Genomic DNA, 144,179 nt, shown 5'->3' on the forward strand with positions numbered 1-144,179 from the left:
GCCGGCCGGCTCATTTCCCTCCCCGCTCTCTTCCAAACGGGTCTAGGGCCCCGCCTCATCTTTAGGGGTTCCAGCCAATCCTGTGTTCTCTAAAGGCTCTGAGTAGAGCTATCGCGAGATTCCAATCGTATCCTCGGATGGTCTCTGACCTGTGTGGACTTGCGCAGAAGAGACTCATGAAGCCACTGCGGGAGAAAGGAGGCGGGGCGCCCCCGGCGTGCGCGTTCATCTTGACCCTACGCTCCAGCGCACGCCCGGCACCTAGAAGCTGTGGTCTCTGGCCCCCCCACCCCGGGGAACCCCAACACAAACCAGCGTAAAACGCGTGCGTCCACCTCGGGCGGATGTTCGGTGGGTGGCGAATGCGTGCCCAGGATCTGCGGGGGCATTAGAGGCCCCGAGCCTTAGTGCAGAGAGGCACTAGGGGCTTGGAAAACGAGTCTAGGTAGGCTCTTGGGTGATGGAGGGTCAGGGGTCAGAGGTCGGGGACGGAAGACGTATCTGGACAGAGACAGAGGTGCCCAGGGAGGGACGACTCGGTTGTTCTGGAGCCAAGGGAACTAAAAGGCTGAGAGAGAGCCGCTGCGCGAAGCCCCCCCGACCCTTCCCCATTTCAGACGTGCGGGCCTGTGGATCGCCGCGGTTCCCCCGGGACGAGGTGGGGCCGTGGGAAAGGAGGCTGTGTTTCTCCCCCGGGGGTTGGGGCCTTGGGGTGTTTATTCGAGTGTCCTAGAGGCTGTGGTCGCGCTCCTCCGTCTCGCGGTAGCTTGTTTGCCGGGCCTGCTGGAGCAATATGGAGCTGACAGCCTTGCTCAGACACTCGAACTGCTTTAGAGTCTTTCGGAAGAAAACTGAGTGGGTATCACCATTCGCGGCGTATATGTCCCCTGGATACTGGAACCGGGTAGCTGCCAAGCTTCTTGGTGTGCAGAGCTGTAATGTAGTAAAAGGGAAGGCCGAGGCTTCCAAGTTAGTCTGAAAGTTCTCAGTTATCTCGGGAGTCAGATTAATTACAGTCGGAGTCAACCACACTTGCAACATTGTACATTTTGACTCGTGGTCCTTGGCTAGTTTTCTGATCCAAGATATGTTTTCTGATGATGGACGGTCACTCTTAGCTAAATAGTATTAAATAATAACCATTAAGCTTGTGCCTTTTTTTCTAACGGACCTGACATAAGCCGATAGGTAGAAATCCTAGATGTTTGATGTTTCCCTACTTATATTTAAATTAACTTGCGTCTTTAACTGAACAAAAAGTAATTTTAAAGTCATTACAGCTATTTTTAATTATTGGGTTGGGCGATAGTAAGAATGATGAAATTCTCATCAATCAAAATGGTCCGTAATATCTCTGCAGTCACCAGAAAGACTAGTTGGTTGTAATAGATAACCATGCTAGAAGCAGGGGATTAGTGAGCAGTAGTAGGATAAGTGTTTCTATATTGTAACCTGGCACTTACAAGGTTCACCAAGCCAGTAAGCTGGCAATTGAGAGTAAGGCAGTTTACTTTTGAAAGATGCTGTTTATGTATATCCTCCTCTTGCCCTGCCTAAAGAAGTGTACTTACAGAATTATTGAAACAGATCTTTTATTAAGAGTTCAGGCCAGAAAGATTTGGGGAAAACAGAATCTGCTGGTGAAAAAATCTTACAAGTCCATTTTCTAAGTTTATATGACTAGCATGTATTTTAGAGTTCAACAGATGAAAATACTTTCAGCCTGCTGGAGTTATCACTACAGAAGACTGTGGTAATGCTAGGTCATTGAGAACTTTTAGTCATCAGTAATGATTGGGCTTCACTTGCAAAAGATTGACCTTGGACAGAGTATCTCAAATGTACACTACCTGTTGCCCTGGTTAGCCTGAGCCCAGGCCTGCCGTGGATTTATTGTGATTCAGGACTGGTATGTGTTTTTTTAAGGAAGAGATAATGATTTGGAGGGAAAAAAGCTCTGAATTAAGTTTAATTGATACCCATTTGTTGTATTGTCTTAGTAACTTGACATTTTATATTTATTTCTCTAGCAATCTGTCATTGTTTTCTGTTAAAGATACAGGTCAGTGGGATTTCTCTGTCTCATTCTGAACCAAAAATAGCTCGAAGTAGTTTCACACTACCTATAGTCTTTTAGAATGTTGTTAAGAGAGATTTGCCCAAAAAGAAATTTGAGTAAAGTACTATTGGGTCCTTAAGAAGAAAGGGTATCCAGGGAGTTAAGAGATCTTTGTTTCACATTATTTTGTATATTTTTTCCATCCTGGCAGTTACCTGGCATTTAGAGTACAATATTGAATAGGATACAGTTCCTGCCCAGTGGTAGTTCAAGTAGTTCAGTATAGTTCAAAGTCAAACAGTTAAGAACACTCTAGCAGTTGGGATCCAGGAGGAGAGGCCCTTAACTCAGCATACCTGGTCCTGGAAGGTTTGGTAGGAAGATTAGGACAACAATAGGCAGAAAAGCTTGAACAGGCATTTTAGGCAAAATCTTTTTACATTCAAATGCAGGACAGAAAGTGTGGTCCAAAAGGAAATTGCACATAATCATGTTATTCCCAAACAGATATTTCAGAAGGAAGAAGAAGCAGAATCATCAAAGTGAGATTTATGTGGTATGAGGAAAACAAGTAGAAGGATTTAGAATTAAGATATGATTAGAGATATATAGAATTGTACCAGTACTCAACTTGCCAGCTGCCAGTTAACATTATGGTTATAAGTAGTTTTTTTGTTGTTGTTGTTTGTCTTTTTGCCTTTTCTAGGGCCGCTCCCTCGGCATATGGAGGTTCCCAGGCTAGGGGTCTAATCGGAGCTGTAGCTGCTGGCCTACACCAGAGGCCTACACCAGAGCCACAGCAACGCGGGATCCAAGCCACGTCTGCGACCTACACCACAGCTAACGGCAATGCCAGATCCTTAACCCACTGAGCAAGGCCAGGGATCAAACCCACAACCTCATGGTTCCTAGTAGGATTCGTTAACCGCGGAGCCACGACGGGAACTCCCTAGTTATAAGTAGTTTTGATCAAATAATACCTTCTTTGGTTCAAGTGTTATACCTGGATAAAGATCTCTTAGAGCAAGAGTCAACCAAAACAGGATGGGCTGGGGATAGTGGTGTGGGGGGCGTAGGCAGATCATGAATGTTTGCTCAGTAGAGAACTGGACAAAAGGAGTCTTGATGGAAGTCGTGTATTTATTTTTCTTCAAATTGTCGTAATTCATAAATACTTTGAGACTATGATATTAGAAGAAATCATGTTGGAAGCAAACATCTAAAAGAATGTGCAAATTATAGTGATATATATTATTTAAAAGATACTGGACAAGTCTTAGCAGAGAATAAAGAGTTGAAGGATTGTGTTCTAGTTCACCAATATTTCTGTTACAAGATCGTTGTAAGAGAAAGGGCGCATAGTAACGTCTATTCACAATTGATTGGCTAGAGCTGGTCACAGGACTATTATAGATGTAGCACCAGTTGAGACATTTTCCATCTATACTATATTTTGGAAGAAAATAAATGGATTTTAGTAGGCAGCTGGCTATCCATAACAAGGTTTCTCAAACTTGACTGCACACTAGAATCACCTAGGGAGTGTAAAAAATAATGAAAGTAATACCTGGGTCCTGCCCCAGAGATGACAGTTTAATTGGCCAGGGTAGTACAGGTCATCGGGATTTTTAAAAGTTCCCCCAGGTATGTGCAGTCAAGTTTGAAACACACTGATAGTCCCCCATCCTGCCACTTTAAAATTTGGTTATTATAAAATGTAATTTATAGTGTTCTCAGGGTGATAGTAATTGCAACTACCACTTACTAAAAATATGCTAAATTTCTGTTGCTGTGCTCTTGTACTTACATAGAGACTAGATAATTGGTGAGTGGCAGTGAGTGGCAAAGCTAGAATTTGAACCTAGGATTTCAAAAGCCCCCATTCTCTCTGTAAGCCACATTGCCTTGCACATGTAAGACTCTAGCCCGTTGCTTTTGGGGCTTTTGGAGTTAATGATTCTGTAGTTACAGTGTTATTAATATTACTGTGGTTGGTGTGATTGTGTAAACTGACCTAGTTCCTTCCCTATCCCTTACCTTACATCCACCCTCTTTGCCAAGAGTGGTTCCACTCATAAAGAAGTACAACGTATGTCTCCACCTCTTGACTTTGAGCCCATCCAGTTAGAACCTTAGTGATTTTTTTCCCTGACCCGAATACTGAAAAGTAGTTGTGGGGTTGGATTTGCACTCTCACACCTCAGTCGCTGCCATAAGAACATACCTGGGTTATTTTGCTGGTCCCAGGAGAAGGTTGAGAAGCACATTACGCAGAGCCAAGCTGCTTCTCCTGAAGCATAGCCTAGATCAGTCAGCCCTCAGCTAACCTGCAGATCTGTGAGAATAAACGACTCAAGGCATTAAGTTTGGATGATGTGTTACCTAGCATACTTACGGCGGTAGCTAACTGATAAACTGGTATGGCCTAACTTCAATTAGGCTTCCTACATTATTCTGATCTCTTATGCAAGGCAATAGAGGAGATGAGATGATTGAAAAATAGTTAACTATAGTCAGAAATTGATTATAGAGCACCACCTGCATATTCATAAACCAAGCACTGGTTAAGGGAATGGAATTCTCACGATTGACTTAGACCAGCACTGTTTGATTGCCATTTTGCAATTATGAGAATGTTCCATGCTTATGTTATCTGCTGTGGTAGCCACTAGTCACGTATGACTTTTGAATGTTTGAAATGTGGTTAATAAGAATGAGGAGCTGAGTTTAAATCTTTTTTTTAACTTAAATAGCTATAGGCAGCTAGTGACATCCTTATTGTACTGCCCAAACAACTTCCTTGGGGGAAGGAAGAAACCACTCTCCTTCTAAGTCACAAGGTCAACATGTTCCTAAGTTAAAAAAAAAGGTTCTGACAACAAGGGAATGAGGTAGATCTTAGGTAGATAAGTAATATTATTTCCTTTGTGGTTATTCTATTCAGACCAATTTTATTGGACCAGTTTTAATTATTTATATTTCATTAGTAAATTATGCACTTTATCAGATTTTTCAAGTATTTTAGGCTAAAGCTATTCCTAACATTCTCTTACAATTTTTAAATCCCTTCTGCATCTACTTTTTGTCTTTGCTTTTTAAATTAGCTTTTTAAGTTTACATATGGGAAAATTCAGTAATTTTATATATACAATTTGATGAATTTGAAAATGTATGTGATGAAGAACACTTCTCTCCCCAAAGCTTTCCCTCCTGCCTCTTTGCTGTCGGTCACCTGTTACCACTTTGTGGCCCCTGGTAACCACTAATTTGCTTCTTATCAATGGATTTTTACCTTTTCTAGAATTTCATATAAATGGAATCATGCAGTATATAGTCTTTCATATCTGGCTTCCTTCACCTATTGTGTGTTAAAAATTCATTCATACTGTTGTGTGTGCCAGTAGTTTATCTTGAGTAGTATTCCATTTGTTTATCCATTCATCAGGTGATAGACATTTGGGTTGTTTCCAGTTTTAAGCCTTTTTTTTTTTTTTTTAAGGACCTCATATGCTACATATGGAAGTTCTCAGACTAGGTGTCAAATTGGAGTTCAGCCACTGGCCAAAGCCACAGCCATAGCAACACAGGATCCGAGCCATGTCTGCAACCTAACCACAGCTCACAGCAATGCTGGATCCTTAATGCACTGAGTTGGACCAGGGATTGAACCTGCATCCTCATGGATACTAGTCAGGTTCATTACCACTGAGCCACAATGGGAACTCCCCAGTTTTAGGCTTTTATTAATAAAACTGCTACTAATAAACTCAAGTTTAAGTCTTTTTTAATGATTCTGTTTTTATTTCTCTTAGGTAAATATCTGTGAGTGGAATTAATAGACTGTGCAGAAAGTGTATATTGAATTTTGTAAGAAATTAACAAACTTTTACTGTTAGAAGTTTAAGAGTTCCTTTGTAGTTATTCTACATCCCCAGTCTTAAATTGTAACTATTGTAGTGGATAGGTAGTTTCTCATTGTGTTTTATGAGTTGAATTTGCAGTGCCCTTAATGACCGATGATGGTGAAGATATCTACATATCTGCATATGCTTATTTGCCACTTATAGATCATCTTTAGTGAGAAATCTGTTCACAAATTTTGTTTTTTTTTTTGTTTTTTTTTTCTTTTTTGGCTGCCCTGCCTCTCATGGAGTTCCTGGGCAAGGGATCAGATCCGAGCTGTAGTTGCAGGACCAAGGGACCAAGGATCAAATCTGTGTCCCAGTGCTCCAGAAATTCTGCCAATCCCGTTGTACCATAGCAAGAACTCCACCCATTTTTTAAAATAAAGTTGTTTTTCTTACTATTGATTTGTCAGAGTTACTTATATATTCCACAGAGATCTTTCATCGGATATTTGTTTTACCAAAATTGTCTCCCATCTGCAGCTTCCCCTTTCATTTCCATAATAATATCTTTCTTACCCCGTCTCTTTAGGGCCACACCTGCAGCACATAAAAGTTCCCAGGCTAGGGGTCAAATCTGATCTGCAGCTGCCAGCCTACACCACAGCCACAGCAACTCGGCATCCGAACCACGTGTGCGACCTACCCCACAGCTCGTGGCAGGTCGGCTCTTGACCCACTGAGCAGGGCCAGGGACTGAGCCCGCATCCTCTTAGATGCTAGTCTGGGTTCTCAAACCACTGAACCACAACGGGAACTCCCGAAACATCAATTATCTTTTAAAGAAATGTAAAAACAAGAGAAAAAGTCTATTATATTTATGCACACATTTCATTCTTTTGTTTAGGTCCAGATTTCCATCCAACATTTTCCTTCTGCCTAAGGACTTCCTTTAACATTTCTGGTGGTATGTGTCTGCAAGAGTTCCTTCGACTTTTGTTTGTCATTTTCTTCACCTTCCTTTTTTAAAGATACAGTCAGCCCTCCATATATGCAGATTCCACATCCAAAGATTCAACCAACTGCAGATCAAAAGTATCCAGTAATATAGCTTGCTCTTCTAAAATTGCTAATCAGATTTTTTAATAGCCATTATTTTTGTGTGATGACCTCCTGCCTCAGTTTCATGAAAACAATATCTTATCCCCCCAGGAATGGGATGCCGTTGATTGTTTTATAAAGTTCTTATTCAAATTGCTCCATTCATTTTGGGGAAAAGTTTGTCTTTGTTGAGTTGTTCTCCTACTGGAGATCCATCCCTTCATGTTTGTTGAATTTGAGTTGGTCTTTAGGGTTCACATTCCCTGTTTCACCTTCCATTGTCTCTGCTTGTACGTTTTGCTTAAGAAGAAGCTGAGAAGCAGCTTCTGGGACTTGTTTTCTGTTTGGATGGGGACTTGGTGAGAATTCAGTATGGGCAGAGTCCATTGTCATCTGTCTTTTTCTTCTTTAGTCAGTAACAAAGGACATCTTTCCAGTTTAGCCACAACTCTTAACCAAAAAATAGATACTCCCATCAAAGCTGCCTTATCTTTGGGAGAGATAGAGCAAGTAAGGGCCTGAAGGTTCCCACTTTATTGCTTCACAGTTGGCTATGCTGATAGCCCTGGACTCATTTTGGGTTCCACTGCCAGGTCCCCCACCATTGAGCACAGCAGCCCTCTTGGAGGTGCTCCCATCTTTTGTGCGAATACATTCACACTGTCACTTAGCTCTTCAGTCTGATTCCCTCTGTATAATTGTTTAGGAAAACCTCAAAGTTTCTGGTCATCTGAGATTTCCATTGTTTTGTATTATCCTAAACTGGGCTAGATTTGGAGTAGAGTAATTAGGGATGGGGAGTTAGTGGGAGTAGAGCAGTGTTGACTGCTTTGTGTGCTCAATTTGTCATCAGGAAACTGAAAGGCAGCTTATTGTCTGTACTGAATTAAAGACCATGGTTTGGTCTCTACTTCTTTTGTATCCTTTCCTCAAATACATCCTGGGGACTCATCAAATACGATTGGATTTTATTCAAAAATGGAATTATTGAAAAATATTTCTTAAACTATACTTCAAGCCAAATGTTGCCTGTACATCCTTTTGTTTGTTTTCAGCTATGGCTCTGTGATTGAACTCTGAATTGTTCTATGTTCCACATAGGAACTGGCTATTATTTCGGGGAAAATATAGTTTAGGGACCTTATATAGGCTGCTTGCAGCCCAGTTTCCTCTTTTGAGATGACAAAACTTTCTTTCCTTTTTTCCCTAATTTTTTTTTTTTTAAATTGACTTCTTTCATCATCTCCGCCTTATTTCCCCTGGTTGTCATCACCACATTATTTCTTGCCCAGCTCTCTTATTCTTTTTATCTGCTAATACACAAAAAGAAATGCCTTTCTATATTTTCATCTTCCTGTTTTCAGCTATGTAAGGGTCAAATGAAGTTTTGATAATCCTTTGGGATTATAAAGCAAAGTGAAATTTTGTAGTGATGATAGGAGTTTAAATGTTACTAAAAGTTTTCAAATAAACATTTCCAGGTTATCTGAGAGATTTACATTACTATCTTGCTGCTCATGAAATGTATTTTCAGAATTTATTGTGTTTTAAACAACGAATTATCTATATTACATTTATCTGTAAAAGATCAATAAGACCATTAGAATTTATGTGATAGATGAAATTATAGTCAGTTTGATCCACAGCTATATTTGGCTTATTTTAAAAACTATCCATTGCTTTATATATCTCTGAAGATTTCATGTTATGTGTAGAATTATTATTGTATACTGAATTCTCATCTGAGAATATTTTAATACTAAAATTCTCTCCTGGAATGCTACTGTTGCATTTTGTCTTCTAGAGTTAACATTTTCCAAGAAAACTTGAAAATGAGTAGCCGACGGAAACGTGCTCCTCCAGTAAAGGTGGATGAAGAAAAGCAGCAGCAGCTTTGTTGGAATATGCATGAGGACAGAAGGAATGAACCTCTCACCTTAACTGATGATGAGCAGTCCTGCCCAGGTCTGGACTCCTCTTCTGCTCCTTGCATCATACTAGATGATAGTCTAAAGGAAGAATTGGCTCACAGAGATAAGAAGAGGTGTTTAGAGGCAGTGAGCATCTCAAAATCAATTGATAAAGAAGAGACTGGTGGCATTTCTTCCCCTTTGTCTGTAAAGCTGAATATTGTGATTTCTCCCTATCACTTGGATAATTCTTGGAAAGCACTTCTAGGAGAATTAACTCTTCAGCTTCTTCCTGAACAGAGTTTAATGGAGAATTTTTCTGAAAGGAGTTTTACACTGGTGAGTTCAGAGTTAAGCAATCAGTTCCTGATTTATGTTCATTCAGAATGCAAAGACATAGAGAAACAAGAAAGAGGACTCAGTGAGCCAATCAGTATGTGTGACAAAGGTATTCAAGTGGAATCATCCTTCAGTGGTGAAATGTTAGAAGATTTGGGGTGGCTGCAAAAGAAGAAAAGAATAAAACTTTACCAAAAAGCAGAAGGAAATCACATTATCAAGGTACAACAAATGAATGAATAAATTTATATATAATTCATTTCAGACGCTGATGTTCACTAGCCAAATAACTTTACATGAACCATTTAAATGTGCTAATTTCAGCTTCTTTTTGTACGAGATTTAAATAGTACTCATTGTTTTTACCTCATACACTTGCGCTGAGACTCAGGTAAGATAATGTAAGTAAATGTACTTTGTGAACTATGAAGCAGGTTAATACGCCTTTATACTAAAACTTGAAAAGAAATTCTATAATGTTATGTTCACCTTTGTTCTATTGAAAGTTGTGTCATACATTTCTCACATTAAAAAGCAGTTACGTCAATAGCCCTATTTATGGTTTCATAATTGACAGAAGGAAAGGAGAAAATTTAGAGGTAATTAATTCTTCATTATGCAGTCTGTGTAACCCAAGCATTCTCTCTCTTTGCTGATTGTGAATGCCAAAAATTATAGCTCAGGGATAGCAAGTATGTAAGAATTCATGGCTTATAATGCCTGTGTTTTATCCATTTGTCCCACATATCAAGGCTTAATCTGTTCTGTGTTCCCTGATCCAGATTTTTATAAATATTTAAATACTTAATGCTGCTATAGCAAGCCATCTCTAGGTAAATACGAGGCAGAATACAAATAAAAATGAGATCATTTTTACCTCTTACTCCTGTATAATCCTGCTTGATTCTTGTTCTTGAGTGAAAGAACATGAGAATCTCAGTGATTAGGGGATCAAACCCAGGGTAATATAGGGAGAGAGAGGAAACTGGGTCTATTGATTATCATTAGAAAGTTTTAAAATCGTAGTAAGCAGGCTATCTCATGTAGACTTCTCTCCATTTTGCAAATGAGGACATTTGGGTCAAAATCAATCAATCATTTTGTTTAGTTAGCTCTAAAATATCAATGCCAGTGTTAAAATTCAGGTATTTTGACTGCAAAACTTCATACTGCATTGTTTTACCAGAATCAAGCTGCATAACCTTAATCAAGTTCTGTACATCTTAGTATTTGATCTACCAATAGGGATTCCCAAACCTAACCATTCTTAGGAATTCTGTCATTTGTATCAGAATCTTCTTGAGGATTATGCTTTTTTTTTTTTTTTGTCTTTTTGCTATTTCTTGGGCCGCTCCCTCGGCATATGGAGGTTCCCAGGCTAGGGGTCCAATCAGAGCTGTAGCCACCGGCCTACGCCAGAGCCACAGCAACGCGGGATCCGAGCCGTGTCTGCAACCTACAGCACAGCTCACGGCAACACCGGATCGTTAACCCACTGAGCAAGGGCAGGTACCGAACCCGCAACCTCATGGTTCCTAGTCGGATTCATTAACCACTGCGCCACGACGGGAACTCCGGGATTATGCATTTTTAACAAACTTCCCTGATTATTTTGATGATCATCCAGTTGGGAAATCATTGACTTGGTAGGTAGAATTGCTTTTCTCATCACATTGTTCCAGGTTCAGTTCCAGTTAGGAAAAATTTTTTTTTCTAACTACTCGAATGGTGCATCACACATAGTAGGCACTGCCTTTGTAGAATTAATTTCTTATTTGAAAGTGAAAATACCTTAGGGAAATTTGGTAGGTGTATATTTAGTGTTTGTGCTGTAAATATTATGAAAACCTTTAAAAAATCCTTATTAAAAATGTTTCACAAAAAATGATGTAGTTCAATTGAAATTTTTATGTTGATTAATTCTTTGTAGGTTGGAATTTATCTTTTGGAAGGTGGCCTAGCGAAACTAGATTTTCTGAGTGATGCAAATTCCAGAATGAAAAAGTTCAATCAACTCATGAAAAGAGTGATGGAAAAGTTATACAGTTTTATTATTCCAGGTAATTTTTAAAGTAAACTTTAAAATTGCTGTTACTGAAGAGTTGAAGGTTTTCCCCCAACTCCTATGTATAACAGACAGAAAAACAGCTAGTAAAACCATAATAAAATTAAACAACCTCCATAAAATTGTTACATGACAACATTATACTTATCTGAAATGCCCCCACTACTGTAATTTTTGTCTTTATTTGCTTAATAATGTGCTTAGTTTATCATAAGTACTCAAATATTTGTGGAGTCAGTAGGCAGAATTTAAAAGGATCTGAGCTGATTGGAATTTTTGCATTATTCCTGTGCTTTTTCATTTTGTCATGGCCAGAGATCCTTGGCTGGCCTTTATTCCACCTCTCCTTTGCAGTCTGACAAATAATCTCAAGAGCCTGCTTCCCATAAAGACCAGTTAACTTTGCTACTGTTTCTTGGCAAGATGTTGCATCCTTGGTCAGACCTGCAGTTTCAGAGTTGTCTGCCATTGGTTCCCAAGGGGGAGTGTGGATGGCTTGATGCAGCCCATCAACACTGCTGGAAAAACGGCTCAGATTCTCCAAGTCCTGCTCATGGTGGGTCAGCCTTATTTCAGGTGCAAATTATAGAACATTTTTATGCGTAAATATTTGGGAAATCAGTTCCTAGGCTTGGTTATTGAGTTGTTCCTTCAGTACATTCTTTACAAAGCTTCATAATACTAGTAATAGTACATCTTTTTGCATATTATAGACTTAAAGGGAGGAAAAATCCATGTTTTCAGAGTTGGAAGGAATGCTTTTAAGTACACCTAGAGTTTTTAAAGTTATAAGAATTCTGTTATATGAATTCTAAAAATAATATGGTCTGAATTTTTCAAAGTAAAACTTCAAATTTAGATATTAATACTATATTATATACCAATAGTAACAAAGTAACCAAGCGTATAACTACACATTCATTATAAAGTTTTAAAAATCTTATATGGCATATTCTTTATTGAAAAAAGTAATTATTTTATGGTACAGTCTTTGTTTTAGAGCATGTGAGGTATGTCCTATAAATGTGCATAGGCCTATTTGAAACCATTCAGAAACAAATCATTAGCTGAAAGGGGTTTGTAAGTTTGTGCAAAAGTTTAAACATCTACAGTGGGCAGAGCACATGCTAGCTGCTCTGAGGAGCTATAAATACAAGACAGCCTTTGCTTTAAAAGAGCATAACAGTTCAGTAGGAGAGAGATGAATACACACAAGTGAGTGGCACTACCAGACAGATTGCAAGGTATTGCTTTGATGGTTTAAACCTTTAATCTCCTAATTGGCTGCTGCTGCTACCAAATACCTGTCATTTTTACTATAGGAAATAGAATGGGACCCCTGGTCTTGTTAGACATAGAAAAAGTGTTATCTACGTATGAATTTTTTTATGTTAAGATGTAAAAGTGAAATTATTCTTTGATAAACTACAAAAAATATTCACATTCAGTTCCTCAGATGTTTATTAAACATCTACAGTGGGCAGAGAACATGCTAGCTGCTCTGAGGAGCTATAAATACAAGACAGCCTTTGCTTTCAAAGAGCATAACAGTTCAGTAGGAGAGAGATGAATACACACAAGTGAATGGCACTACCAGACAGATTGCAAGGTATTGCTATGTCCAAAGTATAAGAGTAACGCATGAACACAGAGGAGAATACTAATTCTGATTAGAGAAAAACAAAAGAAAATATCATGGAAAAAGTATCTGTTGAATTACCTTTTTTTGGGGGGGGGAGGTCTTTTTAGGGCCTCACTCTCAGCACATGGAGGTTCCCAGGCAAGGGGTCTAATCGGAGCTACTGCTGCTGGCCTATGCCACAGCCACAGCAAAGCTGGATCCTTAACCCACTGAGCGGGGCCAGGGTTTGAATCCACGTCGATATTAGTCTGATCCATTACCACTGAGCCACAATGGGAACTTCTCAGTTGAATTATCTTGAAGGATGGGTGGAAAGATTTTGGCTTAATGAAGAATTAGTGTGGGATCTTCCAGTCAAGAAATACACTAAGGAAGGTCCCAGAGTTAGGAGAATGCATGGTATGTTCTTGAAATAAGACTTGTTCATAGTTATACATGTGGACTGGGTTGTTTTGAATACATTTGTTGTTGGATATGCAGATGTGCTGGAAGAAGATGAGGAAGATTCAGAGAGTGAGCCCGAGGGACAGGACATTGATGAGCTCTATCACTTTGTGAAGCAAACACATCAGCAAGAAACTCAATCCATTCACGTGGATGTCCAGCATCCTGCGCTGACTCCTGTGTTGAGACCATACCAAAGAGAGGCTGTCAATTGGATGCTACAACAAGAGCATTTCAGAAGTGCTCCAGCTAGTGGCAAGTATAACATGCTTAAAGAAAGGGAAATTGATCAGAAGGATTATAGAAGGGAGAGTTAAGGTGGAAAGAAATTGACCAATAAACTAATCGTATTGAAAAGATAGGATAGAATGGGTGTTCTGGTGAACAAAATTATTTTCTAAGAAATCTTTCAAAATTGCAATTTAGAGAAATTAATCAGTGAGTTCCCTCACCGGTGCATAATAGTTTGAACTGATTTTTTTCCTGCCAAAGTAAAGGCTGCCTTGATTGGAAAGTTTTAAAACCAAGCAATTGTTCACATGGCCCTTTCAAACTAAGAATTACTTTTGGAACCTGATCAGGTGGGACTCTTGCTAATATATATGTAAGAGGCTTCGCAGTTTAATCATGAATGTTAGGAACAGAAAGCAAATTTACAGAAGTGGGAGATTTATGTGTGACTCATCTAATTTTTCTTGGTTTGCATTTCTTTTCTCTTTTTTTGTGTTTATTTGCTTTACTCTGCAAAATAAACAATAAAATGAAATGTCATCTAGTGTTTTCATAAAAGTAGTAGATTCATGGGAGTCATTTGTGCCATTTCTTTAAAGGGATGGGCATAAAATGAGTTTTTTACATGATTCTGGGAAGGGAAGTGCTGGCTGTTTTTCATTCTTCCTATACAGATGTTTTTTTCCTTCTTAGGGCCACACCTATGGCATATGGAAGTTCCCAGGCTACAGGTCAGATTGGAGCTGCAGCTGCCAGCCTATACCACAGTCACAGCAATGCTAGATCTGAGTCATGTCTGTGACCTATGCCACAGCTTGTGGCGGCCTCATAACCTTAACCCACTGAGCAAGGCCAGGGGTCAATCCCTCATCCTCATGGATGCTAATTGTGTTCTTAACCCACTGAGCTGCAACAGAAACTCATAGATTTATTTTAATTAATGATAAATAGCTTTTACTTATTTTTCCCACTCTTTACCCAACAGACTTCATCTTGTTAAACTTTTTATTTTGGAAAATAAATATCAGTTCATAACCAATATTATTTCTTCTTCCTTCATCTCCTCCTCCTTCCATATTCTGAATTATTTTGAAGTAATAATCCCACATATTATATCATATATATTAATATTTTAGTTTATTTCATTAAAAGATAAAGGTTCTTTTTTTATTTAATTTTATTTTATGCATTATTATTTTTTCTACTGTACAGCATGGTGACCCAATTGCACATACATGTATACGTTCTTTTTTCTCACATTATCATGCTCCATCATAAGTGACTAGACATAGTTCCCAGTGCTACACAGCAGGATCTCATTGCTAATCCATTCCAAAGGCAATAGTTTGCATCCATTAACCCCCAAGCTTCCAATCCATCCCATAGCCTCCCCCTCAACAACCACAAGTCTATTCTCCAAGTCCATGATGTTCTTTTTTGTGGAAATGTTCATTTGTGCCGTATATTAGATACGAGATATGAGTGATATCATATGGTATTTGTCTTTCTCTTTCTGACTTACTTCATTCAGTATGAGAGTCTCTAGTTCCATCCATGTTGCTGCAAGTGGCATTATTTTGTTCTTTTTTATGGTGGAGTACTATTCCATTGTGTATATATACTACATCTTCCTAATCCAATTGTCTGTTAATGGACATTTGGGTTGTTTCCATGTCTTGGCTATTGTGAATAGTGCTGCAATGAACATGCGGGTGCATGTGTCTTTTTCAAGGAAAGTTTTGTCCAGATATATGCCCAAGAGTGGGATTGCTGGGTCATATGTTAGTTCTACGTATGGTTTTCTCAGGCACCTCCATACTGTTTTCCATAGTGGTTGTACCCATTTACATTCCCATCAATAGTGTAGGAGGGTTCCCTTTTCTCCACATCCCCTCTAGCATTTGCTATTTGTGGACTTACTAATGATGGCCATTCTGACTGGTGTGAGGTAGTATCTTGTGGTAGTTTTGATTCACATTTCTCTAATAATCAGGGATGTTGAGTATTTTTTCATGTGCTTGTTGGCCATCTGTATATCTTCCTTGGAGAAATGTCTATTCAGGTCTTTTGCCCATTTTTCCATTGATTGATTGGCTTTTTTGCTGTTCAGGTGTATAAATTGTTTGCGTATTCTAGAGATTAAGCCCTAGTCAGTTGCATCGTTTGAACCTATTTTCTCCTATTCTGTCCATTGTCTTTTTGTTTTCTTGTTGGTTTCCTTTGCTGTGCAAAAGCTTGTCAGTTTGATTAGGTCCCATGGGTTTATTTTTGCTTTTATTTCTGTTGCTTTGGGAGACTGACCTGAGAAAATATTCATAAGGTTGATGTCAGAGAATGTTTTGCCTATGTTCTCTTCTAGGAGTTTGATGGTGTATTGTCTTATGTTTAAGTCTTTCAGCCATTTTGAGTGTATTTTCATGCATGGTGTGAGGATGTGTTCTAGTTTCATTGATTTGCATGCAGCTTTCCAGGTTTCCCAGCAATTCTTGCTGAATAGACTGTCTTTTTCCCCTTTTATGTTCTTGCCTCCTTTGTCAAATATTAATTGACTCTAGGTGTCTGGCTTTATTTCTGGGTTCTCAGTTCTGTTCCATTGGTCTGTATATCTGTTTTGGTAGGTTCTTCTAAATAGGAATAAATATATTCTAATGGATTTTAAAACCAATAATCCTTTAGTATCACCAAATCTTTCTTTCTCCCTTCTATCCCCCCTTTCTGTTTCTCTCTCTCCTATAGTTTGCTCAAATCTTAAACCAAATAATATCCATATAATGAAATTAGTTGCTATCTCTTAAGTTCCTTTTAGTCAATATGTTTTATCTCCTCTCTATTTTTTTTCTTATATTTATTGAAGAAATTGTTAGCTCTATAGAGTTTCCCACAGACTGAATTATTTTGCTACAAAATAAAATAATTTTTTAACTAAGTAATTTGATTAAGGTATAACTTATAAACAGTAAAATGCACAGATATTAAGGGCACAGTTTGGTAAGTTTTGATAAATCTATGCAACGGAGTAACTAGCAGCTCAGATCTAAGACATAACCAGACTTTCCCAAAGTAGCCAGTAGCCACACATGCCTCTTGAGACATGAAATGTGTCTGTCCAGATTATGTGCTGTAGCTTTAAAATATACATCAGATTTCAAATTAAAATCAAAAAAAGAATGTGAACTCTCACTACTACTTTCTTATTGATTACATATTGAAATAAAATTTTTATTTTATTAGGCCAAATAAAAATGACTGTTAAAGTTAGTTTTACCTGTTTCTTTTAATGTTTCTATCCATACAGTGCTGAGATAAAACATTTTCATCACCTCAGTAAGTTCTATCATTGTCCAGTCAACTCTCCTACTTCACATCCTTTGAGAGGCAACCACTGACACCTTAAATTAGTTTTACCTGTTTTTGAAACAAACAGAATGATAAACCATGGACACTTAGGTGGAGGGAGTTGGCTTCTTTCAACATAATGTTTTTGCGGTTCATCCATGGTGCATATATTAGTGATTCATTGATTTCTGTCCAGAGACTAGATTTTATTAAGTCCCATGTGTCATTTCTGTTCCCTGTGGTTCCCATAAATTTATCTCCTCTCTTCTATTTTTCTCTTTCAATGTTTTTCATTTTATACAACCTATGTGTCTATATTCCTGCTTCAATTAATCTGTAAGGAAGGTAACAAAAAATGACTTACCATTTCACTAGTGTGTAGAGACATACTTTCTACTTAGCAGTTGGCTTGAACAACTTAAAATATTAAGGGAAGAGATAGTGGAAGATTCTGGTTGAAATAAACACAGTACTTCAGTGTTAGTTTTAGGGTTTTTTTTTCTCATTTAAGCCTTTCCTCCCACTCAGGCCTGTATAAAAGGTTAAGTCTAACTTAATGTACTAGCCCATTATCATATCTATAGAGTTATTTAAAGACATTTGTTACTTTCCTGAAGGATTTGTAAAAGATAAGCTACTTTCCTTTATTGGGGAAGACTTGATTATATGTATTAGTTTGCTTTTCCTGTTAACCCTTTGTAATTTGTTACACTTTTTCTGGCTTACCACTTTTTTCTGGAAAATATTTGTGCACAAAGCAAAGGAAGCTAAAGAATAAAATCTGAAGAAAACCATGAGAGGAATCCTAGCCTTTTTCCCATGTATATTTGCCTTCCAGGCTATCCTGACTGTTAACTTACTTTTACTTTAATGATTATCTGACAGAAAGGAAAACAAATAAAACTTGTTCTTATGGTGATATTTTTCTTTAGAAAATGCCCTGCACTTTCTATGGCGAGAGATTGTAACATCTGAGGGTTTGAAACTCTACTACAATCCATATACAGGCTGGTAAGGCAAAACTTTACTTTGTGCTTAATATTAAAAATAGAACTACGAAAACCTGTATGAGATATGGTAATATATGTCTTCAGCCTTGGCAGTACCTCAAGAAGGAATACTAAGTTAAAGTCTTATTAGACATTTTTATAGATAGGATAGATATAGGCTTAATAACACTTGTCATTTTTCAGTAGATAAATGCAGTATAATAGAATTGACTTAAGATGTATAGTTATTGATATTTAAAGCGATTATAATTTTAAGTAAAATGTCATAAGAGTTTTCAGAGTCATTAACTTTATTTTCTTTTCAGACTCATTAACTTTAATTAGTCAAATCAGTAGTTATTGCTGTTCTTATTTTTTATTCACAGATTCAAAAGGGCCACAAAAAAAGTCATTCATACTTCCTTCTATTTATAGAAGAGAAAAAAATGATAACAGTACCAATTCTTTTTCTGCAGGCTTTGGTTGTCAGTTCAGGCAGTATTTTGATTATCGCAGTTCTTATATTCATGATCTAGGAATTATAATTATTGCACCCTAAAATACAGTTTTAAAAAACTTAGCCTTTTATGCATTTCTTTCGGTTCTCTTTAGGATCAGTTTAGTTTTTATTTGTGTTCCAATAATGCATTTTTCTTGTTTTTACCTTTAGCATCATTCGTGAGTACCCAAATGCTGGGCCACAGTTGCTTGGTGGAATCTTAGCAGATGAGATGGGTCTCGGAAAGACAGTGGAGGTTTTGGCTCTTATTCTGACACATACTCGACAAGATGTCAAACAAGATGCTCTCACTCTGCCTGAGGTAGGAGGAGTACTGTAGAGCTTGGGAAAGCAGGGATATGTGTTCTCAAAAAGCATCATATGTCGAACATTTGTTTGGCACTTAAGTCAACACTTTCAGTTTACTCTGCAGCTAATGATTTATATTAGTTGTTAGTTAACTTCAAGTAGACACAGAAAATGGGATTTTTGTGACCTGGCAGGGTTTTTTGAAGTGATATTGGCCAACTAGGAAGGGGATATGCTGTCACTTATCAAGCTTCCTCCTAATTGGCAGAGAAATTCCCTTAGGAATGTTCTATTACTTCCTCATATGTTCTGTCACTACTTCAAGGCTCCACATCACTACTGAATGTTTTTGAGAGCTATTTTTCAAAAACTATGCAAGTCTCAGATAAGTAAATCTTAGAATTATATAATTAGAACTAAGCATAAATAGCTTAGTAATTAGATTGCTAGATGAAACAAACTCTAAGTCTTTATTACAAAACCTATAATTTTGTTTTAAAATATAAATTTCAGAGTTTATAAAAAAAATCCACTGAGGCAAATATAGCTTGTAGCTCATATTTTCCAATAATGAAATCTGAAATCAGGACATTAAATCCTGCCAAAATGAAGCCACTAGTAAAAGAAATAATTGTAATTACCTGTAGGGCCCATCATGCTCACAACCTTAGTGGTTATATGATCTTTTAATAGAGTAAAGTTTTCAAAATAGCCTTTGAGATTTGGGTAGGGATAGAGTAGAGAATGTCTGTTCCTTTGTAGAAAAATGAGTTAAAGTACACAGTTTTAACTATCTGTAACTGTCTTTGGGAATTTTCTACTCATCAGATGTGTTAGTTTTAAGTTATTTTTAGTATTATTATAAATTCATTGAGCTAATTCTATTTTAAACAAGCCTTAAAAAGTTAATTTCAGAACTAATTTAAGATAATGTGCACAATTTTTTGAAGTGATGGCTAGCTGTAAACTCCAAAATAAAAAATAAGGTTTGTATGTATGAATAGCATGTATAGCCCTTTCTTTCATAATTTTTTACAACTTTTTTCCCTCTCCTTAATAGAAAGAGGGTTAATTTTAATAGGCAACTCAGAATACTGAAAGCATTGTGTGTGACTACTGAATGTTGTTTATATCAGGGGAAAGTGGTGAATTATTTCATTCCATCACAGTATTCTGGAGAAAATGTAAAAAACACAGAAACCCAGCATTTGGAATTTGAACCAAAAGAAAAAGTTCAATGCCCCCGTAAGTATGACATCTCTTAAAGATAACACCTTTTTACAGTGATTTTTGCTCTAGTTCTTATCAACCTTATATAGAGGTATCTTGTAATTGTTATTTATAATTGTTTTTACAGTTGTTTATACTTTGCATAAAAGTTCAATTACAAGGCATATTATCTTAACAAAAGTAAAGATTTATTCTTTGGTTTCTCTTGGTCCAGGTAGATTTTGCATCATTTCTTTTGCTTACCGTTTAAATCAGGTTTTGTTTATCCTCTAGTGTACCTACTTCAAATTCTGATAGCAAATGAATGTTTCCCTTACTAATGGTAGCATATATGTAGATAATACATGTAGATAATATGTAGGTAATTGTGAGAATTTTTTTAATATACAATTTTAAATGAGAATTGATTTGCAAGATTAGCAGATTAATGTAATTCTTCCTTAAATTATTTCCATTACAGTAATTTATTTCTTAGTGTATTGAGATAAATTTTTATTACATATGCTTCAAAGTGATGCTATACAGACAACGTAACTTTAAATCTTTGATTTATTTTTTTCTTAACTTGGTCCTCAATGCACATTAAGATTAACTAAGTTTTATTTTCTTTTAATTTTAATTGTTGTGACTGAGTTAGCATGTCCTTTTGCATTTAGCTACACGTGTGATGATCCTGACAGCTGTAAAAGAAATGAATGGAAAAAAAGGAGTTTCCATTCTTTCCATCTATAAGTATGTCAGTTCTATATATAGATATGATGTTCAGCGGAACAGGAGTCTTCTGAAACGGATGCTGAAATGTTTAATTTTTGAAGGTCTTGTGAAACAGATCAAAGGCCATGGTTTTTCTGGTACTTTTACATTGGGAAAGAATTACAAGGAAGAGGATATATATGATAAAACAAAAAAGCAGGTAACAGAGCACTTATTAAGTAGCCATATGTAATGCTTTACAAAATAAGTTGACAGATTCCCACCTGTCTGAAGCTCTCACAGTCTAGTGATAAAAAAAAAAAAAAACAAACATTAGAAAAAACACTTAGGGCTGGGACTTACGTTTTCTACTTCTTAAATATAAGTTCCATCAGCGTAGAATCTGTTTTGAATACAGGTAAGCTGAGTGCTTGGTGCATATCAAGGACTCAATAAGTATTTATTGAGTGAATTATAAGATTAGTTTGTTAAGCGTATTTGAGTTTAAAACAACTTTTCTTATGTTCGTGCTGTTGTCAGCAGTTAAAAAGCATGTTCCATATTTTTAAAATGTTGATACCTTACATGTGCACAGCTCTTTAAATACAACTTGAATCTTTATAAAAGTCTCATTTTTCCCATATCATCATCTTATAAAATTTATACATTTTGTTATAAAACTGCTTCTTTGGGGCCAATTTCAATTTGCTTTTAAGAAAATAGTTACAAATTTACGAACATAATTCAAGAAAAAACTAATGACAACAAGTCAAAGCGTGAAATTACCACTTTACCTACTCTGAAAGAAATGGCAAACAAGAAAGTTCATTTCCTGGAGTGGGGATTCTCCAGCATTTTCTCCCCAACAAGGGTAGAAGACTGCAGTGAACTTCCATGCTTTTACTAATTATTCTGCTACCAAAAAAAGAAAATCTCCTTCAGCTAATGCCAGTCATTCCACATTAATGTCATTCACTCCTCTGTTCAACCTTGGCTGTGACATCACTTCTAGGAAGCTATTGCTGGCACCTGCCTCCCCATGACAGCCCTCTCTGTTATATAATCCTCTTGTGCATTCCTATAGAATCATTTTACTTTTTACTGTTCTCTTCCAACAGACCCTTTTGAGACTGGGAGCTAAATTTTCCTCTTATTTGTATCCCCAGCATCTCATATGATGCCTAGCGCAGAATAGACATCAATAAATAAATATGAGGCGAGTACACAGGTTGAAAGAAGAAAGGAAGGAGGAATTCATTTCCTAATTGTAGTAACTAGTAGATTAATTTTCACTTTGTTTAAATGCTGTATTTTAATATTTGGTGTTTTTATATTTGCCTTAGTTTATATATTTATGTATTACAAACTAACCAGTCTCTTATTGATGTAAGCAGACTGTAAATATAAGAAGTTGATACAAAAATTAGTAGCTCCCTTTATCTTTCTAACTTTTGTTCTCTCCAAGTCTTAATTATACAGCAATAGAACTTTCTTTTGCTTTTGGGCCTTCAGGGAGGGGAGTTCTTAGAGCAATTTTAAAACTATTGATCAGAAGTGATTCTCCTCAGGGCCAGGGTAACAAAGACTGGCTACTAGAATTTTATGTAAAGCACATGATGTTAGGCATTTGATTTCAGATATATCACTCTATTGAAATAAATAAATAATATTTTTTGTAGGCAGTGGGGAGTCCAAGGAAAATTCAGAAAGAATCCAGAAAATCAGGGAACAAGGACACAGATTCTGAATACTTGCCATCAAATACCTCTGATGATGATGATGATCCTTACTATTATTACTACAAGCCCAGGAAAAATCGTAGTAAATTGAGGAAAAAACCTGCTCCATCCACAAAAAAGGAAAAAAGTCAGCTTAATGTCGATCTCAACTCACAAGATCATCGTCCAGCTCCTGGTGACTCTGGAATTACTGATGTTACCACATCTGAAAGTGCATGTGTCTTTGAAGTCAAGCAAGAGCAGGCAGCAAAGGACCAAGTTGAATCTGTAAATGTGACACATTCTAATGTCATGAGTCCCAATAATTCTTCTGGCTATCGCTTTGAGTGCATATGTGGTGAACTTGACCAGGCAGACTGTAAGCCTCGTGTTCAGTGCCTGAAATGCCAATTGTGGCAACATGCAAAATGTGTGAATTATGAAGAGAAGAATCTGAAGATTAAACCTTTCTACTGCCCCCACTGCCTTGTAGCGATGGAGCCAGTGTCAACAAGAGCAACTCTGATCATCTCTCCCAGTTCCATCTGTCATCAGTGGGTGGATGAGATCAACAGGCATGTGAGGTCATCATCTCTTCGAGTCTTGGTGAGGCAGTTTGGGCTCTTTAAAGGGATAGGAAAATGTAAATTTTTGCTTCATGATAAAAGCAAACCAAAGTGGTTTGATCCCCAAAATTAACTTAATGAAATAATAATAATAATATTAAATCAGAACTTAAAGAGGAAATTGGGAATAAGAAATAGAATAGTAGACTATTCTGATATCAGAAGTTAAAGCATTTTGGGTTGAAAAATGTGAAAGCTTTTGAAAAAATTCTTGATCATGTAAATGAAAAATCTTTTGTCTTTTTGTCTTTTTAGGCCGCACCAGCAGCATATGGAGGTTCTCAGGCTAGGGATCCAGTTGGAACTGTGTAGCTGCTGGCCTGCGCCACAACCACAGCAACTCGGGATCCAAGCCGCATCTGCCACCTATACCGCAGCTCACGGCAACACCAGATCCTTAACCCACTGAGCGAGGCCAGGGATTGAACCTGTGTCCTCATGGGTGCTAGTCGGGTTCGTTAACTGCTGAGCCACTGCAGGAACTGTAAATGAAAAATCTTTGTATGAGCATTCATACTCTGAGAGAAATGCATTTCAAAGGCAGCATTGTTTAATAGTATCTACTTGTATGATCTTATAACTTTTAACTCCAGAATCGTCCTCTGAAATCTCAATTACCCCATCTATAAAATAATAATTTACTCATTCAACAGATATTTATTGAGCACCTATTATGTGCTAGGAATTGTGCTAAGTTCTGAAACTAGTGCCCTGTCACAGACTTTTTGTGATGATTAAATGAGTTGATAAAGTGCTAGCACACAGTAAGTGGTCATTTAATGTTAGTGTTCACTTCTTTCAGTATTCTTTACTCTCTTTGTTCGTCTTTCCTTCTTTCTATGTTACTATTAAATGTCACTGGAGGCTCTTTTATTTCGGCCACTGCGATAGGCATGGAGAAAACAGTAAAACGTAAAATACCATCTGCCATTGAGGAGCTCTGTTCTGTAGAATAGACAAACCTTGGTTTGAATCTTGACTCTACCAGTTTTGAGCAGTTCACTTCATGTTTCTTAATATGTGAGATAGGAATGATAGCAACTACTAACAAGATTGTTGTTGAAGGTAGGAAATAAAGCTTTGAACAGTGTCAGAAATAGAAAAGACATTAAGTAAATAACAGCTCTTAGTGCTGCTTTCTCACACCCTTGTGTTTTTGCTCAAGCTATTGATTCCATTTACCCACCTACCTACCTATAAGTCCTTTTCCCCTTTTCTCCACATGTGAGAACTCCTCAATGTATTTCAAGATCTACCTCAAATTTGAATTCCTCTCTGAGTTTACCTTCTTAGCCACAGAAATGCTCTTTTCACTCTGATGCTAGCACATTTGCCTCTGTTATAGTTCCTTTTGCATTGCTTATGTTCTTAATCTTCCACACTAAAATGCATCTTTCACTAGACAGGTAGATACAGGGGTGTATCTTATAGCATGTTTGGTTCTAAACAAATAGAAAGGGCTCAATAAGGGTATAAAATTAATGAATATTTCTATTTCAGTTATCTTTGATTCGCCTTTCTGCAGTAACTATCTGCTGATTATTTTGTAGGTATATCAAGGAGTGAAGAAAGATGGCTTTTTGCAGCCTCATTTTTTGGCCGAACAGGACATAGTCATCATTACTTATGATGTCCTGCGTTCAGAACTAAACTATGTAGATATTCCACACAGCAATAGTGAGGATGGGCGTCGCTTAAGGAACCAGAAGCGCTATATGGCCATTCCCAGCCCCCTAGTAGCTGTGGAGTGGTGGAGGATCTGCCTTGATGAAGCTCAGATGGTTGAATGCCCTGCTGTAAAAGTGAGAATTTCTGCAGAATCTTAAGGGTTGGAAGAGAGAAAAGGGGAGGGGATTGGGGAAAACTGTTCACAGAAAATGTAATAGTTTAAGTGTAGTTAACCCACATCATTGACATTAGTCAAAAGTTTGCCGTTAAACACTCTACATTTGATTTTGTCTTGTGTATGAGCTATATAATCTTTAGGAATTACTTTGATACTCCGAATCATTACTTCATATGCAGTGCTCATGCATATTTGATGGCAGTTTCTGTGTGATGCAAATCGAAGTGAACTCTGTTCAGGGACTTTTATAAGCATTTCTGCTATGTGGAATGCTCATCCTATAGGTTCTAATAATTTTGGCCATTTTTTGTCAGAGAGACCAAATGGTAATAGATAAATGCTATTTTAGAGGATAACTCAGACGTTGTCATATGTCTTTGTTCTGTCTTCTTTGATTAGTCTGTAACCAGAACTGAATTTATAAATGGTATCTTTTAGCACAGTGGTTCACACCTGGAGGATCGTGTGGTCCAAGGAATATGTCAGTCAATCAGGGAGCCTGTTCATTCTACACATACCTGAACTACTTTTCCTCTTTGGAAGGACACATGGCAGCCTCCTGCTAATGAGAACCACTGCACTAGAAGATGACCCATTGAATATGGCCTTCAGTATTGAGTGTGATAACTGTTCAGTAGGATCACATACGTCTGACCTGAAGCATCACTTTTCATGGGCTATTTTAAGTAAACTTGTTCCTGACTTCCACATTCTTCCTGTGTGTGTGTGTTTTTTTTTTCCTTATTGTTTCATATTTCTCTCCCATCAGGCTGCAGAAATGGCTCAGCGCTTGAGTGGAATTAACCGCTGGTGCATCAGTGGCACTCCAGTACAGAGAGGATTGGAGGGTAATATATGGTTTCCTCACATGTTACTTATATTTGAAAAGCTTAACTTTTTTGAACAAAACATATTAATATGTTTAACTTTTGCTGAAATCCTATGTAAGTGATGATACATGTATTTACATTAGATTCCTGATGGTTTCAAACACTTACCTTTTTAAGTGGAATCAAGTGATTTTTGCTCATATGTATAAGGACAGATATACAGTGAGTAGTCCCACTGCCCTAATTTGCCTCCTGAAACAGTATAGACATAGATCTGAACTGAGCTGAAAGTTTCAAAATGATGTGTAGAAAACAGGAAGAACCTGACAGGAAAGGAAAGAGAGAAAGGGAAAGAGAGAGACAGGAAAGGGAAGAAAGAAAGGGAAAGAGAAAGGCAGGGGAAAAAAGAATTTTAGGAGTTCTCATATTGGCTCAGTGGTTAATGAACCTGCTAGTATCCATGAGGGTGCAGATTCAACTCCTGGCCTCATTCAGTGGGTAAGGATCCAGTGTTGCAGTGATCTGAGGAGTAGGTCGCAGACACGGCTCAGATCCCACTGGTTGTGGCTATGGCTGTAGCTGTGGCATAGGCCAGGAGCTACAGCTCCAGTCGACCCCTAGCCTGGGAACCTCCGGCTAGGGGTCACAGCCCCTAAAATGATAAAAGACAAAAGAGAGAGAAAGAATTTTACTTTGCTGTGTCTATAAAAATAATAAGGGCCTCCCACCCATGTATTATAAAACTCATGTTTCCATGTTAATCTCATTCATGTAACTTACATTTTCCATAGAACATGTACTGCATTTTAAAACTTTTGTTCAAGTTGCAAATTTTTATAATTAAAAGTTTAAGTAAATGTCATTTTACATAGCAAACTTCCTGAAAAACTATCATTAAAATATAGTTAAACTATATTCTTGGAGTTCTGTGGCAAATACTTATCCTCAGAACTTATTCTGAAAATACACATTTTCATATATTGTTTATTTTTAGCAGGATAATCTCATTCTGCTAAAATAAAAATATCAACATCCATTACTGTTACCTGAAAAACAATATATTTTTATAATTATTTTTAGGGAAAAAAGGTTTTCAGGAAGATTTTAAGTATGTATTTAAATACCTAATAATTTTAGTATGTTACATTAAGATATGTACTTATAGGATAACATCAGGCTAATATAAAGGCCAGATTTGGTGGTCTGCTGTTATATTTGGAAAGTGTCCAATTTGTTGCTGTTTAGGTATTAAGAAGATCTCATTTAGCTCAAAAGTTAGCTGAGAAGGTATAGAAAAAAGAATGACTATCAAAAGTTGTTTTTTTTCCAATTTTTAATGTTTGAAGAACATGGGCAATAATTCCTCAGTTCTCTAGGTAGTTTATCTTGGAAAAATAAGATATTGGGAGATGTTTTGAGCACTTGTCACCCACCATTCAACAAATTTTTTATTAATTTTTAAAACAACTTCATTAAGGTATAAGTGACATATTGAAACTGTAAATATTTAAAGTATAGAATTTGTCACCTTTTGACACATATATGTACATACATGTGAGTTTATTTCCACAATGAAGATGATCACCCAAAAAGTTTTCTCTTGACCAAGTTACTAAAAAAACATAGTAGCCGGAGTTCCCGTCGTGGCGCAGTGGTTAACGAATCCGACTAGGAACCATGAGGTTGCGGGTTCGGTCCCTGCCCTTGCTCAGTGGGTTAACGATCCGGCGTTGCCGTGAGCTGTGGTGTAGGTTGCAGACGCGGCTCGGATCCCGCGTTGCTGTGGCTCTGGCGTAGGCCGGTGGCTACAGCTCCGATTCAACCCCTAGCCTGGGAACCTCCATATGCCGAGGGAGCGGCCCAAGAAATAGCAACAACAACAACAACAACAACAACAAAGACAAAAGACAAAAAAAAAAAAAACATAGTAGCCTTTCCAGACTTTCTAGAAATTTAATTTATCTTTTGTCTTTGCTTTCATGATTCTCTGACATATTTAATACTGTAATTTTTGTAATGCATTTTTTCTTTTTTGTAGTTATTGCAGTGTAAACATTACGTTGGCGTGACTTAACTATATAGTATTTGGAAATGGAAGTTTCCTTTATTTTCTTTTTGTGTTAGACTAGGGTTTCTCAGCCTTAGCTCCATTGGTGTTTAGGGTCAGATAATTCATTCTTATTGGGAGCTGTCCTGGTCATTTTGGATATTGAGCTTTTACCCTCTAGATGCCAATAGCATTCCTCAGTTGTGACATGCACAGATGTCTCCAGACATTGCCAAATGCCCCTGTGGGCAAAATCATATCCCCCCACCTCCACCTCAGTTGAGATTCACTGTGCTAGACTGACAGAGATAAATCAGATTTGATGATTTATTAATTAGCAACAACCAAGAGATCTGGTAAATAACAGGTTGGCCATATAGTGAATAAGGAAATGAGACTAGGCTGTTTTCTTAACATAATTTGTCAGGCTTTTAGTATGTCCTTACAGGCAGGCTGAATCACGTCAGTCTACTTAGAGAGTCAACTAAGCAAGGACATCACCCTTTCCTTTCATCCTCCATACCCCATGTCAATATAATACACTTGTTTATATTGGTATACAGTGAATTGGCTTTGGGAAATAGATGAACCTGGGTTCACATCCTGACTCTTAGTTGTATATCATAAACAAATTACTTAATAATTCAAATCCCTATTTTTTGTATTATGAAATGAGATATTTTAAAGTTAACTGTAATAAAATGTGCAAAGCATTTAGCATAGTACCTGGGAGTTATTAAATATTCATAAATGGTAACTGCTTCCACTGCTTTTGTTTTTATTTTCTACTTATTCATTCATTTAATTTAGTTTCTTTGTACGTGTCAACTTTAAATAATTTAAGTACTTTGTAATGTGTTTATTGGCTTATTTTTTCTCTTTTGTCTTTTCTAGGCATATGGAAGTTCCCAGGCTAGGGGTCTAATCAGAGCTGTAGCTGCCAAGCCTTCACCAGAGCCACAGTAATGCCAGATCCGAGCTGCGTCTTCGACCTACACCACAGCTCACAGCAGCGCCAGATCCTTAACCCTGTGAGCGAGGCCAGGGATCGAACCTACAATCTCATGGTTCCTAGTCGGATTCGTTAACTACTGAGCCACAATGGGAACTCCAGCTTATTTTTTCTTTGTGAGTTATAATAGCAAAAAATAAAGTCCCTGACATTGTGGAGCTTACAGTTTAGAAGACAAGATGTGTTTATTAAATACTTAAGCACATACAAGATTGCAATCAAGATAACTTCCATGTATTCAATAAACATAAAATTTTAACTGTAAGATTTCAAAAAATGATGTCTGGTTCTGTGATGTCACATAATAGGGATTCAGAAGGAAGTGACAGCTGAATCAAGATCTAAAACACCATATAAGCTGGGTGAAGAGCGAGAGGAAAATTCTCTATGGTAGAGGAAGCAGAAAATATAAAGGACAAAAGCCTATTTTTAATAGTGTTGAATATCTTATGTGATTTTTATTTTGAGTACTCTACTAAAAGTGAGAAACAGAATAGTTGCATGAGTACAGAGTATAAGCATATTGTTTGTTTCCCCTCGTCACTGAGTGGCTGACTGGAAGCTCTCATTCACTGCTCAGCATCACAGAGTCCGGTATCACATATCACTAGCCTGAGAAAAGATAAAAATTCAAATTTGAAGTACGGTTTCCATTGAATATCTTTTTTGCACCATGGTAAAGTAAAAAAAATTTAAGTCAAACCACTGTAAGTCGGGGACCATCTGTATTCTCAACATGCTTTTTTCTTTCTTTTCAGATCTTTTTGGGTTAGTGGTCTTTCTTGGTATTGAACCTTACTGTGTCAAACACTGGTGGGTTCGACTTCTCTATCGTCCTTACTGCAAGAAGAATCCTCAGCCCCTCTACAGCTTTATTGCCAAGATACTGTGGAGGTCTGCAAAGAAAGATGTGATTGACCAAGTCAGTAGGATAAGTTTTTATTGATTAAGGGTATTAGAGGAAAAAAAAAATAAAAGAAGAAGCAGAGTTGGGATGGAAAGTTAAATTTCCAGGTACAGTCATTTTTTTTTTTTTCTCCTCTGTACAGATCCAGATACCCCCCCAGACAGAAGAAATCCACTGGCTCCACTTTTCTCCAGTGGAAAGACATTTCTATCACCGTCAACATGAAGTATGCTGCCAGGATGCAGTAGTAAAACTCAGAAAGATTTCTGACTGGGCTCTCAAGCTCAGCAGCCTAGACAGAAGGACTGTCACCTCCATCCTGTATCCATTGCTGAGGCTCAGGCAGGCCTGCTGCCACCCACAGGCTGTTCGAGGGGAGTTCTTGCCACTCCAAAAAAGGTTTTATTTTAAAATTCCTTATACTGTAATTAAAACTATAGTAATAATAGGCAGTATTTAAGCAGTTAGCTTCCTTGCCCACAGTTTCATTCAGGGTGTCATAACTGTTTTCAGCTATTTTTAGCAGTGTGGAAGGTTTTTTTTTTTGGATACAGAACCCCTATTTCCATGGTTTTGAACATTTTTTTACACTTGTTTGTTTTATTTTGTTTGTTTGTTTTCTTCTGCACTCCGAGTATGAAAGAGTTTTGTCTTATTATATTTTCTGGTTCCCACATCAGGTAATTAGATGAACTAGATTATCATTAAATATTTTCTTTATAATTGTGCCAACTACACTCTTTGATTATTCCTTTCTAATACATTAAGGCATTTTTGCCCACAATACTCTATTATTCCAGAAAATTGTTTTGTTCATCAGAGTAAGACTCAAGAACTGGCCTTTTTTTAGCCTTTGATATTAAAAAGATACCCTTTCAGATGCTATAAGAAGTATAAAGAGGAATTTGACTTTGTCCTTGCCTTTAAGCAGTTTATAGACAAATGAAGGAGGTGATAACAATTATAGATCTCTGTAATATAAGGCAAACGATGCATTTCACAAAAGGTATGTATGAATTGTTGTGGACAATCAGAATATGGCAATAATTTCTATACAAAGTAGTTAATATTAGCCTTCTGGTAGAAATGGCATTTAATCTACTCCTTGGAGAGTCTTCATTTTTTTATAGATTAAAAAAATCAGGCTTCTAGAGGTTAAGTTTAATGATGGAATTCAGACTCAGTCTTGGAGTTCCCGTCATGACACAGTGGTTAACGAATCCGACTAGGAACCATGCAGTTGTGGGTTCGTTCCCTGGACTTGCTCAGTGGGTTAAGGATCCAACATTGCCATGAGCTGTGGTGTAGGTTGCAGAACAGCTCAGATCCAGCATTGCTGTGGCTGTGGTGTAGGCCAGCAGCTACAGCTCTGATTAGATCCCTAGCCTGGGAACCTCCATATGCCGAGGAAAGCGACCCTAGAAATGGCAAAAAGACCAAAAAAAAAAAAAGACTCAGTCTTATATTCTCACACCTATACTGTTTCAAATATATTACTTACTTTGTACATTGGGAAGATTTTTTTTTTTTAGTTCTAATCTCCATTGACTGAAATGGGAAAGAGTTAAAGGATGATGGGATCAGAAAAATCCTTATTAGAATAGTAAGAGATAATTAAGCTAAAAATGGAGTTAAACAGAAAGATGCTGAAGATATTACTAAGATTTGATAAAAGTCTGGTACTCTTGATCTTATGTAATATAATACTCTCCTTTAGGATTTTCTTTCTAGTTCTGAACAATTTGCCTTTTTTTCTAGCACTATGACCATGGAAGAACTGCTGACATCTCTGCAGAAAAAATGTGGAACTGAGTGTGAAGAAGCACATCGGCAACTAGTTTGTGCTCTCAATGGCTTAGCAGGCATCCACATCATTAAAGGTAGAAGGTGATTGCTTTGTTATCTCTGATTCTTCTAAATGCTTAACAGGAAAAGTTTGTTATAGTAATGAGACCAAAGTCTCCCAAGAAAAACACTTTCACACAGTACTGATCATAATATAAATAGGTTCAATTTAATGGAGAGCAGTTATACAGAACATTTCAGAAAGCTTCAAAGTTTACATATGCTTTCACCAAACAATTCCAATTTTAGAAGTTTTTTTAAGGGAGATTAGAATGTGAACAAAGATTAAGCTAAACATTATTGATTTTAGTCTGTAATAGTGAACTGATGAAACAACCAAATGCCTGTAAATAGTGGAATGGTTAAATTTTGACACATTCAAATGAATATTGGTCATTGATTTAGAAAGTAATATTGTTTGTAAATTCATTCTCTCAGCAAATATTAGAATGTCTGCTATGTGCTAGGTATGATCGAGGTACTAAAAATAGTACAGTAAAGTGTTCTCTGATCTTCTGGACCTAAAATTCTTAACAAAGGAAGACAGTTAATCAGATTGAATAGGACAAGAAAGAAACTATGTTTATTTGCTACAATGTGATTGTCTATGTAGGAAAACTTTTGGAAGGAATATATGAGTTTTGTAAGATTGCATGAGACAAGGTGAATATATACAAATTCATTTTATTCTTATATGCTAGAAATGAACAATAAGAAATTATAGCAGTACCATTCATAGTAATATCAAAAGTATTAAATACTTAGGCATCAACTTGAAAAAAAGACATACAAAGCTCGTACAAAAAATCACAAAAGCATTGAAAAGTATAGACATTGATGAGAAAAATTAAAAAACACCTAATTATATACCATGTTCATGGACCAGAATACTTAATATCAGTAAGATGTTCATTCATCCCAGATTGACATCCAGAGTGAATGCAATCAGAATTTTCCAATCAAAAAGTTTAGCAGGCTGTTTTATAGAAGTTGACGAGTTGATTCTAAAATTCACCTAGAGGTGAATCCCATTGTGGCTCAGTGGATTAAGAACCCAACATTGTCTCTGTGAGTAGGCAGGTTTGCTCCCTAGCCTCGCTCAGTGGGGTAAGGATCCAGTGTTGCTGCAAGCTGAGGTATAGGTGACAGATGTGGTTCAGATCCAATGTTGCCATGGCTGTTGCATAGGCAGCAGCTGCAGCTCTGATTCAACCCCTAGCCGGGAATTTCCATATGCCACAGGTATGTCTGTAAAAAAAAAAAATCAATAAAATAAAATTCACCTAGAATAATAAAAACAAGTTTTGAAAAGAACAAAACAGTTGAAAGGTTTATACTGCTTGAATTAAAACTTATTTTAAAAGTACAGTAATCAAGACAGTGTAATACTGGCATAAAGATAGGCAAGTAGATCAATGGAACAGAATAGAGTTCAGCACTAGTCCTACTTATTTATGTTCAGTTTATTTTTTAACAAATCTGCAAAGACATTTTAGTGGAGAAAAGTTAGTGTTTTTTTAGGAAATGTTTGTGCTGGGACAATTATCCATATTCAAAAAATTAAACTTCAACCTTGTACTATATAAAAAATTCAAAATAAAAGGATATTAAACTTAAATTAAAACTATAAAACTTCTAGGAGAAAACAAAGGGTAAAATTAAAATATTTGTTATTCGAGATTAAGCTAATATTTCTTAGATATGACACCAAAAGGAAAATTCATGAAAGAAAAAAAAAAACTGATAAATTTGACTTCATCAAAATTAATGACCTCTTCTCTTTAAAAGGCATTCTCAAGAGAGTAAAAAAGATTGAATAGAGAAAATATTTGCAAATCACTATCGGAGAACAGACTTATATGCAGAATATAAAAAAATTATTAAAAAACAATAAGGAGTTCCCATCATGGTGCAGTGGAAAGGAATCCAACTAGGAACCATGAGGTTGCAGGTTCGATCCCTGGCCTTGCTCAGTGGGTTAAGGATCTGGCGTTGCCGTGAGCTGTGGTGTAGGTCGCAGATGCAGCTTGGTTCTGGCATGGCTGTGGCTACAGCTCCGATTAGACTCCTAGCCTGGGAACCTCCATATGCCACAACCTAATGAAAATAATTAGACAACCTAATGAAAATAATTAAATTATTTGAACAGACTTCAATAAATATGTAGAGATAACAGAAAACACATGAAAAGATAGATATTCAGCATCATTAGTCATGAGGTATATGTGTAATTTAAACAAGGATACCACTATGCTCTCGTTAGAATGGCTTAAATTAATTAAACAAATCAGATGCAGGTGAGGATGTGGAAACAATTGGGAATTCTTCAGACACTCTGATAAGAACATAAAATCATAGTTAGCTTTCTATTACTTCATTTACTTAATAGCTTCATTTCCATTATCTCAATGTACTTTTATAGTAAACTTGGAATTAATTCAGTGCTTCTACCTTTCATTCTTTGCAGAAATCATTCATTCTTTGCATGATGCTATTCTAGACTTTTTCATGATAACTTTTCTGGCTATCTTAAGCATTAATTTTTTTTCAAATGTCAATAAATCACTAAGTGCTCTTTTCAACAACTTCAATTTACTATTACATTTGTAATGTAGTAAGAGAGCATATAGTTTTGTAGCTTTTATATTTTAGTGACTCTTGAGAATTCTCTTATAATAATGAGGAAATTGCCGATGTAAGTGTACCTTTTTATAAAGCTACTTTTTTTTTGTCTTTTTGTCTTTTTGTCTTTTCTAGGGCCGCACCTTCGGCATATGGAGGTTCCTAGGTTAGGGGTCCAGTCGGAGCTGTAGCCTCCGGCCTATGCCACAGCCACAGCAACGCCAGATCCGAGCCAAGTCTGCAACCCACACCACAGCTCACGGCAATGCCAGATCCTTAACCCACTGAGCAAGGCCAGGGACCGAACCCGCAACCTCATGGTTCCTAGTCGGATTCATTAACCACTGCGCCATGACAGGAACTCCTATAAAGCTACTTTTAAACCTTTTAAATAGCTTTGGTTTAGATAATTTGACTTTAGTCTTTCTAAGACTGAGTTGAATATAGTCCTTGACATCATGTAAGTATTTCATAATGGTGAAATAATGTACCATTTTAAGCACTTTGGTAATTTAAAATGTTCAAATGCATCTTTATTTCTACATTTCTCACAGTCTGTGTGGTTAGCTCATGGTGTTAGGGCTAGAAAGGCATTTCATGATAAATTCCAGTTCCTTCAACCTTCCCGTAAAGACTACTAATCAATTAGTCTGCTTGGGTACACAGTCATGGAGAAAATTTATAGTTTTTCTTATTTACCAGGTAGCAAGATCTTAAATAAGTCAGTTGCCCAGAAAAATATATGCTTTGGTAGAATACAAGGCAATGGTGGCCCTTCTTTGGTTGTTTGTTCTTCAGCATAACAAAACCAGAATTAGAAAGTCTCTTATTGTCCTGGATACTTGGGTAGAGTAGAAAGTCTCACAGAAGCTGAGTAGAAGAGCTGTAGACAATAGCTAAAAAGGTGAGGCTTCCTGTATGCTCTGGTTGTAGCCCTGTGACCTTGAGTATATTAATCGAGGTTTCTGGATTTGTTTCCTTATTAGTAAAATTAGACAATACCACATACTTCGCCTCTCTTGACTTATTACTCTTAATGTGAAGTGTAGATGCACAGTGAAAACTTTGTAGAAATATACAGAGAAAGAATGATGTTTTTGATTATAAGAATATGAAGTGATCTCAGATTTTTACTTTTCACTCTGTTCACAATGCAAATGTTATCATCAGTAACTAGTAATAAGAGCAAAAGACATAAATTACATATTTCTGAAAAGTTGTTCAAAAATAGCACACACAACTTTGTGAGCAAATGTTCCCTGTAGAACATTCCTAGGAAGTCCTCTGTTTAGCTATCAGGGTTTACGTGTTTGTATTAATAGTCACCATCGTCATCATTGCCATCTCAGTTTGTAAGTGTGCCTGTGACTGTAGTATTCTAGGCGTCAGTCTAAAATCTAAAATGATCTGTGCTTTACAACCCATAGTGAAAGACTAAGTAAGGCAACTTTTAATAGAAAATATTTTTTAAAGCATTGCACTTTCCTTTTTTCAATCTGGAAATATTTAGGCAAAAACTGTAAAATTATGTATCATATATATTACTAGTTTCTCGCAACCTCATATTAATTGCAAGGAATATTTGTGATGATCACAGATTATAGATATGTGTCTTAGTCTTAAAAATACATGAATAATGCATATACTATTTTAAATGTTGTCAGGTCATTAAAATCTAGCCTCATAACTGAGAAATGATCATTTTTCTATAAACATTTTATATTATGCATAACACTTTCTGCTTTTTTTTTTTTTGGACTTTTTAAGGTCATACCTGTGGCACATGGAGGTTCCCAGGCTAGAGGTTGAATCGCAGCTGTAGCTGCTGGCCTATACCATGGTCACAGCAACGCCAGATCCAAACCATGTCTGTGACCTATACCACAGCTCACCGCAACACCGGATCCTTAACCCACTGATCCAGGCCAGGGATCGAACCTGCATTGTCATGGATAACAGATTCGTTTCCACTGAGCCATGACAGGAGCTCCACATAGCACTTTCATATGTATTTTGTTTCATCCTCATAATTACCAATAATTGAGATATTACCATCCCTATGTTATGTGAGAAAATAAGTTCAGAAGGCTTAGTTGCTTTCTCAGGATTATAGCTAATTAAGTGACAGAATTTGCCTTAGATCTTTTTATTTCAAATCAAATATTTAAGTTTTGTTACATTATATCTGCTTCTTTATCAAATAGGTGTTTGTATATTTCAGTATTATACTGTCTATGATAGGTTGAAACTCATCCTCAAACATTTGTAAAATGAAGTAATACGTCACTTGCAGATGGTTACAATAATAAAAATAAATTTCTGATTTCCCATTTTGATTCTAAAACTACATTCCTCATTTTATTCTGTGTTAAGACTCAGAAGCTTAGACAGTATATGAATTTCTTGGCCTTTTTTTCTAGTCTCCTTTTCAGATTTGTTGTCTCTTTTACCCTGCTGCGAAGTTATGCATAAAATGGGAATTGGGAAAAAAGCTTATTTTTCTGATCATTTCCAAGCACTGTTGCACTCTCACAAGATCAGCATGTAGTGGGCTCCTGTGTGGCAAAATGCCATCCTGTGGTGTAACAGGGGATGCATTTCTGATAGTTTCCAGTGCATCCCCACTGTAGTTATTTGTCTGTGGATGGAAGCTATTGCTAATTGTTAAGAGAAATCCCTATTAGAAAGGCCATTACTACATGATATGTCTATTCTTCATTTAATTGTAATTATAAGCTTTATTGTGATGGACGAACTGCTTGAACTGCCTGTGGTTTCCCATCGTTTAACTCGTAGTATGTTAAACAATACACATTTTTAAAATAACATTACCTATTTAACTTTAGTAATCTTTTTTTTTTTTGTCTTTTGTCTTTTCAGGGCCATATCCACGACATATGGAGGTTCCCAGGCTAGAGGTCTGATCGGAGCTATAGCCACTGACCTACGCCAGAGCCACAGCAATACCAGATCCAAGCCACTTCTGCTACCTAAGCCACAGCTCACAGCAACGCCAGATCCTTAACCCACTGAGCAAGGCCAGGAATTGAACCCACAACCTCATGGTTCCTAGTCAGATTCATTTCCGCTGTGCCACAATGGGAACTCCTAACTTCTGTAGTTTAAACTTTTGTAATACAGAAATAAAATAGTGAAAATCCGACTTCTAAAAGAAATCTAAAATTAGTATCAAATTCTAAAAGGATTTGTTTGTATTGTATGCAAACACACACATATATATAATATACAATGCCTATTCTAAGGTCCTCACTGATTATGGTATTAAAGACAGGATATTATTTCAATTTTGTACAGTGTGTACATGGACTTTTTTTTTAGGTATAGAGATGTTGTAGGTTCAGCCTCCTGAGAGAGAAAGCTTTTCTCCTGATCACTTCATAATGCATTTTTCCTTCCTACACATGTTTTTTTTGAAGAAAATTATCTTGGCAATATCAAACCAGTATGGTTTGTTTACCTGGAAATATTAGTGCCATCAAGTGGCAGAGAATGGTATTTCCAAATTTGGCTTAAACTTGTATAGGTTATTGATATATGCATATTCTTGTGTCTTCCCCAGAAAACATGTCCTTTTTTATTAAGCATTTTTTTAAAAAAGGTATTATTGAATATAGTTCAGTTTGAACTGCTTTTATTATAGTCTAGTCATTGTACTTTCTTTAAAAGGTATAGTAATTATGAGGAGAGAGTTATAAAATAAATTGTTTTCCAGAAATGATGGTATAAATATTAATAGAATCCATATGTCTTTTCAAAAGCTTTACAGGAATCTTCAAAGCTAAAAAAAGAGAGCTCATTGTGTGAGGATAATTGTGTTACCCCTGCATTATCATACAACTTTATTATTGTGAAAATAATCTTCTCCTTTATTAAAGTGAATAGAAATTGGACAACTGTAACATACTGTGAAAATGTGTGGAAAGAAAGCTTTGGAAAGAAAGCTTCATGTTGGATAACTGGTACAACTAGATATGTGATATAAAAGCAAATGTTTTGCACAATAATATTAATGTACTTAATGCTGCTAAACTGTACGCTTTTAAAAATGGTTAAAATGGTAAATTTTTATGTATGTTTATCCACAGTAAAACATACATATATATAAAGCCAGCTTTAACAGAGAGAGAACCAACAACAAAATTTACAAAGGTGCATATGTGGAGACCTCATTATTCTTATGAACTAAGTTCTAAATCCACAATATGAATAAAACAAGTTTAAAGTTTTTAAAAAATGCAAGTGTATGTGATCAGGAAAAAAGCTTTTTTTTTCTCAGCAGATGGAAACTATAACATATCTATACCTTTTTTTGTGTGTGCTACATGATTTTGCCATGGTTAGATTTCAGGGTTTTTTTGTTTTTGTCTTTTTGCCATTTTCTTGGGCCGCTCTCGCGGCATATGGAGATTCCCAGGCTAGGGGTCGAATCAGAGCTGTAGCCACCAGCCTACGCCAGAGCCACAGCAACGCTGGATCCGAGCCGCATCTGCAACCTACACCACAGCTCACGGCAATGCCGGATCGTTAACCCACTGAGCAAGGCCAGGGATCGAACCCGCAACCTCATGGTTCCTAGTCGGGTTCGTTAACCACTGCGCCATGACGGGAACTCCAGATTTCAGTTTTAATTGTATGTATAAATGACCAGTTTTGAGTTTTTCTCCAGGCAGCAAATAAGAGAGGTTCCATTATTTAAGCCATTAAAAATGTTTCATCTCTCCTTCATAAAATCTCGTCAAACTTTTTCTAAAAAACTGCTAATACATATTTCGGCTTTGTGAGCTGTAACATCTGTGTGGCAGCTACTAAGCTCTTCTATTGTCATACAAAAGCAGCCGCAGATAGTACATAACAAGTCAGCATGGCTGAGTTTCCGGTACAGCTTTATCGATGGACCCTGAAATTTAATTTCATGTAATTTTCACATTTCACAAAATTTATTCTTTTTAATGTTTTTCAGCTTTTAAAAATCTAAACCATTTTCGGCTTCTGGACCTTAGAAAAATGCAGAGTCCAAAAAGACCCATGGACCATAGTTTGCCAAACTGGGCTTTAATGGATACTTTTTGAATTACTTTATCTGAATGAGCTGCTAATTATGTATAAAAAGTACCCCATAAATTTCAGACTAATTGTGATTTCTGTGACCACAAGTAGAATTCCTGTGTTTTTGAAATGTAGTTTTTTAACTGTAAATAATTCTGGCCTGCTACCAACTAGAACAATATCTATCAGGAAGAGTGTTGAGAATTATATATAGGTTGTCATAGTGTTTTGAATGTTATTTATGAATGCACGTAAGTATCCCAAATTTGTCCTGATTTCACACATCCTAATGACTACTGCTTGGTAGTTATTTAATTAACTTCAGCAAGAAGAAAACCATTTAAGTTAAAAAAGTTAATCCAGAGTTTGTTTTACAATATAATTTTGAAACATTGTATATGATTGGTGTTTTATTCTGTGGAATTAACCACCCCCCCAAAAAAAATGTGCTATCATCAGCTTTTTCACTAAGGCAATCAAATATTAAATATCAAGTTAAATTCATTTTCTTAAAAAGTAAATTAGTGAGTTGTAATTATTGCTATAGTTCTACAGTAGATATTTTTAGATTATAGATGACTAGATGACATTGAGGGCTAAGTACATGATTTTCTTATGCTTTAAATATATTTTGATTATTCAGGTGAATATGCCTTGGCAGCAGAACTGTACAGAGAAGTGTTGCGTTCATCCGAGGAACACAAGGAAAAACTCAAAACTGATTCACTGCAAGTAAGTAAAAACCAAACAGTTTCAAAGTATTTGCTTTTTACAAAATAATTTTTCTGACTATTTAAGAGGACAAAGGGTAACAAATGGACCAAGTTATAATTATTGGGGATGAAGCTTGGAATTCAGGTTCTTTTGCTAAGTACCCAAGGTGATTTATATATACACAAAAGCTTGAGAATCACTAGTGTTGTGTCTGCTCAGGCAAGTATTGTCTACATGGCTGACTAGGTAAGTGTAACTTACATTAGAAAAGCAGCTCAAAATATTTGTATTTCAGAGTCCCAGGTGAGGCTTCTTTTTTACCATTCAGATTCTAGACCTTGGGACCTAATGATTACCTGTGCCTCAGCAGGTATTAGGAGGAGTGTATGGGGACGAGGGGAGAGGAGAGAAAATTAAATACAAGTCTACTTTTATTATGCGTGGATAAGGATTTCACAAGGTCTGGACCTTAAGCAAATGTGTTACCTCATGAAAGAAGGAGGGAGTACAAAGATATTGTGCTCCTGAATAAAGGGAACAAAAGTAGGGCAGGTAAGTTCAATATGCCTGAGTTCAAGAAGGAAGGGTAAGCTGTCAGCCTGGTTCTTGCCTTTGAGTCACAGTAACGCCACTTACTGACAAAGCTTGGCCACCAAATGTCTTGCTCTTTCCAGTCAGATTAGCTACTGCTCTGTTGGGATAAAATGTGTAAGGGGATGGAGAGAGATAAGTATCCCCACCACCACCCCAGCCCAATCCACCACATTGTTCAGAAAGCAACAGAAGTCCGCTCCCACAAGTGCACACAGAGGAGAGGAGCTGAGTTTCTGCCATTTTATTATCTATGAAGGCATGATAGAAAGACCTAAGACATTTGAGATAACTCTTCAAAACTTGACTCTACAAAGATCTGTACTGTGGCCTGTAATTCATGGCCAGAGTAACCCTTCATGGTCTCCAATCACTAGCACCAAATCAGATCTTTCCCAATCATCCTTTAGCATCTTCCTAAATAAAGACTCAAATTAGACAGACACTATTTCACTCTATTTTTTCTCATAACCCTTGACTCCAAAGGGAGCCTCAAACAGTGGGATGTCTGTCTTATATTTAATAAAGAGATTTAAGATGGCGTTTTCTTCTTTATTCTACACCATCTTCACTTCCGTTCCTCCCCTTTTCAGTGCTTAAGTTCAAGAGATCCAGATCCAGATCCTGTTTTCTTAGGTATTTCATTATCCTTGTTTTTATCACAGTATAATTGATAGGCTCATCCAGATTCATCTCCTAGGAGAAGAGAAATCAGGTCTATGCGGTCAGCCTTTCTGCTTTACTAGATTTACATGGCATACTCATATTTCCCCACAGAGACAAATGCATGTATAAGAGAAATTTATCTATATTACCTACTCTGTTAAATACATAGACATGTTTCATGAGACTATATTTTTAATCTAAAAATTTGTGTCGTTATGAATTAACATAATTACCATGAAACTCAGCTGGTTTTCTCTGAGAAAGTTAATATTCAAATTGTTTTAGAAAAGTATTTGGTGGTTCCATCTTCAGTGTGGAATTAGTGCTCTGTATGCCTTAGTAATAGTAGATTTTCCCTGTACAGTTCACTGCATTGGCTGTCATAACAGTTGCCTTTTGTGTGTTTGTAGAGGCTTCATGCTACCCATAACTTGATGGAACTGTTGATGGCCAAGCACCCAGGGATACCTCCTACCCTGAGAGATGGCAGGCTTGAAGAAGAGGTAATTATTACTTTTTTCATTCAGTCTATAGAAGAAGTTTTTTTAAGACTTCATGCTCCACCTAAATGATACGTCCTAGGACATATGAAGGTAACCATGTTTTCTTGCACCTTTGGTGTTCCAAACTGCTCTGGTGACTTTGGGTGGCATAGAATACTGTGACTCCAAACTCTTTTGTTTCTCTGATGATCTGCTTACAGCTATATGATAAGTGCTCATTGTAGATATTATGGCTGTTGGCTATTCAACAGCATAGGATATAAATAAACAGCAAATTAAAGGAGGTAATTGTTGATCTTGTGACAAAAGATGTAATAAAAATAAAAAGTTTTGTACTTTCTTCACATTTCTGCATCTTATTTAAGGCAATAAGTAAACTCAGATTTTCACTGGTATTTCTTATGTCCTCTCAAAGAGGTTCCCTCTGCAATGAGTATTCCTTCTCATTGAGAAAGAGTGATATTATAAATTCTTATTAATATGCCTGTTATGCCAATTCCCCATGGATTTTTGCCTTGTTAAAGATCTAAGAGAGATGGCAAACCTGAAAGCAAGAGTAGTGGTTATGTATGATATGTTGTTATATGTTGGAACCTATAAACAGAGCTTTTATTTGAATCAATAGGATAAACAATGATATTATATAATTATGTACAGCCCATTCTTTTTTTTTTTTTTTTTGGTCTTTTTTAGGGCCGCACCTGATATATAAGGTTCCCAGACTAGGGGTCTAATCGGAGCTGTTACTGCCAGCCTATGCCACAGCTATGGCAACGCCGGATCCTTAACCCATTGAGCAAGGCCAAGGATCGAACCCACAACCTCATGGTTCCTAGTTGGATTCATTTCTGCCACGCCACGACAGGAACTCCAAGCCCATTCTTAATGCTAGAGAGAAGTCTAAGTGTTGGAAATTTTCAAGTGAAATTTTATTCCCAAGCATCTAATCCTTATGTATATTCAGTCACTCTGTTTAAATGTCTTCAGTGACAAGAAGCTCTCTGGGAAGCAGTCCTAGTAGCAGACAGCACTAATGACCAATTAGTTATAGCTGGGATTTTAATAAAAATGGAAGGTTGTGACAGGAAAGGGGAAAGTGCATCATGAGGAGGAGGGTTCATACTATTGTAGATGTATTCCCAAGGAGACTTTATTACTTTGCCTAATGCTCATGGTATTTGAAGCCACAGTATTTCAAAGTGGATAAGATCTGAGAAATCTAATTCAACCCACCGCCTTTTGCAAATGAAGTAACTGAAGCCTAAAGAAGTCAAATGCCTAGTTGAAGGAGATGTATCTATTTGGTTGACCTAATGAAATTGCCATTATTGGTAAGTCAAAAATGGTTTAGTGTTGGCAATTTCATATGGCTCTACCCACTACTCACTGGAAGCATTGGAATTTCCAGTTTAGCAGTCTTTCCACTTTTTCTCCCACTATCCCATGTTGCCTCTGATCCCCTCTATTCATTCATAAAATAGTTCCAAAAGTTCAGTTAAGTATTTCAGTAAAATGGATGAAAGTGAAGAATTTTCCTATGTTTCCTAATGGAAACTTATAAGAATAAAATTTTTCAGTACTAGAGTTCCCATCATGGCTTAGTGGGTTAAGAACCCAATAGAGTATCCATGAGGATGCAGGTTTGATCCTTGGCCTTGCTCAGTGAGTTAAGAATCTGGTGTGACTGCAAGCTGCAACGTAATGGATGTAGCTCAGATACGGCATTGCTGTGGCTGTGGAGTAGGCTGAAATCCAGGTGCAGCTCCATTTCAGCCCCTAGCCCAGGAATTTCCAAATGCTGTAGTGTGGCCCTAAAAAGAAAAAAAAAAAGTCATTACTTCTAATACTTGCAAATAATGTGATGCTTTTGGTCCTGAAAAGTTGAAAAGGAAACAAATTTTAAATCCTTGTTATATTAATCTTCTAGGGCTGCCATAACAAAAATACCACAGACCAGGTGGCTTAAAGAACATAAATTTTATTTATCACACTCATGGTGGTCTGGAAGAATTATTATTGTTAAAATTCCCATGCTACCAAAGCAAAATCCAGGTTCAATGCAATCCCTGTCAAAATCCCCAATAGTATTTTTCATGGAAATAGAAAAAGCATTCCAAAAATTTGTGTGAAACCAGAAAAGACCATGAATAACCAAAGCAATCTTGAGAAAGAAGAACAAAGGTACAAGCATCATGCCCTGGTTTCAAACCATATTGTAAAACTATAGCAGTTAAAACAGTATGGTGTTGGAGTTCCCGTCATGGCTCAGTGGTTAACAAATCCAACTAGGAACCATGAGGTTGTGGAGTTCAATCCCTGGCCTCACTCAGAGGGTTAAAGGTCCGGCATTGCTGTGAGCTGTGGTGTAGGTTGCAGATGCGTCTTGGATCTGGCATTGCTGTGACTCTGACGTAGGCCAGCGGCTACAGCTCTTGTTACATCCCTAGCCTGGGAGCCTCCATATGGCACAGGTGTGACCCTAGAAAAGACAAAAAAAAAACAAAAAAAAAAACTAAACTGTATGGTGTTGACATAAAAGCAGGCACATAGATCAGTGGATCAGAACAGAGAGAGCCTAGAAGTAAACCCACCCATACATGGTCAATTAATTTAAAAAAGGGGAACCACGATTATACAATAGGGAAAGGACAGTCTCTTTTTTTTAATTGAAATATAGTTTATTTACAATATTATATTAGTTTCAGACATATAGCATAGTGATTCCATATTTTTAAAATTATACTCCATTTTAAGTTGTTATAAGATAATGGCTATAATTCCATTTGCTCTATAATATATCCTTGTTGCTTATCTGTTGTATACACAGTAGTTTGAATATGTTAAATCCCTAACCCTAATTTGAACCTCTCCCCTCCCCTCTTTGCTTTGGTAACCACAAGTTTTTTTCCTACATTTGTGAGTCTGTTTCTGTTTTGCATATACATTTATTTGTATTATTTTTTAGATTCCATATAAGTGATATATAAATTGTCTTTCTCTGTCTGACTTGTTCACTAGGTATAATATTCTCTTGGTCCATCCATGTTTCTGCAAATGGCAGAATTTTATTCTTTGTTTATGACTACTGAATAATATTTCATTATAAATATATACCATATCTTCTTTATCCATTTACCTCTTGACTGGCAGTTGGTTGTTTCCTTGTCTTGGCTATTGAAAATAGTGCGGCTATGAACATTGGGGTGCATGTATCTTTTCTAACTAGTGTTTTAGGATTTTTTCCAGCTATATAACCAGGAGTGCAATTACTGAATCCTGTGTTCTATATTTCATTGTTTGAGGAACATCTGTACTGTTTTCCTTAGTGGCTGCACCAGTTTACATCCCCACCAATGGTATGCAAGTGTTCCCTTTTCTTCACATTTTCTCCAGCATTTGTAGACTTTTTGATGATAGCCATTCTGACATGTGTGAGATATCTTCTTGTATGATTTGCATTTCTCTAATAATTAGAAATGCCAAGCATCTTTTCATGTGCTTGTTAGCCATCTCTATGTCTTCTTTAGCAAAGTGTCTACTCAGGTCTTCTGCACATTTTTCGGTTGGGTTGTTTGTTTATTTGATATTGAATTGTAGGAGCTATTTATATATTTTGAATATTAACCCCTTATTGAGGGTTTAGATGTTAATGCCTCATCAGGAAGTTAAAAAATAGGCAGAGGATCTGAATAGACATTTTTCCAAAGACCTTCAGACAGCCATCAGGTATATGAAAAGGTGTTCAGTATCACTAATTATCAGGGAAATGCAAATCAAAACTGCAATGAGATATATCACTTCACACCTACTAGAGTAGCTGTTGTCAAAAAGATAAGACATAAAAAGTGTCAATGAGGATGAGGAAATAGGGGACCCTTGTGTACTGTTGATGAAGATATAAATTGGTATAGCCACTATGGAAAATAATATGAAGCTTCCTCCAAAATCTAAAACTAGAGTTACAGTGTTGTTCAGCAACTCCACTACTGGATAGTTATCCAAAGAAAACTAAAACACTAACTTGAAAAGATATATATACCTCTATGTTCATTGAAACATCAATTATAATAGCTAAGATATGGAAACAACCTAAATGTTCATTGACATGTGAACGGATAAAGAAGATGTCATATACATGAAACATTATTTATCCACAAAAAGGAATGAAACCTTGCCATTTGTAACAACATGGATGGACCTTGAGGGTATTATGTGCTAAGTGAAATAAGTCAGAGAAAGATAAATACTGTGTGATTTCTCTTATGTGTGGAATCAAAAAAAAAAAAAGAGAGAGAGAGAGAAAGGGAGGGAGGGAGGCGAAAGAAAGTAGGAAGGGAGGAAGAAAAGAAAGAAAGGAAAACCATGCTCATAGACAAGAGACCACACTGGTAGTTTTAAGATGTAGGGGTTAGGAGTGGGAGAAATGGGTAAACTGTTGGGGGTTTTTTGGTTTAAATAAATTGAATTTAACTATTTTTAATTTTAAAAAATTTACTTCTCACAGTTTTGGAGGCTGGCAGTCTAGGAGGTGTCAGGATTGGTTCCTCCTGAGAAGTCTCTCCTTGGCTTGCAGATAGGTGGCTGCCTTCTCACTGTGTCCTCACATGGCCTTTTCTCTGTGTGCTTGTATCCCTGGTGTCTTTCCTTTTAAGGACACCAGGCATAATTGAGTTAGGGCTCTCCCCTCATCATTTAACTACATTTACTCATTTAATTGCTTTCTTAAGACCCTGTCTCCAAATACAGTCACACTGGGGGCTAGGGCTTCATCATATAGATTTTGGGGAAACAGAATTCAGTCTATAAAATCTGTATTAATGTATATTCTCCTGTATTTTTTCTAAACCAGAGTAATTCCAGGAAGTTACAATAACTGAATCAGATAAGAAATTCTGAAAGGTACCCTTGCTTTGCCTCATAGTTTGAAACATTACTGCTCTTCTCTCTTTTTTTAATTAAAAAAATGGAAATTAGAAATTTGGGGAGCAAATTCTTAGAATTTATTAGATTGTATGACTTAACCGATAAATGTTAAGTGAGGGTGACTTACGGTGAAGTGTCTTCAATATACATCTTTGGAATTTCTAGCATGGCTTTAATGTTCTCTCCAGTACACTTGTAGAGTTTTATGCTTAAATCAAATTGAGGCTTTAAATAAATAAAACAAGCTCATCTTAACTAAATTATTTTTTAGACCTGGAGTGAAAGTTTATACTTGTTTCCTGTTTCAACACAGGCCAAACAACTGCGAGAGCATTATATGAGCAAGTGCAATACAGAGGTTGCTGAAGCACAGCAAGCTTTGCTGCCTGTGCAGCAGACCATACGTGATCTCCAGAGAAAGGTATGGCCACAGTGTAACTTTCCTTACTTGGGCTTGTCTCCATGTAGCATTTTGGTTTTTGTTCTGTTCTGGGGAGAAACTTGAACTTTCCTATTCATCTCAGAATTCTTAGCGCCTAATATGGTACCTGGGCCACAATAAAAGTTTATTTGCTGTTAATGGTGTTTATTGATTAAATGAACAGATGCATAGGTAAATCACCCATTTTTAAAGTTATTCTCTTTTGTTTCTTTTAAGCTATAATGGGCTTCCTCATAACAAGTTGTCTTTTGAAGAAAGTAGAGACTTCCATAACCTATTTTGATCTTAGATATATGTTTCTAAAATCTCTTCTTTTAAGATGTCAGAACATTATTAGAGCCACAGGTATTTTTCTTATGGAATACGTGCCACTTGTCGTTTCTAAAATATCTTTCATGAAATCAGTAGCAGAGCCTAAAGAGGAGGCTATGCAGAGTACACTGTGTTTTAGTTTCCAATCTTTACCAGTTATTCCCCATTTTATTCTTCCTGAGTCATTAGTTATTTAGTATTTAGGCATTTAATTTTACTAGTTATTATAGATTATTCATTGAGTAGAATCTGGTTCGATTAGTTGAAGATAAGCATAATGTCTTTTTTTATTATTCTGAGAAAGAAACCTGTTACCTTTTCATATAGATAGAACGAGTACTGAATTTTCATTTTGGTATAGTATTTTTAGCACAGCTTTATTATACAGGTACATTCAACAAATTTTCACTCATCCAGAGTAGTTAGGAAACAAGTGTTCTCTTTAATTACATATGCAAAAGTTATACTCATCCATTGTGTATGGAGTATGTATACTTTTTCTCCCCACTATTGTAATTCCCTTGAGAATGGCATTTATTGCTTCCTTTGGATTTTTCACAGAACGCTTTCTAGTGATAGAAACACAGTGAGTACTAAAAAAAATTAATTGATTAGTTGTTGTCTGTTTACAGATTTATTCTAATTCTCCTTGGTGGCTGAATGTGATCCACAGAGCAATAGAATTTGGTATTGAAGAAGAGCTTGTTCAAAGAGTGCGAAATGAAATAACCAGCAACTACAAGCAACAAACTGGCAAGCTTTCTATGTCAGAGAAGTAAGAAAATATTACAAATTAGAATAATTATATGAGTAATCACCCCAAATATTCAGATGGCTTGATATTAAAAGTTACAATTAAATATCAGAACATATAGTTACAAACATCTGGATCTTACATATCATTAAGAGTCTATTTCAAACCAAAACATAAGTGTAAGTCTAAAAGGGAAACCTTTTTTTCGATATATTAGTCACTTTAAAGTGTTCTCTTTTTAGTGCTTTTTTTTTTTTTTGTATTCCTTATAATCTACTTAAAGCATTTTCTTTGTATGTTTGTTGGACAAAATTGTTTAAGGCCACCTTAAAGCAAATTTTTGAAATAGACTTTGTTTCGGAGAATTTTGGCCTTGGGGTAAGGCATTCATATTTCCCTGTGTGATTCACTTGCTGAGAGCTAAGTTCATAGCGCCACAGTGGCCCAGGTTTTATATTGTCGAGCTGTCTGCTTTGTCTTCCCCATCTTCTCATCAACACTCCCCATTCTCTGGTAAGTTGGACTTGAGGTATAAACGAATCATTCTTATTAAGAAACAAATTTACTCTTTATCAAAAGTACCTTCAGTGGTTTAACCCAAAGGAATTGGGTGTGGGGGAATTAGGTATTTTGGCAGAACTGTTGATTGTGGGTAGAGGAAAAGAGAAAGGATCTTTATTGGATCACATTCCAGTATCAAGTCAGCCTTGGGATTAAAGTTGGTTTTCAGTGAAAAATTCAGTGTGGAAATATCTTTGGTTTTTTTGTTTGTTTGGTTTTTTTTTTTGGTTTTTTGGTTTTTTCATTTGTTTTATATTTTTAGGGCCGCACCCGTGGCATATGGAAGTTCCCAGGCTAGGGGTTGAATCGGAGCTGTAGCTGCCGGCCTACACCACAGCTTCAGCAACACCAGATCTGAGCTGCATCTGCAACCTACACCACAGTTCACAACAATGCTAGATCCTTAACCCACTGAGCGAGGCCAGGGATCAAAACTGTCCTCAAGGATATCAGTCAGATTCATTTCTGCTGAGCCACGATAGGAACTCCTCTTTGAAATGTTTTAAAATGTTTTCACTTGCTCTTCTAAAAACTTTTCCAAGTATCTACTAACACACTAAAGAGAGAATACTGCATTTTTCTTGTGTCCTTATCAACTTGGATGTACCTTATACTGTATCTTTTTCACCATACAGAATCCGATGGGCTTCTCATTTCTGAAATATATGCAGTACATTATGCTTTTGAGTACATTTCCCTTTTTCCCTGTTAAGCCCAAGAATCGCTGTTCCAGGATAAGTTGTCATTTAAGTCATGATTCGTTTTATCCAGTTTTAAAGCTATTTCCTAACGTATTCTGCCAGCATTGTGGAATCAGCTGATAAAAAAAAAAAATGCATATCTTGAATTTTTTTTCTTAAATCATACAGAAACTATTTTTAAAAGTTGTAAATCCTCATATTAGAACATATCCCCTATTAAATGTTTTGAAGTCCCAGAGCTGTAAAGGACCAATAAAAAACATAGAACATAACACAATCATGATTTTAAAAAAACATTAGACATAAAGAGAAAGTAATAAAACATTTTTAAAGTTAATATTTTTATATTATATATATTCAGAGATGAGCTTAACATTGCTATTCTGTTTTTTAATGAGACTGAGATCTCAAAACCCAAACTACTTATATTTGCTTATTAATGATTCTTGGAAAAGGCTATGTAGCTTCATGATTAAGAGTATAGGCAGGTTCTCAAGCCAGACTTCCTGTGTTCATATCTCAACTCTGTCACTTATTAGCTTATGACCTTGGGAAAGTTATAAGCTCTCTGTGCCTTAATTTCTTGTCTGTAATACCACACAGCATTTTTGTGAGGATTAGTAAATTAATATTTATGAAGTACTTACTTAAAATAGTATCTACCATTCAGAGTGATGTTTGAGTTGTATATTATTGTTTTCTTCTGTTTCATTTAAAGGACCTGCAATAGAGAACATCATTAAGATTTGTTCAATGCTAATCCATGATAATATTATTCAGCCCCTGCTCATATGCTCAGATATGAGTTACTGGAGAGATTTTTTTCCAAAAACCACTTCTTCCCACTGTTTCAAAATTTAATTTTTGAAAAGCAATCTAAATTTCTAAGTTACAATTAAAAAGATTTGAGAAGTGTTGACATCTAACCTAATTTTGTTTGAGTATATCTGTCAATTTTTTTAGAAGTTACTAAGCAGCTACTCTGTGTCTATTACATAGGTTTTTCTTAAAAGATGTAATCCCTCTAAAAGTCAGCTTAATGAGAAGACAAGAACCATAAATAAACTCCATGGACAGAAAGCAGCAGATTAGTATTGTGAAATATTGGGGAAGGCTTTTAGAAAGGAGAGCAGGCTCTTTTGAACAATTTGCAGAGAGTGGCGTATGGCATTTTAGGGAAAAGAAGGATGTACTCTTAAAAAGCAAACAAGTCTTCTGCATATTTTCCATTTTTTAAATTTCTTATTATTCCAGGCTTCTTTTTCCTTTCATAAATCCACATACACACATCCACAATTTTTTTTTCTTGGCCCATTTCATTTATAATTTATCAAAATGCTTAAGAGCATTGTGTTTGGGTTTGACTTCTCACTCTGCCACCTAATAATAACTTTGTAACTTTAATGAAATTACTTTAATTCATTCAACTTCACCTACAATGTGTGGGCACAATGGAATCTATTGAGGCTGTGCAGAAATGCTTGGCAAAGTGCCTGGCATTTAATAAATGCTTAATAAAATGCATATATGTATATATAATTCCCTTGTAATATAGAATATAACTCTTGGCTCCTTTTCTTTTTTCTTTTTTTCCTTTTAAGGCCACACCTGCGGCCTGTGGAGGTTCCCACTCTAGGTGTTGAATCAGAGCTGTAGCTGCTGACTTACACCACAGCCACAGCAACACAGGATCTGAGCCACGTCTGCGACCTACACCACAGCTCATAGCAATGCTGGTTCCTTAACCCAAAGAGCAAGGCCAGGGATTGAATCTGCATCTTCATGGATGCTGGTCAGATTCATTAACCATTGAGTCATGACGGGAATGCCATTGGCTCCTTTTCTTCTCAATTTTCTCTTTTCTTTTCATCTGGCAGTCACCCCTCCACATAGAACATGGATGTCAGGAGAGCCGTCTGTGGTCAGTCAGCATTAGAAGGAATGTGGCAATCCTGATCTTTCAGAAACAGCGGAGACAGAGATAGGTTTCGCATACCATTTCTCAGTTCCAAGGACAGAAACTAGTAGGATTCTTTGTTACCTTTTATAGTAGACAATCCAATGTTGTTATCCCTTGCTTTATAGTAGATACCAATTGAATACACTCCTAAGGTAAACTCCCTCAGATGTGACTAGTGAAACGTTGCACAGTTTGTTCAATGCCTTGCCAGCCACTTTCTTAATCTTTAGGAAACTGACCTACTATTTTTTTTCTTTGTTTTGTGGTGCTGGTGATGGAAATCAGGTTCCATGACTGCAGAGGTCTTCAGTTCTTACTTACAACACAAATGGAAGAGCTAAGTAAGTTCCAGAAGCAAGTAAGGGAGGCTGTAAAAAATCTGGAGGGACCTCCATCTCGTCATGTTATTGAATCTGCAACAATTTGCCATCTCCGACCAGCCAGACTTCCTCTCAACTGGTAGGTAGTGGGAGAAATCATATCATGAAATGGCATCCTTCTGTTGAGCTGGATTTCTTCTGAGAGAAAAAGCAGTGGCTTCCACAATAAAACTTTTTTCATTTGAATTCAGACAGAAGTAGAGATATATTATTAATCTAATTTTAAAAACAATTTCTCTAGGACCACCTACTAAAGACCATGTAATGACATACCTATTGTAGAGAAAATGTGAAGTATAAAATATTAAGTCTCTTTTAGATGTTACCTGATTGCTGGTTATGTTTTTGAATATTTCTCTGATAATTTCTTCTTTTCCAGCTGTGTCTTTTGTAAGGCTGATGAATTGTTCACAGAGTACGAATCAAAGCTGTTTTCTCACACGTAAGTTCTCTGATTATTTCCCATCAGGAAAATGAAACATTTTATAAGACTTGGTGTTTTAATTTATGGGACTATCTTTTACTCACAGTAACATTTCTTTTTTTTTTTTTTCTTACTAAATCAGTTTAGCAAATTTTAGCATTTAATCACTTAGCATTCTCAGTTTCACCTGCAGAGGTTACCACCAAATGCTAATGTCATGTAGAAGTGAGTAATGTAGTAATGAGGAATAATTTAGGGGAGAACACAGACGCTTAAGTCTTTGGACTCAAATCCCTCCCATTATTGTGGGCAAGTTACTTCTCTAAGCCTCGGTATCCTCATTTGTAAAATAAAGACAGTAATGACACTTACCTCAATGAGCTTTTTGTGAATATTAAATAAGAAAATGCACAGCACTGTTTAGCATAATGTTTGATACATGGTAGGTAGTCTATAAAGTGTTAGCTGTCATTATTAACACACTTTTTCCAATACAAATTTGAAGTTTTCATCCTTGTGTTAGGAATTAAGCTACTTAGTACATATAACTGTGGTATTAGCAAAATTATCCCTTTTTTACTAACACAGAAATTGAGAAAAAGCTAAATTCTGATTGCCTCAGGAAAAAAAAAAGAAATTGATAGTGAATGTTTAGATTATCTTGTGGTTATTGTTTTGTTTTTTCTTGCATAGATGATAGTAGTGGTAATTTGTGTTTTGTAATATTTTAATTCCCAGAGAAAGATATTAGCCTGGAATTTATAGCCATTTTTTATTATGCTAGAAAGACTTGCAAGTACAATCTTACAGACATGACATTGAAAGTTGATGGAATTTTTTTGACCTTGCTTTCCTACTAGCTCTGCCGATAGGATTTTATAATACTTGTTACCCACTGCCAGTTATTGTTGCTTTGTTCTCAAACGTCTTCAGAGTCAAAGGCCAGACAGCAATATTTGAGGAGATGATAGAAGATGAAGAAGGGCTGGTGGATGATCGAATACCTACCACTAGTCGCGGCCTGTGGGCAGTAAGTGAGACAGAGCGGTCCATGAAAGCTCTGCTGTCATTTGCAAAGTCACATAGATTTGATATTGAATTCATTGATGAAGGAAGTACTTCAATGGATCTCTTTGAAGCTTGGAAGAAGGAATATAAGGTATTTTAAAACTTCCTTCCAGTATTAAAAATTCACCTTACATTAATTACTACGTTCCTTTTGCTCTCTTCAGTTTCTGAAAATCTGCTTTAGAGACTTGAAGTGTTGGAATTTATCTTTCCCTAAAATGTAGCAATTGTAATGATGAGTAATAAATATAGTAATACTGTAAGGAATGTCTGTTTATTAAATTACCAAAAGAAAATCATTATTAAAATGAAATTTACATAAAACTTTTTTTTTTGGTCTTTTTGCTATTTCTTTGGGCCGCTCCCGCGGCATATGGAGGTTCCCAGGCTAGGGGTCGAATCGGAGCTGTAGCCACCAGCCTACACCAGAGCCACAGCAACGTGGGATCCAAGCCGCGTCTGCAATCTACACCACAGCTCACGGCAACGCTGGATCGTTAACCCACTGAGCAAGGGCAGGGACCGAACCCGCAACCTCATGGTTCCTAGTCGGATTCGTTAACCACTGCGCCACGACGGGAACTCCTACATAAAACATTTATTTAGCTATGAAAGTGTATAATTTTAGTGTTAGCTTGATCTCACACTGCTATTCTGTGAAATTAGAATATGGTTTTATTTTTTGCTTTGATTCGCTTTTGCTCTGTGAATAACAACCAAACATCAACAACTGTGGTGATTAGAGAACAAAGCAAATGTTTCTCGACATACAAGACTGGAAACCATTGCAATTAACAATGCCCAAAGGGACCCTTCACATTTATACTTTAATAGTCTCATCATATTATAACTCTACTTGAGACGAGATTCCAGAATTCATTAATTTTTAATTACTTTCTATATGTGGATTTTTTAATCTCTTATCATACTTTGCAAGTGAGATGGGTGAGGGAATGAAAGAAGTGGGTTTTTATTTATAATGTTATAATTCCACTTGATATTTTTTAGTTTTTTTTTTTCTTTTAGTTTTTATTCTGATTTTTTTTTTTTTGTCTTTTTGGCATTTCTTGGGCCGCTCCCGCAGCATATGGAGGTTCCCAGGCTAGGGGTCGAATCAGAGCTGTAGCCACCAGCCTATGCCAGAGCCACAGCAACGCAGGATCCAAGCCGTATCTGCAACCTACACCACAGCTCACGGCAACGCCAGATTGTTAACCCACTGAGCAAGGGCAGGGATCGAACCTGCAACCTCATGGTTCCTAGTCGGATTCGTTAACCACTGCGCCACGACGGGAACTCCTGTTTTTTTAGTTTTTTCATCTAAAGTTGTTGCCTTTTAAAGCAGGATAAAAATTTCTTTCTGTCAAGAAAGAGAAGCTATACTGTCTATAATATTCATATATTTGATAAATTGAGGGATGATACTTCTATAGAATCAAAGTCATGGTTCATAATAATTCTTTTCTTTTCACATTGCTATTCGAAAAGCAGAAGCACATTGACCCAATTACAGCAAGTCATGGAAGAAGACAGTACTTTATACCGTGTTGTCTTGCCCCTACATTCTTTCCTTGAGTTCAGTTTAGCCTCATGCTCTGTGTCACAGGAATGCTTATCATTCAGTTCACCCAGATCTTTGTGCATTTTTTGTCTATACTGTTGCAGACTAAACCCTTTTACAGCAGTATAAATGAATGAGCTACTGCTACTCATATCAATTGCTAACTCAGAGCAATATGTTTTCTTCATAATAAAGAAAGCCTATTAAAAATTTTATACATATAGAAGTTCCTGTCGTGGCTCAGTTGTTAACGAATCTGGCTAGGAACCATGAGGTTGCAGGTTCGATCCCTGACCTCTCTCAGTGGGTTAAGGATCTGGCGTGCTGTGGCTGTGTGTAGGCCAGTGGCTATGGCTCTGATTAGACCCCGAGCCTGGGAACCTCCATGTGCTGTGGGTGCGGCCCTAAAAAGACCAAAAAAAAAAAAAAATTTATATAGATTCATACCATTTTAATGAATTTCAGAAACATAAAATAACAGATTGTTAAGTAGGTGTGGATTCATATAACCCCAGTGAAAAGTATGGAATTATAAGTCCAGTTCAGAATAGTAGTTACTGCATTATTAGGGGCTGAAGGAAGACTGTATAAGGAAAGAGAGTGATGCAGTTGAGAAAGAGCACAGGAGTTGGTATTATTCTCTTAAATTGGATGATAGGTACTCGGTTGTGTGTTTTGGTATTCTCATTATCATATATACATATTATTTTGAATATGTAAAATACTTTATAATAAAAATATTTCTTTAAAAAATAAAGCAGAGAGTGCACCAGTCTAGTATTATATAATGATCTTTGGTCCTAACCAAGAAATCTTGAGGTATGCTGTTCCTAAGATTCTGAAGAGTCAATCCACTGTAGCATCATGTGGAGATTATTCAGCCACACTTCTGCATCCCAAAAAATGGCCCAAGAATTGCTTGAACCTTAGACCATTAATGAAAAAAACTGTATATGACTTAAGACCTCAGTGAAGACTCTTGACCAAGGCACATCTTGGTAGTTTAGCCAGTTTTACATGCATTACCACTGCCTCTTTCCTTTCTGTTCCTCCAGTTGCTTCATGAATATTGGATGGCTCTGAGGAATCGTGTGTCTGCTGTTGATGAACTTGCAATGGCTACAGAACGACTAAGAGTACGCGATCCCAGGGAGCCAAAGCCCAATCCACCGGTTCTTCATATCATTGAACCACATGAGGTAATTTGCAAGTGAACCACAGAAAAGAGCACAGCAAATAGATGTCACAAAAATCCCAAGATCCACAGAAGAGAAAGAGGGCAGTGATGACCCCAATAAGCAAGTATTTCATATCTACTCTTAGTTTGAGCCATATGAGGTCATTTGTTTTTATAAGATAAGCAGTTTCATGCCTAATACATGCTTAGCATTAACTCTTTTGGTGCATTTGCACATTTGTTTATCTCCATATTGCACATTCATCTATTCTTGAGCACCTTCTGTGTCCTAAAACCTAAAGATATTTTGGGTCAGTTTTTAGACATACGTCCTATTACCTCAGCTTTTTCAGAACTGGAAAGATCTTCCCTAAGAGTGACCAGACTTATTTTGTAGTAGTCCCTTTGCTACTGATGAACAGATATTGATGTCTTCTGATAAAACCCTCCTGGTATCTCAGGATTAAGAAATAACTCTACCAACCTTTTTTCTTCATATTAAAAATATTTCCTTATGGAGTTCCCGTCATGGCTCAGTGGTTAACGAATCCGACTAGGAACCATGAGGTTGCGGGTTCGATCCCTGGCCTTGCTCAGTGAGTTAAGTATCCGACGTTGCCGTGAGCTGTGGTGTAAGACAGACGCAGCTCGGATCCCGCATTGCTGTGGCTCTGGCGTAGGCCGGTGGCTACAGCTCTGATTCGACCCCTAGCCTGGGAACCTCCATATGCCATGGGAGCGGCCCAAGAAATGGCAAAAAGACCAAAAAAAAAATATATATATATATATATATATTTCCTTATATTATTTGTTTTTATTCCTTTAGTCTTTTAAAATTTTTTTGTATAAAGCTTATAGACTGTAACTTAGAAAAACTTAGAAATATTCATTATATACTATTGCACCTAATTTTTAAAATAGAATTCTCAGTAAGTTTTTTCTGGGAAAACAAATTCCTCTTACTTTTATACTTCTTTCTGTTTACTGTATTCTCCTAAGGAGGGCCACAGAGCAAAGGGGAGCAGGGAGATTCTTCTCTGGATTTCTTAAAATGACTCTAGCCAAAATAGCATATCACTTCATTTTTCTTTATCCCATGAATGTACTTCTGAAAAATTATATACAAATAGCCTTTGGCTGATTTTTATCCTACTTCAAGTATAAAGGGAAGCTTCCTATTTAAAAGAATTCTACACTGAATTTTAGTCTCCTATAAAACAGAAAATATATATCTTTGAAATATATTATCTAATGTCCATTTTGCAGATTTGAGTTTTCACATGTAAATGTGTTTTCTTAAAATAGGGCACAATATTAAGGAACAGTTGTGGGTGTTAATATAATTTACCACCTTAGAATAAAAAAGTTGTTTTGTTTTTTAGGTAGAACAGAATCGTATAAAACTACTAAATGATAAAGCTGTTGCTACATCACAGCTTCAGAAAAAACTTGGACAGCTTCTTTACCTAACTAACTTGGAGAAGGTATTGTTTTTAAAAGATGCTACTTTTTCTCCTACTGTATTATCAATAAACCACTTTAGTAACTCTTTCTATTTAATCTTTTAGTCCCCTAATTAACAATACAGATTTTTAAACTATTCTTTTATTTATATTAGTGATATGATTCAGAACACTAGCTATGCCTGCAGTAGCAACAAAGATGATAAAAGAAGATGATATCTATAGAAAACATTAAACAGACAGTGTAAAAAGTGTGATATATATATAGTGTAGCACAATGCAAACAGGCTGTGGTTTGGAGTCTTAAATAGTGGAAGTATTACAACATACCTCTGGGCAAAGATTGCCTTATATAAGATGTATACATGCATCCACTAATGCATACATAGATTTTTTTTTTTTTTTACTTGCTATTTGAAACTCTGAAGTGTGTCTGAAAAGCTGCTAAATACAAGACATGGTAATGAATTATTTAATGTAATTCTCAACACATTTTCTGAGTTGTGAGCAAAGTATTATATTAGACATTGATGAAATTTGTTCCATTTTCTTGCAAGAATAAATGGCAGTTGACAGGGTAACTTATTAGAACAACATATCACAGTAGATTTTTGGATAGGGCAAATGAATGAAAACAGTAGACTACAGTTGGTTTTAGGTGGTTTGTTATATCTTACCTCAAACAAATCAATAATTAACAGAGGAAAGGAATAATTCAGATCAATTTTTTTAAATGCTTGCATATCTACATTATAGTTAATGGAATTGTTTTAACCAGTAGTTACTGAATCCGTGTGCAGTTTAACAATTTTTCTACTTTTACTGCTTATAAAAGTCAAAAGGTAATTGAACTTTTTTTTTTAAGTGTTTAAATGTATGGTTAGTGAAACCACAGATTTAAAAACTTTAGTAATTTATGAGTTTGATCTACTTTCATCTTTATGTTTTCCTCAGTTTTAAAACCTGTTCATTTGGTGAATTTTTTGAAGCTCTTTCAGTTTTTGAAATAATTTTAAAGAGATTCTAAAAACCTATCGTTGTTACTTTTACATAATTTTCAAGCATAGATAGATCTCAGATCAGTACTATTTCTGCTTACTAGTTATTTGCATGCCTTAGATTGGAAAAAAGCATACTGAGAAGAAGCCAATATTAATAAGCAGTTACTTGAATAAATGTTATTTGTAAATCCCAGAAATGATAGTGTTAGGTAATATATAAATTATTAGGTCATCTCAATTATTAGATTATTTTAATTGCAGTTGCCAGCATTTACTTTTATAAATGAGTTATAAAACATGTATTGTTTTAAATAAAAAACTAATCTATGTTTTAAATTCTTCTTTTTTGCATAGTCTCAAGACAAAACATCAGGAGGTGTCAATCCAGAACCTTGCCCAATCTGTGCTCGGCAGCTAGGCAAACAGGTACAATTATAAAATACCAAATGAATTTATAAAACACTTTGCAGTTTTCAAGGACTTTTGCACACAGTCTCCCTCCCTCTCTCTCTCCCTCCCTCCCTCCCTCCCTCCCTCTCTCTCTCTCTCTCTCTCTCTCTCTCTCTCTCTCTCAACAACTTTACATAAAAGGGCCAAAAGTTAACTGACATGTTTAGTGCCAAGTATGTTTGAGCAAAGTTTTTCCGTAAGTGATAGGTGAAAATGTATCTCTAGAATAATCCCATCTTTTTCATTAAAGATGAATACTTTTAAGTATTGTTTCTAATCATTTGACTCTATCAGTTTAACATGGTTATTTGGTTATTGTGCAGAAATATAATACAGCATACACAGATTTACTTACGGTGTTACAAGGTATAGTAACATAGTTCTTACTTAACATTACTTATATCTAGTAGTCCCAGGCTTTAAGACACAAATAACAGTAATTCTAAGCGAATTTATATGTGATTTCTAGAAGACTGTTATATCAATTAAGTACATTTTTGTGAATGTTAGTATACAGATATCTATAAACTTAATGGATTGTATTAGTTCTCCTCAGTGAGATTCTTATTTTTATTTTACCAACTGTGATTTATGATACTATACAAGTTTGTGCTTTGTATGATAAATGAATATATATAATATCAGAATATTTAGCGCTTTTTAAAATTTGAAAGGTAAGTCTGTTACTACTAAGCAAATAAAAGTGTCCTAAGCAATTTTCTGTGGTATTGAGATCAAAAGATTAAATTATAAGTTCCATATTCTGACCGGCAATAATCACAAAGAACAAACCTTTTAGTTTCCATCATTAAAGGAAATGAAATTTTAAAGGACATTTTATTGATAATAAAACTTATAATGTTAGATGTTACATTGGAAACTGAGCAGAAGAATGGTAATATCCAGATATTGGTGATTTCTAATAAAAATCAATGATGAAAATGTTTTGGTAAAAAACTGTAAAAATGGAAAAACTTTATGGTATATGTAGTTTCTTCTTTGCTTTTAGTTTTGATGAGATTTGTACAGCTAGATCGTCTCAAAAATTTTATTGTCTTTAACATTTTCATCTCATTTTCTGTGTAAGAAATGCTTTAACATGTAGAAATGCAAATCTGCTCAATAAGCTATGTAGACTATATTGTATATGATACTATCTTTAGGTTGATGTTGTAGTGTGTGCGTCAGTGGTATAGTGGTGAACATAGCCACTTTCCCAATTGCTGATGTAGGCAGTCCCTCTATTACATCTGCTGCTATAGGGCTAAGGAGTAATTTGCATTTTTCCTAACTACTAAAGTAAGAACAACATCGTACGAAATAATAATCATTGACTGACTGTACTGCTCTTGTTAAGGTGAGCAGAACTTAAGACTATGAGAGCGTATTCTGATTGGACTAAACATAGTTTAAAAGTACAACTTACTATTTTATGACTTTAAAAGATATTTGTATCATGAAATATTTAAGAAATGGAATTATGACTCTTTCTTTTAATATATTTATACATTGGAAGCATCTTTGATGGCATCTCGCTGAGACGTATTCTCTGTGTTATCTTTTTCAGTGGGCAGTACTAACCTGTGGTCACTGTTTCTGTAATGAATGCATTTCAATTATTATCGAACAATACAGCGTGGGGTCCCACAGGAGCTCCATTAAATGTGCCATCTGCCGCCAGACCACATCTCACAAAGAAATCTCGTATGTCTTCACCTCAGAGAAAGCCAGCCAGGAAGAGGACATTCCTGTGAAGGTAAAGTTGGTTAAGAACATGTAGATGTATAATCAAACCAGTATAATAGGACTCAGTATCTGGCAGTGAGAGCATCAAAATCAGAACAAAGCTGGCACAATGAATATGGAGCAGCCACCGTTATCTGGCTGTAGATATACTGCCTGAAAGCCTCAGCTTTACCATCTACTCGTTCCTTATGGGAGGAACACAAGGAAGCATTTTCAAACATCGTTAGCAGTAGTCATGCCCATGGTGGCAGAAGGAACATCTTACAATTACAGTCCCTTCTTATTTTTATAGTATTTCTGTCCACTCCAGATACAAAGAGATGTTTGCAGTAAAGCTGATGAGTAAGATAGAATGTTGATGAAGAAGGAAATTTTGTAGGTGACCCCTGGTTTCTGATGTAAAAAATCATGTGATTAAAGGTACAATTACTGATATAAGCTATTTGGAGGAAGTACCTTTAGACATACTATATTTGAAATGCCCAAGGCACCCAAGTAAAATAATCAGCCAAGTGTTAAAATGTGGAGCTGGAGATATGAAATTCAAAGTCATGACAGTAAGTGATCTTTGAAGCCATGATAGTGTATGAGATTACCTAAGGAAAGAAACAGAATTTAGCTTCAGATCAGGTCCTGCTGCATTCTGTAGCTTTTTTAAAAGAGCCGTAAAGGGAGAGGAGCCAAAAAAAGGAGAGCAAGAAGGAGCAGCAAAAGGCTTAGGTAGTCCTGGAAAGTGTGCTGTCAAAGGAGGTCACTGGAAAACTCAGTTTCAGTGAGGAAGCCGTCAGCAGCTGTAGCCCAAGATGGACTAGTTTGGTTAATAAAAGTCATGGGTGACTTCAAAACGAGCCCTTTCAATGGAAACTCAAAGGCAAAAAGCAGATTAGGAGGTAATGAGGAGTGACTAGGATAAGTAGAGAGAAAATGCCCAACTGCCTCATAAATTTAGCTACGAAGTAGAAAAGTGAGAATTGTAGCCAGAAGAGGATATGAAGTGCAGAAAGACTTTGTTTTTTGGTTTTATTCTGTGTAAGATAAAAGATTCTTGAGCTTGTTTCATCTCCAATTAAGAAGAATAGATTGAAGATAGAAGAGATACCCTGTTACTCAGGTTTCTTGAAGAGACAGGAAAAGTGTTGATATGTAAAGAGAACGTAAAGATCTCATTGAAATTGAATAGCTTCAAGTGTAGGTTAGGCTATTGAGAACCAAGCTATAAGAGTAGGTGTCCTTATCAGAGAACAGCAGATCTTAATTGGTCCTTCTCAGAGAGGACAGACATCCGGTACTCTAGATGTGACTGGATATCTGAGAGCAGGAGAAGCAAGGGTGCTAGAAGTTGCAGCAGTGAAACCTGCATATTGAATGGGTGGTCCTACTGGATGGGATAAAATATCCAAAGTTAGCTATTCTTTAACCTACTCAGCACACAAAGAACAGCTTGCTTTTCCAGTCTCCTTCCCCTTCTCCCCCTTTGTTCCTATTCCTGTAGTTTCTTTCCCCCTTTCCTTCCCATAAAAATAGTCGTTCTTAGCTCCCTTCTATCTTTTCCTCTAGCCTTGGGCATCCCCAGGGCCACAAATGGCATGTGTAGCTGAGAAGGGTTGCCGACCCTTAGATGAAAGTGTTCATCACAGTACAAGGAACAAGCAAAAGAAAGAACTGCTGTGTCAGGCTTCATGCAGTAAGGTTTAGGAAGTGATTGCTTTAGCTACCAGTAAACAGCACAGCCTCTATGAAACTGAGTCATTGAGCCCATCCATCCCAAACACCTGTTCATTGATGGCAGCTTTCCTAGGCACCCGGGAGAGAGTTCAGGACAGTTAGGCTTGCTGTCCTTTTGGGACAGGGATATCAGTGTACAAATACAGTTTATTATGCTCTGACTTCTTCCTGTCTTTCATGGTTATCGATGAACACATGAAAAAAAAATTAAAAGAATACAGAATTTACTAAAATTAATTTTTCTGTTGTTGTAGATACATATATACTTACATTTCCTTTTTATTAGATACATGGCTGAACATTGTACCTGTTTGGCAAGCAAATTTGATCGCTTTTCCATATTTTTACATTGCTTCTTGCTGCATTTACTTTTGCTTTCTGTCACCATTTGTCTGCCACTTCTACCTTCTGCTGCCTGTCCCCTTTTCTGTCACATTTCTGCCACCTTCCCCTTGAAGTATCTGCTTATTGTTTTCTCAGACTCTCATTGCACTCTGACCATCTGAAATTATCCCACTAAATTGTCACGTCAGCTCTCTTGAAGTTGAGGGACATAAGATGGCTCTGTATGAATAATGAAGGCAGTATTTTGAAATTTTATAAATAGTAGTTCATACTGTTAATGAACTCAGGGGTTCTTTTCTTATTGTTGATTTTCAAATCCCTGAGCTTTATTACACACTGCTGAGAATTAATTTTTTATTTATTTTTATTAAAGTTTTTATCTGAAATGTTTCTTTCACTCTATGCATTCATGTGAAGACTCTCAGACACAGCAATGTAATATCATACACGGTATTTAATCATAGAGCTGATCTCTGATAAGATATTTGGAAAACAGAATTAAATAATATAAGACATTTTTTTCCTACTGGTATTTCACAATTTAAGGAACCCTGTTGATCATAGAAATAAAATGTTCCCAATAGTGGATGCATTTGAGTTAAAGACTGTGTCTACCCTAACAGCAGTGTGACAGTATTCCTAAATGACCCTTGGAACCTACTGGGCATCTCACAAAGTAAACAAAATTCCCCCTGCAAGTTCTGACAACTGCCAGGCATTTTAGATGGTGAAGTAGGCCTCCTGGCAGAACATATGCCCCACGTGGCATGTTCCTGTGTCCTGAGTTTGGCTAGGATTCATGCAAAGCATTTTTGTCAGTGGAAACCCTGCCCCTTAAGATGGACAAGAGTCTTATGTCATAAGAAGTTTCTATCCAGGAGAAAATTCACTACATGGTTAAATCCACAGCAAAACAGCACCCTTCCCACGCAGCCTACCCACATACACAAGGCTTCATCTTCTCAAACTTTTGAATGTCTGATATTCAACTCTCCTGCTTTTTAAAATAAAGAATTTCTTCAGGCTCAATTCCTAAAAATTTTAACTCATTAGATCTCAGATCTGGCCCAGGAATCTGCAGTTAAAAAGCAAATCCATTGATAATAGAGATATTTTGTACAGCCTTTTTGTAGAGGAAAAAAATACTGTATTTCTACATTCAAAGTCTCAGAAATCTAGCACTACCATGTGTCAAATTCTACTATACGTAAAATCCTGTTGTTTCCTTTTTAGTTTTCTTTTCCTTTTTTTTGAGTTTGTGTTCAGTTGATTCAAAGGTGGCTTGTGAAGTCTGTCTTGTACTTTCAGAATATAATTAAAATAAATATCTGGGGAGTTCCCATCATGACTCAGTGGTAACAAAACTGACTAGGATCCATGAGGATGTGGGTTTGATCCCTGGCCTCATTCAGTAGGTTAAGGATCCCGTGTTGCAGTGAGCTGTGTTGTAGGTCACAGATGTGGCTCGGATCTGGCAGTGCTGTGGGTGTGGCATAGGCTGGCAGCTATAGCTCTTATTTGACCCCTAGCCTGGGAACTGCTGTGGGTGTGGCCCTAAAAAGCAAATAAATAAATAAATAAATAAACAAACAAACATCTGGGTGGAATAAAACTCATTGTAAAATTCTGACTGAGTTTAAAGTTGACATAATATAATTTGGTAAATATAATCCATAGTGGTTATCTTTAAATATGTCTGTCTAAATATAAGAACTTAATATGTGAATGCTAACTGGTAAAGGTAGAATACAATTAAGTGTTTTTGTTAGAAAATGTCACGAGTAAATTATAACTGCAAAAAAAAACTTCTGTTCAACTAACCAAGTTAGCTCTTGAGCTGTTATTGTGTCTTAAAGTTTGCAGTAGCTTTCAATAATTGAACATACAGTAAAGACTTTTAAGGTATAAATTATCTTTATGAAAAACTTACACATTGTGAAGTGACACTCCATTCAAATGTGGAAAAGACATTATTCATGAGATGAGGGCTTTGTTTCATCCATTACTGCATCCCTGGTATCTAGGACAATGCCCGACTTGTAATAGGTCAGTAGATGGGTGAATGGACAGGCGGATGGATGGACAAACAACTGGTTGGTATTTGTGTGTGATATCCCCCAAAACCTTTGTGTCCAAATAAAATGTTTAACTTGTTTACAATTACTAACTTATCTCTTTGAAGTAATTATTCAAAGTATTTAAAAGAACAGGATGTTTTTGTGTGTACTTGTAAAAGTTTCCACATAGAGTGCCTAGGTGAAATTTCCATTGAGTTTCACTCAAGTAACATGTGAAGAACCCAACCATTGTGGCAGGCGTATGCTTGAAAAGTATTCCTACTTAGTGAGATCAATCATACAAGCTGTGTAACTACACAGAATTGTATCTGTCACTACCAACATGGGTTTTTAGCATAGTGAACAGGTGCAGACAGAAATAAAACAATGTTAACTGATCTTACTCAGCTGGAACTACTATGGACAGCACAGGCACATTGAAAGCGTTAGCTCTACTTTAAAAAGAAAAGGCCAGAATAGAAGTAATGAAAGTCAGAAAATACCAAGACAGGAAATGACTTCCTTTATAGAAATCATTCAGATTATTTGCAACTTTCCTTATTTCCAGCAAGAAAACCTAAAGAAAAATCTATGACCTGTTACCAGATTATAATCCCAGTTTCTCATGTAACTCACTAGAGACCACAGTTCTTTTTTTGGAGGAAGTGAGGGGAAGCTAATTGTGTAAATTTGTTTTTTTAAAAGTGATGTTCTTCAGTTAGGTGAATCTTCAAAAAATCTAATTGCAGTATCTTTGATTCTTATAGTGTATTTAAAAAAATTTTTTTAAGTCAGTAATAACTGGAAGATTAAAATATTTTCTGTGCTCTGTCTCAGGGATGATTGTCCTGAAATGCTGTCTGTAGCAGCTAGCACAGTTTAGGCATCCATTTGACCCTAGAGCAGTAAGAGGTACAGCAGGACAGTGGCACGCGGCACCCAAGTGATGACATAATTCAAAGACCAGTTCACTTGTGATAAACACAATCCCAATTGTAATCATTGACGTAACAAGTTTAAAAGATCCCACAATTACAAGTCTCCCATCCATTCCCCTAAAAACCTTATTCATCTGTAAGAAATCAGGGTAAACAAAAGTACAGTATTATTTTTTAATAAAAGCACTTTGCACAAAAGAATAAAAATTAATTCATAACAAATGGCACACAGTGAAAAGTAGTGTTCTCCTTCATCCTTCCTTCTTACCTTGCTACTGTGAACAGTTTCCGTTTTTAGTTATAAAGATCACCTCTACGACTTTAAGTAATATACACAAATTTTGTTTCTTGCTTTAAACAGACTCCTCAGTTTCAAATATGAGGAAATTAGTTCATCCATTCCTCTTTTATTTTGTCTTTTCCCTTCCACATTCTAGTTTTTGTTATAGTATCATTTTTATATTATGTTTATACATTCACATTTTGTTACCTAATTGTAGATGCGACTTCCCTATCTAGAAAAAAGTCAGTAAATAGTATGCACAATAAGATGAATACTGTTCATTATAGAACCAAATAGAGTGATTGAAGTCATTCAGAAAGGAATGTAATCCTAATCTTCTATCATTTAAACTTTGCTTTTCAAGGAAGTATCTTCCAAGCACCCTAGCCTAATAGAAGTTCTCATTTTTTTAGCTAGCTTTCTTCATTTTGCTGTCAGCCTTATCTGGAACCATGTAATTCATGTGATCTTCGGTCTGTGATTCTCTTTTTGCTGTGCAGTACTGCTTCAAGAAATTTTAACATGAGTATGTGAATTGAAAACTTCAGAGTTTTCATACTTCTGAAAATGGCTTCATTCGGCCTTCACCTTAGAGTGTGAGTCTTCATATTGTAGAATATATAACATAAATATACACTAATATATATTAATTACTATAAAGATATAGTAAAGATAATGTAGAAATATATAGTATCTATCTAGTCTCTAAAGATATGGTCTGCCTCTTAACTTAGTCTATAAACATAGGTATTCTCTCTGATGTTTAATGAAAAATAGACTGAGTACATTCATCATCTCCTTTGTGTTGACTTTTCTGATGTTCTTCAGGACACAGCCAGCCACGTTAGCCCTTAATTGCACCAGTGGAGCTGATCATTACCATGAGAATCCATAGACATTACAGAGAAAAAGGAGTAGGTGAGGGAGTGTGGACAGATTAGGTAAACAAAGAAAATAAAAGGGGCCAAAGGAAGAAGGACTAGGCTAGTGAAGAAGGGATATAACGGACAATAAGCTCTTGGTTCAGAGTCTTGGATTGCCAAGTCCTGCTTCAGAGTTCCCAGTCCTGCTCCAGAGTTCCCAGTTTTCACTTTTATGGTAGATATCATTAAAAATACAAAGCGACAATCGTTTTCCAATCATAAAGCACTATTTTGCTTTTATTTGTATAAATCAAGTACAAGTAGCACTTTGCTACTATAGTAGGGAGATGTCATGTCTGTTCTTCTTTCTCTAAATAAGGAGTTTTAACAGATAGGAAATAGATCTGAAGGGAATAGTGTGAAGCCAATTATAGTATATCTTCTACTCCATACTCATGGGATTTCCCTATTAATATTATTCCCTCCTCTTTCCCCAATAATAAGACTTTGGAGAATGAAAAGCAGTACCTCATTCTACAATGCACTGGTAAAATGTTTAGTCCCATGGTCGGGGCGGGGGGGTGATCAAAGTCTAAATCAAGTACTACTTGGTTGTTTTATTATTAGAATTCTTTCAGCTTCCCAAATATATGACAAAACCAAAACTGAGTTTTCCATCCTTTTAACACATTTAATAGCTTTTGATTCACAGTTTAGGTTCTCAGAATTTTATAAGACCCTGAGAGTGTAGAGCTGCCTTATTCCAATAAAATTTAACTCAGTGATTAAAAATAAGTTAGTTGTACCTATTTAGAGTAAATAAGAGTCTACCTGACATTTCAAATCTTTAGTTATGTTATTACACATCTAGGCCAGATTTAATGAGAAATTCTTTGCTGATATTTATTGCTAATGAATCTTGACTGTTTTTTCATTGCCTTGACTGCTTAGCCAGTGGTCTGGAGCTTTTAACGTTGTTGGGGTTTTTTTTAAGATTTTTTTTTTCTATTATAGTTAATTTACAGTGTTCGTCAATGTCTGCTGTACAGCAAAGTGACCCAATCATACACACGAGTGAGTGCCCGCGCGCACACATACACATTATTTTTCTCTCATGCTCCATCATGTTCCATCACAAGTGACTAGATATAGTTCCCTGTGCTATACAGCAGGACCTCATTGCTTATCCACTCCAAATGCAATAGTTTGCATCTACTAACCGAAAACTCCCAGTCCATCCCACTCCCTCCCCTCAGCAACCACGGGTCTTTCCTCCAAGTCCATGTGTTTGTTTCTTTTCTGTCGATAAGTTTGTTAGTTCCATATATTAGATTTCATGTAAAAGTAATATCATATGGCATTTGTCTTTATGTTTTTTATTTACTTCACTTAGTATGAGAGTCTCTAGTTCCACTCATGTGCTGCAAATGGCATTATTTTGTTCTTTTTTATGGCTGAATAGTATTTCATTGTGTATGTATGTCACATCTTAATCCATTCATCTGTCAGCAGACATTTAGGTTATTTCCTTGTCTTGGCTATTGTGAAGAGTGCTGTAGTGAATATGGGGGTGCATTATCTTTTTCAGTGAAAGTTTTGTCCAGATATATGCCCAGGAGAGGGATTGCTGGGTCATATGGTAATTCTATCTATAGTTTTCTGAGGTACCTCTATACTGTTCCACAGTGGTTGTGCCAGTTTACATTCCCACCAACAGTAAAGGAGGGTACCCTGAAGCTTTTTAATTTGTACTTAATTTTCCAGAAAGAGAAAGACCAGTATGTGTAGCTTTGAGATCATTTGGTTTAGTTCATAAATACAAGCAAGGGAGATCTTTATATCTAAAATAAAGAACGTTTTAGAAGACTTTTGTTGTAAAGAAGGAAAATCCCATCCTGTTTCTTCAGTGTTAACTATTATAATGCCCTTAGCTGCTTAACTCATGAGTAGAAAATTAGGAGAGGCACTGACTTCACATGGGTTGTAACACTTTATATGTGTCCTTTCACAGTTTCCTAGCTAACCTTAGAGAGAAGTAGTTCCTCAGAGAGAACAGCCACGAAGATACTGTCAGGAGGGCAAAGGCCAGATGATGGGTCTTCATTCCAAAGCTACTCCTGGTCATTGATGTTTCAGAAACATGAGGAAAAACCAAGCTTTGATCAGAGTCAGGGTTGGTAGATACGTATCTAGAAAAACTGAAGAGCCAGTAAGAGAGGATAAGAGTGAGGAAAGGGACAAGAATTTCAGAAGAGGAATAGAGGTGCTTGAAATTAAGGGCAGCTTTATCAACCTAATATATTAAGAAATGGTCTGTCAGTGTGAGGAACTTCTATTCCCATGTACCATCCTCCCTAATTCCAGCCTAACTTTGTATCTGTGTGTTTACTGATGCAGCTAAAATATAAGCGAGGTTGGATTGAGGCTGCCAGTTTACCTGTCTTGAGAATACTCAGACTCAGTTAACACCTTGCACAGGGATACATTAATATCCCTGTTTCCTCATCCATATCTCTTTTTTCTTTTCTGTGATTCTCTCATTTATAGCTAGATGGATGGATGGATAGGTAGATAAATAGATAAAACCTATATATAACCCATCTCCTTCTTCCCGTTCAATCTTTTTAACAAAGTGAGTATCTCTTTTCGGTAGCAGTGACCACACTGAGCAGTCTTCTCAGAAACTGGCAGATTTGAGCCAAAGTTCATTTATGTGTTTGAGATAGAAAGAAACATGAAAAGGAGCAGTAGAATGTACATAGTGCTCATTAAGATGGTATAATAAGCGTTCACTTCAATCACTTCCAGGCCAAAGCAGCAACATAGAGACATCCTTTGCTTATCTCCATATTCTGTAACATGCCTTAGACTGCATGTATTTGGGAATAAGGGATTTTCTTTACATCTTTGTATATTAAGTGCCTAGTGGAGTTCTTGTCACTTAGGTGTACAGAAAGTTTTTGTGAATGATTTGAATGAATGAACTTACCTGAAATGTTAGAGGGACTTAGTCATGGGCAAACATCTAGAAGAAAGTCTGCCCTATCTCTCTGGTCACTTTTATTAACTCTGCTCCTAGACCAACCATGGTCTTTCCAGTATCATTTTGGGACTTTTGCTTTCCCCTTGGAAGTGACAAAAACACAAGCAGAAAAGAGAAAAAAGCTAAGAATAAAGGACTAACATGTAGCTATCTCCGATTCTGAAGATTGGAAAAAAAGTCGACAGGGTTTGCTGACTTTGTTAACCTCTCCTGTACATGCTGACAGGTAGATGAAAAAAAATGAGTATTGATAAACCTGAATAAGATGAAATCACCGTCCAATTGGTGGCTTCTTTTAAGACCAGTTCTGGTGATTTCATTATACAGTTTTTCTAACAGAATTCACCTCAGGCCTGCTTTCTGTTGAATGAAATCCAACTTGTTTTTCATGGCTATTCTTTTCTGAGTCTCTCTAGCTTTTGTAAGTAGAAAAGTGAAAGATGTTAGTCATTCTGAATGAATAAAAAAATATTGAGAGTTTTAAATTATATTCTGACACCCTTTTATTTTTATTTGGTTTATTCATTGTTTTACTTAGGTGATTTGGGATTGGGATTGAGAAGCCTAAATGTACATATTAAAATGTTTTACATTAAGTAAACTGGTTGAGTGTATACTGTTTACAAAGGACCATGCTAGGCTCTAGGTGATATAAAAGTAAATGCCATTTGGTCCTTGTTTTCAAACAATACATCCCCTGATAAATGACAGAAGTGTACTATATTGATGTATGATATGATATCATGTGAAATCATACTAGATAGAACCATGGCAGGGCAGTTAATTGAGGAAAAAGCTGTTTTTCTCCAAATAAAATTTCTCATCTTTCCCTTATGAAAAACAAATTTAAATGTCAAATACAGAAAACTCTAATAAAATAGTATAAAGAGTATTCTTAGAATACTTAGTTTTTAATTTCATGTATCATTGATCAAGCATTTGTGAATTACTGTAAATATTGTATTTTAATATAGCACTTTTGCTTACATTATTGAATTTAATATAATTAATAATTCAACATAATTAATATAATTAATTAATATATTTTAATATAATTCAAATTTAATGTGAACTACAAATAGGAAAATATTTACAACACAAATTTAACCTATGTAGTATATGAGAGGTCCTACAAATCAGGGTTTTTTTTAATTGGCAAAGCATATGACTAGACAGTTCACAAAAGAGGGATTCTCAATGTCCAACAAATCATATTCAAACTCATTCTCAGGAAAATGCAAATAAATGAAAATTTGGTTCCTCATTTCATCTATCAGATTGACACAGAACTGAATTTTAACAAGTGTGCGAGGAAGCAGGCACACCTCACTGCTGATGATAGTTAAAAGTTCTGACATTTTCCGAAGACAGCTTAATAGGGAATCTACCAAAATCCAAATATTTTAAAAATTTCTTTAACCTTTGACCAGACGTCCACTTTGATGCACCTCTTCAACAAAAATACTTGCACCTTTACCCAAAGCTGTAACTATAAGCATAGTCACTGACATACTGTTTGTTTGTAAGAGGAAAAAAAGAATGAAATTGGAGTTCCCATCATGGTTCAGTGGTTAACAAATCTGACTAGGAACCATGAGGTTGTGGGTTCGATCCCTGGCCTTGCTCAGTGAGTTAAGAATCCAGCTTTGCCATGAGCTCTGGTGTAGGTTGCAGATGTGGCTCGGAAATGGCGTTGCTGTGGCTGTGGCCGGTGGCTACAGCTCCAATTAGACCCCTAACCTGGGAACCTCCATATGCCATAGGAGCAGCCCTAGAAAAGGCAAAAAGACAAAAAAAAAAGGAATGAAATCAATCTAAATGTATATTAATAAGCAAATTTTTAATAAATTGTATCCTAACTATTGTGCAGCCATTGAGGTGAGGTATATATAAAGATCCTATGTGGTAAGATTGCTAAGATGCAATATTAAATACAAAGGCTATGTTATAAGATATGATTAAAAATATTTGTGGGGAGTGTGTGCATTTGTATATAGGCTTCTGAAATGCATAAGAAGCTCTTGTAGGATAAATGCCAAATTCTTAGTGGTGTTTAGAGAGAGGAGGGCATAAAGTAATAGATTTAAAATTTTTAATCCTGAATACTTCTGCTAGGTTAGTTGTCCAATAAACGTATATTGCTCTTTTGTAATTTTAAAATATTATCCAGAAAGTGCTTTCCTGTATGTAGCGAATAGGACAGAAACCAGATCCTTATTTAACTTCTACTCAGTTTTTCTCCTTTAGTTCCCTGCCTTTCTTTTTAGAAAGATCAATAATACTTTTTAGAATAGTAATCCTTCATTGTCTAGGGCATTTTCATTTAACAACAAATTATGAATTTTTAATAAGTAGACTCAGTATATTTTCAACACAGTATCTTATAACTTGAAGCAACATTTATAATGACAATTTATGATAATTTTAATGTTTTCAAGTTATCTAAAATGTGAAATCTTTGGGAGAAACTTTAACACGGTGGCCTAACAAGGAATATGCATTTATCGGCTCTGTTATCAAAAATTGTGCAGGGCATGCATGCTCAAACCAAGAGTCACAGACATGGGCCCCCTCTTCTTTCTTCATTGTTCTCATTTCAGTAGCCACTTTCTGTCCATCTGGAAGAAAAAGGCATTAAGTTCGTCTCACTCCCCATTGCAGCTTTCTGTCAAGCAGAGCTTTGGATTTCCAGACTTCCTTATTCTTCTTTCTTCTGTTTGTAGAAAGTAATGGGACTGGGACCAGATGGTTCAGAATCATAGCATTTGGAAGGGATCATTGACCTGAACTGGCCAAATTTTGATAAAAGGGAATGTGCTGGTCTTTTCTTTCATAGAGTTGGCACTTCAGGTTGGAGTGTTGCTCATAAAATATTACTCTTTTCTTTTGAACTTTTTGTAAGAAGCAGCTTAATTTCATAGTTATCCTGGTATTTCGCTTGAAACTATCTTTGAAAATAAGACCTTGCAAGGATCAGAAATTTCTTTCTGAACCCCTAAGTGATCACTTTATGCTAATTTCCTATTTTCTGTTATTTGAGATAATTTTGCTCTTAAGATAATTTTTAGATTGAAATAGGTCCCTTATATCTTTTAACCTTTCAAGTATAACTGAAAGTATACATACCCAGAGAAATAAATAGAAAGTCTACGTATCCGAGGAATAATATGAGAATTTTAAAACTTCTCCCATAATTCTTTGTTGTCAACTAGTATACAACCTTAAAAATTAGTATAGCTTTCTTCCTTGTTTTGTTTATATTTTTACCTATGAGTATCTCTTTGTGTAAAAGTAGTAAGGGCAGGTGACTTGAGGAGAAGAGTATCGGAGTATTTTTTACTTCTTTTTGGTTCAGTCTGCCCCCGCTTGTGGGGTAACCCTGGCAATGTAGTGCTTATATCCAGTGTCTCCAAAAGATAACAAGTTCTTGAGTTTCTGTTATTTGCCAAATAGTGGGCTAAACACTTTGTATTCATTTTCTCATTTAACTATCACCGTAACCTTAGGAAATAGATATGTCATCCCTGCTTGACAGAGGAGGAAACCAAGGCTTAGAAAGGTTAGAGTCTTTGTAACTAGGGAGATGTAGAACTGGCAGTTGAATTTAGATTTATCTCATTCATTAAAATCCCATGCTCTTATTCTCCATGTCGTACCATCTCCCAGAGCATTCCAGGAGCAAAACTTTCTCAGTGACAACTACAAAGGCTTCCTTTATTTGTTTTCTTATTTCTTTATTTTTTCTCATTCTCATACTCTTATCTTAGAAATGGTTATGAAAAGTACAAAAAGTACTCTTACACAAGATTGTAAATCAACTATACTTCAATTAAAAAAAAAAAAAAAACGCGGAGTTCCCGTCATGGCGCAGTGGTTAACAAATCCGACTAGGAACCATGAGGTTGCGGGTTTGGTCCCTGCCCTTCAGTGGGTTAACGATCCGGCGTTGCGGTGGGCTGTGGTGTAGGTTGCAGACGCAGCTCGGATCCCGCGTTGCTGTGACTCTGGCGTGGGCCGGTGGCTACAGCTCTGATTTGACCCCTAGCCTGGGAACCTCCATATGCCGCGGGAGCAGCCCAAGAAATAGCAAAAAAAAAGACAAAAAAACAAAAAACAAAAAAAAACGCTATTTATGTAGCTTTGTATAAATCTGCTTCCGTCCAACTGGATGCCATTTGTACCTCTGTCATCATCCTTTATAATGCCAAAGGATGATTCATGGGTTAGACTCTTTACTGTTTGTTTACATTAGTGTTTTGAGTCATTATGTTCTGAACATCTTCAATGCCATAGTATCTGAAGAGTGTTTTTTAATACTATTATTCAGCTTATCCAAAGTAAGAAAATTTTGTAACTATAAAACATAACCCACTTAACTAAAAAATCTTATCTTAGGGTCATATCATTGTATAACTTTCTGGTGTGCTTTTTTTTATTTTTCATATTCAGTTCTCTCGGGGTATGAATTCATAACTTCTACAATTTGAGGCTAAAGAAAATTTGCAGCAAATACAAAATGAAAAGGATAAACACATATGCACTAATCATATAGTTTTGGTAATAAAAGTATTATATGTTGATTATCCATTCCATTGTTAAGTAGATTTCATTTGGTAATAATGTATTTTTCCTTTGTGTTCAAAGGGCAGCCATTCTACAAAAGTGGAAGCCGTGGTCAGAACTCTGATGAGAATCCAGCTGAGAGATCCAGGGGCTAAAGCACTTGTTTTCTCAACGGTACAATCAACATTTTCATCCTCAGTGTTAACTCGGACTGGCTTTTTGTTTCTAATCAGTTTATATTTGAGAACTAATTGTTAATGTTTGCTATAATAAAATGAGATTCAGAATTACTGATAAATTTTTCCATATTAGATTATATTTAATGTCCATCAAAAATAATTATTTTTAGAGAAATTTGCTGATGCTTCACAAGGCACTAGATTTCATGTTTTCATATTTTACTTAGAGATTTTCTTATTAATTTTTTTAAATTAGAGTCTGTAACTTTGAAAGTCACTTCACAAATGAACGTGGTTAAGGAAAAGAAAATTAATCTATTGAGTAAAGGGTATTGAATGAAATTCTAGTTTTCATTTTTGAAAGGTAAGTAACCACATCCATTAAGTACTCCATAATTGATTTTCTAATATTTATGTTTAAGTCATTTATTTAAAAAGTTCACTTTTATTCTACCTTTAACTAGCATTTGATTAAAAAAGAAAACTTTCACAGAGTTCCTGTTGTGGCTCAGCGGTAATGAACCCTACTAGCATCCGTGAGAATGCAGGTTCAATCCCTGGCCTCCCTCAGTGGGTGGGATCTGGCATGGCCGTGAGCTGCGATGTAGGTCAAAGGCACAGCTTGGGTCTGGCATTGCTGTGGCTGTGGCGTAGGCTGACAGCTGCCCTAAAAAGCAAAAAAAGAAAAGAAAAGAAATTTTCATGATAAAACAAAATAATATATATATATGTATATGTATATATATACATATATATTTTTTTTGTCTTTTTGCCATTTCTTGGGCCGCTCCCGCAGCATATGGAGGTTCCCAGCTAGGGGTCTAATCGGAGCTGCAGCCGCCGGCCTACGCCAGAGCCACAGCAACGCAGGATCCGAGCCGCATCTGCAACCTACACCACAGCTCTCGGCAACGCCGGATCCTTAACCCACTGAGCATGGCCAGGGACCGAACCTGCAACCTCATGGTTCCTAGTCGGATTCATTAACCACTGCGCCACGACGAGAACTCCCAAAATAATATTAATGGTATTTCACTTGAAGATTTTGTTTTCGTTTACTTCATTTTGAGATAGAAAGGGTTTGTGGGTTGTTTTTTTTTTTCCCTATTTTAGGGCCGCACCCACAGCATATGGAGGTTCCCAGGCTAGGGGTCTAATCAGAGCTGTAGCCGCCAGCCTACACCACAGCCACAGCAACCTGGGATCCGATCCGCGTCTGTGACCTTACACCACAGCTCACGGCTACACCGGATCCTTAACCCATTGAGAAGGCCAGGGATCGAATCCACATCCTTATGAATCCTAGTCGGGTTGATTAACCGCTGGGCCACAAAGGGAACTCCAAGTTACAAAGGTTTTTTTGAACCTTTATATCCCTTTTTAGATCCTTTTTATATGAAAGCTGTATGTAAATATTTGTTTTCCTATTGTTTTATGTGTTCTCAGTGGCAAGACGTATTAGACATTATTTCAAAAGCTCTCACTGACAACAACATGGAATTTGCACAAATCAGTCGTGTTAAGACATTTCAGGTATGTCAAGAAGTTTTTACTCATGTTTTTGGAAGTGGATTCAATTGCAAATTGAAACTATTCTTAACTAGCTTACTTGTATTTATTATAGTATGTCGTATAAGCCACATAAACATGGTTTGAGTTCTTGATTAATTTTAAAATTAATATTTTAATTAATGCAAAGTAAACAAACTGCATTTATTTTCCATCAAACCATATTAAAGATTTCTGACCTGAGGTGCTTTTCTTTCATATAGGAAAAGATAGCCCCTGACATACCTTTTGAATGGACAGGGGCCTCATGCCCCTGAGATTAATTCTAAAGACACTGCATTAGGCAAAACTGCACATAGTCAAACTGTGCTTACATCACACTCAGCGCAATAACAGGAGACAAATACCAAAAGAAGACCAAGTGAAAATTTAGCAGATTCATGTCTCTTATACTCACTCTAACACATTCTTTCTCTCACTGTTTTCTCTAAGCTCGTGTAGTTTAATTGGCATATGTCACATTTAGGTAGTTTGTGATTCCACTATATATTGTAAAGAACAAGAAAGATTATGTAACACTTTTTTTTTTCATAAGTCAAGCAACAAGTTTATGTCTTCTAAAATTGGTAATTTTACATTTAATTTTCTTAGTTATTACATTTCACAATGACCTGAATACCATTAGGCATGTTAACATGAGCTGTAATATACTGCTATTATTTGTAACTATACAGCTAAAAATTTAAATGTACCTTTCTTTTTTAGGAGAACCTTTCAGCATTTAAACATGATCCCCAAATCAATATTTTGCTGCTGCCCCTGCACACAGGTTCTAATGGATTAACTATCATCGAAGCAACTCATGTTCTTTTGGTGGAGCCCATATTGAACCCTGCCCATGAGCTTCAGGCCATAGGAAGGGTGCACCGGATTGGACAGACAAAGTAAGGACTAAAATTAACATTAGTTTGCTCAGGTTCCTAAGATACAAATCAGCATTTAAACTCTTCATTTATGTTCATCATAACCTATTCATTTTTAGTTACTTCCTTATTTTTTTTTTTACTTTCAAATGTTATTATATGAACAGGAATCATTTTGAGATTTCCAACCCTCCCTCCCCCGAGCAGCAAACCCCCAAATTCTCTGATTTTTGTCTTTCCTTCTTCAGAAACTACCCTAATCACTTTATCAAAATAGTTTCTTAAAATACTTAAGACATACTAAATTGAAAGCATCTGTCATAACTTGAGAAGAATTGATTTTTGATTGGCTGCAGTAGCCTGTATTTAAAATTAAAGAAGAGGTATCTTATGCATGACTGAAAACAAATAGCTCCTTTTTAAATTCTTTCCTTTGGGAAAATACATCCCTCCAGGTCCATTCCCATTGTGGCTCAGCGGGCTAAGGACCCTACTTTGTCCCTGGCCTCTCTCAATGGGTTAAGGATCCAGCACTGCCATAAGCTGTGGCATAGGTCACAGATATGACTTGGATCTGGTGTTGCCGTGGCTGTGGCATGGGCCTTAGCTCCATTTCAGTCGGTAACCTGGGAACTTCCATATGCCGAAGGTGTGGCCATAAAAAGGAAAAAAAAATAGGATTGAGGTTTATGGGAGAAATAATGGAAGAATGATTTATTAGAGACAAACTAGTGGAGCAAAGGATGGGGGCGAGCACTGGAACAGCGTCCTCGTGTGGGGAGTGCTTTTAAGAAGCCATCTGTAGCCATAGGCAGAAGGCCACCGTGTGTACCTTCCGTTTTTATTACAGTGGAAGAGGTGTCTCTTTCCTTTTAAACACCAGCCATTCTACTTGGCCTGGGTCCCATCCCTTCTCGTTTGTGCAAACACAATCCTCTTACAATATATTGCCACATACACAATCACTCTCCCACATTCCACCTCTGCCTCCACCTCCTTCCCTCCCATTCTGTCTCGACCTCCCATTTGGGTTTTGTCCTCACCATGCCACTGAAATGAAGCTCATGTTGTTAACGACCTACTTCTTACAAGTGGCCCCTTAGGGTTCTTTTTCCTCTCTCCATACTCCCTAAGTGAGCTCCTCTGGTCCCAGAGCTGAAGAAGCATTTTTAGATGACTCTCAAATGTATATCCCTCAGCCCAGACATACCCATTTAGCTCCTGGCCCAGATTCATCTCTCCAGTTCTATCTCTGCACATGTATCCATGGCCTCCATGCCTTCCTTTGGATACTTATCTAATAGCAAACTCAAGATTATCGTCAGCAAAACAGAATTGTATTCCTACTGCATTGCCATCCACCCCGAGCCTTTCCCAGCTCATAATGTTGCACTGTTTTCTATTTCTCAGACCAGAAATCTAAAACTTTTCTATATTTCTCTTTCCATACCACACATCCAAACCATCGTTTAAGGCTTGTCAGCTCCACCTCCAAAAATATTTCAAATCTGATGACTACTTCCAATATTCACTGATAAAAATCAAAGTACAATCCACTCTCTTATGTGGACCACTACAGAACTTCTTAAACTGGTTTCTCTGCCTCCACTTTCTGTCTAACAGTCCATTCTCCACATAGCAATCAAAAGGATATCTAAAGTATAATCAAGAATAATTAAAATCATGCGTAAAACCTATTGATGGCAAGAATCCAAATTTTTGCCGTAGCCAGGAGAGCCTACATGATCTGACCCCCTACTCCTCTTCCAAATGTTTCTGCCATGCTACCCTTCTCTCTGCCCCTAATTTTAAGCTTGTGCCCTGCACATTCTCTTACCAGGACTTGGCGTTTCTTTGCTGCTGCTTCTGTCTGCAGTTCTTCCCACTCCTCCTTGGCTTAGTGGCCTCATCCCCATCAGTCATGTTTCCAGTCATGTCAGCCTCCTCTTGGCAGGCTATATCTGGAAATACCTTATTGTATATGTGTATATTGTATGTCTCCCTCAATAGACAGTTCATTGAAATTAAATAGTTTCTAGTATTCCCTGTTGTCTAACCCCCACCTTATCAGCACCTGGATTAGTACCTGCCACGGTAGATACCAACTGACTGGTGAACAGAGCATTTAATATGGGTGGTTTGTTTGTTCTGATTTGTTTTAAGATGGTTTTAAACTTACAATTGTTATGTACCTTCTAGACCTACTATTGTACACAGATTCTTAATTAAAGCAACAATAGAAGAAAGAATGCAAGCAATGTTGAAAACTGCTGAGAGAAGGTAAGTAACAATGTACTTCAAGTCGCTGGCAGTTTTCCTACTCATGGAAGGTCATCTAAGTATGTGGAGCGTCTTCATTTGGATGATCACTTTGTCAACCAAAAGATGTAAGCACAGATTTCTTTTAAAAGCAAGGTATGACATTTTACTTACCCAGAATTGCCAGTTAATGCTCTAAACATTGTTTATTTGATTTAATGTATTAATTGTGATTGTAATGTATAAAAATATTTAAACTATCCTTCTATTAAAGAAACTTCATTTCAGAGCTAGTTAAATCACTCGTGTATCTTGGGGGAAAAAACTACCCTACATTTCTTTGCCACACTGGATTACTTTTACGTGACATTGATCTTTATGTCCAGCCTAAAAGCCTTAGTCTGATTACCTGTAAGACAAAACTGATAGTGCTGCTTTATACATCACACCTGTTAGTCATGTGGATAGGATGGTCTGGACTTAAAAGCAGGCTGGTAATTGTGCTATTACTTTCAAAGGCAGAACAGAAGCAGAGAGACGAGAAAGGCTTTAATTTTAAAAGCTTAAGTTCAAAATCATAAAACTTCCTAATATTTATTCCTAATTTATTTTCTTTAAAGTCATTCCAAAACATAAACTAACGTCTTACTGAATCCTTGTGAGATAGGAATTATTGGAAGATACACTCAGAAGAAATGATTGATTACCTTAGAAGGGATTGTTTCCACAGAGGTACTTTTCATAGCAAAGAGGCCATCGAAAATCAGGAATTGTCTTCCATTGGTGGTCTCTGGGCAAGAAAAAGGCTACCACAAGAGCTTTTTGCCTCAAACACGAAGGCTTTTTCTTGGTGGTATTTCCATATGTAACAGAACTCATTGACTATATTTAAGATGCCTCAATAAAGTAACAGTTAAAAGAGCTGTTGAATTTTTCTTGAAACAAATTCACTTTGGATGCTAAGAAGGTAAATTGCAAGGTGAGAGCCTTAGAAATAGTTGGTGGGGGTGGAGGGTGTTTCTTTTTTTATTAATTGTGCAAAGAAAAACATTTTATGGCAGAGTTTGAAAATGATAATACAGACATCTTCACTAATTTTAACAGGCTGTGATAACAATCCTACTTTCTTCTGGGAGTTTCTTATAACTCAATTACAAAAACTTAGGAACAAATATGTTGTTATATTATTATAACACCAAACAATACATAAAGACAAATATAGTGATTTATCCTTGGGGTTTCTTTCTGATACTGCTCACTTGGAAAATCCTACAGTCACACCAACCCATCGGCAAAGCATTCAGAGGCCTCCGTCTTGACCGTGGCTGATCTGGCAGACCTATTTACCAAAGAAACTGAGGACCTTGAATGAAGTACATTTGATCCAATCCATGGACTTCAATGTATTTTAAAACTTCCATAGTTTATAGAATAAAGTTGTAAGTAAAATAATCCAGTAGATGTCAGTAAACACTGTTCTTAGTTGAATGAATTTCTTTTTTAGTTGTATAGTGTTGTAGTAGTTATTGAGTCCTTTTCAATATACTGTTTCCAAAATATTTATAAAGATTTTTAATTTTACACTCAATAAAATAGTTATTTTTGTTCTAAAGGTTATCTCTGAGGAAATTAAGAGAGGTGAGGTATACTTTTCTTTGGTAAGATCAGTCTTACAAAGAGTTGGAATAAAAGAGTAATAAGTAAACTAGTCTAGTTTTATATTACCTGGTATATTCAACCAACATAGATCTCATTTTTGGAAGAGCTTTCAGTACCTTTACCACATGATTCACCAGTATCTTGTTAGTAATAATTTTAAAGATGGTGAATTATATTAACTCCTAGTTCTTTGAGTAAGTATAGACTATAAGTCCATAAATAGTAACTTTAGAGTAATGCAACTCCTAACAATAAGAAAATATTAGGCAATTATTTCTTTTCTCTGTATCTTGCTACTAAAAATCAAAACACTGAACATTTTAAGTATTTCTATTATGTGTTAAGTATTGTCATTATAAGCAGTTAACTTTAGCTTTTTTAAGTGTTAATGTTTACTTACCTTAAAATTATCTCAACTGCTTTCTCTTCTTTTAATTTGTCTTACTGTTAAGTATTTTCATGTTTTAAGATGATGTATCTGTAAATATTGTAATTTTGTTTCTTATAACATAGGAATATAGCAAGGGTTTTTTTTTAACATTATTATACTGAGGTCTTTGGGTTTTTTCATTTCCCATGTTCTTGTGTAATTAGACTTTTAACCACTATCTAAACTTATGATAGAGTTTGTTATTTCATTCCACTAGTACATCCCTCAAGGACTAGTATTTGATCTTTGGAATAAGAGAATGTCATATTCAAATAAGCAAATAATTGAAAGTGATAAAACCTAGTGTTTCTTCTTCTGTGAAGAATTAATGGACATTGAAATTGGTGAATAAGGCGTAGCTTGTTGTATCCTAGCCGCTTTATGTACTACAAATGTTTTTATTTGTTTTCTTTGAGCCTTCAGAATTTTAAATGACCCTCAGGATTCATTAGCTCCTACTTAGTTGCCCAGAAAACTGTAATAAAAATATTCCCTGGATCACATTTGTCCAAGAGGCTTTGGTGCTTAGTTAAGGTGCATTTTCATATTCTGGTTTATAGAGTGACATAATTCAGCTGAAGAAAACACACACACGTTTTTGGTGCTTATTCTTCAGTTGAAGGAAGATATGCATTGATTCTTTTATATGAAATTAAACAGAACTGTTATTTTTGTAGCTCTTTACATATTACAAAGAGCTTTCCTATACATTCACATGTTTAATTTACCTAACAGTCCTATGAAATTGATATAATTAATATCATTCCTGTGTTAAAGGTAGAGAACTGAGATTCAGAAATGAGAAATGTGCCTATAGCACATGGCAAGTAAACAGTGGAGCCCGGGTCTCCTGACTCCCAAAATCTCATGTTCTTTCTCTAAATAGTATCGTATACTGAGATTCAGAAGGCCCATGGTTATAATTTAATAATGAACATATTTCAGTATTTCTTTCTGTTTCCTCACATTCCTTTTTGTGCTGAAGTTTAGGGAAAACAATTTGATATGCTTCAATTTTATAAAAAAAGAAATATAAAAAAAGTGTATAAATATATCTACCTGTATTAGAGAAAAATTGCTCTTATTTATTTCTGTAAAATATTATCAAATAAATATTTTAGTGGCAATTAAAATTTGGGGATTTAATTTCTGAGCCATAGAACATACTGTGTGGTTTTTTGTTGATGTTTGTTTTGGTCTCTCAACAAAAGATACCAAAAATGTTTGTACTACAGAATTCCATATTTTATAAACATTTATTATTTCTCCAAAATAATGGTGGCAGTTCTCACAAATAATTGTTTAAAACAAATTTAAATCTAGCCCCTACATCTTTTTGGCTACAAGCAAAGAACTTTGTTTCCTTCTTCTATCATTTTATATTCTCTGAAGTATCATTGTACTTATAAGTGGTTGTTCTTAAGTAAGTGCTTTACTAATGAACCAGTGCAGAAAAATGAGGTAATTCAAGTGCTTAGAGAGCCAAAATGTGTTTGGATCTGGTGATGCATCTCTGTTAAATGAAGGGGAGCTTGTTAGGACTGAAAAAACTTATTTATCAACAGTGTGAAATACATACACCTAATTCCTTGGTCTTTTGCTTCAAACCCAGGTAGCTTTACTATTTTATTTCAGCTTCAGCTTTTCTCTTTGTATGTGATCTTAGCGAAGTGCCCATGTTTTAGGCATAGAGTTTTAGGGATTAGCCCTTTCATATCATATTAATAATAAACTGAAAATATTAGATGTGATACATATAACCATGAATATTTTACAAATAATTATCAAACATAACAATTGTTTTCAAAATATTTCAAATTGTATTTAGCAATGCAAGATTAATCATCAGTTCAAGCTACCCTCTTAGTGGACAGAACAAGAAGTGATGTCTTTTAAATCTGCTTTTACTTACTGGTTCTCCCAAGATTTAGTGTCCTTGAGTTCTTTACATTTATTAAACTGCTGGATTACTGTTGAGAAATACAAACATCACCTATACCTCAGGCTTACATAAGCTAAATAAAAAAACTTCCATTTTTTTTGAATTTAAACAAAATGCCACAATAATATACCATTTCATAATTTCTAACTTTATGCCATTTCATAATTTCCAGCTGGCATAGCAATATAAAAATGAACTTTATTAAAATGGTACAGTTCAAGCAATGTGCTTTAAGTCTGCCTACTCTGATAAAGAAAATCTAATCTTTTTATTTTTTGTCTTTTTAGGGCCACACCCATGGCATATGGAGGTTCACAGGCTAGGGGTCAAATCAGAGCTGTAGCTGCTGGCCTACACCACAGGCACAGCAACATGGGATCCGAGCTGCATCTGTGACCTACATCATACCTCACAATAATGCCAAATCCTTAACCCACTAAGCAAGGCCAGGGATTGAACCCGTGTCCTCATAGATGCTAGTCAGATTCGTTTCCACTGAGCCATGATGGGAACTCCCAGGAAGACCTGATCTTCAGTATTGCATCTTCAAGTTGGATCAATCAACTCTGTATTTTATAAAATTTTTAAAAATTTCCGTGTGTCTGTTACATTGTGAAGCTCACATAAACACTGTCACATGTAAGCCTTGAATATAAACCACTTGCAAGCTTTCCTATAGAGGAAGGTGAAGTGAGTAATTGACAATCCAAAGGAAGTTCAGGTCTCACAAGTATGTGGTGTTGCCTCCAAATTCTAGAACAGACAGTATCACATGAAGAAAAACAGCAGGAGAACTTGGCCAGGACCAATGCTGGCATTTCCAGCTTTCCCTCGACTTCAATCAGCCTTTCAGAATCATGCATACCTTATCTTTGACAGTCCCTTGGGCCCCATTCCTTTATTTAATGTCAGTGACTCAAGACTGATTTCGTTCATTAAAACTGATTTTGTTATATTGAAACTAATTCCTTTGTACACAGCTCCTGCTTTTTCTTTGCAAAATAGAAATAAAGTTTTACAACCATTATATGTGTAATGAGTCTTATACAGACAACTATTGTCATTAAATTATTCAGTAACTTTTTCTTTCTGCCTTTCAGATACTCCATCCCTTCAGCCTTTCTTAGAGAGCTTCCTCTCCAAACCCTTTGGTATCTTTGTCTTCTAGTAAACCTGCTCTTACGGTTCCACATCCTTGATAGGGCCTATTCAAGGAACAGTTTTCAGCAAGCACATATTTTCAACACACGAGGTCTTTTCAAATCTGTGATTTGTATGCCTCAGAATTCTGATCACTGACCCAGTGCCTTACAGAGCAAATATTTGTGCCCAGATTTCCTTAGAAACTACTTCCTCCTCACTATTAATAAAGTGGAGTATATCTACAGAGATTGCCTGTGTTCATTTTCTCTCAAGACCATTTAGTGTGTATTTGCCATGTCCCTAATTCTGTGCTCAGAATTATAAAGGTACCTCATGTCTCTTCATGTCCCGGCTACCCAATCAAATGAGTGCCGTACCCAGTTATTTTTTCTAGACTCTTTGTAAAAATGTCCCTTGACTAAGATGAAAGCATTACTGCTTGTTGACCACACTGAATGTATTTTCCTTTGGCTGTCACAGAGTGTTTTCTTTGGTAAGTGCAAACCTGTATTTTAAAAGCGAATGTATTTTAGTTCCTGATTTTGCTTTATTGCACTAGAATGTTTATGAGTGATTAGATATTAAACTCTTAAAAGCATCATTGTGGAATATTGTTTAATTAAAACTTCAGCAGTGCTTTTCACTTTTTAAGTCCCTAATTGATAATTAGGTTTTTGCTTATCTTCTGCTGGTGACCATTTCTTCTGCACACTCATCATTCAGCTTCCCAGAGAATTGCCTACCAGCATGATACAGTACAAGTAAAGACATTATATAGCACTTCAACTACCTGTTGAGTTGGTAACGATGACTCAGTTAAGCAGACAACTAATTGATTCCGTGAGTTGTTTTTAAGGGGGAATTGCATTTGCTCCTGATTCTTCCATATGCATACAGAAAAAGATTAGTTAAGTTTCCTACCTAAATGGCTTTGGTCTTTCAAGCATCAGTGTAAAGATCTTTACTGAGTAAACTACTTTTTAACTCTCTCTTCCTTTCTTCCTATTTGTCCTTTCCTCCTTGGTTTTGAACCTATATGTCTAGGTACTGGGAAAGTAGTTTATCCATCATGACATAAAAGGGTGCTTGAGACCCCCACCCAAACTTTCCTCACCTGGAGTCAGTGGGCTCAGTTGAACCTCAGAGGGTTAGCCCCCCCAAAGTGTACAGTGTGCAGTTCCTTGGACAGAGTTCTGAAGCAGCCCAAACTGACAAATTTGCAACTCTTATAAACAAAAATTCTTTAGAATCCTCAACAATTTTTTTTATTTTTTTTGTTTTTATTATAGTTGATTTACAACGTTGTCAATTTCCGCTGTACAGCAAAGTAACCCAGTTATACACTCTCTTTTTCACATTATCCTCTATCATGTTCCACCACAAATGATGGGCTATACAGCAGGATCTCATTGCTTATCCATTCCAAAAGAATCCTCAATAATATTAATGTACATAAAGGTCCCGAGATCACGAAGTTTGAGAACAACTACAATAGCCTGCTTTTATTTTATTTATTTATTTTTGTCTTTTTAGGGCTGCACCTGCGGCATATGGAAGTTCCCAGGTAAGGGGTCGAATCAGAGCTACAGCTGCCAGCCAACACCACAGCCACAGCAACATGGGATCTGAGCCACCTCTGAAGCTACACCACAGCTCGTGGCAATGCCGGATCCTTAACCCACTGAGTGAGGTCAGGGATCAAACCCGTATCCTCATGGATACTCGTCAGGTTCCTTAACTGCTGAGCCATAATGGGGAACTCCAATCGCCTATTTTTATTCTTCAATGTCTCCTCATCAAGAACAAGGCAGAGAAGGGGCAAAACTTTTCTAACCAAGCTTATGGTAAATTGCCATGTGCACAATTTTATTGATCATGGCCAAACCTCTACTGAAGAAAAATCTACCCGCACAGTGGCCCCAGTGTGTGCGAGCTTGGTAGATGGTAGCACATGGAGTCTCATTTCATGTTGCATCTTACACTTTGTTTTAAAGAAATTGAATGGTTGAAGTTGCATCTAGCAGCTGATTTTAAACACTGCCTTCATGTGACTATAAACAGTGATGTTTTGTGACTACTCTGTGACCACAGAGATAATTGTCACCTGTGATGGTCCCTCTTATGGGTCATTTTGTCTAGGCTGTAGTCCTGGTTATCCAATCAAATACTGTGTTGCTGTGAAATTGTTTTGTAGAGATGATTGAAGTGTCATAATCAGCCAATTTTAAGGGAGATTATTCCAGATGACCTGGGAGGCTTTATTTAATCAGTTAAAGGCTGTTGAAGCAAAAGTGAAACTTCCAGAAGAAATTCCAACTTAGGACAGCAGGTTCAGCTCATACCTGAGAGTTCCAGCCTGCCTTTCCTAGTGGCCTGACCTATGGAGCTCAGACTTGCCTAACTAGCCTCCACCATCCCATAAGTCAATGCCTTTCAGTAAATCTTTCAATATATTATCTCCTACTGGTTTTGTTTCTCTGGTGGAAACCTGACTCATATACTACCCTTGCAGAAGCAAATGGGTGATAATGGTTTATGCTACCACCTTTTTAAATAGCGTTGTAATATTTCTTAAAAACATACCGAAAAGTTTTTAGTCCTGACCTAAACATTTAAAGAGTAAGGTTTCACTCCCCCCCCAAAAAAAGATAGTTTATGAGTATTATTGGTCCATTAGTGTTCTCTGATGTGGATGTGCACATTTCAAGAAGAGGCAAGGAGACCCATTACGATGTGGAAAAAAGATATTGGAAGTTGGATGGAGTGGGGGATTACTTATAAAAAAAGAAATCAAGCTTCCCCTTATTTAATATGCAGATCACCACTAACACCCTTAGTCCCATCCATTTATGTGGCAGTCATGCATCTCATATGTAAGTGAATGCGGGAGCTACTCATGATCAAGCATGGAAGGTTGGTGAAGAACTTCATTCTTGTGCCAAGACGTGAGCGCAGAGGAGCTGGTCCCTGAATGCAGAGGAGGAGGGGCCTGCCTATGGTATCTGATTTAGCCATGAGAAAGAAAGGAATTTTTGAATGCAAAATGAGTTCCAAAGAAGATAGTGAAATTGTTTCAGAAAGATTTTAAGTACCAGTGAACTTTAAAGCTCTTTAAAATCCTGTAGTTAAGTCACTTTGGTATTTTCCATTTTAGATTTTTTTTTTTCACCTAAAACACATGGTGTTAAGATCGAGACACTCTTTAGCCTAGTGAATCATAAATACTAAAAAAAGAAAAAAAAAAGAAGCAGCAGCAGCAGCCTGCTGTTTCCTTTTCTAAAAAAGTTAGCATACAGAGAAAATGCAACTATTCCTTTTTTAAAATGCATCAAGGAATTCAGTAACATCAGTTGAAAAGGCATTGGTTTTCATTGGGTGTGCAGAAAATAGTTGTAGAATTTAATTGGTTGTAATAACTGATAAACGTGGTTCACACTGGAGCAGGGCTGAATGGGTTACTGAAACATCTGCAAACTTCCTGCCCATTGAAGAGACCCGTCTAATGAACACTGAGATATTTAACACTTTTCACATAACTGCTATTCCTGTGTGTTTCATATTTAATAGTAAGAAAGGCTGTTTGATTCCATTATGTGATTGTGATATTGGGAATTAATTGTTATGCTATTATCCTTCTAAGATTTATTTAAAATTGACTAAATCTCTGGGTTTTTTTGGACTTCCATGACTCTGACTGCCAAGATAAGTGGTGCCTCTGCCCTGAAATCACTGCTTGGAGAGCCAGCAGATCCCAGATATAAAGGAATAGTGCAATCAATTGAGGAGACTACCATTCAGGATAATACACGATAGTATATCTCTCACACTAGACAAAAATCCTGTGTTGTTTTCCTTTTCAGCTGGAGGCAAACTGGACCTTAGAAAACATTGATATTCAACAATAAAAAGACAGATAATCCAATTTGTAAATGGGCAAATGTTTTTTAAGTTTTATTGAAATATAGTTGATTTATAATATTGTGACAATTTCTGCTGCACAACAAAGTGGTTCAGTTATACATATACACATATCTGTTCTTTCTCAGATTCTTTTCCCATATAGATTATCACAGAATATTGGGTAGAGTTCGCTGTGCTATACAGCAGTCCCCAGTGGCCAGCCATTCCATATACCACAGCGTGCATATGCCAGTCCTAAATCCTCAGTCCCTCCCTCTGCCCTACCTGTCCCCGGCAAAGGATTTTTTTTAAGAGAAATATTTTTATTTCACAATGAAGACATCAAAAGCTTGAAAAATCCAGACGTTCTATGTAATTTCTTCAAAAAATATGTGTATTTCATACTGCCATTACCATATCACTAAACATGTGTGCCCTCAAATATGATTATCAAGTAGTCCGTACAAATAGTAGTCATTTTAACCTTGAGGATTTTTTTCCCAGCTTTAATGAGGAATAACTGACATCATTGTATATACTTGAGGTATACAGTGTGATGATTTGAGCTACATATACATTGTGAAATAATTACAAAGATCAGGTAATTAACACACCATCACCTCACATAATTAACTCTTTGTATGTGTTTGGTAAAAAAGTTTAAGATCCAGTCTCAGCAAGTTTCAGAATACAACACTGTATTACTAACTATAGTCATATATTGTATATTCTCATAACAAAGTTTGTACACGTTGACCCCTCTGAGAAAGATACACAAGTGGCCAATAAGCATACAAAAAGATGACCAACAGCATTAGCCACCAGCGAAATGTAAATCAAGACCTTGAAGGGGTTGGGGGAGGGAGACGAGGAATGAATAAGCAGAACACAGAGGATTTTTAGGGCAGGGAAACAATTCTGTGTGCTAACCACAATGGGAGAGACGTGTTATTATACATTGTCAAAACCTGCAGAGTCTACAACACAAAGAGTAAACCCTAATGTAAACTATGGACTTTGGGTGATAAGGATGTGACCAAAATATGTTCAGCAATTCTAATAAATTATAAATTTACCATTTTGAGATGCTCCCTGATTATGCAGCAGGTTAAGGACCCAGCATTGTCACTGATTGTGGCTTGAGTCACTGCTGTGGCTCAGTGTCCTGCATGCTGCAGGTGCGGCCAAAAAACAATTTACCACTTTGATGTATGATATTCATACTGGGTGAGCTGGGGCAGGAGGGAGGTGGGTGGGAGGTTTATGGGAACACTGTACTTTCTGCTCAATTTTGCTGTGAACCTAAAATGGCTCAAAAGAAAAAAAAAAACCTGTGGGGAAAAAAAAATACACACACACACACAATGAAGTACCGTTTCACTTGCGCTAGGATGACTATAATCAAAAGACAGACAATAACAAGTTTGGGCAAGGAAATGGAAAATTGGAAAACTCTTCCACTGCTGGTGGGAATGTTAACATGTACAGCCACTTTGGAAAACAGTTTGTCCATTTCTTAAAAAGTAAAACATGCACTTACCAGCTATGCCACTCCTACATGTCTACTAGAAAGGAAAGAAAATATATATCCATACAAAGACTTGCATATAAATAATTTGGCAGTTCTGTAAACTGTTAAACATGGAGTTACCCCATGACCCAGAAATTCCACTCCTAGGCATATTAGAGAGCTAGAGCTGCTATAACAAAATACCACACACTGGGTGGCTTAAACAACAGAAATTTATTTCCCACAGTTCTGGAGGCAAGAAGTTGAAGATCAAGGTGTCCTCAATGGTCTCTCCTCTGCATGCAGGCATCCCTGATATCTCTCTTCTTAGAAGGACACGAGTCATATGGAAATAGGGCCCCACCCTAAAACTTGTTTTTCATCAGCATTATTTACAATACACAAAAGTGGAAACCAGGAGTTCCCTTCGTGGCGCAGTGGTTAACGAATGTGACTAGGAACCATGAGGTTGCAGGTTCAATCCCTGGCCTTGCTCAGTGGGTTAGGGATCCGGCGTTGCCGTGAGCTGTGGTGTAGGTTGCAGACGTGGCTCGCATCCCCTGTTGCTGTGGCTCTGGTGTAGGCCGGTGGCTACAGCTCCGATTAGGCCCCTAGCCTGGGAACCTCCATATGCCACAGGAGCAGACCTAGAAAAGGAAAAAAGACAAAAAAAAAAAAAGTGGAAACCACACAAACGTCTATCAATGACAAATGGATAAATAAAATATGTCATATTCTTAAGACGGGAAATTATTTGGACACAATGAGAAATAAAACACTGATACATGCTACAAAAGGGTGAATCTTGAAAATGAGCTAAGTAAAAGAAACCAGCAGTAAAATACTATATCCTTCTATTTATATGAAATGTCTAGAACAGTCAAATCTACAGAGTCAAAAAGTACATCCGTGGTTGCTAAGGTCTAGGAGGATGCTGGGGTGTGTGGAGTGACTGCTAATGGGTATGAGGTTTCTTTCTGGGATGATGAAAAAGTTTTAAACTTATATTGTAGTTATAGTTGCACAATTCTGTGAGTGTACCAAAAAAAAATTGAATTGTACACTTTATATGGCTGGGTTTTATGGTATGTGAATTATATCTTAATAAAAATGTTTTAAAATATTTTTTAACACAGCACAAGGTTGAGTTTTTTTAAGTCATTTGGCATGCACAAGCTTTGGCAGAGCCTATTCTAGATTAAAATGAGACAGATGGTCTTCAAAATATCAGGCACACATTGCTGAGGATATTGTACTGGGGGTCTGTGAATCTCAATGGTATGCGGCAGCTACAGTTAAAATGTGCGTGTGTAGCATCTGGGATTGCTGGCTGTAATTGACACTCAACTGAGCAGATAGCCATGGGACTGGAATGTCTCAACAATGCATAAAGTTCTTAGACATGAAACAAAGGTGACTAGTATCTTTCAAAGATTCATTAACCCTCATGATGTTCTTACATAAAGCCCTAATCTGGCACACTCATCAGTATCTGATTAAAAATCAAATGGTCTTCCAAATCAGCTAATGATTATAAATCATGTAACCTGAAAGTGGTGTCTTCTCCTCTTCCTAAAAGTACAGTATAGTTGTCAATCTTCCTTTGACATTGAAATACTGTGTTGAACAATCAAACTGTAAGACTCAGTTAAAGGAATGCAATTGTGATGTGAGTTGTGGAATGAGCTATGGAGGACAGTGTGGGTCAGAGAATCTCAACCTCAGCATTAGGGACATTTTGGGCCAGGTAACCCTTTCTTGTGGGGACTGTCCTGTGCATCAGATGACATTTATTAGTACAGTTCGACTCTACTCATTAGATGCTAGCAGCATACCCCACACCCCAAATTATGACAACCGAAATTGTTTCCAGACATTGCCAAATATCTCTGGGTTGGGGGGCAAAGTTGAGAACCACTGGCATAAGTGGAGAAAGACTTAATCATTTTCCACGTAGCAAAGGGAATATTCCATGTATTTAACTTTTGGTTCACTAATTTGAAATATTCATAATATTATGCAATAAGTGGTTTCATTGATATTACAAGTTTAGGTAACCATATTCTTTGCCAAGTTCATCTAGAAGATTGTCATATTTTTCTCTAAAATTTGAATCCAATTCTGAAATGCCAGCATGAAGCCACAGAAAAAATTCTATTTGTATCCTAATAAAAGACTGCCCTTGGACACCCTTGGACACTTATAAATGGAAACATTTCAGAGGAATTGAAATGTAACTGTATAATCAATTTTGCTGTGCAGTAAAAAATTTGCTATCCACCGACAGAGAATTTGCCAATATACTCGATGTCTTTATCATTATGAACACCAAGTCAGCACGGTAGAACTCACCTTTGTTGTCCTTCTAGCCTGTCAATTAAGTCATCTAAGAAAGAAGGATGTAATCGTGGAAGTTTTGATACATTGTACTGCAAGTGTTTTAAATGTGAATCTACTGCATTCTGAAACCATGATGAGGATGGCATCTGCCCACACATTTGTACATATCATAACATTAATATAATATCATTCTGTGACATTAGATTTCACCTGTCTCAAGAGGCCTATAAGAAGACCTGTGCCTCTGCCTTTAAGAAGTTAGCTTTGGAGAAGTTCCCGCCATGGAGCAGTGGTTAATGAATCTGACTAGGAACCATGAGGTTGCGGGTTCGGTCCCTGGCCTTGCTTGGTGGGTTAAGGATCCGGCATTGCCCTGAGCTGTGGTGTGGGTTGCAGAAGCGGCTCGGATCCCGCGTTGCTGCTGTGGCTGTGGCGTAGGCCGGTGGCTGCAGCTTTGATTCGACCCCTAGCCTGGGAACCTCCATATGCCACGGGAGCGGCCCTAGAAAAGGCAAAAAGACAAAAAAAAAAAAAAGTTAGTTTTGGAGTTCCCTGTTGACTCAGCGTGTTAAGAATCCAGCATTGTCACTGCTGTGGCTCTGGTTCAGGTCACTACTGTGATGAAAGTTCAGTCCCTGGCCTGAGAATTTTCATATGCTGTGGGTGCAACAAAAAAAAAGAAAAGAAAAGAAAAAAGAAGAAGAAACTAGGGTTAAATGATTCCTAACTTTCTTTCCTTCCTTCTTTCCTTCCTCCCTAACAACCCCACACACATTTTGCCATTCTTCTACAAGGAAGCATGGACAAGTCTGCCTTGCCTAGGAGCATAATGGGGGCCTTTACCAAGAACCTTCCCCAGAGTTCAAGTGGTATTGGCTATAGATGTTCACTAAAGGAATATAAGCTTGGAGAAGAAAAGTCTTCTCCTGAAACTCTAAAAAAATAAAAAGGATCTTGTTAATTGGGAGTTTTGTTAACTAATGGTATAAGAATAAGCCTACTGGCTGTTTTCTGTATCTCAGTAAATGGAATTCCATCTTTCCTTTGTTTAAGCCAAGAACGTTGAAGTCATCCTAATATCTTTTTCTTCTCTCATCATTCACATCTAATCCATCAATGTACCCTCAGAATACATCTGAACTCCAACAACTCTTCACCTCTCCAGCTGCCACCTAGCCCCTGCCATAGTCACTCTTAACTGGGTTGTGTGACAGCCTCCTACAGCCTTTTCCCAACATGGTCACTGATGTAATACTTTTAAGATATATAGCAGAAAATATCCCAATTCTGTAAAACTCTGTCATGGCTACTGACCTGTCTCAGAGAGAAACCTAAACTTCCTGAAGGCTGGAAGGGCCCAGCTGATCTGAGCACCTTCCACCTCTCTTCCGTCATCACCCACACTCCCCCTCCATCCCTCTGTTCCAAACTAAGGGTACTTCTGGTGCCTGGAACATGTCAAACATGCTTTCTCAGGGCCTTTGAAATGGCCATTCCCTCTGTCTACAACGGTTTTCCCTCAGGTACTCGCATGGCCCACTGTCTCATTCCCTCTGAGCCTCAGCTTATCAGTGAGGTCAACTTGCAAATCCTACACAAAGAGCTACTAAAGAATAAAGAGATATTCCATGTTCATGAATAGGAAGATACAATATTGTCAAGATGCCAGTTTTTTCCAACTAGATCTCTAGATTCAATGCAATACCAATCTAAATTCCAGAAAGCTATTATATGGATATTGACAAACCTATTCACTTAACTGGCATTTCCTCTGATGGTCTCCTTCAGTCTCCCTTGGTGACAAAATTTATGGATTTTATGGGGACTTTCTGTAGTATGTCTTTCCCAGATTCCTATTAAGGAAGTTTGTCTAAAGATACTCCTCCTACCAGACAATATCCTCAGTTTAGGTCCTTTGTTTAAATTATCTTCAACTATGAAGCAACTTAATTTCATCATCAATAGATTTCTTACTTTAAAGATAAATCAAGAAGTTAACCAAGAAGAAAGGTGCAAATGCCAGTCTTTTTTTTTTTTTTTTTTTTTTAACCCACAGTAGGATTAGGTCTACCAGCAGTTCAATATCCTGATTTGTCTTATTTTTTGGATAGGAATGTCCTATATCATTCATTCACAAACTATAGCACTACAACCTGAATCAAAATCCCCTGGAGGGCTTGTTAAGACACAGAATTCTGGGCCTTGCCCCCAGAGTTTCTGATGCAGTAAGTTTGGAAGTGGCCCAATAATTTCTAACAAGTTCCAAACGATGTTGATCCTGCTGGTACATGGACTGCACTTTGCAGTGCCTGGTGTGCCTCCTTTTTAATTACGAAGATCTTAGGTTGGTCAGAAATGTGATGTGTCAACTTTCCAGTGCTCTATGATGTTATATGATATTGAAATATAAAGATAAACTTCAAGGATTTCCCTTGTGGCACACTGGGTTAAGTATCTGGCATTGTCACTGCAGGGACTCTGGAGCCTGCTGCGGCTCGGGTTCTCTGCCCAGGAACTTCCACGTGCTGCAGAAATGCCACGGTCCTCCCCTCGCCCAAAAAAAAAGAAAAACTTCATTTTACCTGCCATCCATTTAAAAGGATCAATGCATTGATCTTTCACTTCCACTGAAATAAGTACCACTTCAAAATGTCTGAGGAGTCAGCTTAAATAGGGTGTAAAAAGTCCAGAAAGGGCCAAATACATTTGCCATTTTAAGTGCAGGCTTCTCTGGAGAAACACTGAGTGACTGTTAGTCTACTGATGTCAGAAAACCAGAATATGAATTCACATCCAACAAAGACGAAAAAGGATGACATTGAGTCTTTAAATGTGGTTGAAAACTAGCTGTGCTGCTATAATTATGTATAAAGATTTCTCTTAAGATTAGCAGCTAAATAACGCACACTACCAGTAGATTATGTTTTGACCTGCAGCACTGAGTGTTAAACAGAAATCAATGAACTCATCATCTGGGGAGTTCCCATTGTGGCTCAGTGGGTTAAGAACCTGACATAGCATCTGTGAGGATTCAGATTCGATCCCTGGCCTTGCTTGGTGGATTAAGGATCTGGCCTTGCTGCAAGCTGTGGTGTAGGTTGCAGATGCGGCTCGGATCTGGAGTTGCTATGACTGTGGCAGAGACTGGCAACTACAGCTCCGATTTGACCCCTCGCCTGGGAACCTCCATATGCTGCAGGTGTGGCCCTAAAAAGTAAAACAAAAATTAAAAATAAAAATGGAAAGAAAAAAAAAGAAAGAAATCATCATCTATCCCAAAGATTTGATTCAGGTAGAAATTCCCAGAAGTTTTTGTTGTTATTGTTATTGTTGTTAATGTTGTTGCTGTTTTTTTCAAAGAACTCCCCACTTCGTTAATGTGGGTTTATTTGAAGTACATAAACTTGGGGAGTTTTCTTCCTTGGATATATATTCTGTACTGAAAGGATAGCATACTCCATTCTCTCCTTAGCTGGTAAAAGCTACCGATTTAATAACTGAACCCATGGCAATCTGTAAAATTCCAGAACTGTTATGGTCAACCAGTTACACACATTACAAATTTTTAAACCTCCTCCAAGTCAGTTACTGGCTTAGAAAACTGGTAACAGACATATTTATTGTCTATATATAAATCGATTAAAGTAAACATTATCTTATTGGTTAAAAGTTAAAATTAATTTATGAAAAAGAAAGGGAAGGGAAGAGATTTATCCTTTTTAAAAAATATCTATTGTGGAGTTCCTATCATGGCTCAGTGGTTAACAAATCTGACTAGCAATCATGAGGACACAGGTTCTATTCCTGGCCTTGTTCAGTCGGGTAAGGGTCTGACATTGCTGTGAGCTGTGGTGTAGGTTGCAGACGCAGCTCAGATCCTGTGTTGCTGTGGCTGTGGTGCAGGCCAGAAGCTACAGCTCTGATCTGACCCCTAGCCTGGGAACCTCCATATGCCACGGGTGCAGCCCTAAAAATAAAAAAAAAAAATTAAAAAAAATCTATGGTGAAAAGCACCTTTCAGGTGTTATAATTACTTGGAAGCCCTCTTTTCGATAAACAGCTTAGAAAATTCTGTTCTCTGGATAAGAATTCCTATTCCTTTGAAAGAACCTGATCATTTAGTGATTTCTGTAACTGTTCAGAAATATCAAACACTTCTAAGAATGACATTATATATTAACAACTGCTTCCCAGGCACTGCCTGGAAGAAAATATCTATTTTCTGGTTGCAGCATAATATTTAAAACAAAATAATCAGGCCACTAATGGAAAATGTAACTGTAGTACAAAGTAGATACTAAAAAGATACTTGAATTATTGTTAAAACTTAATATATAATGCTGAATCAAAAATTACTTTAAGGTTTAATAACTTTAAAAATGAGAATAATTTCTTTGTATCTCTCATGATTTCTATGGGTCAGGAGTTTGGCCATCAGTCTCATGACGCTGGGTTCTGTTGACCACAGTTGCAGTCACATTAAAGCTTGGCTGGTATGTACTCTGTATTTAATATCTGACATGTAATCATTTACTCTCTGCTTTATCCCACAAGATTTAGGCTTCATTCAGGATTTTTCTGTAGGGTAATTTTTCGTATTTCATTTCCAATATTTAGAACAATATTTGACAGATCATCTTCAATAAATATTTGTTTGATGAATGATGTTTTGTTTGGAAATTCTTCCCCACTAAAAAACAACATTTTTTTACAACTTGATCAAACTTCTAAGGAAAAGGATGATGTTGCATGAAATAAATAGGAGGAACATTGTTATTGAAGATAAATACAAATTATTATGATGCAAGATTTCCAACTTTCTCCTTAAAACTCTGATAAGTCGTTGTAGATATTTATATTGGTCCCCAAAATAATATTTCAAGAAATCAGCTGTGAGTGATTGTTTTATAGCAAGCTTTTAAAAATATACATTGCAGAGTTCCCATTGTGGCTCATTGGGTTAAGAACCCAACAGTATGGGTTCGATCCCTGGCCTCATTCAGAGGGTTAAGGATCTGGTGTTGCTGTGAGCTGTGGTGTAGGTCACAGATGCAGCTCAGGGCACAGATGTGGCTTGGATCCAACATTGCTGTGGCTGTGGGATAGGCTAGCAGCTGCAGCTCCCATTCCACCCTCGGCCCAGGAACTTCCATATGTCACAGGTTCAGCCCTAGAAAAAAGGAAAAATAATAAATAAATAAATAAATAAGAATATATTTTGTAATGATTCGGACTGCTTAGGCAGTACCTCCTTCTTCAGCTTCTGACTGAATTTACTAAACAATAAACTAGAGGGGTGAAGTTTACAAAACAAGACTCTTCTAAGACAGCTGCATTATTTCCCTCTGAGTCTGTACTTCTGGTGGTTTTTTATTGTTTTTTTTTTAAGAACTCAGTAATGGAATCAGAGCAAATGGCTTGATTTCAAACCCAAGCTCTTAGATTTCTCAGCTATGTAATACTAAACAAGGTTTTGGACTTTAGTCTTTCCTCATGGGTAAAAATAAAGATAACAATGTTACTTAATTTTATGGATGGAATTGTGTCCCCCTCAAAATTCATAACCCCCAGGACCTCGGAATGTGACTGTATTTGGAGCTGGGGTCCAAGGTAACTAAGGTTCAATGAGGTTGTGTGTGCTGGTTGTAATTAAGGATGACCAGTGTCCATAAAAGAAGAGGCGGTTGGGACACAGACATATAACTGTGCACAGAAGGGAGACCAGGAGGAGACACAGGATGGAGATGCATCTATAAGATAAGGAGAGAGACCTCTGAAGAGATCAACCCCGCTGACACCTTTATCTTGAACTTCTAGTCTCCAAAACATGAGAGGTTGAAATTGTACTGTTTAAGATAGCCAGTCTGATCATAAACTCAGAGTCTTGAAACAATAGAAATGGATCCTTTCCTGGTCTGGAAGCTGGAAGTTAGAACACAGTTTTCCTGGGGTGGAGTCAAGGTGCCCTCGCTCTGGAAGCTCTGGGAGGACATCCCCTCCTTGTCCCTTCCAGCTTCTGGGGCTGCTGGCCTTCCTTGGCTTGGGGCTGCAACACTCCAAGTTCTGCCTTTGTGATCACGTGCTCTTACCTCCTCTGTGGGTGTCAACCTCCCTGGTCCTCTCCTTTATATCGACACATGTGACTGCATTCAGGGTCTGCCAGATTAATGAAGATAATCTCCCCTTGTCATGACCTTCACTTAGTCACTTTTAAAAAGACCCTTTTTGGAGTTCCCACTGTGGCTCAGCGGGTTAAGAATCCAACATAGTGTTTGTGAGGATGCTGGTTCCATCCCTGGCCTCCATCAGGGGGTTAAGGGTCCAGTGTTGCAGCATGCTGTGGTGTAGGTCGAAGACACAGCTTCCATCCAGTGTTGCTGTGACTGTGGTGTAGGCTGGCAGCTGTAGCTCTGATAGGACCCATAGCCTGGGAATTTCCATATGCTACAGGCATAGCCATAACAAAGAAAAAAAAAGGAATTTTTTCCATATAAGGTACCATTTATAGATTCCAGGAATTAGGAGCTGACATCACAGTGAGCCATTACTCAGCCTAAGAGGGGGAAGCGTTCAGATACTCACTGGGTGAACACGAATTAATTGCCTTTCCGTGCCCCTTGCATTAGCAGTGCTTAGTGAACAAGAGGCTCAGTGTACCTGCTCATGTTAAGATCAGGGAGAGATGAAGAGTGGAAAATAGAACACCGAGACTTAAAAACCCTGAGTATTTCTATAATGATTTCAATTTTGAATTTTAGCTTCCTATTTTATTTTATTTTATTGGCATGCAGAGCAGGGATCAAACCCACAACATAGCAGTGACAACTCCAGATCCTTCACCTCTAGGCCACCAGGGAACACCTAGCTTTCTATTTCAACATTTTAGAATTTATATTTCGGAACTGAAATAAGTAATTTGAATATAGGAATAGATACAGATCCAGCCAACAGGTGTCGGCAGTCTTTGTCTTGTGCCCCATCTTGCTGTTCACTGCAGCACCCTGCACCCCTGAAATCTTGCTCTCCCCCCTCCATCTCCCCTCCCACCTCAGATGGCACAGAATTATCAGTGGTTGTATGTTAGATCAGCTAATGTTTGTGTGGGAAAAGCACTTTTGACCTCTGAACTGCTGGTGGCAAAGGGGCCAGAAAAGTAGAGGCAACCCCGAGAGTCTCCTTTAACCCTTTTCTGCCACCTGCAGCCTCTTCCCTGGAGTCGGAAACCACAAGGTGTCCCCACGTCCCCATTTGCCCAGTGCACAAGTGCTGCACCTTTGCCCCCTGCAATGCAGCCTGAAATGAACCCTCTGCCACTTTCAAAATGAGGTCAGAGGTTGCTGACTTCTGTGCCGTCAATAATATCTGATAATAATAATGCCTCCAATTTAGTTTTTTACAAAAAAAAAAAAAAAGCGCTTTGGTGTAGATTCTCTCCCCCAGATACTGGAAATACAAAAGTAGATGAGCTGCCTTTTCAGCCCTTAGGCATCATTTCATCCTGGCTAATTACAACTCATTCGAGCCTAAAAACTCAGGGAGGAAGGTGACAGAGCTACTACTCTGCTCATTCTTCAAGTAAGGAAGATAAGTGCTAAACGCATATTTTTGAAAGAAAGGAAGGAAGGAAGGAAAGAAGAAAGAGAGAGAGAGACAAGAAATAACAACAATAACAACAACAACAAAAAGACAAAAAAAAAAAAAGAGGGGGAGTTCCCGTCGTGGAGCAGTGGTTAACGAGTCCGACTAGGAACCATGAGGTTGCGGGTTTGGTCCCTGGCCTTGCTCAGTGGGTTAATGACCCGGCGTTGCCGTGAGCTGTGGTGTAGGTTGCAGACGAGGCTCGGATCCCGAGTTGCTGTGGCTCTGGCGTAGGCCGGTGGCTACAGCTCCGATTCAACCCCTAGCCTGGGAACCTCCATATGCCGCGGGAGCGGCCCAAGAAATAGCAACAACAACAACAACAAAAAGACAAAAAAAAAAGAGAGAGAGAGAAAGGTAACCTTGTGACCTTTATACAGACATAAAAATGAACACACATTAAAGATTTTCGTCTAACTCACTCACTGAGGGAACAGGCAGATATTACAGCCAGTTCACAAAAGAAGTCAAATTTGTTTGGAATAAAGGAGAGTTGAAGCGAATTGTAAATGGAAGCAAAACTTGTTCCCCTTCCCTCGCAATGGGGGCAGAGGGAGATGGAGGGAAGTCATAAAACTTCAATAAAACTCATACCAGGCAGGACAGAATTTGTATGCCTATTACTTACAACACACAGAGTTGTAAAATGGCTCCCATGAGATCAAAAAAATAATAATTCGATGTAAAGACAACGTACACAGGATTTCCCAAATAGGGCCTGCGTATGACTCAGACTCCCTGGCACACAGTCAGTCCTGCTTTGTCTTTTAGTGCTCACTGGAGCAGCGCCCCACTGAAGACGGGAAGAGAATAAGAGGGGTCAAAGGTGCCAAAATGTGAACTCAAAATAGGGCTTCAACAGACTTGTGGTTGCCAAGGGGGAGGGGGACGGACTGGGATGGACTGGGATGGACTGGGAGTTTGCGGTTAGTAGATACAAACTATTACATTTGGAATGGACAACACAGAGGTCCCACTGCGCAGCACAGAGAACTCTATCCAGTCTCTTGGGATAAAACATGATGGAGGATAGTACACGAAAGGGAATGTATGTGTATGTGACTGGGTCACTGTGCTGCAACGCAGAAATTGGCACAACACTGTAAATCAACTATACTCTAATAAAAACTTTTAAAAATAAAAATAAAAAATAAACACTAAAAAATGGAGCTTAAGTCTAGGACCTGGGATGGTCATCACCATGGGGAAGAAAATAGCCTAGAATAATAAAACTGTAGCAGTTTAAGAAAGTACGGTAGCCCGTGGTTCTGAATGTTCCAAACTAGAAATAAATAGAAAAGCACCGCAGTCTCAATCATATGTTTGTGTCTTAAATTTTATTTATTTGATGCTTTAGATTTACTGGGCTTAAAAAAAAAAAAAAGGACATTAACAAAGAGATGATGGCGTCAACAAATTTGCCTACCACCAAAGACCTGAAAAATGTGGCAATTCAAAAAGAGACATCATCATTTCAGTGTAGACTCTCAGAAATCTAGGACATCATCAAACTTTGGTCCCTTTGGGGCTTTTCAGTTAGAAAGAATGCTGTGACTTTTTTTTTCTTTTTTTTAAGTTGTCTTTATTCTCCAAGCCTTCTAAATTCTTATTCATAAGCTAAATGACTTGATCTTTGCACCAGATAGCAAGATGCTGCCTTCTTACAGGAGGCTTTATTGTGTATTCTGGTTTTTGTTTTGTTTTTGTTGTAATTGTTATGTTTGTTTTTAAAAAAACCTTTCATTTCTTTTTCAAGGGTCTTTTTCAGCTTAAAGGTGTTTTGCGTAAGTAAACATAGTGAGGGTTATTCAGTAATAAACGTCCTTCAGGAATAAATGTGAAGACCTCTCCAATTAAGGTCCAAAGCAAGGAAAGGTAAAAAATGAAGACAGTAATGAAACAAGAAGATGGGACTACAGGTGAGAGCCCTGAGGGATTTGTCTTAAATTATCATCACACAATAAGAGGAGAAGAGGTGAACTAATCTGTCAACAAGATGAAAGAATAAACCACTCATACAAAGAAATGCTTTGTAACTTTATGAAAGCATTGCCAGACATTTTTATGATTCAAATTACTCATGTGGATAAAGAATAAGTAAAAAAGATTATCACAAAAGATTTTGACACCATCTATTTAGCAACAATTTCCCAATAATACATCATGAGTAATTTTTCAATTCCCTGTATCCTACCGAGTGTAGGCCCTGCTTCCTGACAACTAACCACTTAACAAGTTACTAAAGCCAGCAGGAAGCAGCAGCCAGAAGATGCTGCTTGTCAAAGTTACCTTTCTAAAAATACTTTGATCACGTCATTTCCCTACTTAAAAACTTTTGCAACCTCCTTGTTGACAATGGAAATGTCCCAAACTCCTGAACCGGGCACAACTGTCCTTTATTAGCTGGTGCCCCCTACAAGTCTGGTCCCATCTCAGCCACAGCTACGAACTGTATGATGCCCACCTGCCCCCCCCCCACAATTCCTATGTTGAAGCCCTAATGAAGCCTCCCAGTGTGATGATTGTATTTGGAGATGGGGCCTTTGGGAGGTAATTAGGGTTAGATGAGGTCATGATGTTGGGGCCCTCAGGCATCTAGAGAGCTTGGCCGCCACCTGCCTTTCCTCTGATGAAGGATGCACCAACGGAAGACCATGAGAGAACCTAGTGAGCAGGCTGCCATCTACAAACCAGAAAGAGAGCCCTCACCAGAAACTGGTTCAGCTGGCACCTTGATCTTGGACTTCCCAGCCTCCAGAACTGTGAGAAATAAATTTCAGTTGTTTAAGCCACCAGTCCATGGCATTTTGTCAAGGCAGCTCATGCAGACGAAGATGGCTACTTTCTCGTAACAAAACTCCAGTTGCACTAACCTTGCTATCCCCTTTAACAGCTGAGTGCCTTTTCGTATGCTGTTTTCTTTACCTAGAATGTTCTCCTCCCCCTTCTCTGTCTTTTTAACAACAGAGGCAATTGCCAAAAAAAAAAAAAAAATCACAGCTCACGGCTGTCATTTTCATCCAAGTGACTTAAAATATTTGTTGCCTATTGAATATTTGTTGCTTATAACTCTTAAACTCAGGGGATATATTGTATGAGCATTTTGCCGTGAATTTTTATGGAAACTGGGTCTCATATATATCCACATTTTTATGGCTAGTCATGTTAACATGTTAAACATGTGATTCTGAAGATTTTTTTGGTTAACTTCTAATTAAAATTTCTACATTCATTTATCTTATTTTCAAGCCCCAACATAAGTAGTGCTTCATCTAAAAAACCTTCACCCCTTTACCTGTGCTTCCTTTACACTTTAGTTACCGCACTTACACTGTAATGTTTGCTCTGTTTGCATAGCTGCCTCCTTCAAGCTGAGGGGTCTGTTGCATGCACCTTTACAGCTTCAGCACTAATACAGAGTTTGATACATAGTTGCTCAACACCTGATAGCCTTAGAGCCAAACTCCAGTCTAATCAGATTAAACACTACACAAGATTTGGTCTTATTCACTCATTCATGTATTCAACCAAAATTAACTGAGCACCTACCAGGTGCCAGGTACCTCTTTGTGCCAGACACTGAAAATACGAAGACTAAAAAGATGTGGTCTCTGCCTAGCATTATAATCCAAGAAAATGGAATGATTTCACACCTTGGTTGCTTTTGAGAAAGGGTTTTCTAAGTCACGCATGGAAATAGTTTGATGGAAAATAAAAGTCAAATGTTCTGTATTTATTCAGTATTCCTACCCAGACGATGTTTCAGGGAGAAACACAGCACTTCAAATATTCTGAGCATAGAGTTTGATACTCGAAAGACCAAAGTAATTTTTCAACACCTCTATATGACTGGTAAACGGTGCTGAATGCTGTAAGTACAAACATCAGGCACAATACCTGCCCTTAAATACATATTTAATTAACCAACAATAAATGTCTGTTTCAGAAATATTTTTTAGCATTGTACAGGGTTCTATTAACATACAATTTAAATTTAGATTATAAAAAGGCTAAATGTTGTTTAAAGATTAATGGTCATTAAACAAAAATCTATTTTCGACACCATTAATGTGCCTACAAAATTTATTTTTACCAGTCAGAAAGAACAGAGTTAGAATTCAACTTAAGATTTAAAAGCAGTTTCTTCTTTTCCTGCCATTCCAATACATGCTGCTGCTCTTCTTCCAGCGGTGATGTTCGCAGCCTGCAAAGCAGATTGAACTTCATCAATTTCTTATATTGGTTTGGAATCAGAAACATCAGTTAGAAGCAAATTCTGTTAAGTGTCTTCTATGATGGCCTCATTCTAACTGGCATCCCGCTACTTCTTAGTAATCTTTACTATGTTTGATCTTTTGTTTCTGTATTTGTGTTACAAACGTCTTTCATTTGTAATTTGAAAATGAAGGTGCTCCCATGTTGCCTTTTGGAACACAGAAAACTTTGTTTCTAAACTGGTATTATTACCTCCAGTCGAGGATTTGACTCCATAGGTAAAGTTATTCTGAATAATAATGGTTCATACTTTATAGCATAAGCAGACTCTATGTTCATAGCAAAGAACATGCTTGGAAAAAGCACATTAAGTTGAAATCTTGAAGATTTATTTTGCTTTTCCCATAGAAACAGTGTTATAATAGAGTTCCCAGCCAGTGCCCCCATGGCCAAATTCTGTAAATGATGTCCAATGTACATATTAAATAAAAATAAGTAGTATATCATTTGAACAGAGTCCTTTTTCTAAAGTACATCAGATCTTTTCTAAAAGTATTTTTTCTAAAGTACATGGATCAATTAGAAAAATGTAAAAACTCTCAAGAGAAAATTGTAGTTAATATGACAGGCTAATTAGGTGAGATGAAATTGTTAGTCTTTTGCTGAATCCCAAGTCAGAACTGACGTCTTCAAAAGCAGTTGGACCTGCATTTTGTTTATGTTTGACCTTCTCTAAGTACATGTGCATACAAAAGCAGCCTAAGCACAAGTTTTGGGCTGCTTTTCATGCTTCTGAAGAGGCTCACGTTGTATTTTTTATTTCACCAAGAGTGTGAGATCCATAACAATCTTAAGCACAATGGTTAATATCAGATGGACTTGCTGTCATGCTGTGAATTATACAGAAATACAGGCACATACGGAGAGCGACGTTAGGGCTGACCACAAGGAAGTACATTTCTGTCAGCCTGTTCATGCAGAGCCATGAAATCCAAATCACACAGTACTGCATGCCACACTGCAGATAGCCAGGTCACACGGTCATCCAGTGTTAGTGCTTTGAACCCTTTAGAAATTCTGTAGAACTGTGATGCTTTTGTTGAATATTGTAGAGAGGGGAAAGAACAACAGAGAGTTGCTTTTTTTTCTTTTAACAGTTTTATTGATGTATAATTCACATATAATAAATAACATATATTTAAATTTTCAGTTTTATAGGTTTTAACAAAGAACTACCCCCCATGAAACCATCACTACAGTCAAGACAGTGAGCATATCTGTTACCACAAAAAGTTTCCTCAAGTATCTTTGTCATCCCCCCAACATATCTGCCATCTGTCACTAGAGATTAATCACATTTTCTTGAGTTCTGTATGAATAGAATCAGTGTGCTCACTTTTTTTTTGGGGGGGGGATCTGGCTTCTTTCACTAAGCATAACTATTTGAAGATTTATCCAAATTGCTGCATGTGTCAATGACTTGCTTCTTTTTATTGCTGAGTAGCATTCCATTGTATGGCTATACCACAGTTTGATTATTCATCCATCTATTGTTGTTAGGCTATTTCCTGTTTCTAACCAATACAAATAAAACTGTTATGAGCATCTGTGTATAAGTCTTTGTATGAATGTAAGTTTTCTTTTTCCTTGGTCAGTACATTGGAATGGAATGACTGGATTTTGTGGTGAATGTGCACTTAACTTTTTAAAGAAATTTTCAAAGCGACTGTACAATTTTATATCCCCTTTGCCAATGTATCAGAGTTCCAATTCCTCCACATCATCAACTCTTTGGTATTTTTAATTGTATACATTCCACTAGATATGTGGTGATATCTCATTATGGTTTTAGTTTGCATTTCTGTAATGACTAATGATGTTGGACATTGTATCATATGCTTATTTGTTACTCAAAAATCTTTGGTGAAGTGTCTGTTCAGAGAGTGTACCCACTTCTTCGTTAGGTTGTTTGATTTCATATTATTGAGTTTTGAACCTTCTATAAATATTTTGAGTGGAAATCCTCTATCAGACCTATGTTTGCAAATATCTTCTCATACTTTTTTCCTTCTTTTAATGGTATCTTTTGAAGAATAATAGCTTTTAATTTTGATGAAATCCAGCTTGTTGAATTTGATGAAATCCATTTTATTATTTTTCGAAAGCTATTTTTCTACATATAGAAATCTCAGTTTACAGAATTTTATCTTTCAGTATTTTAAAGATCTTGTTCACTATATTATTTCTGATTCTTATCTTTTCCTCTGTACATATGTGGTTTTTTTTTTTTTCCTGAACTGCTCTTTAGATTTTCTTTTTCACTGGTTTTGAAAAATGTGATTATTCTGAATTGATGTTGTTTCTTCGTTTTTCTTGTGCTTGTGGATTCAGTTTTCAAATTTGGAGAAATTTTGGCCATTATCTATTCAGTTATTTTTCTATACACCTCACTTATTTTCTTGTACTCGAGTAATCCCACTATGCCTATATTAGGCCACCTGAAGTTGTACTACAGCTCTCAGCTTTTTTAAACAAATTTTTTAAATTTGTTTTTGTCTCTATGTTTCATTTTGAACAGTTTCTATTACTACATCTTCAAATTCATTATTCGTTTCTTCTGCAGTGTTTACTCCGCTGTCAATCTTATCTAGCATATTTTTTATTCCACTAGCTGTAGTTTTCATCTCTCTAGTTTCCCCCTGGTCCTTTCATTATCTTCCATGTTTCTGTTTAACATTGGCAAACATATGGAATACATTTATAATAACTTTTAATGTCTTTGTCTGCCATTTCTAACACATATCAGTTCTGTGTCAGTTTTAATTAATTCGTTATTTTCTTTATTATCTGCCATGCTTTCCTGCTTCTTTGAATGCTCAGTAACTTTTGATTGGATGAGAGATACAGAGATAATTTGAACTTCACCTTCTTGAGCACTGGTTTTTTGTCACTCCCATAAAAATTTTTGCGATTTGTTCTGAGATGAAATTAAATTACTTGGAAACAGTTTTACCTTTGGGAGTCTTGCCTTTATGATTTGTCAGGCAGGTCTGAAGCAGTGCTAGTAGAGGACTCATTCTTTCCCACTACTGAGGCAAGAATTTCCCAAGTGCTCTGTCCAATATCCCATGAATGATGAGAATTTCCATTCTGGGGGGCGGCAGAGTACCCTATTCTTAGCCCTTGTGAGGATCAGGCACTATTCTCTCTAATCCTTTTAGATTCTCCCCCCTGGCCTAGGGTAGTTTCTTCGCATGTGAACACCGATCTGTATTCTTCCTAATACTCAAGAGATCTCTCTGACTATCTGGGGTTTTGTGTTGGTGCAGCTTTCTTCTCTTTAATACTCTGTCCTGTGAACTCCAGCCACCTTCGTTTCCCATGACCTTTAGTTCTCTTCATCAGCTCAGAGAGTCTGCTGGGCTCCACCTGCTGGACCCCACCAATGATCCCCATCCCTGTGCAGGACCTGAGAAAGCTCTCAGTGTAGTAAACTGAGGCAATCATAGGGCTCTACCTTGTCTCTTCCTTGTCTCTGAAGCATCACTCTCCTGCTTTGCTTTATGGCTGCTGTCTAGGAAACCATTGTTTTATATATTTTAGTTTTTATTTCATCCAGAAGCATAAATTCAGCCCTTCTTTTTCCATCTTGCCAGAAAGCTGAAGTCCCTGTTGTTGAGTTTTGCGGGGAAAAAATATTGTTGAGGCTTATTTTTTCCTTTCTAGATTTTTAAAACATTTCTACGCAACATCTTATTTTGGTACCTAGCATGTGTTCTACTGTGACCAAAAAAGTGCATGACGTCAGGCAGCATCAATCCACTCTCAGGGGACACCAGAAAGTAAAAACCCATGACCTCTGCTTAGCCAAACTTGTCCTTAAGAGGGATGCTGGTATATAGTTGACTCTCCTTGTTGAATTGTGCACTAAAAGTTTTTAAAAGAGCGGGGAGAAATCATAGGACATTACATAGTTTAGAGCTGTGTATATTGAGGAACAAGGCAATTTGTGGGATTATAAATTTCTAGTACCACCAGTTTCTGTATAAAAAAATTGCATTCCATAAAATGACTTACCAATCTTTTGCAAATACTAATTGTCTCTGGCAATACAGCCATTTAAAAAATAACTACAGTAATAAATGGGTATTAAGTGCTTTCTATGTAATAGGATGTGTTCACACATATAAATCAGATCTGTCCAGGTTCTCCTTCAAAATCCAGTGCTGTGTAGTGCCAGTATGACAAAATTTGAGCTGATTAATAATATTTCTTTAAATTTTATAACCCTCATTTTATTTTGTAAAGTTTTATTGAAGTATAGTTGATTTACAATGTTGCGATAATTTCTGCTGTACGACAAAGTGATTTAGTTATACATTTACACACATTCATTCTTTTTCAAATTCTTTTCCCAAATAGATTATTACAGAATATTGGGTAGAGTTCCCTGTGCCATACAGCAGGTCCCTGCTGGCCAACCATTCCATATATCACAGTATGCATATGCCAATTCCAAACCCCCGATCCATTTTTTTCCTCCCCACCACCTGTCCCCTTTGGCAACCATAAGTGTGTTTTCAGTTTGAGTCTGTTTCTTTTCTTCAAAAAGTTCATTTGTATCCTTTTTTTAAGATTCCACATATAATGTCATATGCCGTTTGTCTTTCTCTGTCTGATTTACTTCACTTAGTATGATAATCTCTAGGTCCATGTTGCTGCAAATGGCATTTCATTCTATATTATGACTAAGTAATATTCCATTTTATGTATGTACCATATCTTCTTTATCCACTCCTCTGCTGATGGACATTTAGGTAGCATCCATGTCTTGGCCATTCCAAATAGTGCCACAATGAACGTTGGAGTATATGTATATTTTCAAATTATGGTTTTCTTTGGATAGATGCCCAGGAGTGGGATTGCTAGATCATGTGGTATTTCTATTTTTAGTTTTTTGAGGACCCTCTACTGTTTTCCATAGTGGTTGCACCAATTTATATTTCCACCAACAGTGTGGGAGAATTCCCTTTTCTCCACACCCTTTCTGGCATTTATTGTTTGCAGACTTTTTGATGATGGCCATTCTGTCTGGTGTGAGGCGGTACCTCATAGTAGATTAGATTTGTATTCCTCTAGTAATTAGTGATGTTGAACATATTTTCATGTATTTTTTAGCCATCTGTATGTCTTCTTTGGATAAATGTCTAATTAGATCTTTTGCCCATTTTTTGATTGGGTTTATTTTTTTTTATATTGAGCTGCATGAGTTGTTTGTATATTTTGGAGATTAACCCTTTGTCAGTGGCTTCATTTGCAAATAGTTTCTTCCATTCCATGGGCTATCTTTTCATTTTGTTTATGATTTCCTTTGCTATGCAAAAGACTTCAAGTTTAAATGGGTTTAATTTTTTTTATTTTCATTACTCTAGGAGTTAATAATATTAATGGGCACCAAAATCTTTTATTATCCACAGGTACTATTGTAATTTTTACATATATTTGATTTTGTCACCTTCATAACAACCTATGAGAAGGTACAGTCACTGTATTGGTAGAGGATCTCTCCTTGACCAATCTTTAGTCAGGCTCCTCTAAATCCTTTTTCCAACTAGATCTCAATTTTTGGACTCCCCTGTCCATCTTTGCATCACTCAGTTTTAGCAAGAAGCCTGCTATCTTGGTTTAGCCAGAATCCCCTACCAACAATGTCTGTTCACCCTTAATATCTAATTGGATTCATTATCCCCCAGGTGATGTCTGATCACCCAGGCCTACCTTTAGGAAGAATCCTATTAAGTTAGTTTAACCAGAATTTTCCCTTATGCCTGGTGTTTCCTCTTATTAATTTTTCATCTACCCATCCCCTACCCTGCTCCAGGATATAAATCCCCACTCTTCCTTGCTGTGTTCAGAGTCAAGTCCAATCTCTCCCTTATAGCAAAACCCCATCTCAGTAGTCCCTATATCTATCACTATAATCCTGAATAAATCTGCCTTACTGCTTTATCAAGCGTCATGCAATTTTTTTCTTTAAGGATATTTATTTTGCAGCTGAAGTAACTAAAGCATCAAGCGTTTAGTTTTTTTTTTTTTTTTTTCAAGGTATCCCACCTAGTAAATGGCAAGGCAAATTTGAGTCAAGGAGTTCCCCTTGTGGCACAGCAGAAACGAATCCGACTAGGAACCATGAGGTTGCAGGTTCGATCCCTGACCTCCCTCAGTGGGTTAAGGATCCGGCATTGCCATGAGCTGTGGTGTAGATCCCAAGTTGCTGTGGCAGTGGTGTAGGCCAGAGGCTACAGCTCTGACTAGACCCCTAGCCTGGGAACCTCCATATGCCGTGGATGTGCCCCCCCCCAAAAAAAACCCCACATTTTTGAGTCAAGCAGTGTGACTGTGAAGTCTTCTTCTTATGATATTTTCTCCCAATTAGGCTTTACATTTGTTTTCAAAATGAAACCCAGGGACTATGATAGCTGTGTGCATGGCAGGAGTTTGATTTTATTCAGAAGCCAAGAAGCAAATCTCTCAGGATTCTGAAGCAGTGCTCATGTCCAGTTACTGGGCATAGCCCAATTATTTCCTCATCAAGTTCCTTTCCCAAGATTCTTTGTCTTCTTCCGGGCAGAAGCGATACAGCAGAAAGCTGAGTTGTGGATGGTCCATTCCGTGCTGTCCAACAGAACGTTCTGTGATGATCCAAATATTTTCTGTTTTGTTTGTTTGTTTGTATGCCATTTCTTGGGCTGCTCCCGCAGCTTATGGAGGTTCCCAGGCTAGGGGTCTAATCAGAGCTGTAGCCGCCGGCCTGCGCCAGAGCCACAGCAACGTGGAATCCCAACCACATCTGCGACCTACACCACAGCTCAGGGCAACACCAGATCCTTAACCCACTGAGCAAGGCCAGGGATCAAACCCACAACCTCATGATTCCTAGTCAGACTCGTTAACCACTGAGCCATGACGGGAACTCTGATCCAAATACTTTCTATCTGCACCATCCAATACAGTAGCCACTGCCACAGATGGCTACTGAATGCTTGAAATGTGGCTAATGTGACTTGGGAGCAACATTTTAAATTTATTTTAGTTTTGGCTAGTTTAAAGTAAACAGCCGCATGTGGCTAGAGGCTATTGTACTAGGCAGTAAAGGTCTATCATGGAGAAGCTTCCACTTGGTGTCCACAGAGTAGCATAAAAAAGCTTTCATAAGATATTAAATCTATAAGAACCAAAGTGAGTCTTGCAGCCACTGTCTATGATTTCACTGCACCCACTCTTCCTCTTCCCCCTTCACCTCCAGACAATTCCCCCCCGACTTCTCTCTCCTCCCCACTCTCCCTCTCTCACTCTCACACTAGATGAATAGCTATTTCCAGAGGCTATCTTGGACTTGCATATTGCCCAGACCTTGCTGCTGTTGTTTCACCTGCCTGAAATGCCCCTCCCCCCTTGCCTGGCAAAAGTCTCCTTCCTTCTCAAAATGTCATCTTCTCTTTCTCACTCCCCTGACTCCCCTGAACAGATTCAATAGTTCCTGGGTTCCTAGGTATAGATGATAAAAAATCGAGATGATATATAATCTATCAAGTTGTGCACAGAGACTGGATGGATAGGGTAGCAGGGAAAGAAACAGGAGGCAAGAATATCAGAGTCCAAACCAATATCATAGAACCGCAGAGGGGCATGAAATGTCCCTGATACAACATTAAATATCTTTTGTAATAACCTCAGCTTGGCCCCAGCCATCTGTAAGGTGGTTTGAGCTCCTATTACCAGTGCTCAACTGGTAACAGTGTTGCTATATTTCCTTCAGTTGAGTAATAAGTGTTTGTGTCATAAATGTACTTCATCATCTTATATAGAGTACTGAATTGCCAATTTGGGGCTTTTCAGTAGAAAATGGACACTCAATAAGACTCTCATGAGGCGGCTGAGTCCCGGAGCCCAACAGCCTTTACTCGTTTCCTATTCAACATGCCCAGGATGTCCCTATAGTTGGTCAGGATTGTGCAGACTACGAAAGAAATCTTTAAGGGCATCTTTGAAGGAGTGTAAACATAAAACTTAAGATATATCTCATTGCTAATAGGGTAGTTGAGATGTGCCACTTAGACACAAAGAATCTACCCTTCAGCTGGAGGAATGCAGTCAGTTGACAGCCTCCAATTCTGTTACCATCAGGAGCCTGGACAGCCCCCAGCCATGGCATGGGCATGGTACATGAGAGCCTTGCCATCTCTCCTCAAAGTGGACCTCCTCTTCCATCAGTCTTTGCACCAGAGTTCCCTTTTGGGTTGGCCAAGATTCTCTCAGAGCTATACTGCTGTCTGAGCTTTTCCCCCAGCTCCCCTCTCACCCATCCTCCTTCTTCCTACACCCCTTTCACAAGGGTCAGACCTGTATCACCCAGCAGACCTGAGACTTTGTCTGCTCCTGCTCCCTTTTACTTTCTTTTGCCAACTTTACTCCTGACAAATTTATCACACTACTCACTACAGCTTGGTGCCTTGATTCTGTCTCTAAGAAAATATTCTTTTGCATTCATTGCCTAACCCAAAATTTGGAGGGGAAAAAAAAGTACTCTAAGATTGGTCCTTTAGTAGTCTAATCAGTGTTAATACTTTGACTGATCATAAGAATAATCTCAAATTCATTTTCTACCGGAGGTTTCTTCTAATTCCTTTGCCTATTGTAAACACAACTGTAACATTCTGCTAGTCAAATGTTGACTTTGTAGAATGAATAACCTCAGTTAGATCATCCTGTGGAAATTTAGATATTTGCTGGTAAATGCTTTGAACTTGTTACAAAATTTGTAAAGCCTAATGAGATTCTCTTCATTTATTAAAATAAATCAGTTACTGGTCTAAATTTGTTGAAACTCCTTTTTTTTTTTTTTTGTCCTTTTAGGGCCGCACCTGAAGCATGTGGAGGTTCCCATGCTAGAGGTCGAATCACAGCTGTAGCTGCCAGCCTACGCCAGAGCCACAGCAATGCCAGATTCGAGCCTCCTCTTCGACCTACACCACAGCTCACAGCAACGCAGGATCCTTAACCCACTGAGCAAGGTCAGGGATCAAACCCACAACCTCATGGTTCCTAGTTGGATTTGTTTCCGCTGCGCCACGACGGGCACTCCTAAACTCCTCCTGTGAAAGCATCTTTAGACGTTGTTTTCGAGCCACCATCAACATTAGTTTCATTGCTTTTAGCTATTTCTTAGTATTTTAGGCAAAAAAAAATGAAGAACAGAGTTACTCGTGTTGCTCATAAACTAACTCCAAATTACTTGTAGTTTATTTTTGAAGGTAAATTTCTCCCTCAAAGAACAAATGTTAATTATATTTGTCCTGTCACTCCTGAGAGACTGTAAATAAATACTGTCAGGTTCTACCGCCTTGGGAATGGTAAGTTAGACACAAATAACTCAGAAACAGACCTGGACAGCCCAACGTTCCACCAGCTGACCAGAACAAGCGGTGAACAACCAAAACCAAAGAGAGGGGCCGGGGAACACCTGGATGCTAAACTGCCTCTGCCATTTTGGAGGAAATCCTTGATTTCTCTGATTCTTCACCTGCATTGTGAGAAGTCAGGCCCCAAGAGTATTTACGATCTTCCCATAAATTAGCAAGGCCACTTCCCTCTTTCTTTTTTAAGAAGTGCCAGAATTGATCATTGTTACCCCCAAGGTATAAAGCTGGAGCAAAGAAAAATCTAATCTGGGATAGGAGCAGAGACTACGGAAAGCAGCATAGAGGTTCCTCAAAACACTGAAAAGAGGATTGCCGCTTGATCCGTAAGTTTCTCTTCTAGGTAGTAACCTGAAGAAAACAAAAACACTAATTTAAAAATATAAATGCACACCAATGTTTACTGCAGCATTATTTACAATAGCCAGAATGTAGAAGCAACCTGTTCATTAACAGATGAATGGATAAATGGAATACTGATCAGACATAAAAATGAAATCTGGCTGTTTGCACCAACATGGATAGACCTAGAGGGTATCACGCTAAATGAAATAAGTTGGACAGAGAAAGACAAATACTGTATGGTCCTACTTTTATGTGGAATATTTAAAAAATGAAGAAACAAAACAAAATGGAAACAGATTCCTAGATGAGAATAAACAGGTGGTTTCTGGGGGAGGGGGGCAAAATAGACAGCGGGGATTAAGAGGTACACGCCTCCAGTTAAAAAATAAATACACCGCAGGGATGTAATATATAGCATACGGAATATATATGGTCAATAATATTCTAATAACTTTGTATGAGGACAGATGGTAACTAGACTTACTGTAATGATGATTTCATAATGGAGGCAAAAGTCAAATCACTATACAGTACACCTGAAAAACAAACTTCATCAGTTGTTTCCCATATTCACACAGAAGGTTATTTTAGAGAAAATTACCAGTCAAGTTGCAACTACAAAGGCATAAGACCTAAGAGTTTGGTTACGTCGAGGAGCCCCTGGAAGCAAGAGCAAAAAAAGGGGAATTCTCTGGGCTATTTTTAATTTTTGACCTGTTCTTTAACACGCCAGGTGCACAGCCTCCCCCAAAGGGGTTATTAAATAAAGACCTAATGGTTTACGAAAGAAATTTTCCTGGTTTTCCTGCCCAGCACACTTTTATGCAAATGCTGATCAAACAAGTTTAGTCCATTTGACTAAACACAACTGTTATCTTCTGAGACATTGTTTCAAATAGATAAAGTGGAATTTTATCAGTTTTCCAGACTATATAAAATAATGGTCCCTTTCTAATCTAGAAAAAACATTACTAATATGGTAGATGTGGCATCTACTCAGTTATACTTCTTATTTTCAAGTTCAGTTCTTCATCTGGATTCAGAACAGTACACAAAGAAAATGTGAGGAAACAGATTGATTGATTGATTGATTTTTGCTGTGCCTGTGGCACATGTGACCTACAGCCACAGCTACAGTAATGCCGAAGAAGATATGGAATACTATTTATGAAGAATTCAAAATTAAACATTTCATGTCATATTCATTTACTTCTTTTAAGAAGATTTTTAGGCCTACGATTATCCAATGTGAAAACTGCTGTGGTATTCTTCACATCATGTCAAGTTTGGTTTCAGTGGCAAAACCCTGCTAGCGAAGAGAACAAATAAGAAAACAGACAAGTACTGCATCATATAAGAAACTCTGTTATAGAAGAAATACTCAGGTCCAGTTTGGGGGTGAAGAAAGCAGGATAAGTACAGGAACTGAACGATGAGTGGAAATTAGACAGGGGTATGGAGAAAGGGGAAAATACTGGGTCAGAAGAAATGGTATTTGAAAAGCTTCCTGAGACAAGAGAGATCAGATGGTATTTAAGGCTAAGTAAGCATTTGGAGAGATGAGGGCAGGTGATGGTGAAAGTTAAGCTTGGAGAGGCAAATGGGACCGAAACATGTTGGAAGGTCACACTGGCTGAGCCTTAATTTCTAAACTTAACTTCTAAAGTACCACATATACATTGATTCTTCATTTATTCTACACTACAGACATACTTGGAAAGCGTGTTGCCATTTTTAAAAAGAGAAATTAAGGCTCAGAGTAAAGTGATTTGCTAACATTTATTTCAGAAAAATGTTGTCTATTCTGTGTGTGAGACTGTCCCCTTGATGATGAACTGTTAGGTGGTTGAGGAAGGAATGTTGATAGCATGTGTTCCTTTGCCTTTCATTCTGCAACTCACAAGATGTTCCCAAGCCACAGCTTTCCACACCCTTCTGCATAATCCATTAGGAAATCCATCCATGACTCTTGTAGGATTTAGACCTTAGACTGATTCCCAAGGGGGTCGCTGGCAGAAATAACAAGTGACTCATTCAACAGGATTAGGATCCTGAGATCCTTGCTTCTATTTTTAAAAGTATTAGATCCAGAGAATTCAAGTTATAATGACAAATTCATGGGTAAGTTAACTGAGTAAGTATGACAAGCCAAAATTTCCCTGGAGTGTAAATTGCATAGTCACATCAACTTGGCAAGGGTAAGAATAAAGCTTGTACAATGGTTGAGTAATGTGGTGACCTGGCTGTCCTCTCCATAAGAGTGACTGGTCAGCAGGTGTGACATATGCTGAGATTTATCCAATAAAAAAGGCTTTTAAGTAATATAAAATTAACATGGATTCTGTCTGGGTCTTTGCATTTACTGCTCATTTTTTTCAAGGGTCTTTGCTTCAGCCTTATATATTAGTGCCTGTGACACTGCAAATTAACACATGGCAATGGCAGGTTTTCTGGTCTTTGATCAAGTATAATCCATAGCTTTATGTCTTCTCAATTCTTTCTAGTACCTTCAGGTTGAGCAGGATAAAACGCTACTGTGAATAACGAATTTTTTTCCTTTTTTGACTGCCCTGTGGTATATGGAGTTCCTGGGCCTGGGATCAGATCCCCGACACAGCTGCGACCTAAGCCACAGCTGCAGCAATGCTGGATCCCAGCTGTGCCAGGCTGGGGGCTGAACCTGTGTCCCAGTGGTCCCAAGACACAGCTAGTCCCATTGTGCCACCGTAGGAACTCCGGAAATAATGAATTTTTTAAAAATCTAGAAAATAAAGGCAGATACTTAGTTTTGTTACTGGGAAGTTTCCCATTGCAATTGGGATACAATAAGAAATAAAAATTGTGTTCTGTCTTAAAACAAAATGACTGTATGACCCCGCATTTCAATTTAAGACTAATGGGCATATTGGAACTTTCTCAAAGTTCAGTTAGAAATCTATTTTAAACCACTCTAAGAGGAAAGAAAAAGAAAGAATTTATTGTCTTAAGTAATTGGACAGTCCATCACAGGTCGGCTCTGAACAGATTCAGGAGAACATGAATGCATCAGGCTCTTTTCTCCATTCTGCCTGTGTTGACCTTATTCTTAGGCTCTTTCCAAGTACTGGCAGAGATGGCTCCTGGCCACGCTAGGCTCCATTATCCTTATGGCTGCAGATCCCAGTAAAAGAAAACACCTCTCCTCTTGACAAATTTTTTTTTTTTTTGGCCATGCCCACAGCATGCAGAAGTTCACTGGGCCAGGGATTGAACCTAAGTCATAGCAATAACTAGAGTTACAGCAGTGACAATGCCACATCCTTAACCATTAGGCCACTAGGGAACTCCTCCTCTTGACAGTTAGAATTACCTGCCCATCCTTGAAATGTTTGTTGTGTGCAGGCAAATAAGGACTCTTGACTGATCTGGCCTAGGTCCATGATACCTTAAACTTGGATGAATAAGGGGTGGATAATAGGCTGGTTCTCCAGAAAGAAAAAGTACAGGGTGGGTTAAAAAAATACATAAATAAGTTGCAGATGTCTTTTAAATAGGCCAATCAAAGAAAGAAAAACTTTCTTCATAGATAGCTAAAATGCTTAAGCATCTGTAGAAAACAATTTTCCACAGTTCTGTCCGTACATGTGAAAAATATGTTATAAAGCTGTTAGAAAGAAAGATTGTCTCTCTCTTCTGCCAACAAAGATTGTTTAAAATTACAAAAGAACTTCCCAGTACACCGTATCAAAACATTTTAAAATAAACTGAGTTTATTTAAACCCAGACAACTATCAATTGACATAGTCTTTGCAGTGAAAACAAAAATAAAAACACTTTGTGCAGAATATATCCTAATGGAAGTTAATTGGCTAACATAGCAGGCAAAGAAAACAAATCTATTAAGTGTAAGAATGGCATTTTGGAAACTGACTATATCAAGATGCTAGTCACAGTTTCTGAAACTTACACACTGTGCTATAGCCAAAACCCCTTAGCTTATTGCAGAAAATTCTTAGGATCATGCAAAACTTTCTTTACATAAGATACTTTCAATAAACTATTAACAAACGTATTCTTTATACAAAACTTAGGGTAAAAAGTATTCCTTTGCTGTTAAATACTTAAATAGATGTTTCTCTTAATCTATTGTTCTTGTAGCCAATTTTGAGAGTTGGAGAGAGAGAAGTAGAGGTGAGGTGGCAGGGAGGGGAAAAGGGCTGTTAATTGAGAAAGAAAGGAAGAAAGAAAGAAAGAAGGAAAGGAAGAAAGAAAGGAAGAAAGAAGGACAGCAAGCAAGCAAGCAAGAAAGAAAAAGAAAAGAAGGAAAGGAAGGAAGAAAAGGAAAGAAGGGAAGGAAGGAAGAGAAAGAGCTAGAGGGGAGGGAGGGCAGAAGAAAGAAAAGAAAGATTGATTTGTGAAAAAGCTGGCACAGTATCAGACCATAAACAAAATATCTTCCAGAGAAGATCGTACAAAAGGCATTTCACAAGTTAAACAATCCCCTAACCATCAAGGTTGTGAAAGAGACCAGAAACTAAAAAAGGAAGCAGTCTCTTCTTTCTGTGTTTAAGATAGAAATCCCCAGAATCTTTGAGGCTGAATCTCAATCTCATCATGAGTTTGAATTCATGGCATGGTCTTCAACCCCCCATTTCCTTCTAAAAGTGTGACATCCTATCTATTTCTTATGAAACTAAAGGTAATTTTATTTTTGACACATTTTATTCTTTTTAAATTTTTTTTTTTTGTCTTTTTAGTGTCACACCCGCAACATATGGAGATTCCCAGGCTATGGGTCAAATTGGAGCTGCAGCTGCCAGCCTGTGCCATAGCCACAGCAACTCAGGATCCGAGAGCCACATCTGTGAACTATACCACAGCTCATGGCAATGCCGGATCCTTAACCCACTGACTGAGGCCAGGGATCAAAACTGTGTCTTCATGGGTACTAGTCAGATTCGTTTCTGCTGAGCCATGATGGGAATTCCCACATTTTATTCCACACTTTGATTGAATTGGCCTTACTGTGAACTCTCCCCAAACAGACAGTGAGGTCCATGGAGTTAGATTACAGCTGCCTAGAAAGGAACAGACCCAGGCAAGGTAGGCTTTCCCGTCCATCCTCACCTTCTCCACGGGCTACCTAACTATATTTAAGTGTAATTTCACTCTACCTGAGCTTTTCTAGGCAAAGACTGATTTCTGGATCAGAACCCTGGTCTGTGAGTAAAAGTAAGTCCTCTGGAGGATGTTTTGTACATAAAGGTTTTGATAATAACAATTTGTCTTTATTTGAACAGTCTGAGCAAAAGACGGTTGGGTGCTTAGATATAAAAGAATCACAATAACGCTTTCTCACAGAGCAGCTTATGGTATTATTAAGAGAAATCAAGCTGACAGCAGAGAAAACAAGAAAAGTAAATGCCTAGTAACTAGATGTCTGCACATGCTGGTTTTTCTTGTATAATTATTAACAGGCCCCCCTTTCATTCTCAAAGGAGTTCAGATGTGGATGAGAAATTATATGACCACTCTCCACACAACCCTACAAATATTTTTAAAGACACTGTTGCTGTACGCAGATATGGTTATATTCTGTAACATACACAAAAGCTCCTTGATAACAAGGGATCGGTGCAGTTGCAACGAATCAAAAGTCTGAAAACTTCGTACTGCAGGCATACTTCACTTTACTGTGCTCTGCAGATACTGCAGTTTTTACGAATTGAAGGTTTGTGGCAATACATTCTGCAATGAATAATGAGCGTGCTGCTTTGCGTGCAGAGAAGGTGGTTTCTCAAAGTGGAATCTACTTCTGATGAAGATGTTGGGAAGATGTTGAAATGACAACAAAGATTAAAATATTACATAAAATCAGTTGATAAAGCATCAATGAGACTTGAGAGAACTGAGTCCAATTTTGAAAGAAGTTCAACTGTGGGAAAAATGCTATCAATGCACATTGCATCCTATGGAGAATCGTTCATGAAAGGAAGAGTCAATCGACACAGCAAACTTCATTGTTTTCTGACTTTAAGCAATTGCCTCAGTCACTCCAGGCTTCAGCAACCACCACCCTGATCAGTTGGCAGTGATCAACATTCAGAAAAGATCCTCCAATAATAAAAAGATTATGACGTGCTGAAGGCACAGATGATGGTCAGAATTTTTTAGTACTAAACTATTTTTAATATTAAGCATATATTTTTAGACATAATGCTGTTGCTACAATATAGTGGCTACAATATAGTGTAAACATAAGTTTTATATGCTCTGGGAGAACAAAATACTCTTGTAACTCTATTGCAATATTTGCTTAATTGATGGTCTGAAACAAAACCTGTGATAGCTCCAAGTTGCATCTCCATAAGAAAACTAGTGATCCATTATCTTGCCTGGTTCTAGATTTTTCCGCTTAACCTGCATGTCAGTCCCCCAAAGTCCCTGAGAGCAGACTGTGGACACAGGTGCTCATGAGAGACAGGGATGGTTGGGAACCAGGGAAAGACTTGCACCAACCAAAGGAAATGGGAGAATCAGCCCTTTATTGTTAAAAATAAACACCTATGGAGAATTATTTGAAATTAGTACCACAGGAGAGTTCTTACCTAATATAGTGAAAAAATAAATTAATTTCCTTGAGATTTTGTCCAGCTTTCCTCACCTATATTGTAAAGGAGAGCACTTTTAGGAAAATAACCCTATCTATTTATTCTTTACAACTGAGACACTCAATAATCAGATGTAGATAAACACAGTAGGTGAAGGTTACATTGACTCATTCAGACTTGCTGCTTCTGACTAACTGAGAGGATGTGTGGTTGATTTAGCTCAGAAAATTGTCAGGAAACCATTTCTTTAGCCTGGAAATGCAAAATGTTTTCTGTAAACCTCACTTGAAAGGCTATGGAAATGTGTCTCACCATGAGAACATACTTTCTATTCTTTTTTTTTTTTGCTATTTCTTGGGCCGCTCCGGTGGCATATGGAGGGTCCCAGGCTAGGGGTTGAATCACAGCTGCAGCCACCGGCCCACGCCAGAGCCACAGCAACGTTGGATCCGAGCCGCGTCTGCAACCTACACTACAGCTCACGGCAATGTGGGATCGTTAACCCACTGAGCAAGGGCAGGGACTGAACCCGCAACCTCATGGTTCCTAGTCGGATTCGTTAACCACTGTGCCACGACGGGAACTCCCCATACTTTCTATTCTTAATCAAGGATTTCTGAGTGTTCAGTAGCTGTTACTCTGTGTAGCCTCCAATGTCATTCTTGGAGTAGAATGGTGACCAGACAGTGACTGTCCCAAAAGACTCTCTGGGGTTCAGAGGCTCTTGAGCTGACAAACAGGCTGACAATGGCACAGGTACTTGAAGTAGAAACTTGAAACCTACTGTCCCAGATAACCTTCCCAGCGTTTATTTTTCTTTCAAAAAAATAGGTAGAAAAAGTTTTGCTTTTTTTTTTAAAAGAGATGAAGACATTTATGAAGTGAATTTAATATGTTATCTCCCTTTAAATGTAAGACATCACCCTGAGACTAAGTGTTCTTTACAAAAGAAGTAAAGCTGATTCCTGGAAATGAGAACAACATATTTGTGGTAAATAATGTCAATTTTCATTTTATTCCCAGTAGTAAATAATTAGTTTCTTTTGTATTTTTACCTCTTGAGACAATGAAAAAAATGAAATATTCCATGATTTTTTTCCCTTGTTATGTTGAGAATATTCTCAGTGAAGATTATTATTCATTTGTTATAGAGAAGAACAAATCTGACTCCATATTGGATCTGTTCCTTTTTCTTTAACTTTAACCTCTGCCCTCTGTCACTTGTGCTTAGTTATCCTGGTTCTGCACCTTTTGCAAAAGGATGCTGCCTATAGCTTGAAATATACAGGATAGCCTATTTTTAAGGCTATGACTTTTAAAAGTATTATATTTTTAGATCAAAAGTTGCAGAACAGGAGTTCCCGTCGTGGTGCAGTGGTTAACGAATCTGACTAGGAACCATGAGGTTGCGGGTTCGGTCCCTGCCCTTGCTCAGTGGGTTAACGATCCGGCGTTGCCGTGAGCTGTGGTGTAGGTTGCAGACGCGGCTCGGATCCAGCATTGCTGTGGCTCTGGCGTAGGCCGGTGGCTACAGCTCCGATTCGACTCCTAGCCTGGGAACCTCCATATGCCGCGGGAGCGGCCCAAGAAATAGCAACAACAACAACAACAACAAAAAGACCAAAAAAAAAAAAAAAAGTTGCAGAACAGAAAATAACATCTGTTTTGCTGGGGGTTTACAGGAACGTGGTACCTGGCCTACATAAACAGCTGCAAGAACAAAGGATGTCTGCACCGAGAAGTTTTGCAACAACTAGCCACTCCCCCTACCCTTTCTGGTATAAAAGGACCTGAATTATGACTGGAGGGGAGGTGGTTCTTTGTGACATTAGTCTGCCACCTTCTTGGTCTGCTGGCTTTCTGAATAAAGTCATTTTTCTTTGAATCAACAGCTTGTCTCTTGATTTATTGTCCTGTTGTGTGGTGAGCAGAACAAGCTTGGACTTTGTAACACATGTATTTTGTTCCTTCAACATATTTTGAAAGCTATGTACTAGCATTGTGAGATATGCTGGCATTTGAACAAAGAGTAAGACACAGCTTCTAACCTCAAGGATCTCCTGTGCTTGCAGAGGAAACAGGCAGGTTAACACTAAGTGTAGGTATCATGAAACTAGAGAAACAAAGACACAAGGAAGAGACAAGCCTTCTTAAGAGAAAAAAATTTTTTTTTTGTCTTTTTACGGCTGGACATATGGACATAACCCTCGACATATGGAGGTTCCCAGGCCAGGGGTTGAATCAGAGCTTCGGCCTCTGGCCTACACTCTGGCGACAGCAACGCCAGATCCAAGCTGCTTCTGAGACCTATAACATCGCTCATGGCAATTCCAAATCCTTAATCCACTGAGCGAGGCCAGGGAGCGAAACTGCGTCCTCACGGATGCTAGTCAGATTCGTTTCTGCTGAGCCATGACGGGAACTCTGAGAAAAGGTTAATTACAGTCTCAACCAATAAGTAAGATGTAAACTCTCTAAATACCTACGATGTGTCCAGCACTGGTCTAGTCTCATCCTTTGTCTGGTCTCGCCCTCATTGGTCGAGATCCTGAATCAAGTTGAAGAAATGTTGACCTCATGGTTCCTCTTCATGGATGGCAGGCAACGGGCTGCATGGAACATGGAGTCTCAAAGACAGAGGCTCCTCCCACAAAACCTGACCAGAAGTGAGAACAGAAACTCCCATGCGGGTCTGCTACCTGAAGAGTGGGCTTCAGGGAGCTCAGAACACATCTTCCAACAACTGTCAAACATAAGGGCTGCTACCCCCATTCTCCTGACCTGACCATCCTCCATTTGAGCGTGCTAAATAGTCTGGGTCTGTTCATTCTTTCATTTACATTTATTGTTCATACCTTGCTGCCTACTTGCAGAAATAATTTGAGAATGCTTCCTTACATAAAAGATACCCACACAATATGATCACTGAAAGAATAAAACAATACCTGTTAAGTAACTAAGGAGGTCATGAGTAGTTTAACCTAGTTTTATGCAATTGAGCATTAAATTTAGCTCTATTCTCACTGATAGTTAAGGGCGGCGGCGGGGAGAAAGAAGATGGGAGAGGGTGAACAAAATAAGTTCACATAGCTTTATCAGTAGATAAAGAGGAAAATCAGCAGTTTAGAAATGTCTGTATGCTTCCTCAAGGGCAAAATCCTAAGAGGGCTATAAAAGGATATTTCTACAAAGGGAATTATGGAAGTAATATGTGTACAAAGGATGCAGATACATTTATGCAGATTTTGCATGTGAGTTTGTGTTTTGAAAGCTGAAGGCAAACTGCTAAAACTCTCAAACTGCTAAAGCTCTCAGAAGTTCCTTCTATAGGGAGCTATAGGGATAACAGCTCCTATTTATTACATGTTAACATGGTATTAAGGCTTTGCAGTGTTTTTTTCTGATAACGTTGTGAGACAGATGCTATTGTTCTTCCACGAGTTACTTAGATGAAACTGAGGGAACACCCTGGTGGTCTAGTGGTTAGGACACTACACAGCCATGGCCCAGATTGGACCCCTTATCGCTGGTAATGGGAACCAAGATCCCGTATCTAGCCACTACATGCTGACAGGAGAAAGAAAGAAAGAAGGAAAGAAGGAAGGAAGGAAGGAAGGAAGGAAAAGGGAAAGGAAGGAAGGAAGAAAGGAACTAGGAGAGACCAACTGGCCAAGTTGTATAGCTAAGACAGGCTCTGGGTCTGCCTGATCTAATGTCTATCTTCTTTCCACTCTACCCACCCAGGCATGTAGGATTCTATTTATTTGACATGAAGATAGAAGTAGAACAATCTAGACAATGCTCATTATCATGTCCCTACATCACCCATAAGCATTGTCTGGGTTCAGTTTTTGACACAATTAGAAGAGCAAACAATTTAAGTTTAAGGTTTCCAAAAACATCTGTAATCTAGTATTTTGCAAAAGAAAATTCAAATGTTTTAGGCACAGGTGCTATAAGAAGTACAGCTGAGGAGTTCCCATTGTGGTGCAGCAGAAACGAATCTGACTAGGAACCATGAGGTTGCCAGTTCGATCCCTGGCCTTGCTCAGTGGGTTAAGGATCTGGCATTGCCATGAGCTGTGGTGTAGGTCGCAGACGTGGCTTGGATCCCACATTGCTGTGGCTCTGGCATAGGCTGGTGGCTACAGCTCTGATTAGACCCCTAGCCTGGGAACCTCCATATGCCGTAGGAGCGGCCCTAGAAAAGGCAAAAAGACAAAATAAATAAATAAATAAAAATAAAAAGTAAAGCTTAAGAGCAACATATATGAGTAAGGACTCTTGCTTGAAAGTGACAGGAACCCAGTTTGAGCCAATATGGAAAAAAGTAAAAGAATTAGTTAGCTCACAAAATCTAAAGAAAGGGTGAACATCTAAACCACATGGCAGGCAAAGACTCAGTTGTGTCCCATGAACCAGTAGAATCAGGGATTTGAATGCTACCAAGTCTTCTTTCTCTGTCTCTTACTTTCTCTCTCTCACTTGATGTCTCTTTGCTCTGGGCCAACTTTTTTTTCCCCTCACACTGAACTAGGCTTTGTCCATGTGGCAGGACATATGATCACTCACAGTTCCAAAGTTTCATATCTCAAGTCCATCATAGGATAGGGCTGTCTCCCACACACTACTCTTCCCACCCCAAGAAACAAGTAAACAACTCAAGAAGTGCTTGAGTAGAACAGCGTGGTTTGGTTGCCCAACCCTGGAGTCATCAACAGGTTCTAGGAAGTGGAGTTGGTCAGAAAACTATATGACTGCAGAGGGAAGATGAGCAGTTTCCAGAAGAGTTGTTTTTCCAGAAGTCAGGAGGTGGGTGGTAGAACAAACAATAAATATACTGCATAAGAGTGTCTTGTCTCAGTGACATTTAAAAGCAGAGATTACCAACTGTCAAGTCCTATACGATAAACTTAATGCCTTATTTAATTTGAATTATAATTTTTATCTGTTAATACTCTATCTTATTGCAAAAGACATTTAAGATCACTTAAATGGACACATAAGTTACACCAATAAGCAATTGAGAACATGTGCCAAGTCATAAACTACAATTTTTTTTAAAAAAGTGAAAACAAACATGTTGGCAAAAATAAAAGTGAAATTAATTATTCAAAAAGCACAATTACACTGTTATTTTGAGCTACAAATTTTGCTCAGGGAACTCTGAATGGTAAAACAATTCATGGTACCCATAAAATAAAAACAAATCAATTTCTCAAAATGAGCAAGACTATTATTTATAGTAGATCCAGAAAAGAAACGCTATGGAGGCGCTCCATAAGGTAAAGAGTGTGTATTCCAATACTATGATTTCCATAGGATTAATAGAGAAATTCTCAATACAAACCCAGGGCTTCATACCAAATACAATTCAGGAAAAACAATTCTGCAAGGGATAAAACAATCTGTTCTGGGACTATGTCTCTTCGCTCTTAAGAGACTTAATTCAGTGATAGATTTCATGCATTTACTCAATGTGCAAATATTGTGGTGTACCTCCTATTTGCCAAACATAGACGCTGGGAGGTACAAAGGGAACAAAACATGAAGGGAAGAACGAGACTGTGCATCTTTCCTAAATAATTCAAGGACATTGTTTCTCTAAGTTGAGCTTTTAATAAACACTTGAGTAACAAAGACTTCAAGAATGTACTCCCTGGCAAGTGGCTAGCAACGTTCGACGTTACCAATTAAGGACACAATCATGTGTATCCTGCAGGGAAGAGCTAGGATTAGCATGGATAACCTGTGAAAAGTAAAGAACTTAACAAAGATATCTTCCTAAAGCCGTTCCGATTCCTCTTAAAAGTAAGGGAATTTCCACAGACAGAACCAAAGTCTTCCTTAGAAAATAATAAATGTCAAAGGACCCCAAGTTTCTCTTACAGATAATTTGACAGCTATTTTATTTGAGCCTCCCCCCCCAAAAAAAAATCAAAAGGCAGTGGACACAAATGCCATTCTCAAGGAAGTTCCCTGTAAAACATTTGTGAACACCAAGTCTTGGACTACTCTCTGATACAGTCTCCAAGAAGGACTATTTGTCAAGGATACGTCTATGTCAGTGGGCAAGACATCCTAATAATAAAGATTGAGAGTTAGCAACCAAAGAATAAATCTGAAGTCATTGTCCTGTTTTGGGGGGCAGGGGAAAGAAGTAATAATTAATAAAGTCAACTGTCTATTAAAGTTCCTGCATTATGTTTACAAAATTTATTAGATAGATCTATAAAACAAACCACTTTCTACTTTCTAGAAATCTGTGGTACAGGCCTGTGGACTTGTTCCTTTTTTTTTTTTCTCTTTAGGGCCGCCCTTGCAGCATATGGAAGTTCCGGGGTAGGGGTCGAATCAGAGCTGAAGCTGTCAACCTACCCCACAGCAACATGGGATCCAGGTCACATCTGTGACCTTCACCACAGCTCACAGCAACACTAGATCTATAACCCATTGAGCGAGGCCAGGGATCAACCCCGCATCCTCATGGATACTAGTCAGGTTTGTTACCAGTGAGCCACAACAGGAACTCCTCCTTTTCTAAAAAAATCGAGCTATAATTGATTTATAATATTGTGTTAGTTTCAGGTGTACAACATAGTGACTCAGGTAAAGTGAGAGTTTAACAGATACAAACTACTATGCATAAAATAGATACACAACAAGGATTTACTACTTCTGTTTAGAGTGGATTATATCCAGATTGACCTACCTGGATTAGGTCCCCACAAAAGAGGTATCCCAGAGAACTCATTGTGTGTCTAATGGTAAACTCAGTCATCAAAATGGAGTTATATAGCACTGAATGTACCCCGAAGCCACAGTTTGGTTTTGGATATCATGGGTATTGATTAGGGGATATTATTATTATTATTATTATTACTACTACTACTATTATTATTATTTTACTGCCAGCAGTCAATAGGTTAAGGTGGTCTGTGAAACCACTCTTGAAATTCCTCTAAGGATGTATCTCTTTTTATCTGCTTTGCCAAGAGAGCTTGCATCTAAGTAATATAACCATTGTGCCAATTTACTGGCTTCACTTAGGAAAAGAAATTAACCTATCGGTTTCAATCCATCCTTATTTTTGCAGGTAGTTTTGTGACAAAGTATCTAAATCTGCATCGAAAACCTGTTATTTATATTGAAATTATAAAGCTAGGCCCACGAATCTCTATTAAATCAAAAGATGTTGCAAAAGTCAGAAATGATGCAAAAGTCTGAACTTTTTCTAAACTTTTTTCTGGTCAGATATATGAAAGAGAATTTATATTGATCCAATAGCAGACCGATTATATCTAATGCTTGTCTGTGCCTCATAAAGGAACAATCACAGTTTGGCATATAGAAGACATGCAGTAAATTGTTGAAAGAACTCCACCCTGCAATGACTACAATTTAGGACAATGGAATATTTCCTTCTTGTAAATAGTAGACTATTTTTTGAGCCCTTGCTGTAGAAATAGAGGTGAGTTTGACTTTTCATTGAGAATATACACAGGGATCTGTGTCAACCTAAGCTGATTAATCAAATGCTCTAAGAAGTATTTTTTTATTAGAGATAATGCAACTATAAATTTCCAATGAAAACCTGACTGTCTAGAAACTTTCAAAAGTATTGTATGTACAAGCAGAGAATTTTGGTTTTAAATGGTTTATACGGCATCTTCTATGAACAAAATGTGTGCATTTTTGTTCTTGAGTATTTTTACATATTTCGACTACCCTTTGAACATCTATTTTGTTCCTTTCAGTTCTGGGATATTGGCTGTTTTCCTGATAGGTGAATTTTAAAGACAGTCAAGTTGAGTGGAAATGAAATATGGATATATAGATGTTATTTCACGAGGTTCTGCTATTTTGCTACTGCTGAATAGAGATGATATGTGTGTTGGGGAAGATATTTTCCTCCAATTCCAAACGACAGGAAATATTCATTTTGTTGATAGTCTAAATTTCATGAAATGTGGTAGTGGGGATGTGGAGAATTAGGTTAATAACAATTTAAGAGTATTTAAAAAAAACTGTTATAAAACACAAAAGTGAAAGCATTATTACAGAGGTAATAATTATGTATTTATTTGCATTATTATTTACTTAATGTCCATCTCTCCCAGTAGACTGTAAACTCTAAGGCAGAGACTTTGTCAACTTTATTTGTCTTTATCTTTAGTGTCTTAACAGAGCTTGATACATAATAGGTACTCAATGAACAATTTCAAGTGACTCAATGAATGACATTTACATGATAAGGAAGCCATGTTTTCTGATATAAAGGACATGGGATCCAGATTGAGAAGATTCCCTCACTTCCTGGCTGCATATGATTTCTGAATTATTTAAAGCCACTTAATGTCTCAGAGTGCTAGTCACCTCATAGGAATACCAAAGATAAGAATGATACACCACATTAACAAAAGAAAAGTCAAAAACCATATGATCATCTCAATAGATACAGAAAAAGTATTTGACAAAGTCTAACATCCATTTATGATAAAAACTCTCGCCAAAGTGGGTATAGAGGGAACATTCCTTAACATAATCAAAGCCATTTATGACAAACCCACAGCAAATATAATACTCAATGGAGAAAACCTGAAAGCCTCCCCACTACAATCTGGAACAAGACAGCAATGCCCACTCTCACCACTGCTATTCAACATAGTATTGGAAATCCTAGCCACAGCAGTCACACAAACAAGAGAAATAAAAGGCATCCAAATAGGAAGAGAAGAGATAAAACTGCGACTGTATGCGGATGACATGATACCATATATAGAAAACCCTAAAGACTCAACACAAAAACCACTTGAACTGATCAACAAATTCAGCAAAGTAGCAGTATATGAGATTAACATTCGGAAATATGCAAAGAACTCTTAAAACATTAATCAAGGAAATTAAAGAAGATGTAAAGAAATGAAAAGATATTCCATGTTCATGGATTGGAAAAATTAATATTGTAAAAATGGCCATACTACCCAAAGCAATCTACAGATTCAATGCAATCCCTATCAAATTACCATGACATTTTTCGCAGAACTAGAGCAAACAATCGAAACATTTATGTGGAGCCACAAAAGACCAAGAATTGCCAAAGCAATCCTGAGAAACAAAAACCAAGCAGGAGGCATAACTCTCCCAGACCTCAAGGAATATTACAAAGCCACAGTTATCAAGACAGTGTGGTACTGGTACCAAAACAGACAGACAGACCAATGGAACAGAATAGACAACCCAGAAATAAACCCTGACACCTATGGTCAATTAATCTTTTACAAAGGAGGCAAGAACGTAAAATGGGAAAAAGACAGTCTATTCAGCAAGCATTGCTGGGAAACCTGGATAGCTGCATGCAAATCAATGACACTGGAACACACCCTCACACCATGCACAAAAATAAACTCAAAATGGCTGAAAGACTTAAAAATAAGACAAGACACCAACAAACTCCTGGAAGAGAACATGACACCAACCTTATGAATATTTTCTCAGGTCAGTCTCCCAAAGCAACAGAAATAAAAGCAAAAATAAACCAATGGGACCTAATCAAACTGACAAGCTTTTGCACAGCAAAGAAAACCATAAGAAAAACAAAAAGACAACTTACAGAATGGGAGAAATTGTTTCAAACGATGCAACTGACAAGGGCTTAAGCTCTAAAATATACAAAGAATTTATACAACTCAACAGCAAAAAAAAAAAAAAAACAAAAAAAACAAAAACCAACAACCCAATGGAAAAATGGGCAAAAGACTTGAATAGACATTTCTCCAACGAAGAGACGCAGATGGCCAACAAGCACATGAAAAAATGCTCAACATCCCTGATTATTAGAGAAATGAAAATCAAAACTACCACAAGTCACCACCTCACACCAGTCAGAACGGCCATCATTAATAAGTCTACAAATAACAAGTGCTGGAGGGGGTGTGGAGAAAAGGGAACCCTCCTGCACTGTTGGTGGGAATGGAAGCTGGTACAACCACTATGGAGAACAGTATGGAGGTAGCTTAGAAAGCTATACATAGAACTACCATATGACCCAGCAACCCCACTCTTGGGCATATATCTGGACAAAACTTTCCTTGAAAATGACACATGCACCCACATATTCATTGCAGCACTATTCACCATGGCCGAGACATGGAAACAACCCAAATGTCCATCAACAGATGATTGGATTAGGAAGATGTAGTATATATACATAATGGAATACTACTCAGCCATAAAAAGAATGATATAATGCCATTTGCAGCAACATGGATGGAACTAGAGACTCTCATACTGAATGAAGTAAGTCAGAAAGAGAAAGACAAATACCATATGATATCACTCATATCTGGTATCTAATATACAGCACAAATGAACCTTTCCACAAAAAAGAACATCATGGACTTGGAGAACAGACATGTGGTTGTCCAGGGCGGGGATGGATTGGGAGCTTGGGGTTAATGGATGCAAACTATTGCCTTTGGAATGGATTAACAATGAGATCCTGCTGTGTAGCACTGAGAACCATATCTAGTTACTTGTGACGGAGCATGATAATGGGAGAAAAAAGTATGTATACATGTATGTGTAACTGGGTCCCCATGCTGTGGGAAAAAAAGTTGTGTTGGGGAAATAGCAGTAAAAAATTAATTAATTAATTAAAAAAAGAATAAGGCCTGCCAAATAAAGTATCAGGAGAGTCAATCAAAATGCTATACTGAAAGTGTTTCTTAAACAATAGGGCATTGTGATCATTGTTTTCTGGTCTAATTATAGGAACAGATGAATAAAATTCTCAAGGAAAAGTTGATATTTGATTATAGCTTCTGTTGCTTGATACAAATTATGAATAAGCTATAATTCTCAATGGCTGGTAATATTCTCAAAAGTCAGATTATTAGACATTATGTGCCTTCTGGCTGCAGTATACCTCAGGAGATCCATTATCTTTATGGTTCTCACTATGGTCTTTCTGCCCAAGCTCTCAGTACTGCTCTCCAGAGTGAGAAGTTATAAAAATTGAAGACCAACTCTTTTGCATACATGAGTCAAAAAGTTTGTTTTTTTACTGTGATAAGAACTTTTAACATGGGATCTATCCCAATTTTTAAATTCACAATACAATACTGTAAACTATAAAAGCAATGTTGTACAGCAGATATCTAGAATTTACTCATCTAGTGTAACTGAAACCTTATGTCTGTCGAATAACAGCTCCCATCGCCCCCTCCCCAGCCCCTGGCAATCACGTCTGGATATAGAGATCCAAAACAGTTAAAATCAGGATATTAAAGATATAGCTATGGCCCCATATTCTTTACGACATTATTCATAATAGCCAAGATATGGAAACAACCTAAATGCTCGCTGATGGATGACTGGATAAAGACAATGTGGGAGATACATACAATGGAATATTATTCAGCCTTAACAAGAAGTAATTCCTGCCACTAGCAACAACGTGAAACCTGGAGGAAATTATGTTAAGGGAAATAAGCCAGTTGCAAAACAAATACTGCATGATTCCAGTTAAGTGAAGTATCTAAAATAGTGAAACTTTTAAAAGAATATACAATGTTTTTTTTTAATAGAACTCCTTCATTCCATAAAATCTGTTAAAAATATGCAGAAAACTAAATCTTTGCCAGAGAAGCCAAGGCAAATACAGAAACGCATAGTATGGATTGCTTTTTAAATTCACAGATGTTACCCTCTGACATCTTAATTGAAAATATATCATGTCTAGCCTCAGTTTAAGCTTCCAGATGCTACTTCTAAGATAGTTCAAGTTTGATATTAAAAGTATGAAGTCCTGAGTTTCTGAGCCATTATTATCACAGATTCACCTTGCAGTCTTACATTAACCTAAAATATTTAAGGTGCTCAGTACAAACCATAGACCTCTGTAAATTTCTGTCATTGTTGCTATCTGCTCTTAGGTAATGTTCATTACCCTGGGGTTTTAGAGCTCTTTCTCTTCTATTTAGCATGACTATACGCATTGTTTGACTTTTCTTTCATGTAATCTCGCTTCAAACTCTTTTTTTTTTTTTTTTTGCTTTGCTTTGCTTTTTTAGGGTTGCACCTGCAGCATGTGGAAGCTCCTGGGCTAGAGTTTGAAATGGAGCTGCAGCTGCTGGTCTATGCCACAGCCACAGCAACAGCAATGCTGGATCCAAGCCACATCTGTAACCTACACCACAAATCACAGCAACGCCAGATCCTTAACCCACTGAGGGAGGTCAGGGATCAAACCCATATCTTCATGGATGCTGGTAGGGTTCATTACCGCTAAGCCACAACAGGAACTCTTCAAACTCTTGAAAATACAAATGCATTCATTTGTATCATATAGGCACATATATTGGATCTTATTACAGAGGACTTAATAGTTTCATGCTAGAGTCCTCTTATAATGGAGTTGCTTTTATTTTTAAAAATCCTCCCAGGGCATATAGTCCTCAGGTTTTTAGGTTTGTTTTTTTTTTTTTCCCCATCCCCAAGAAAGTCAAGGAAACAAGAGTCTGGGCAAAAGACTCAGGGCCACAGTCAGAGGCTCACCACCAAACTAGTGGACGAGGGCCAGCCTGGCTCAGGCCCCATCAGGAGGCAGCCAGCCACAGCTGCGCCAGAAAGAGCTGGCTGGCATGAGAGCACAGGTCACGCAGCCAGAGGCAAACAGGTTGGGGGAGGTCAAAGCAGAGCAGGGCCTCTTGGAGCTCATGGGACAGCAGGCTTGGCCCTGGCTGGCCTTTCCCTGTTACCAGGCAGCCCTAAAGCGGCTATACTTCAGGCACTTCTCCATTGCCTTGCCTTTCTCTCCTCGCCTCCAGCACTTCTCAATGACAGTGAATTCCTTATTTTTTGCCCCTTCAGCAGCTCATTCTGAGTCTAAAGTTGAGGTTAATCAAATATTTCACTAATTTTAATCAGGACAAATTGCAGAAACTATCAGTAAATAACTTGGGCTAACTACTGTGAGAGATGTGGGATTTTCTTTTGAAAGCTTAAATGCCTCATTTACAATTTTTTTAAATGCTTAAAAAATGCTTTTTTTAAATGCTTAAAAATGTTTTTTAAATGCCTCATTTCCAATTTTTTTAAATTCTTAAAAAACGCTTTTGTAAAAATGCTTTTTAAAAATGTGGGTTTTTGGTTTTTTTTTTAAAGCTTAAATGCCTCAAACAATTTTTCCTGTATTAAAAAAAAAAAAATAGGGAGTTCCCGTCGTGGCGCAGTGGTTAACAAATCCGACTAGGAACCATGAGGTTGCGGGTTCGGTTCCGGCCCTTGCTCAGCGGGTTAATGATCCGGCGTTGCCGTGAGCTGTGGTGTAGGTTGCAGAGGTGGCTTGGATCCTGCGTTGCTGTGGCTCTGATTAGACCTCTAGCCTGGGAACCTCCATATGCCATGGGTGCGGCCCTAGAAAAGGCAAAAAAGACAAAAAAAAATATAGTAAGTATTTTCTTTTCTGTATGCCTTTAGCAGAACCCTTTTATGGTCTACCTTATTATTTAAATGGATTTATAAATGAAATGAGACACCTAAAGCCACTGTTCTCTAAAGCATAAATACAGCAAAATATTATTGTAATATAGATGACTTTGGGAGGTACTTTTGAATCTAAAATTTTAAAGGAAACTGTCTTTCTAATTGACTTTAATCTGACCACCTCTGAAAAGACATGATAAAAGTGTTTTTTTTTTTTTCCCTTCCAGGATCTACTTATCTTCACAATCACAATCACCAGAGGTATCTTTCTCATTCCACTAAAGCCCTTTTTTGTTAATGCACACACCCTTAATGCCTACAGATGCCTAGGGATTCAGCACCTAGTTCCTAATCTTTTTATCACCAAAAACTTCAAAATATGGAATTCATTTTCCTTTTTCTCTCCATGCACACAGAGACTGAAGTTTTAAAAAATAATTCGTTGCTACCCTGAAAAGTAATCATTTCACTTACAAGTAAAGATGCTGCATCCCTTATTAGCCTGTATAGTGTATAATGTGTAGTGGCTATACAGAGGTAGGGCATACTGGGCCACCCCATTCGGAATTACTGGTTGTGAGCTGCACAGCTCTGGAAGGGGAATGAAGAGGACTTTCTTGACCAGTTCCCCTGCAGCCAGTTCTTTTACTATTCATGCCCCTCTCCTCATCCCCGATCCTGAGACCCTCATCTTCTTAGACATCTAATTCTAACTCAAGGATGCTTTTGTTTTTAATTTTTTTTTTTTTGTCTCTTGTCTTTTTGGGGCCATGCCCGAGGCATATGGAGGTTCGCAGGCTAGGGGTCTAATCAGAGCTACTGCTGCTGGCCTACACCACAGCTCCTGGCAATGCCAGATCCTTAACCCATTGAGCAACGTCAGGGCTCAAACCCGCAACCTCATGGTTCCTAGTCAGATTCGTTTCCGCTGCACCACAACAGGAACTCCAAGGATGCTTCAATATTGCTGTTTATATTATGCCAAGTCAGGGCCCTCTTAACCATGACCTTGTATAATTAGATTGGATGCATTTACTTTGACATACTTTGCTAATGCAAAAGCCAGCGCTGAAAAGTACTACAGTTGTTTCTTGGTACCAGGATGCTCTGCAGGTACTCAAATCCAAGGAAGCTCAAATCTCAGAATCAGCCTGCCATATCTGTTGTTCTACATTTGCACTGGATTAAACCAACCTGGGATCACGTCATACCATTTTCATTGAAAAAAATCCACATTTAAGTGGATTCATGCTATTCAAACCCATGTTGTTCAAGGGTCAACTGTATTTGGCTTCTGTCTCTTTCCAAAGCCTGCTTTCCTCTGTTTCACACGTTTCTATTCTTTTACAAACTTTAAAAGTGTTTAACCAAATGTGGGAAACAAATGAAAGGTATGCTAGTGCTGAGACATCAGTCAGTTCTATTTCTCCAAGAAACATTATTGTGTGAACTCACTAGGAAGGGGAGAAACAGAAGCATATGTCGTTGGTGATGTTTCTATGTATAAGATAGCTGAGCAGCTGGCAGGGGAGAAGAATTGGGGTGTGGCCTGGTTCCTTCAACTCTAGAATTTTTGAGAGACTTGGACACAGACGAGGCACCCAAAGAGGATGATTCAGTAACTGGGTTGTGGTGACATAGGCTTTAATGAATGGCCTATGTGGACTTTCTCTAGATCTTTCCATTTCAGGTTGGAAATGAAATTAAGCATCTGATAAATGAACTACAAGTCAATTTAGGGTTAGTTTAGTTTTTTTTTATGGGTGTGTTTGTTTTCAATATCTTGTTAATTACATCACCGTGTGTGGGAGTCAGGTCCTGGACTCTGGTTCTGACTCACAAATTTATTTTACTGTCCTTCCTACTTACAAAATATGGGTGATATTAAAAGCCAGAATGCTTTGGGAAACATAAAATGCCAGAGAACCTAGCACCAGGATTTCTGTGAAAAGGATATTAGGGTAATTAACTTTGGCTCTTCCTTTGTGTCCAGAAATTCAATAAAGCTTCTTTCTACATGGAACAAACTTTGCCCAACGACGTCAAGGAAAATTGAGGATGATGATGTCAGGATTGTACCCTGTGTAGTTCTGATTATCCTTAATGTGCAATTCATGTGAAAAAAAGAAACAGATGCAGACCTAGAAATAAGATCATTGGGTGGAAGATTCAGCTTCTCACCAGAGTCCATAAGTGAAAGAAATAGGATGTAAACTTGCAGAACTAAATTTGGAGGCCTCCACCTCCCCTTTGAATCCTTTCATCATCCGGAGACCCTGAAACTCCCATTCCCAACTTTCAGAACTTCTTCTGCTACCAACTGTCCATGATCCTGCTAAATAAAGGGCTGCCTGGTCCGGGGTTATCTTTTAATAGGTCTGCTCTGTCTTTTAATAGGTGATTCTAGAAGACCTCATAATCATCAAAGAAACATGTGGATGATTTGGTGTCCCATCCAGAGGATTTGTCTTTCAAAAACCCATGTAGACCTCTGACTTCCCCACCCTGAAGAAGTCTAGGAAACACAGTCTCTGCTAGTTTTGCCTTCCTCAAGGGAGAGTTGGTCCAGAGGAACCAGGAGGCCATTTGCCAGACACTAGCTTCAGCTTTTTTGTAAGCTGACAGGAGTGGAGAACACTCTTAGCCTTTAATCCTTTGAATCCTGGAGAAGAGAATTAGAAAGGCCCTGCTTTCTAGGTCTTACTGTTCTCTCATCTACGTGCTAAAAGTCATCTGATTTTTCTTTTAATGGGAAAACTCCCATAAGTCTGCATTTCCCCTTTCGACATTCACGTGTTAGAGCCTTTCCTAGGGCAAGCCTTTCCTACCTGCCCTCTGAGTAATTAATCATTAGCATCAACTCATACTTACTGATTTGCTTACACACATCTTTCCTCCAGCCCAGTCTTCTATATTCTGAGTTCATTCTGAATCGTTTGTGTAACTAAAGAGAAATGGAAGTAACGCTGGTTAATTTCTTTGTTCAGGAAATGTTCTGTCTTAGCAAGACAAACTAACTGGGCTTGTCACTCCAGATATTTCACTGGAAAGGAAAATAATCCATCGGTCCTGAGACCCAACTTTCTCCTGCTCCTGGAAATGTGCCAGGGAGCTGTGGACAGGTGAGGGTCTGACCCAGTATCATTATGCATTCTCTTTCCTTCATTGCCAAAGAAGAAGGTCAGGCAAGAGAAAAGTTTGTGAAAACTGTGCTGCCATCTCAAAGTATGAAATAATAATAATTTACTATTACTGGGATAACATAAATATCATTTAGCAAACATTTACTTACCATCAACTATATCATAGTCCCCTGGGTTCTGGGGGGTTCAGACATAAACACGATAGACAATAGATCCTGCTTCTAGACCATTTAGTGTTACCAGATTGGTACTCCAAGGCTTAGCAGAAGGGTTCCACTACAAATCTTGGTAGCAGGACTCATCAGTCTTCACAGGCTCATCTCACATGCTGGATCAGTTGTTTCTGGGTTTTCCCAGGGAGTTTGTCAGGTGTTCTCAGGATAAATCCACTGATGATCTTCTGCCCTAGTTCTTCTCCAATGCCCAGTGCCCTCCATGAGGACACAGCTCCCCAGGTTTCCAGAGGGACCCTGTCCCTCCATCAGGCTCTTCCGCAAAGGTACTCCATGGTTGTAAACCAGTGGGAAAAATTTTTCCTCTGCCCAGCACGATGTCACTATTTGTAACTTGGGCTTGAAGCAGCACCAAAACAGCTCTTTCAGCTTCTGCTACTTCCCCTTTCTGGCTAAGATGCCCTACTTCACTTCTAGAGTCTGCCTGAGGAAAAGATGCCCAACACCGCTGAGCTCATACATGCTGGGCACTGTTCTAAGCACTTTACGTGAATGAACTCATTTAAGCCTCATGATACCCTAAATTGGGACAGGGGTGGGCAGTGCTGTTATCTTTCCCATCTTAAAGATGAGAAAAGTAAGGCATGGTATATTAGTTACCTATTGTTACACAACAATTGACCACAAACTTAATTGATTAAAACAACAAATACTTATTACATATATCACATTTGCTATGGGTCAGTGCATGACTTAGTGGTGCCTCTGCTTCAGGGTCTCTCATGTGGCTGCAGTTAAGGCTCAGGTTTCATCTGAAGGCCTGACCAGGAAAGGACCTACTTCTGATCTCATGTAAATAGTTCCTGGCAAGATTCAGTTCCTTTGAGATGTTGAATTGAGGGCCTCAATCCTAGCTGGCTGTTGTTCGGTGTCTACCTGTCAGTTCCATGCCACATGGGCCTCCCCGTTGGGATAAACTGTTTCATCAAAGCCAGCATGGGGGAGAGTCTGCCAGAAAGATAAAGTGAAATCTTTTGTAACCTAATTGTAGAAGTGACAGTCCAACTCCTTTGACCTATTCCATTGGTTAGAAGCAAGTTACAGCTCCTGTTCACACTCATGGGGAAAAGGTTGCCCCAAAGTGTGCACTCTAGGAGACACGGACCATCTTAGAAGCTGCGTGACACATACAGAGAGGTTCAATACCTTACTCTTAGTGCTTTGGGCTTCTATAACAAAATACCAGACTGAGTGGCTAATAAATAACAGGCATTTATTTCCCACAGTTCTGAGAAGTGCAAGATCATGGCACTGGCAGATTCTGTGTCTGGTGAGACCCCCCCCACTTCACTGCACCCTTACTTGGTGGAAGGGGCAAGGGGATCCCTGTGGAGGGGGTCTCTTATAAGAACACTAGTTCCATATTTAATCTCCCCCTAAAGGCCCCACCACCTAATACCATCACCTTGGGCATTAAGTTTCAATATGTGAATTTGGGGGAGGGGCAAAAACTTTCAATCTATAGCTCTTACCCAAGGATTAACAACTAATAGACAATTAAGCCAGCATTTGAGTACAGGAAATCTAGCTTCAGAGGCAAGTGAGACTCAAATGGTTTAGAAATTGTTACCCATAGAAATAATCATGTACTTCTCTTTCATCATCTTTTGAATGTATCAGTAAAACAAGGCTTGCTGGAGACAGTCTTTTCTGTGGTTGATTTTTCTTTCCCATACAAGTTTTCAAAAAACATGAAAACAACACTATGTGACTTTAACCCAATTATCTAGACTTCTAGTTAAAAAGTAATAATTAGAAGATGTGAAAACACTATTTTCTCCAATTTCAAGTTGCAACAACTATTGAATAGACCTGAGTAACAACTTAGTAACAGTGTGCTTTGTCTGGAGCCAACTTCCTGTTACTATTTGGCTTGTAGGCCTTGGGTCCTCAACCATTGAAACTGAATAGAGAGTGTAGCAGGCCTGAGCACTGAAGAGTAAGCCCACCTATGGGTAAATTAAAAGTGGTCTCTCCCACATAGCTCTATCAAATTTCTTTGAATAATGTAAGATTTCTACATAGAAATTAAATATCACCTCCAAGATGTGCTATCAGCTTAAAGTTATATATATATTTGTACACAATGGATTAAGACAACATCATTATTGGAGTTCCCATTGTGGCTCTGTGGGGTACGAACTTGAACTAGTACCCATGAGAACATGGATTGGATCCCTGGCCTTGCTCAGTGAGTGGGTTAAGGATCCAGCATTGCTGTAAGCTGTGGTGTAGTTGCAGATGCATCTCGAATCCAGCATTGCTGTGACTGTGGTGTAGGCCAGCAGCAGCAGCTGCAATTCGACCCTTAGCCTGGGAACTTCCATAAGCCATAGGTGAGGCCCTAAAAAAAAAAAATCGTTATTACCCCTACCTAAGAGAAGGCTACCTGCTCATCCGCTCGCCCACAAACTAGTTCCACCTAGTGGTAGCTACCTGAAATATAAATATAACACCTTGGAGATCTTCAACAGCCTTTTGGGAGATAGAATCATTCATTTGTTCCTTTAGTTGGTCAGTGGACATATATTCCATATACGAGGAACAGTATTAATAGATCTAATTATAATAACTCAAATTGAGAAACATTGAAATACACATGATAGATAATATCAACAATGCTGTATAGCAAGTCTGTGGTATACAGTAACAAAACCTGAGTCTTCTACTTTTTCCAACATTCCAAGCTGTCTTGGTTCAAATTCCCTTGATTATGCACATAAAACTGCAAGGTTGATTTGGGGTTATGAACATTATCTTTGGCAGGATGTTTCTAAATTACAATATAATTGTATCTTATTTGTCATATTCTTCATGTTTGTTTTGTGGGGGGGGGGTGTTTTGTTGGTTTGTTTGTTTTGTTCTTTACGGCCACACCTGCAGCATGTGAAGGTTCCCAGACAAGGGGTTGAACTGGAGCTACAGCTTCCAGCCTACACCACAGCCACAGCAATGCCAGATCTGAGCCAAGTCTGAGACCAACATCACAGCCACAGCAACTCCAGATCCTTAACCCACTGGGCGAAACCAGGGATTGAACCTGCAACCTCATGGTTCCCTAGTCAGATTTGTTTCCGCTGAGCCACAATGGGAACTCCATATTCTTCATATTTTGAATAAACTGTATAGGAAATATAATTACAGCTATTACATTCTAATCTCTGGCAATTAGGTAATTCAAACTGACTCTTATAATTCCTTAGGAGCACATTATAAAAGAGGAATGGTATTTCCCACTATAGTCCCAGCTGCTAATTCCAATTGTCCCATGATTTCACAGCTGCAAATTGGCCCCCACATTCTCACACTTGTTTCAGGCCAATGATGCTTTCCTTAATTAGCACATGACTTAAACTTTAGTCTTGACTTGTCTGTTGCTTTGCTGTCTGGGCTACCAGAGTGCAGGCTGGCCTAATTGGGAAAGAAAACCTACTTTTACAGTGATGCTATTTGCCTGACATTGAAAAAAGGGAAGAACAATTTGGTTGTTAAATTTGCTTTCCTCATCAACTGAATTTGCATTCTCTGACATCTTCTCTGTTACAATCTAGTCTGGTGTCTAAGCTCTGAACTTCAATTTCTGGTGTTGTATTATTCTTGTGCTTCTTACACCTTATCCAACCTGAGAATGGTCTCTTGAAAAAGCCACTGGGAGCTATGCCTTGTATAAGCCTGTGAGAGACAACTGCGTGCAGAGTGTGATCTGAGGAGACACAAGGCTTTTTTCGGGCGGTCAGTAGGTCAGACTAGTACTGCCCTTTCTTCCTTTTTTACTTTAAATTCCCAGGGTCACTGTCACTCCTCTGGGTGGTTAAGCTACACAGATGATAACTTTGTTCTAGAGGTCCATGTCAAATGCATGTATAGCAGAGAAGAGAGCATATTTGAGGAAAGTTGTTATTCCTGGCATTCTCTCTGCTTGTCACTAAAGTTTAAGATACATTTTCTTAGAAGTCACTAAGAGAAGGTTCTCCAAGGAGTTAGAACATAGGACAGAAAATGAAAATTGGGATAGGATGAAATGAGAGGAGCATACATTTTGTTTTGGAAGTGATAATCATTAAGTACCTACAATATATAGGAGGTATACTAGATACTGAGGTTGACACAAAAGCAACACAAAACATGCTTTCATGGGTTTGAAGATAATCTACAAGCTGACACACATTTGTGAAGCAGGTACCATAGGCTTCAGCCACAGGTCCAAGCGCTAAAAATAGCATGTGCTACAGAAGCACCTCACAGAGGACATGAGATTCGATCTATATGGTTAAGAGGGAGGAAGTTCAGGCACATTTATTAGCTGAGTACAGCTGACTTGAAATTGGATTGTATATAGCGTTTGATGGGGAAAAGAAGGAAGCTAATCAGGCCAGAATAAACGATGTATTTGAGCAACTGAAGACAGGAGTTGAGACTTTACTCCATGAGCATTAGAGAGCCACCACAGATATTCGAATAGAGAAATGAGAAGATGAAATGAATGTCTTAGAAAGAACTATGTTGTCGGTGGGTTTAAGGTGAGAAGAACTGAAGGAGGAAAGATTGGTTAGGCAATAGCAGTAGTCCATATCTGCCTAGGATGGTAACAGGAATAAACATGAAAGATGAGAAGAAAGGATTTCTTTTTCTTTTTTCTTTATGCCTGGACATGGAAAATTATTGTGTTGGAGAGGGCAAAGAAGACTGTGAGGTTTACAACCTGACAGCTGGTGGGGGTGGGGGTGGGGTGGAGGCAGGAGGTGACCCAGTGTCAGCTAGGTTTCTTAGTAAAGGGGAAAGCCCCAGCTTTCAAAAAGCATAAACTGGAATCATGTGACTTTACAGCTGGAAGGGGCTTTAGAGTTCATCTGTTCAGCCCTTCATTTTATAGGAAGGCAGCTGAGGTTCAGGGCAGCATGTGACTCAATCCAGGACAGTGAGCAGAGGAGGGCACCTGTTAACAGTACCCATACCTTCTCCCACAGAGTCTCACTGCCTGCTTCACCGTCTGTTCTGTCTAGTTCTCTGGACAGTGGTTCTCAAACTCTGTATTAAGGACCAGTGCCCATCTGCAGCCAAATTAGACAAAATAAGAAAAAAGAGCCTGAATCTTTCAAAAAGCTAAATGTTTTCATTTAAAGAACAAATCTTTACTGGGTGAAAATGTCCGTGCTAATAATTAGTGTTAAAATCTTCCTTCATGTAGAAAATGAGTGGTCCAATTTTTACCATCTTTTTTACTTTTTTAAATTTATATTTGGCCACACCCCTTGGCATGTAGAAGTTCCCAGGCTAGGGATCCAACCCTATGCCACAATGTAACCAGAGCCACAGCAGTGACAATGCTGGATCCTTAACCCACTGAGACACCAGAGAACTCCTTTACTGTCTTTTTAACTACAATAAAAAGGTAGCAAACAAAGTTCCTTCTTCAGACTTTAAAAAAAAAAGTTCTTGAAAAATCTAAAAGTCTGAGAGCCATTTCTTAGCATGACAAATTATGTGTGACCTATCTTTACCTAGACACACCTAGTCACAAAAAAGTACTACAAAACACTGCTTTTCTGCCTCTGACCCCACCAGCAGGGCTGGGGTCACAGCCATCTTCTCCTTATCCTTTCCTTGTTTTAGGGCTGGGCCAGGATCCACGGGATGGTCACTGTGGTTGAGGTGAGGGGAAGAAAGATACCTGTTTCTCAGCACTCGGAATCACTATTCCATCTGTCCTTCCGCCTTAGATTAAGGCATGGTGGTAGTAGGGGGAAATGGACCCCAATTCTTTGAATATGGCCATGTGATATTTCTTCTGTCATTTGTAAAGCATCCTACAAAAGCTTCAAGCCACCTTTCCAGCTAGATCATGTCGCCTTTCCCACTTAGACAACCTCGTTGCTATGGTCTGTGTGGGGGATTAATCTCTCACAAAAGGCAGACTTTAGTGGGCTGCTCTGCCAGGGCTGCAGAAAAGGTTGAATCCTGCTGGGCTGAGCTCAGACTCCAGGGAGTAGAAGCCGAAAAGAATCCGCTAAGTCACAGGACTCCTGCACACTCAGCCAGCTGCAGGTAGGCCTGAGCATCAAAGATTCAATGAGAGCGGCCTAATGGGAAGACCACTGCACCCAGAGTTAAGGGACCTGGGTTGCTTCTCCAATTTAGGGAGGTAAACAATACTTTCTTCTTGGGTCTCTTTCCTCAATTCCAAAAGTACGCGTCTAGGATTCCTTTCAGGAATACAAGTTTCCAACATCCAACAGGATTTGGTAGACGTGCAAAGTAGGAACCACGTAGGGGCCAGTGGAAACCCCCGGTGGGACGCGCGAGAATCAGGGAGCTCCAGCCGTGACTCTCCACCACGTTGCTTCCGGGAAGCGAAAGAGAGTGCGGGCGGGCGCCGTGCGCGCCCCCGCCAAGCTCAGCGTGCGCGTCTCCGCCGGGCTAGACACCGCCCCCAGGCCTGGCTGGGTGGGCGGGGCAGAACTGGGCGGGGCGGGGCGCACGGGGAAGACGGTTGTCCGGAGAGGAGGCCGAAGTGCTGGACGAGGAGGAGCTGGGAGAAGGCGTCGGCCCGGCGGGGCAGAGAGGCAAGGAGGAGGCGGGCTGCGCGGGGGTGTGGGGCTCAGAGCGGCGCCGGGATAGCGCGGAGCAGCCGGGCACGGCGGCCACGGCAGCCAGGGCCTGGGCCGCGGTTCGGCCGGGCCGGCCGGTGAGTGTCGGGGAGGCCTGCAGGGGAGGCCGGCACGTCCCGGGCTGAGCCGGGGACAGAGGCGGCGGCTGGGCCGGGCGAGGCCTTTGGTCCGCGGCGGAGGCGGCCGTGGGGTTTGCGGACTGGCTCTGGGGGGAGTAAAC

General features: G+C 37.7%; 2 protein-coding genes across 7 annotated transcripts in view; both read left to right on the forward strand.

The window, feature by feature from the left end:
* The first annotated feature begins 219 nt into the window (after positions 1-219).
* Positions 220-82,513, forward strand: SHPRH (SNF2 histone linker PHD RING helicase). Of its 5 annotated transcripts, none has more exons than XM_047769992.1 (30): positions 220-351; positions 8,810-9,476; positions 11,185-11,314; positions 13,442-13,660; positions 17,905-17,983; positions 18,632-18,782; positions 19,906-20,014; positions 20,656-20,912; positions 22,372-23,016; positions 24,587-24,838; positions 25,652-25,730; positions 29,530-29,693; positions 29,821-30,077; positions 31,437-31,558; positions 39,856-39,944; positions 41,594-41,686; positions 46,923-47,030; positions 47,996-48,138; positions 51,625-51,798; positions 52,099-52,161; positions 53,077-53,302; positions 55,828-55,971; positions 57,332-57,433; positions 58,768-58,839; positions 60,431-60,619; positions 74,508-74,600; positions 76,052-76,138; positions 76,880-77,058; positions 79,237-79,317; positions 80,572-82,513. In XM_047769992.1, the coding sequence occupies exons 2-30, from the start codon at positions 8,838-8,840 to the stop codon at positions 80,666-80,668; spliced, it is 5,043 nt and encodes a 1,680-aa protein (XP_047625948.1). In that variant the 5' UTR covers positions 220-351; positions 8,810-8,837; the 3' UTR covers positions 80,669-82,513. The 5 variants fall into 5 exon arrangements, 4 of the variants coding, with proteins under 4 accessions (XP_047625948.1, XP_047625947.1, XP_047625949.1 ...); XR_007133506.1 differs by having other exon boundaries at positions 227-445; positions 79,237-79,452; positions 80,572-80,632; XM_047769991.1 differs by having other exon boundaries at positions 227-445.
* Positions 82,514-143,823: 61,310 nt separating this feature from the next.
* Positions 143,824-144,179, forward strand: part of FBXO30 (F-box protein 30) — a 14,598-nt gene continuing 14,242 nt past the window's right edge. The window contains exon 1 of one of the 2 annotated variants that reach the window (XM_047769996.1): positions 143,824-143,914. The gene's annotated coding sequence lies outside the window, so the exon portion shown is untranslated. Of the gene's footprint in view, positions 144,037-144,179 lie in introns of both variants that reach the window. The other variant, XM_047769995.1, reaches the window with a different exon arrangement.

The sequence above is a fragment of the Phacochoerus africanus genome, chromosome 2, assembly GCF_016906955.1.
Source record: "Phacochoerus africanus isolate WHEZ1 chromosome 2, ROS_Pafr_v1, whole genome shotgun sequence".
Lineage (NCBI taxonomy): Eukaryota > Metazoa > Chordata > Mammalia > Artiodactyla > Suidae > Phacochoerus > Phacochoerus africanus.

Bases quoted from the DNA above. Each gene is read 5' to 3' on its own strand.
- SHPRH (XM_047769992.1), top strand. From the start codon at position 8,838: ATGAGTAGCCGACGGAAACGTGCTCCTCCAGTAAAGGTGGATGAAGAA. The intron at 11,315-13,441 runs GTAATTTTTAAA...TTGGATATGCAG, and splicing joins ATACAGTTTTATTATTCCAG to ATGTGCTGGAAGAAGATGAG. The intron at 77,059-79,236 runs GTAAGGACTAAA...TGTACCTTCTAG, and splicing joins CACCGGATTGGACAGACAAA to ACCTACTATTGTACACAGAT.